General features: G+C 37.7%; 1 protein-coding gene and 1 long non-coding RNA gene across 9 annotated transcripts; one reads left to right on the top strand and one right to left on the bottom strand.

Moving 5' to 3' along the window:
- Positions 1–26,241: 26,241 nt before the first annotated feature.
- LSM8 (LSM8 homolog, U6 small nuclear RNA associated) lies at positions 26,242–36,581 on the bottom strand. 7 transcript variants are annotated; one of them, XR_010158953.1, is made up of 5 exons: positions 36,103–36,527; positions 34,943–34,990; positions 32,224–32,351; positions 29,579–29,791; positions 28,441–28,693 (listed from the first exon to the last, which is right to left on the bottom strand). XR_010158953.1 is itself a non-coding variant. In XM_063815544.1 (4 exons), exons 1-4 carry the CDS (start codon positions 36,393–36,395, stop codon positions 28,603–28,605), a joined length of 363 nt encoding a protein of 120 aa, XP_063671614.1. In that variant the 5' UTR covers positions 36,396–36,527; the 3' UTR covers positions 26,242–28,602. The 7 variants fall into 7 exon arrangements, 3 of the variants coding, with proteins under 3 accessions (XP_063671614.1, XP_001141412.2, XP_063671613.1); XR_008549055.2 differs by having other exon boundaries at positions 36,300–36,527; XR_010158954.1 differs by having other exon boundaries at positions 34,943–34,983; positions 36,365–36,524.
- Positions 36,582–36,591: 10 nt separating this feature from the next.
- LOC107975927 (uncharacterized) lies at positions 36,592–120,721 on the top strand. Of its 2 annotated transcripts, XR_008549056.2 has the most exons (3): positions 36,602–36,698; positions 51,182–51,461; positions 118,911–120,721. It is a non-coding gene; the product is annotated as an uncharacterized LOC107975927 (long non-coding RNA). The 2 variants fall into 2 exon arrangements; XR_001719467.3 differs by lacking the exon at positions 118,911–120,721 and having other exon boundaries at positions 36,592–36,698.
- Positions 120,722–144,179: the final 23,458 nt, after the last annotated feature.

Below are 144,179 nucleotides of genomic sequence, written 5' to 3'. Positions count from 1 at the left end.
ACACCTGTCATCCCAGCACTTTGGGAGGCCGAGGTGGGCAGATCACGAGGTCAGGAGATGGAGACTATCCTGGCTAACATGGTGAAACCCCATCTCTACTAAAAATAGAAAAAAATTAGCCAGGCATGGTGGCAGGTGCCTGTAATCCCAGCTACTTGGGAGGCTGAGGCAGGAGAATGGCGTGAACCGGGAGGCGGAGCTTGCAGTGAACTGAGATCATGCCACTGCACTCCAGCCTGGGCGACAGAACAAGACTCAGTCTCAAAAAAAAAAAAAAAAAAAAACAAGAAAATTGGTAAGAACTACAAATCAGGGCTTAATTTCAATATCAACTGTTAGAGTATCCAAGCAAGAATTATGAAAAAAATAGATACTGAATAAAAGTGGCAATGAGGTATGTGTGTTTACAGTCATAAATGGCTGTTTTTCACATTTGTTTATGGTTACTATTTTTGTCTTTTTTCCATCAATTTTCCTACTTCTATAATTAACATTAATACTCATATACAAAATTTTCCTGAAAGTTTAGTATAAAGAAACTGTTCTTGGGAAGTACAGGAACAGAAATCTCATACACCTAAAGATTATATCTCTTTTGTTATAATATTAGTAGCTTTTTTGAATTACTTGAAAATGTATAATTCCTTTTTCAAATTAAAGAATGTGTTTTTAGTATACCCTGTAGATTTTGCGAAGATTAAAATTGAGTCCTACTTAAGAAAATTGAAAATTAAAAATAGCAAAATTGTGAGATATTTCTACACCAAAATTATTACCTTTCTTTCTGAATTTTCCTTAAAAATAGTCCTCCAAGGGCCTTTATCCATTAATTCTTTCATTCATACATAACTCAGAGGTGAATTGAGCCCTATTGTGACATTTACTCCCATTTCTCAGGACCATCCAGCTATAAACAATTTTTATCTACTTCTGGTCAGTGTGATTGAAAAATGTGAAAATATTAGTACTAAATGCCAATTGAAGGTTTCTCTGTTTCTCTTCAAAGTAGAGCATTTCTGAATAAAGGCTATTGTACTAGTCGATCTTTCAAAGCTCCATTTACAATATAATTAAATTCTAGGTGAGTCGTTGAAAATATCTGATGTGTGTATATTTTGTGAAATTTTTCCTCTACTGAGTTTAAATGTCACTTGGCTATAATGATAGTTCCCTGATCCACTGACACTTCCATCCTTGCGGATCACTATTTCTTATCTTCTCTATCTACCTATCTCCTACTCTGATGACTTTGTATTTCACTGACGCAAAAAAGCCAGCAGAAGGCAACTTACACAGGCTTCCTGGACCACACTGACCCTCTTGCCTGCACCTTGCCCATTGTTCCTTTTTTCCTCTTACTGTGGATGAAATGCTCCTGCTCCTAAGTAGGCCAACCCTTGGGAAACAGGTCATCACCTCTTAAGTTCTGAAGGATATTGCTCCACTAATTCTCCCTTTTCTGATTTCAATACGATGTTTTCTTTTTCCTTTATTCAATAGATACTATAATTTCTCAATGCTTTATAGTGTGCTTATGCACACACGCACACACACACACACACAGACGCACAGCTGCTGCCTATATCTCATTTTCTCTTAGCACAAAAATTCCTTAATGGAGTTGTGTGGAATGATTTTTCTAGTTTTTCTCCTCACATTCTTTCTCAAACCTGCTTCCACCAGATGTCTGTTCCTTCTCCTTGGGAAGATAACACCTCTATCCTATAGGACTGCCCATCAGAACCTAGAGCCCAGGAGATCTACATTTATGTGAGAGGTACACAGACATATAGAAGGGTTATTGCCTTCTACCACTAATGAGCTGTTTTTTTATCTTTTCCCTTTTCCCCTTGTCTCCCATTCCTGTTGCCTTAGTCTAGGCTCTTCTTTGTTCCTTAAACTATTGCAAGAGACATCTAAATGATCACTGAGCCGCAACTTTTATGACTACTCTTGCCCATCCTCCACACTGCTGCCAGCATTAACTTTATTAAAAACTTTGGTGAAAACTTTCCAATAGATCTTCACTTCCTACAACTCAAAATATAAACATTAGCCTGATGTAACATAGAGCAATTGTGCCAAGCCCTGTAACACACGGCCTTGAAATAACACAGAAGAGATAGAGCTGGTTTGGAATATTTTTCAGATAATTTATTGAGCTCTTGATGTCTGCTTATCTTATAGGACCAGGCTGTGCCTAACTGAGAGAAGAAACCTTCTAGATAATTATTAAATAGATACTTCTTTCAAAACATGAATCAAATTGTGTCACTCTCCTTGCTTAAAACTCTACATTGTTTCTTCATGGAGAAAAATGAAACATTCTTAGCAAGTATATTTAAGCTTCTACATGATCTATGTTCTGAGTATATCTTTAAACCATTCTCCCTTGCTCATTTGTGCTCATGCCACAAACCATTTGTGATCTCAGGGGTCTCACACATGTTATTCTCTCTGCCTGGCACACATTTTAGCTTCAGTTTTGTACTATGAGTGTTTTCTCCTCCGTGGTTTAAAAGTGTACATGTAAGAAGCAGCAGCTTTTCCTGGAGGAGGAGAGAATTTTGATTTAGATTATTCCATCCATAACAGCTGGCAGCAGTCAGTCTAAAGTGAGGACTAAAAATGAAATCCTAATCCCCACAACTGACTGAATGGACCCAAGGGGACCCCAGAAAAACCTTAAAAACTGGGCTCCCAGCCATGACAGTACAGGAGGCTCAACATGCCTCATTATACTGCCTCCCTTTTGTGGTGCAGACACAATAACTGATCAGCATTAATGTCAAAATAGAGATCATAAGAATGACATAATGGGTTATTTGTAGCAATAAGATATCAAATTGGATAAGATACCTAAGCAATAAGATATCTATGTCCTGTTTTTAATTGGGTATCTTATTGCTACAGAGTCATGCCAGGCAAGGGTTAAGTGACACACCCCTACACCTAAAGAATAACTCTGTTCTGTCATGAGGTTTTTTTTTCCTCTAGCAGCTAAACAAGCACTGACCTCAAGACAAGCAATATTCAAACAATTGCATTTCACCAGCCAACAGACACTGAATAACTGACCCCTCTGTTCCACAAGCCATAACCTCTGCTTTGATTGGACAAGAGACTGATTTCAGTAACTTTCTTCTGATAAGAGATCACTGACCATAGACTGGCTCTGGCCAGTTTACAGAGGCTGTGTGCTTGAGTGCCTTTATATCCCTGCTTCACCTTTTGACTTATGGGCCTAACTGTAATGCATTTAAATGCAAAGTGAATACGGAATGCATGTAGCATGCATGTATGCTCATCATTCATGTGACCTCTTTTATGATTATTCACAGCTCTTCCTATAACCTGTTAAATATGTAATCTTTAGCCAACCCGTGCAACATAAAGTTCCTGCCCCAACACTTCCTCCTTCAAAGTGCCTGCTAACAGTCTTTGCTAAAGGCTAGGCTTCCCAGCCTGTCAGAATGGCCGGCCACCTTATAGGCTGCAACCTTTTATAAAAAATAAAGTCTCCTTTCTTAATTTATACATTTGTGATTCTCATGTTGACAAAAGTGATGCTTGGACACTTTGTACCTCAGGTACCCGATCTGATGGTTGACCTGCTCCAAACACAGATTCTACAACGTGCCCCACTCCCAATCCCCTGCCAGGTGGAAAATCAGAAACAGAACTCAAATTCAAGATCTCAGGACAAAAAAATTGACACCTCATCCAGTTTTTTTGGTGACCAAAAACAAAGTCTGTCCAAACAGGATGCCAGCCTGGTACATTCACTGGTCTGTGAGACCAGCTTAAATACCAGGCTTATAAAACACTGGATATGTTTTATCTTGTGATTCTCCTTCTCATGACAAACAACACTTTAGATAGCACAATGCAAAATGAAAGCCCAAAAATAGAGCAAGAAGGGACAAAAGAGAATGGCCTGATTTCACCAAAGATGCCAAACAAATGAGACTCAGTAGCAAAATCCAGATACCAAATTAAGAAACCAAGAAAATCGAAGAAAAAATAGTAGAGGAACTGAACACACACACATAAAGCATAATGCAGACTTGTGCTGACTTAGTCACATCAGTAAAGACCCAACAAGCCATGAAAAGCAAGGTGCAAGGAGTCTCCACGGGAACCACTGGTTGAAAGATGGGGTCTGCAGTAATAGGCGGTATAGACCAAATCTTGCTGTTGGTCTAGGGAAACTGTTCACATAAAGATAACCCAAATGAGAATAACCAGAACCTATTTTTTTCAGAGTTTGCATAGCAAGGAAGTCAGCCATCATTACTTGCATCTGACAGAGACTCAAAGGCAAAAAGGAAAATGAAAAAACTTTAATGGTGAAAAAAAGAAAAGGCTTCTGGTGTGCTCTGATTGGGGGTTGTTGGCTGACTAGAAATGGGGCAACTTATGTGATTGGTTTGAGGATCTATTTGGTTTTCTCTGGTTGGTTCTGGTTGGAGTGAGGCAAAATACTGGCAGTCACTGACCATTCTGGGCTGATGGCTGCAGAGGCTGTGGGTCAGAGTTCTACTTTCATACATGGTCTGGCCATTGTCTATTTGTACATTCACTCTCTGACACATATTCTAATATTATATCTTTGCCTCCTGATTTTTAAGTTTTAAATCTTCAGAAAATGTGTCTATTTAATGAGTTATTATTAAAGCTTTTAAATTATTTTTTCTGTCTTGTACAAACATTATAAGAGAAAAATTCTCCATATTGTATGCCTCCTTAATATATTTACTACTTCCATTGATAATCTTAGTAACAGAATGAAAATGATGTAGTAGATTCAAATTCCTATTTAGCCACTTAGAAGCATGATAATTTTCAAGCTTCTTAACTGCTAGGGTTTGAATGCATCTCCTCCAAAGTTTATCTTGAAACTCACTTCCCAACCCAGCAGTATTAAGAGGAGGGGCCTTTTGGAGGTGATTAGGCTATGAATGAAGGCTCTGCCCTCATGGATGAGATTACTGCCTTATAGAAGGTCTGGAGATAACTATCTTGGCCCTTTTAACTCTTTCCTTCTGTCTGTCATGTGAGGATACAGTATTTGTCCCCTCTAGAGGACACAGTGTTTAAGACATCATCTTGAAAGCAGACACTGGGCTCTCAGCAGACACCAAAACTGCTGGCACCTTGATCTTGGAATTCCCAGCCTCCAGAACTGTAAGAAATAAATTTCTATTGTTTATAAATTATCCAGTCTCAAGGAATTTTGTCATAGCAGCACAAACAGACTAAGACATTAACCATAGCTCCATTTCGTTCGATGTAATATAAAGATGATGTACTGGTCACTTCCCAGGACTGACCTCATAAAGGAGAACCTTTTCTCCTTTACCCTATGTGTATACTACTTCAGCATCCTTGGAACCATGTCTCTTTGATATAAATTGCATTCATTGGCTACAAATTTGATTTCTTCAAATCTTTTAAGTGTATCTCTATGATTGAATTCATGACACTCATTTGACATTAGGGTTAAAATTTAAAGGTAAGGTTTTATGGAATGAGACAGAGCCAGAAGAGGACAGGAGGAGTGATTCTGCTGAATACCTTTTTTTCTTTACATCTAGACTGCGTACTTTTCTTCTTTAAGTTTCCCTTGGAGATGTGCTGCCACACTCTCTGAAAACACAGCTGGGACATGGGTTGCTGAATGGGCTCTCAATCATTAATCATCCCCTTTACCTTCGAGAAACATATGCGGAAGAGCCCAGAGGGAAGTGGGAAGAGAATATGCTCCGGAACTGAGGTAGCTGCTATTAAAGTGGGATAAGGAGACTCTTAAAAAAACAATTGTTAAGTGCAAGATACCAGGGGAAGCTTACTGGGACGAGACTTTCAGGGTCCTGGCGCCCTGGTCGGCACGGGCCAGATCCTGTGCAAGCCTGCTTGTCCACAGGCACCGCCTTCCTTTGAACGCCTCAGCATCTGCTCTACCTCCAGACCTAGCAAAGACCACCACCGCTAGAGCCGGCGTGCTTGATCTGCGCATGCGCGCTGGGTCTGCGCCCACCAAAAGGACGCGCGCATGGGCAAACCTGCCATTTACGGAGTTGGGCGTGGCGTCCTTGCCCGCCTCAGAAGTCATGATTTGTAAGCCCCAGGGCTTTCCTGCGGCGGGGCCACGGCGAGACCTGCTTCTTTGACCCAGCGCTAATGTAAGGGTTCCTGCGAAAAGCAGAGAGGAGAGTTGTGCGTCTGGACTTGTCCGCGGTATCCTGAACCCTCTCCCCAGAGAGATGAAACGGTTTGTTCTCCCGTAGAATAAAGGGACAGTGGCCCCCGGCTCCTCTGGGGCTAGAGGAGAGGCCTCAGGGCGCTGGCTAGAGACGAGGGATGGGAACCGTGCCCCATGACAGAGCTCGGGAAAATCCACCGGGGTGCCGCGTGGGAAACGTGGCGAAAGTGCAGCACAGTGTTTTGCTTGGGATCTGTGGGCTCAACCTAGGAGTCAAAAAGGACAGGTAACAGGACGGCGCAGACAGGCCCCGTGGAGCTGAGCCCAGGACGGATTCTAGGAGAGGCGCACTCCGACCTCGACTCCATCGCTGCGGAGCTGGTCAAGTCCTCAAGTTCTGAGAGGCCTGTTCTGTCCTTCTAAGGCTCCTTCAGTCAGGGACACCAAAGCACCTAAAACAGTAACTGCACAGAGTCCAGGCCAAGTGTGCCTGTCAGTCTTTCATGAATCAAATCTTTCAGAACAGCACAAGGGATTGGGGGCGGGTGGGGAACAGGGGGTTCGGGGGACAACACACCTTTATCTGGATCCTTGTCTTTTCACAACTCACCATTATAGGCCACTTGATTGACAACTTTAAAGTGGTTTCATTAAATATAAACAGCAATAGAAATAAAGTATATACACCATCATTTCCATTTTAGTAGACACATTTCTGATGATCAAATATTAGCATATTGTAGAAAAGTATGTAATAAGAGAAAAAACTCCCATAACATATTCACTTATGAATTAAAAATATTTTTGATGAAGTCAACATACCTTTTTTGTTTTTTTGTTTGTTTTGAGACTGAGCCTCAGTCTGTCGCCAGGCTGGGGTGCAGTGGTGCGATCTCGTCTCACTGCAACCTCCAACTCCTGGTTTCAAGGCTGAGGTTCTAGTGCCTCAGCCTCCTGAGTAGCTGGGATTACATGTACGCCCCATCACACCCAATTAATTTTTGTATTTTAAATAGAGATGGGGTTTCACCATGTTGGCCAGGATGGTCTCGATCTCCTGACCTCGTGATCCGCCCTCCTCGGCCTCCCAAAGTGCTGGGATTGCAGGCGTGAGCCACCGTGCCCAGCCAATAGACAATTTTTAAAGCAGTTTTAAATTCACAGCAAAATTGAAAAGAAGATACAAAGATTTTGCATATCCTGCTTGGTCTCACACATGCATAGCCTACCCTATTATCACCCCACCAGAGTTGTACATTTGTTAGTTGATTAACCTACATTGAGACATCACTATCACCCGAAAGCCCATAGTTTACATGAGGGTTCCTCTTGGTCTTGTACATTCTATGGGTTTGGACAAATGTGTAATGATGAGTCCCCCATTATTATAGTGTCATATAGAATAGTTTCACTGCCCTAAAAATTCTCTCTACTTTGCCCTTTAATCTCTCCCTCTCCAACCACTGGCAACCACTGATCTTACTGTCTCCAGGCCTTTGCCTTTTCCCGAATGTCATATACTGTAGTTGGAATCATACATTATGTAACCTTTCAAACTGGCTTCTTTCACTTAGTAATATGCATTGAAGTTTTCTCCATGTCTGTATTAGGCCGTTCTTGCACTGCTATAAAGAAATACCTGAGACTAGGTTATTTTAAGAAAAGGGGTTTAATTGGCTCACAGTTCTACAGGATTTACAGGGAGCATACCAGCATCTGCTTCTGGGGAGGCCTCAGGAAGCTTCCAGTCACGGCAGAAGGCAAAGGGGGAGTAGGCATATCACATGGCAAAAGCAGGAGCAAGAGAGAGAGAGAAGGGAGGTGCCACCCACTTTTAAACAACCAGGTCTCATGAGAACTCACTCACTGTCACCAGGATAGCACCAAGAGGATGGTGCTAAACCTTTCATGAGATATCCACCCTCATGATCTAATAACCTCCCACCAGGCCCCCCTTCCAGTACTGGGGATTACAATTCGACATGAGATTTGGGCAGGGACAAATATCCAAACTGTATCACTAGCCATGTTTTCATGGCTTGAGAGCTCATTTCTTTTTAGTAGTCAATAATATTCCATTATCTGGATGTGCCACAGCTTAAGTATACACTCATGTGTCAATGCACATTTTGGTCGCTTCCAAGTTTTGGCAATTGTGAATAAGGCTGCTATAGAAACCTGTGTGCATGAAATTATAAACCACAAACAATAGACTACCTAATAAGCAATGTTAGGATTTACAACATTTTGTGAAAACTGCAGAACTTTGAAATGATAAAACCTATGTTAAAATAGACAGTGGGTTTTATTTGGGATTCTAGAATAGTTTCAGTAATAAAGCTCAAGAGCAAATTCTTCTGTTACTTCACTATCTCACAAAATAGTAGTAAATGTTACCTCGTTAAATCCTTGCAACAACTGTTGTAAGTTAAGAAGGACAGATAAGATCCACACCTGATGGAAGACATTGAGCCTAAGAGAAAGTACTTAACCAAGAAAATACAGCTGTGTGTAACAGCCAGGGCAAGAACTACTAAACTCTTTTGACTTCAGGACTCTTTCCATCACATCATGCCACCTCCAGTTAAAGAGTTGTACCAACCTCAATTTAGGATTACTCAGCCATAATTTTTCAATTACATACTAATATAAAACTCATACAGCTCAGAAATTTGAAGTGGATAGATATATACTAATTTTATATAATTATTAATGTAGTTATGAGCTGCTATCTCTTCTACTGTCAGAAATGAGTATTATGTAATATGGTTGCTACTTTATATTAATATCAGTATTAAAACAGTAATGTTACTTATCACACTTTTTGTTTACTTAGCAATCACCAAGTAATTTCTCAGGAAAAATAGGAGACCCAAATGTTCTTTTTCTCAGATACAGCAATCTGGTTAAAACTTCTGATAGATTTTCTTTTGGTAGTCCTGCTAAAGAGGAAAGTAAGATTATGAAAGTTTTGACAATGAAAGAGCATTTTAAAAATCATTATGTAAATTTATTAGTTTCTCTGAAAATTGAAGAATTTTGGATTATTTAAGAAGTGATTTGTCAAATTATGAAATAATATCTGAAGCCAGACTTTCTTTTGTAATGGTTGAAGTGAGTATGCTTGGAAGATGGTACAACTTTTGTGCTTTTTGAGGGTTTTTTTTAGTTTTCAATTAACAAATTATAATTACATATATTTATGGGGTACAATGTGATGTTTTGATGCATGTATTTATGTGGAATGCTCAAATCAGGGTAATTAACATATCTGCCACCACAAATATTATCATTTATTTCTGGTGAGAACATTTAAAATCTTCTTTTAGCCATTTTGAATATAAAATACATTATTATTAACTATGGTCATGATACTGTGTAAAAGATTACCAGAATTTATTCCTCCTGTCCAACTGGAACTTTATACACTGACCAACATCTCCCCTTTTTCTCTCTACCTCCCAACCACCATGAGCATTTGGTAAGCACTATTCACCCTCTACTTCTGTGAGTTCCAATTTTTTACATGCCACTTATATGTGAGATCATACAATATTTGTCCCTTTGTGCCTAGCTTATCTCACTTAGCAAATGCCCTCTAGGTTGTTGCAAATGACATTTAATTTTTTAAACTATTTGTTATATTTATAAATAGTTTAAAATTATATTTATATTTATAAATTATATTTATATTTCTAAATAGTTTTAAAAATTAATTTCCAGTGTTGTTTCCTGCTTTTTGAAGGCTGGATAGTATTCTGTTGTGTATATATACCACATTTAGGAGAAAGTTTTAAGTTCTAAAGTTCACTATGTTCAAGAAGCCCATATAGTACCGTTATATAAGTAAAAAGCAAATTAAGTATAATATTTGTTTTTACTTAAATTAAGTAAATTATTTTAAGTACATAGATACTTTAAAATAATTAAGTATATTATTTGTTTCTCTATACTTATAACATTGGATTTGTTACAAAATGGATCTACTGCTTTTACAATTGAATTATTGCTAATAACCATTAAATATGATATAATGATTTATTCATAATAAAAATGCTTGTCTATTTAAACTAGGACTGTAAACAAACAGAAGACAATATGAACTACAATAAGAAATGTCAGATTTAAAAAAAAAGACATGTCAGGTTTAGACAGTGTACACTAATACCAAATTATATTTTCAGTTTACTCTTGTGGAATCTTATAGAAATTAAAAGCATTTTTTTACTGAAAATCACAAGTTATTTTACACATGGTTGTATTAACAGTCTACCAATATCCTTTCCCTTTCATAAGTTGAAAGGAATGATATATGTTGACTCCCATTAGAACAAAATACTTTTATTTCATCTGTTGGCTAATTGTCATGATTTACTAATTTTGTTACAACAAAGATACTTTATTGGCATTAGCCAGAAGATTTGCATTTGTGTAATAAACATACGAAGAGACCATCGCTGGACTCTACTCAAAGTTTTAATAGATGTACAAAAATGCGTCACAAAAACAAAAATATAATAGTACAGTGAAAATTGTTTCCCTTTAGATGTGGTGACTTTTGTAGTGCATGACCTGAACAACTGCATGAGGCCACCATGAGTTTAGTCTACATTTAGTGAAACTTCTATGAGTCAGGAATTTTGCTAGATGCCAGAAATGCAAACATGAAATAGGTGTAGTTCTGATCTTCAAGGTACCCATACAGAACAGTTAGTTTTAATGGTTTTTCAAAAATCTTTTCTAAGGAAAATATTAATTTCATTCACTTATTCATTCAACAAGTAATTATTGAGTATCTTTCAGGGGTACTAGGGTATGCCCTAATATTGGGAAATAAAACATATTTTCTTACCTAAATATACTTTTAAAATTACTTTATATGTTACACATGCTTCTACTTTGAGGGTGGTATCTATGGTCCCTTACTTAAATCTTTAATTATATTCAATTTTCAAGGCAGCTAAGTTTTGTTAGAATATACCATAATAGACTAATCAGCAAATAGCTTTTTAAATAGTTTAAAAAATTAAATGCCAATTTAATGGATTGTAGCCATTCGAGTTTGTTTGTTTGTTTTTTGGCATAGGTCTTGTCATAATGCTTGATAAAGCATGATTATGGAAAGGGTTAGAAAAGTGACATCCTATGATGCTAACTCTTTGAACCATCATGCTATAAGAAGTAGTCCAGACAGCTTCTCTGCCACCTAAAAGAGAGAATCCAAGGAGATCACCACGTAAAACAAGAATCACAAACCCTTTATTAGAAATAGAGTTCAGGGCTGGGTGTGGTGGCTCACACCTGTAATCCCAGCAGTTTGGGAGGCCAAGGCAGGCGGATGACCTGAGGTCAGGAGTTTGAGACCAGTCTGGCCAACATGACAAAGCCCCATCTCTACTAAAAATACAAAAATTAGCTGGGCATGGTGGTGCATGTCTGTAATCCCAGCTACTCGGGAGGCTGAGGCAGGAGAATCGCTTGAACCCTGGAGGCAGAGGTTTCAGTGAGCTGAGATCTCGCCATTGCACTCCAGCCTGGGCGACAAGAGCAGGACTCCATCTCAAAAAAAAAAAAAAAAAGAGACACTTTTGCTTACATGAGATGAACAAACTTTTATCCCACTGGAGAAAGGGACAACTGATGACACACTCTGGAAGCTTGAACATGTTGATATGAGTTGCATCTCCAGATGGTACCACTCTGGCACATGCCTCCACTTTCTCAGTGGTTCCTTTTCAACTTAATTCATTGAGTATAACCTCCAAGTCGTTCAGAATAGATGAATTCTTAACATGGAACTTTTTCGTTTGTTCTTTCCAAGAGAACAGAAATGGCCACGTTTGCAGGATTCAGTCAAAGGATAGATAAAATGGCTAGGGCTAAACGAATTTATTAGCATCTTCCTGAGAAGAAGAATAGGGAGAATAAGTAAGTACATTGGTCTCTCTTGCACATATCTCCCCTGGCAGCTTGAAAATTTTTGCAAGGGTCGTTATCTCTTACCTGTTTTCTATCATCTGCTATCTTGCAAAATACAGTGCCTCTAGGCCTTACAATGGATGCTTTGTGCTATACTCAATGGTGTCTACCAATATTCCCTCCTTGGACTAAAGGATTAAAGAGCAAAATAAGTATGCTCTCTGACCCTACTGGAATAAACTCAGAAACATCATGCTATTTAAATTTGTCATTCTCCAATTGTGACACCAATTCTGTTCATGATGATATTTTCTGTTAGTTTGATAGGGTCAAGTTAGGATTATGATAACTGTAATTCACTTTTAGGTGTCAAATTTTCATAAATCACATTCTCCCTTGCATATGATGATGTGCCATGTGAAATATTTTAATGCATTAATTGCCTACCAAGAGTATAATGACTATTCATTCTGAATATTGTTCAATTATGTTCCAAAGGGGTACTTTGTAGCAAAGCCTCAGAACATTATATTCTCAATGTTATTATATATTTGTCTATTGTTTAATTGAATTCCTTATACTTGTTAGTAATGGATGAGAATTCTGAAGAATAGTCTTTACGCTGGTAGAATTTTATGGTTCTTTTATTATCTTTTAAATAAGGGAGTTGGGAGAGATGGAACTAATGTTTATTCAGTGTTTTACTCTGGGTTAGACACCATATTATGTGCTGAGCATATCTTCTCTGCATAATTATAATGACTCTGCAAGGTTGCCATGCTGTCATTTTCTTGTTTTTACTAATCACAAAACTATGGTTCAGAGAGATTAATTGGCCCAGGATCCTACAGTTAAAAAAAGTGGTTAAACCATAATTTAACTCCAAGCCTGCCAGGCTCCCAAACGCATTCTCTTTCCTCTCCCCATAGTGTTTTTACAGCAATAGTATCAAAATGTGGGATCCAATAAGATCCACTTGAAGAAGTCAGATTTAGTTGTGTTTTCACTCCAGTTGAAATTTATTTTTGAGAAGACTCATTAGGCCTAGAGTTTCTTCTAGTTGAAGTAATAATACTTGTTTTCCTCATCAAGTGTTTGAAGGCAGATCTCAGTTAACCATGGCCTCAGGACCATAGATGAGTTGATTGGCTTCTTTATCTTCATGAAATTGACATAAGCAGTACCTACTCTGGCAGGTCTGTTCTTCTAGAAATTACTTTACAATACATATTTTGCAATACAATGTACAATGCAAATATGCTATGCATATGGACTATGTTATACTAATTAGATTCAGCATCTATTTAGAGAGTGTTTCTAATTGGTTTCTCTACTTGGGAAAATAAGTCGAGGGTAAGGAGTCTTACTGGGAATTTAAATCAAATTAATTGTAGCCTTTTATATCAGTTATGCCTAATAAAATGTTATTTTCTTGAATTAATTAATTACAGCAGTAATCATGAATTCTCCCTGGTACCTCTCAGTTCCAAAGCATATATATATATATATATATAAAATATGTAATAATATATAACCTAAAAATTATATATAATATATGTAATATTATATATAAACATATGTGTAATATATATAAAGCTAATATATATTAGTAATTATACATATATAGAGAGAGAACTCTGTGTATCTAAAGAGAGATAACTTTTTCTCTATCTTCATTACTAGTTCTATACTTCGAATGAACAAAATCTTAGAAATATTGGTTATCTTGTAAGACGAATTTAAATTATCTACCCCAGACCAATATTACAAAGGGATTTCACTATACTTCCTAAATATATTCATTAAGAGTGTGGTAAAAATTTTTCATCCAAATCCCAGAATGCATGCTCTCCTAAAATAATTCCAGAAGCAGTAGCTCTTGATAACCACAATCTAGAGCTTCCCAACCTCAGGAATTTTTGTTTTATTTTTATTCTTATACACATTTTATATCTCCTGCAGTATTATAAGCTGTTTGAGATCAGGGGTCATATTTGTAGATTTCCTGGAGCACCTAGAATAATGTCTAGCACATAAAAGGCATTAAAATGCAATGTTACAATAATGCAATCTGCATAATATGCCTAGCAATTAGTATTTTTGAATTTCTAAATGTATGGCATACATTTATAGTCCCTATTGATGTTTATGATGTGTAAGCTCAATTGAGTTATGTTAAAGAACTATAAATAAAAAAGAAGAACACAGTATGTTCTCTGATATCTTCTAATTGTAAGCTTATACAGGGAATTTTAGACCATAATTTCTCATTTTTTAACCCATGCCCATGTATCATTAAATATATATTTCAAACCATAAATAGAGAGAAGTATCAGATTTTATTAATTTATCTATTTTTGCACCTCTCTCTCTTCCTCTGTCCAGTAATCTACAGCTGTCGGGTAGTAGTAATAAGCATATTAAACTGCATGACAATTTATAGTTATAAAATTAAGCTATTAATATTTATTACAATAAGTGTTTATGAATAATTGTAAAATAATATACACGAATTTAATTATAAATGTCTATGAAAAAAGTTTCTGATATGTCTTTTCATAGACTTTACTATTCTTATCTTTTTCTCTTACTTCCTTGGCTTAAGCTCATACCTAATTGGTTTGTCCTGTCACACCTCTGTCTCTACCACTCCTTCCTTCCTCTTTTTCACTCACTTCTCTTGCTCCACTTTCTCTCTCTCTTCTTTTTCTTTGATAATTATTACAAGCAAAATGTCCACCTTACAGAATCCATTTATTCAATGTCTAACTCTTTCAGTTCATCTCCTTTTTTTCATCTCCATTGTCACTGTATTTATTTACAGCTTTCTACTTAGTAGCTATGTGTAAGTGCAGACACTCTCCCATTGCCCCCACAGTGTATGTGTGTGCTATTTTTTTTTTTCTTTTTCTCGGAAGGACCTGAACTTACACAATCATTTTTCTTTAGTTTTTTAAACAAACCAAAGCAACCTGTACCGTTTATAATTTCACTTATCTAAATGACCTGCTACTAATAATTACGTTTAACTAATTCTTTCCACAAAAGATCATTTGGATGGCATGAAACTGGCATTTCAATATATAATGAATTAGATTCATTTCCAAAAACTAATATTTGTCAATACTACTCTAGATGGTAACCTAATGAATACCCTATTCTATGTATAGTCATAAAATAGGGGGAAGGAATGTAATCTTTTGTAGATTATGTACATTTAATCTCATTTAATCCACACCCTAGCCTTATAAAAATGAGTTAGTAATATACAGAATGTGGAATTGATCTCAAATATGTCTGACCCCAAACCTGTACTCTTTGAATTAGATCACATAGCAAAGATGAATATTATTGTTATTTGGCCCAATTTGATACTCGTTATTCTTAATATTTTTCCAGAGCATACCAAAACTAAGTTTAACAAATGAATAACTACTGTTCAGCTGTATAGGAAAATAAAGTATTTTAAATCTGTCAGTTGAGTTCTGTAATAATTTGAAATTTAAATTTTGTATCCTTTTTTAAAATTTTAGATTCAGGGGATACATGTGCATGTTTATTACATGGGTATATTGTGTAAAGGTGGAGATGGGTTTCTAGTGTACCCATCACTCATAGAGTGAACATTACCCAATAGGTAATTTTTCAACCCTGAGCCTCCTCTTATACTCCCCCCATTGTAGTCCCAGGTGTCTATTATTTCCATTTTTGTGTCCATGTGTACACATTGTTTAGCTCCCACTGATAAGTGAGAAAATGTGATAGTTGATTTTCTCTTTCCAAGTTAGTTCACTTAGGATAATGGGCTGTAGCTCCATCCATGTTGCTGCAAAGGACATGATTTAATTCTTTTTTATGGCTTCATAGCATTCCATTATATATATATATATAATGTTATATATTATATTATATATATTTAAATATTTTATATATTATATATCATGGAATGTGTGTATATATATACACACACATAATATATATACACTCTATATATACACTATATACAATGTGTAAACAGTAAATGTTATTGTGTATATATACAAAAATGTTACATATGTGTGTATGTGTGTGTATATAGATATGTATATATGAAATATTTCCTTTATCAAATCAACCACTCATGGACACTTAGGTTGGTTCTATGACTTTGCTACTGTGAATCGTGCAATGATAAGCATACACATGCAGGTGTCTTGTTTATAGTTTCATATGCTTTATTTTTTACTGTAGTAAATGAAAAATATAGCCCCATCAAACCAGAAAATTGAATCTTGCTTGAGGACAATAATTAAAATTCTTCTTAAATCATCAAAGTCCAGGGCTTCCTTCAAATGTAAACTTTTCTTTTTTAAAAAAGCGTGTCCTTGCTATTTTTACATACCATCCGTTATCCCCATAATTACATATCACCCTTAAAATATGGCAAGAATCTCAGAAAAAAAATGGACATTCTTAGTAGCCTCTGTAAAATAATTTATTTTTAGGTGTAATAATTAACAGCAATATATCTATAGTATTAAAATTTACAAATCATTGTTAGAACTGAACAATTCATAGGTAACCAATAAGGGAGGAAAGGAATTAGAAAGCAACCAAGAAAAACAGCTATAAGAATATGGAGATATTCTTCATATGCAATAAGGTGGCAAATTTATTCAAAAAAGCATGATAAATATAAAGGATGAGTATATTATACATGTGCACATATTAAATGTTTGAAATCACAAATTATGATTTATTTTCTCGACTAAACTGTTACTATAGAATCATAAAAAGGAAGAGAATCTTGATGATTTTTCCATTAGAGTATACCATGTTAGATCTGGCAGATGACTTTTCACTTTTTATAGTGCTCCAAAAATTGGTACACTTCCCTTTGCCTTTTGGAGACATCACTGACTTTGATATTCAGAGTGGTAAAATCATGATATAAAAATTCTTGCCCATTGAAACTCAATTATCCTATTTACTTGATTTTTAGTCCCTTTCTTCATTTTCCTTATTTAGATATTAATCTCTACTAAACAACCATTACTCTATTTAAAAAATTTAAGTCTACAGCTTAATCACAGCTCTATTAATATTGGATATTAGGACCTCCCCTCAATTTTTACTCCTATATGATATCAGAAATATTAGTATCTTCTTCAAGGGAAATGGGAAAATTATGTGAGTTTTAAAAGGGGTTTATATTTCTTTCTTAAATTAGTATTCAGAGTGCCCCATAATTCTGTTCTCATATAAGCATTTCTCCTGTACAATTTAAAATCTGTTTTTTGAGATTAATTTTTTAAATGAGTCTTCTTAGAACATCTTGCTTTGGAGTTTGGGAGTTAAATCCTTTCATTAAATGTTTAAAAAGAATATATATTCTGATGTCTTGGGATAGAACGTTCTATAAATGGCAGTTAGGTCAAGATGGATGAAAGTATTGTTCATGTCTTCTATATCCCTACTGATTTAAGGCTACAGTTTTTAAAGACTGATAGGGAGGGACTTGACGCCAGAATCCTGAAGGATAAAGTAAGGTAAAAAAGTGTGTAGAAAGACAGTATATATCAGTGCTTCTCAAACTTTAATGTGCATATGACTCACCTGGGGAATTTATTAAAATTCATATTCTGCATTTTATATCAGAGATAAAAAAGAATTCTGTTTGGGCATAGAAGTTGTTTTCACCTGCCTCTGAGATACTTGCTTCTATACTAGCACAATGGCAGGCATTGTTGGTTGTTCACCCCATCCCCATTCTTCTCTTTTTCCTAACAGCAACCCTTTTTTTATTTGGAGTGGCAAAATGTCACTATAAAAGGAAAAAAATCCCTCAACTTCCTAGCCTCCCTTGTAGTTAGGGTAACCATATGACAAAGATCTGGCCAATGGCATTCAAGCAGTATATTTTGCCAGTATAGTCTGCTGGTTATAGTTGGGAAAGCATTTATTTTTCCCATATGATAATCTCACTTTCCTATTTCATCTTTCTTTATTCTAATTAGATGGAAAATATGAGTCACGAGACGCCACAGGCAGATTACTAGAACAAAAGGATGGCAAACAGAAAATAGTGGCCTGGGTACTGGGTCACTTCTTTGAGTAGGTGGCCCAGTCTGAACTGCCTTGCTTTTCACTTTTCTGTTCTTTTCTCTCGAGATAAATGAACTCCTCCTGCCTGTTAAAGCCACTGGCAGTCAGAGTTTCCAGTGCTTATAGCCAAATACCATTCTAACTGATGTACTCACCAATAATAATCGTAACTTCCTTTCATATGACACTTCATGGTTTCTTCATCAGCATTATGTGTGAGACAAGCAAAAACAAAAACAAAAAAACTGCCAATGTATCTATTTCAAGACATCCCCAGAATTCTGTTATTAAATAGCATTGATGAGGCAGTCAGCCAGAATGTTTAAGCTGTCCTAAATTACTGCCTCCTCTGTGTTTAGGGAGTCTGCTCTTGGTCTTACAAGTCCAAAAGCAGAATATTACAAATTCACATAGAAGTGATCAGGATCTAGAGACTTGATTTATGCCATGCAGATTCACAGGGCATTTGTTTATAAAATTTGTGCTGGAAGATTACTTGTGAACTAGGGCCAAACCCTTAATTATGACTAGGGAAACCCAGAAGATAAAGTTGCATTAAAAGCCTGCTTGATGGAAACAGAAACATACAAAAGATGGCCTTACAGGGAAAAAGTTAAAGTGTTACCACAAATGTATACATGAAATGACCAATAATTTTATTTTATATTTCAAATAACTACAATTGTACAGAGTTTAATTTTACAGCTTTAGGGCAAGGATAAACTCATTTTTATTTTTGCAGTAAAAGGTATAAATATTGAAAATTATGTAGGTTTAAAACTTTACTATGATATAGACACATTCTCAAATTAATGAATTTTACTGAGCTTTTTATATCAAACTTACTGATATTTAATGCAAAATAATAAATATTGAGATTCTTGGTTGTACATTATAAAATGCATCACAGAGCGATTTATTGATGCAAAGGAACCGTTTTGGCTCATGTAAGTGAAAAGTCTAGGAGTCACATCTTTAGGCATCGCTGGATCCAGGTGCTGAAATGATGTCATCAGGCCCAAAATGTCTCTTTATTGCTTGATTCTGCTTTCCTGAGTCGGTATCAACTAGGAGACTCTCTCTACATGCTCCATGGCAGCTCCAGGCTCACACATACTTAGTATTAAGATTTTCTCCTCTTCTTTAATATAAAGGAAATTCAGCTAGATGATCTTTAGTTCAAAATTCTGTGATATATAAATAACTTGAAATAACTGCTAACAGTTAATGAAACATCTGATTCAGTAAAGATAATGGTTATTTACAATTGAGTATTGCATATTAAAAAGTTCATTAAAGGTTTATTCTTATAGTTATTTCAAATTTGCCTTTTGCATTTTTAGTAACTATGAGTGATACAAGCAAAACTACAACCTAGCACAAGTTGAAGTATCACAAATTTCAAGTCAATTGCTACCAAATTAGATTTTAATATAATTTAGATACTAATATTAGTGTATATGTGAAAAGTGTTTGCTAATGGGAAATTTAGCCCATTAATTGTCAATCAACAGTCAAGATTCAGAAACCTCCTTTTTTACAAGAAACAAGTAGAAACTGGGATAGGAGAATAACATTAGCAATTGCAAACCTCAGTTCGTTCCATTAAAATGTTGATTGCCTTGGGAATAGATGCTGTCACAGGAGAAAAAAGTGTAAATTCAAACACTTAAGGAATAAACTCTTATAAAGTACAATGTGATTTATCAATTAATTAAATTTGAATTCCATGGAATGAAATATAAGTCAACAAGTATGACAGTTTGCTTGTTTATTATGGAAGAATCATTAATAATTTGATAATTAAATGGTCCTGAATGGTTAGCCATGTTCTCCGCATTTAAATAAATAGTATAAACATAAATGAAAATATTAAAGTAATTTCAACGTGATAGAGACCACTTATTTTTAGTTCAGGTAGAGTTCCAAACTAATGGTAATTAAGATTCCAGATCCTAAAGATGTCATGTGAATATTGCTCTGAAAAACCAAAATTAAAGCTTTCTTAAAGATGCTGTGTAGGGCTGAGAGGTTTTTCACTTGTACCAGTGAGAGCTGCATCATTAATAGTCTTCAAATTCAGCAAGTTCTGCCTCTAGAGAGCACCAGAGCAGCTACGTATGATTTGTTTCATGACTCTGAAACTATTACTCCCTCCAATGGCTCTACAAAGCCAATATAATGTGTACTTGGATACCTAGTCCCTCATGGCTACTGCACAATGCTTAGGTTGTTTATATTTGGAAGTCAGAAAAACATGTTGCTTGAAAGGCATTAAGATGCATGGGGTCACTTAAAGCTATTGACTATATTTTCATTATCTGTTGGCACTTAGGGAAGGCATTTCCAGATAAATGTCTTCGGTATGGCTAGTCATTAGTTCTCTAATCTGTAATTTAGACACTGCTGTCAAACTAAAACATCCAGTCCTTTGTTAAGCTCTGTTTTTTATCACTTGCCCTAAGCTATGAGCAAAATGCCTACATTGACAATAACACATTTATTAAATTGCTATATCAACGTATTCACCACTCAGTCCAGCCTAGTGTTGCTATTAAACTTTAGATGTCTCTCCTATGGGCTCTCATATCACCCAATACATATCTTCACCATGTCAGTATTTACTTGCTGGGGAGGTGGCCTTACCCTACACTTGAATTTCTCAAAGCCTGTCTTAAAAACTAGTATCTTTTAAGTCTTTGGTTACTAAGTTCCCAGCACTTAGCAGTGTCTGGCATTTGGTAACTCTCATTGTTGAACAGATTGTTGCAAAGTTAGTTGTTTTCCTTCCATGGCACCAACCTTAAAGGTTAGAATCACCATTCCAAAATTTCCTTTCCATAAATTTATGTACATCTTTTGAAACTCTGTACTTCCAGCCTTTATCATATCTGAAAATCTGACATGAAAATGTGTCAGCTCAGTTTAATTACTGCAATAGCTTCCTAACTTGAAACAATTTGCCTCCAGTTTCTCCTTCAGGTTACCAATTCTGTTCAATGCATCCAAATTCATGTTCCCTTAAACGTCTTAGATTTTTAATCCCCTAAAATCAACTTGCTGCTCTAAGAATAAAGTATTAACTTTGCACTAGTATTGAAGGCCATCTCTTTCCTTCTCACTAATTTTCAATGAAAAATTTATTTAGATAGTGAGTTGGGGGTCCCCAAGATCATACTGAGGTTCATTGATACACTTGGAATCATAGGACTCAGAAAAGCTGCTATGCTCCCAGTTGCAGATTATAGTGAAAGGATATAGATTAAAATCAGTAAATGGAAAAGGTGTGCAGGGTGAAAATCAGGAGAAACCAGGCACAAACTTCAAGATGTCCTCTCCCAGTGGAGCTGCACAGACAGCACCTAGTTCAGCAACGGTGTTTACCAACACATGCAAAGTATTGCTAATAAGCTCTCTTGAGCCTTGGTCTTCAGGGTTTTTATGAGGGTTCAGTCACATAAATATTCAGTTCCCTCATAACTGACCTTAGCTCCTGAATCTCGTTTCCCAGAGCTTAAACTGTAACAGCAAGGCCTATGGTCTCAGGCATACAAAAGCACTCTTAACAGGTAAGACATCCCAAGGACTCAAGAGATTTTCTTCCAGGAACTGGTGAAGGACAGGTCCTTTCTTTGCAATAAAAAGGATTTGAGCCTTTACTGTACAGAGAGGTCGGTCTACTCCTTATTACTCAACCACATCTTACTCCTTCCTGCCTTCCTGTCTGCCAATTTGAAGTTTTCCTAACCATCTATGGAAATCCTTACTATCCTTAGGGTCGAGCACAAGTCATCCATTTCCATGAAGATTCTCCTCCAACCTCTCCCATATTGCTATGCATAGAGGAAAATGCATCTTTGCCATGCATGGGAAGCTTTTATATATTGCCTTCAAACACCACTTTACCAGGCATGTCATCTCTGTTATTGTCATGCAGTAAATACTCAGGAAATGAAGGATTACTAATGAGTTGTTAAGGTTTATTCTTCTTTCTTTAATGTAGAATTTCATTTGACCTAAAATTATCCTTCCAATCTTCATAGAATATTTGGTTTTAATATACAAAATTAAATATGCAAGCTCTTATCCATTCTTCATTTCAGATCTCTGGCATATTCTCATTTCTCATTTATCTTTTCACACCAAAGAAATCTAACCTTTTTATAACTTAATCACTTTGACTTTGGTTGCTCCTTTCTGTACTTTCTCTGCCTCGTGTTACTTTTAAAAATTGGATCAAATTCTTAATTTTAAAATATGTGATTAAAAACATCACATTACCTTTGCACAAGGGAAACATACTTTCATTTACAATAAATTTCCAGTCCTGTCCAGAATTTTCATAGTTTTTTTTTTTCACCAAAATTATCAGGGAATGCTATCAATTACTTCTTAGTACTTTTCCTAGGCCACAATAAATAATTTGGAGTCCATCATTCAATATCAGGATAATTGTTAGCTATCATTAATATTGACAAATTACTATGTTCTAGGGAGTGCTAACTGCTTATCTTAATCTTGACAGTACAAGGAGGCAGGTACTCATTTTCATAGCAACTAAGACATGGTAAGATTAATATGCTAAGCTCTGCAAACTAAGTCTGACTCCAGAGTCTGTGCCTTTCACTGCCATGCTACACTGGACTAGCCCAAGACCCTAATCAACAATTTCCTTTTAAAAATCATACCTCCTATGAGTGTGAATTGAAGTGTCTCTGTAATTAGCAGAATCACAATTAAAATAAAGCTTATCCAAGTCAGATTCAGAGAGCTATTTTTTTAAATAAAAATTTAAATTTTAAAATAAAAAATTTAACTTTTAACTATCATTGTGATCACTTTCAGGGCATTTATTTTAAAATGTGAAATAAGCCATAGTGCAGCATTTTCTGGCAACTTGTATCAGTTAATGAGTTTTCTAGAGTATGATTTATTATAATCATTTTGTTGATATGAGATGAAACATAAGATAGCTTGTGCATATTTTCATATATCAAACAGAAACACATTAGTTTCCTGCCTGTTCCCCACCCCAACACACACTAGTTTTTAATACAAGACACAATGTATTGTGTCCCTGGAGTTGTCTCCCCACCCACCCTGACTCCTGGATTCTTTTTAACGTATTTCAAATGTAATAACAATTTGGTACCATACTAATTATATGGCATTTGTAAAGCCAGTATATGTGAAAAAAAAAAACCCTACATAATAGCAAAATATATGCAGTGTAATTGAACATTCCCCTAAAGAGAAGAGAGAAAGCATATCATATCCTTGTAGGGACATTGATGGGAATTTGATACCAGTTGTAGCAATGCTTGATCTGTGCCATTTCTGACAAGTAATACTCTGTAAAATAAAAGGACTTAGGCTGGGCGTGGTGGTTCATGCCTGTAATTCCAGCACTTTGGGAGGCCGAGGTGGGCAGATCACGAGGTCAGGAGATCAAGACCATCCTGGCCAACATGGTGAAACCCCGTCTCTACTAAAACAAAAAAATTAGCCAGGTGTGGTGGCGCGTGCCTGTAGTCCCAGCTATTCGGGAGGCTAAGGCAGGGGAATCGCTTGAACCCAGGATGTGGAGGTTGTAGTGAGCCAAGATTGCACCACTGCACTCCAGCCTGGCGAAAGAGCAAGACGTGTCTCAAAAATAAATAAATAAATAAATAAATAAATAAATAAAATTAAAGGACTTAAAAAAAAGAAACATTAAAAAAAGAAGGAAATGAAAAGGCATAACAAAAAACTAACACAAAAATTGAGTTTAAAAAAAACTTAATGCCAAAACCAAGAAGAGGTCGGAAAGGTATCTGGAAGAACAATTCTCAGCTCCTTCATTCCCCAAATGATGGCAGTAAGTAGGAGATGGCATACTGTTAACTAATGAAAGAAATTCTCCTGGTGAAGTCCTATTTCGCCTTAATCCTTAGAATTATGCAACCTACAGACTTAGCAATCTTAAAAGAAAAAAATAGATGGGGAAAATAATTGACTTGAATTATATTTATTTTAAAAAGACTGTTTCTAGTTGTTTTGAATGAATCCAGAACCCATAAATTATATCCCAGAATACTGAAAGAATCTGATGAAATAACACGACCTTCGACAGTAAATCTGAGTCAAGATGATTTGGTTGAGGTAGATACAGACAGATAGAAGCTTCACAAGCACAAGAATACTGTTCCCTGGCCTATCCACAGCTTTGAGCACACTGCCTGGCATGTATTAATGGCTTGATAAGTGTCCCTGACAAAATTCCAAAATCTATTTTTTTGAAGTTTGTGGACAGGTAGAAAAGAAAGCAATGGCCACTAGGAGGCAGCATCGATTTATGAAGACTAAGCACGTCTCATAGTTTCCCACTATACAGAGGAATGAAGATCACATCAAAGCATCTGACCAAATCTCACATCAATAATCCCTATAAACAGGATGGAGCATAAGTACTAGATATCTCACAATTAAATGAATTTGTCGCTAGTTTAATGGGAGCACTATGCTATTTAATGGGTATCAATCTAAATGGAGATAGCTTTACCTTATCAACATTTTTTTCAGTATTACATGTAGACAGAAAGGAATTTTTATCAAATTTGCCCATGACTTAAAACTGAGATTCACAGCCCAAGTTTTTTTAAACCCAAAATAAGTAAAATTTAATTTAATAAAATTAAATCTATATGAGGTAATGACTATACAAGTACAGAATGGAGAGGTTCCTCTTTACATGTGAAAGACCTTTGAGTTTACACTTTCAAACTCCTTGAGTCAAGAATATACGCTGACATAGAAACAAATTTTATTGTACATTTCTTAATAGTGTAAACTTACACATACTTCCCACATAACCTCAATTCCTCATCTATTCTCTTGTAGAGATATGGTAGTCAGTGGGACAGACGCTTAAAAAGCTAAGCTGACAAGACCTATATTTGTAACTTTTATACATTGGCCTTTGACTACCTGGAATAGTATTAAACAGCTGTTTACGGTTATGTCCTCAAAATCATACCAAATGTTTAAAATGCAGTCTAATGCTACTTTTTACAACCCAAGAACATAGCTGTTATTATCCTTATCTTGAATAAGATCCTGTGTTTGAAATCAATTCTGTGGGGTTAGAGACTCATCCCAGCATGTAAGTGCTAGGTCTTTTAATAATTCCACCACACTTTCCTTCGCTGTTTAGTGACTATTCCTTTTTGCTCCATTACACAGCTGCTGAACCACAACGAGTAGGGCCCAAGAAAATTTTTAAAGCACCTTAGGTAATTGTAATGAAAATGGCCCACAATGCAGGCTTGGGAACTGCGTTAGATCATCTGAATATTTCTCATCAGGCTTCTGATAGATGCTTGATAGCAGATTTTGAGACTATACTTTCTGATAACAGGCAGTATTGTATAAAGAGCTGAAAGACCTAGTTGAATTTGAGCACTGTTACTTACTAGTGCTACCTCTTACAAGGCACTTGACCCTGCTGAGCCTCAATTTTCCCATATATAAAATGATCATTGTAAGCACTCAGCACCAGGCCTGGCACATGATATGCACTCAATAACTACTACCTACTAATTTTGAAGATGAAGGCCCAGAATATACTAACTATATTGTCAGTTAAGAGTTGCCTTACAACCCTGGCTACTAAATTGTCTGGTTCACATGCCATTATAAAGGGACTTTACTTTCTCATTCCCATGATGAATCTCAGGTTACACGGCTGAGGAAAATGTTGACATCGTTAGTCTGTATTTGCATTAAATACCATTTAAAAGTTGTTTTTATCATACTTATATCTCACATTATTACCTTAAAAATTCCGAAGGATGTTATAAAGTTATTAAACAGGATGTTTAAGCAAATATTAGTAAAACTTTCTCTCTTGCTCTTCTGGGATCAAGATTTGTAATATTTAAGCCAAAACTGTCAGCATGTGAGGCCAAGTTACCAAAGTGCTTTGACTTAAAAGCAATGTTATTTTAAACTATTAGTTTAGATAGTATCTTGTCAGTTAAAAAAAAAAAAGTCCCTTTTGCAGTTAATTGCCCTTTCCAAATAACTTTAATGAAAATATCTTGCCAAGAAACATCTCTTTGATTCATTAAGCTGGGTTTAGATTGTGCCTGAGTCACAAAGCACAGAGGTAATTACAGGTTGAAATTGATTTGCACCTCTTTATAAATAAGAACTGATTATAGAATAAATGTCTCATTAAATATAAAATATTGACACTGTATATTAATTATGTTACTACTCATGGTTGTGGCTCCCTTACAATTCTCATGCAAAAATAAATCCAATTTTAATCGGTTGTGAGAAAAAAGTCCACCATGTGCTTGTATCCAGGAATAAAGAATTACATAGATTATCTGGCATATTGTCATCACATCCTCCGTAACTATTCATAAAAACAATAATTCACATTTTGGGAATGCTTTTTCCAACATCAATCAGGAAAATACAGCTTTATAAGGTGTTTCAGATTGCAAGAATACATCACATTAGAAACCCATTATCATGAGGGACAGGACTGGTTTTTATTTGTTTATGTGTAATGTGTTGATATGCCAAGTATTTTGAGAAAAGATCTGACTCTGGACTTCATTTGTACTGTTAGAATGCATTTTTCTTAGCAACTGAACAATGTGTATTCTTATTTAATTTTTGGAATTACTTTACCAATTCAAAATGCCTTATACTACAATATTTCATTCACAGTCCCTAAATTTGCCTGTTTGCCTTACCCACTTTTCAACATTTTATTAATAAATTGATTATAAAACATTATACTACAAGTCAAGTACTTATGAATAGCCAATACTAGCTAACTTCTCTAATTCTCCCAGAGACAGCCCTTAACATCAACCAAATAATTCTAGAGAATAGTGCTTCTCCCCTTATAAGGCTGATTTGAGTGAAGATATTTTCCTCCCCCAAAAAGCTATTATGTTTAATAAGTATGAAGTTTAAAATATTTTAAAATATGAATGAAACCCACCTCTAAACTCTCTATAAGGATCTATTCCAGAATTTATACAAATTGTTCATTTTTTCTTATTGAACTTGTATTAAGCCAAGGGTCAGCAACTATGCCTTCAAGCCCAATCCAACCCCCACCTCCATTTTTATAAATGAAGTTTTACTGGAAGACAGCCACTATTCATTTATGTATTATCTATAGTTATTTGTAGGCCACAATAGCAGAGGTGAGTAGCTGTGACAGACCACATGGCCTTCAAAGCCTAAAAGACTATCTGGATCTTCATAGAAAAAGCTTGCCAACTACTATTTTTAAGCACTTTCATAAAAACAAAACAAAGAAACTATTTAAATTTGTTTCAATTACAAGGATGTAAATATTTTTCTATGTTCTTCTCATCACAAAGACACACACTTTGGCCTATACATGAGTTGATCAGAAATTTTATGGACTAGCCTGAATATCTAAACACTACTTACATTGTTTCTTTCAATTATTTAAAAAACTGAGTTGACGTCTTCTGAAATCAGGTTTATGGATAATGAATCATGGAAAATTGCTGACAATAATAGCTAGCACTACTTCAATATAAACTTAAGAGTTTATTTACTCACATTTATAAACTAACTTTAACATTAGAAATTCTCCAATTCTTAAAAATTAAAAATTGAAGACTACATGGAATCAATTTTTTTTCAAATATACTGTCTGTAAAATTCAACATTAATGTGTTCATATTCCTTTCATACCTAACCAATTGGGCATCAAGAGACTTTACCAATCATCTCTGTCAATTCTACATTCCTAGTCATTCTTAATATTCAAGTTAGAATTTTGGGCCAATCTATCAAAACCTTGTTAGCATTTTTGCTTTTCTCAAGCAAACACATTTTTACCTACCCACACCTCTCAGTGCTAGGGAGCAACTTTTAGAAGCACTAGCAAACTACCACCAGTGGAATCGGATAAATGCCAATGATTCAGATAACTCCAGCAAAGATTTACCTTCCTGTGATTTTCCTAAACATCAGGGAAAGAAAACACATATATCCTGTATTACTGTTACTTGAATGCCTGATTTATATAGCACACTAATTTCTCTTTTCCACTAGTTTCCATAAATACTAAAGTATCAAAAAGTACTACTTTTTTCTAAAAGTTTTCAAAATGCCCATTATATTTTCACACTATTTAATAAAAAAAAGAAACCAAGCTACCAAACTTATATTTAGGCAAAAAAAAAAAAAGGTTTTTTTTTCAATAAACTGTAGAAATATTTTAATTTACATATTACAATGAATCAATAAGGAGTCAAAATCCAGTGACACATTCATAAAAATTCCATATATCATCCTCAGAATAATCAGTTTCTGTACAAAGATTTACAGATGTCCAAGTATGTAGTTTTTCCTCAGTGTGCTACAGAATTTAAAGGTTCTGCTCGAATATTCCCCAAATCAAGCGCAGAATCTGTTTCTTCATCGATTTCTCCAATGACTGCACTAAAAAAGTCAGAGTTAAAACAATCACATTTCTGAAATAAATTACATGTGTTTCAAAAATCTTACTAATCAAATCAAAGCACTGAGTACCATTCTTCCAAAAAATAAAACTGAGAGAGCACAGTAAAAAGAACTAATTAAGGTAAAAAGCAAACAACATTGGCGTGAGTCAGTGAACTGCACATTTAAGTCACAAAACTCAAGAAATAATTTGAAGGCACATTATTACAGGAACCAATATTAAAGGACACATTGTACATAGTGATTGTATCATGAATCTTTAAAGGAAACAGACACACAAGGATAGACACAGTAAAAAACCCTCAAACTTCCAAACCATATTTCAATTCAATTCTAGGACTGTATTAAAAATAAATTTCACAAAATCACTCCTAAAATAATTAGCAAGTAAAAATATCAATCATTTGAGTAACTTTGATGAATTAAATCAATGATATAGACAACAGCGATTAGATTGTTTTCCTAAGTTTTCAGTTAAATCCAAAGCCAGTTCTTCATATACAAAAATAATAGTAGGAACAAGTACTTTGGTATCTAACAAATCATTTTTGATGTGATTGGCTCAGGTTAAAAGCTAGAAAATTTTTTCTTGTTCAACACTAACATAGTATCTATAACTTTAAATTCATTAATACCACGCTAGATAACCAACCCATAGCCCTCTAACTGGAAATATTCAATGTTATCACTCAGACCACAAGATGTCTATGAAATATTATTTTTAAAAAGTATTGGTTGGGTTTACATTTGTTTGGTTTTAATGAGAGTAAATTCTTTTTTTTTTTTTTTGAGACAGAGTTTCGCTCTTGTTGCACAGGCTGGAGTGCAGTGGCACGATCTTGACTCACTCCAACCTCTACTTACCAGGTTCAAGCGATTCTCATGCTTCAGCCTCCCGAGTAGCTGGGATTACAGGCGCATGCCACCACACCCGGCTAATTTTTGTATTTTTAGTAGAGACAGGGTTTCACCACGTTGGCTAGGCAGGTCTCGAACCTCTGACCTCTGGTAATTCGCCAGCCTCAGCCTCCCAAAGTGCTGGGACTACAGGTGTGAGCCACTGTGCCCGGCCAAATTCTAAAGACGAATACTAGTAATAAGGGATTTGCCAAATTTTGCTTTAAAGTATATAAAGTCTTAAATCATCTAATAAATGAAAAATATGAAACTCTGGCAGAATGAATTAAGTTTTCTCAAACTAAAGGCCTCAATTCCACTCTTAAATATTCTTAAATTTTAAATGATAATATTCAGTATCATTTAAAATCCCTATGGTAAGCAGGGAAATGCTGATACATTTTTAAAAACCAGCTCTCTGGAAAAAAAGCGGGAGACTGATTTGCTGCATTTACTAATATCCATTGTGCAAACACTCCCACCATGGCCAATTTCAAGCTACTAACAAGACATCAATTAACCAGCTTGTAAAATTCCTTAAAATATAACAATATGCTTTCATGGGCCAGTAGAAGCTGGCTCTAGCACAAGACTTTTTTCACTGAAGTTCAAGAAAAAAAAATTGTTTTAAGTAGGAGAAACCTTAAAATCAATTACTATGCACAGCTCCAATATAAACAGTGTTGTTCTGATCCAGAGACCTGGGCCCTATCTGCTCTGTCTCTCTCTCATTACTTACAGCTCACCTTGTAACTCCACCTAAAAGTCATCCCTAAAATATTTTATAAACTCTTGATTTTTGATTACAGATCAAATTATTTATTCATCTAAAGGTGATGCTAACATAAACAACTTAAATGAGTAAATTATTCCTGCACTTTTTAAGTTATTCCAGGGGACAGTTAGTCCCCTAGAATTTGTTAAATGTTCTAGCTTAAAATTGCTAATGTATCTTTTGCTTCTTTCCAACTATATTTTGATTCAGTGTAGTACTCACTCGAAAACTGATTTGGCATTCTTCTAGCCTCTATAACTATACTAATACTGGCCACATGTAACTATTAAAATTAATTACAATTAAATAAAATTTAAAATTCAGTTCCTCTGTCACATCAGCCACTTTTCTTTTTTTCTCAAGATGGAGTTTCACTCTTTTTGCCCAGGCTGGAGTGCAAAGGCGCAACCTTGGCTCACTGCAACCTTGGCTCACTGCAACCTCCATCTACCAGGTTCAAGAAATTCTTCTGCCTCAGCCTCCCAAGTAGCTGGGATTACAGGCATGCACCACCACACCAGGCTAATTTTTCTATTTTTAGGAGAGACGGGGTTTCACTATGCTGGCCAGGCTGGTCTTGAACTCCTGGGCTCAGGTGATCCACCCACCTTGGCCTCTCAAAGTGCTGAGATTATAGGCATGAGCCACGGCACGTGAACCACATCAGCCACTTTTCTTTTCTTTTTTATTTTTTGACACGGAGTTTTGCTCTTGTTGCCCAGGCTGGAGTGCAGTGCTGCGATCTCGGCTCACTGCAACTTCCGCCTCCCAGGCGAATTCTCCTGACTCAGCCTCCCGAGTAGCTGGGATTACAGGCTTGCGCCACCATGCCTGGCTAATTTTTATATTTTTAGTAAAGACGCGGTTTCACCACGTTGGCCAAGCTGGTCTCGAACTCCTGACCTCAAGTGATCCACCCACCTCCACCTCCCAAAGTGCTGGGATTACATGCTTGAACCACTGTGCCCGGCCTTTTTTTTTTTGAGATGGTGTCTCAATCTGTCACCCAGGCTGGAGTGCAGTAGCGTGATCTCGGCTCACTGCAACCTCCACCTCCTGGGTTCAAGTGATTCTCCCACCTCAGCCTCCCAAGTAGCTGGAACTACAGGCGCACGCCACCAAGCCTGGCTAATTTTTATATTTTTAGTAGAGACAGTGTTTTGCCATGTTGGCGAGGCCGGTCTTGAACTCCTGACCTGATCCACTTGCCTCGGACTCCCAAAGTGCTGGGATTACAGGCACCATGCCTGGCCAATTACTCTTAAACTTTTATATCTGTCTGTCCCAAGTAAACTGAGGCCACAGGGACATCTTAAGTGTGTCAATGATACTAAAAAATTAAAAGAAAATGAATAACGAGTAAGTACTTATTTATAAATACACCTATGATATTGAGCATGAATTAATATTGTTCAAATCAGAGATTTCAAAACATTTTTCAAACTTTGGCCTTGGACTCTAGAAATATGTTCCTCTAAAATTCTGGGTATTTGAAAGAACGTTTTAAGAAGCCTCTCTAATGAAGTATTTAATATAAGGCAGAGCCCTTTCTGGACTCTACCCAGGCTACTTAACTAGTAGAAAAATGGGCAAATCTCAGGTAAAAGTTTAATTTGTAGAGAGACAGCTTTGGTTGAAACCTAAAGAAGTGTTGACATAAAATGTATACATATGCCTTATTTTACACAAACATAAGAAAAGGTATATTTACGAAAGAAATGAATGCAAGATTCTATTAACTATGTATGGACAATACAGTAGGGTATTTTGGGGAAAACCTCTTCTCCATAAAGTAAGGCAGTATCATTTATAATTTTAACAGATATATTTTACTTACACGTTGTCACCTCTTACAATGTATAATCCTAGTACCACTTGTTCTACCCCCTGTGAAGAGCTGAATACTCGTTCATGGCTTTCATCCAAAATCAAATTAATGGTCTGGTCAAAACCTTTCAGTGTTCCCTGTAAAGAAAATATTCAGGAGAAAAAGAGAAATATTCTGGTTTACATGAAAGTGTAAATTTAACCTCACAGTCATTTTAGTTGCCAGGTATTCCAATACAAGTACCTATACGACGGCAAATAAAATGCCTTTTTTATAACCAACAGTATTCGAGGGTACACAATTTACCTCTTGGTTATTTGGCTGGGGTGGGGGGACCTGCACCACACATCTCACTCATATGCAGAGTTGACAGCAGTTGCAAAGGACACCTATGTACTAATGTGACTATCTCCAAGTAAGTAGCATAAAAGCTTATGTAGACCAGCAGCTAAAGGTATAAACTAAAACAAAGGAGATTTAAGGGAAAATGATAGCCAAATATACATAAATAAGGAAGAACCATACATACCAACTACAGCAATGTAATAGTATCACTATATGCTATATGCCAGCACTAGGCAGTGTGCTAAACACACCGTACACATTTTCTCAACTCATCTCTACCCTTTGATTTAGTACTATAATTAGCCCCATTTCAAAGAAGAAACTGAGGCACAGAATGGTGTGTCTTATGATCACATGGGTAGTAAGTGGCAGAGCCAGGAGATGAACCACAAAAGGCTAGCTCCTGAGCCAGACCACTAAACCATAACATTCTATACTATTATACACAAGTAAATATAATTTGCCATTTTTCAGATTCAAATCAGTCCCATAAATATACTAAAAATTTAACTAGTAGTTACATGTAACACCTAATGAGTACATACTAGTTACCAGTGTTCTGTGTGTCTCACATGTATTGTTTAATGTGTATCATATGGATTTATTGTTTAATTCTCCCAGTAAGGTAGATACAAATGTGACTATACTAATTAAAACCAGAACTTGAAGGAAATAATCAGGGAGAGTTTTATGAAAGCTTAGTATTGAATAAAAGAAGACATGGGTCTAGCATAACAGAGTAACTCACATGGTATTCAAGTTTCTGAAGAAATATCAACTAACATTGGTTTTGATGGTTAAACCTCTCAAGTTCTTAAACTGTTTTATCTTCTGAAAGTCAAAATATATAAAATGAGAATGAAATAAAAAGAGAATGAAATAAAATGAGAATGAAATCTGTAACTTGGAAGAGAAACAAAATATGGAATATTTATTGAACTAGTTAGCAAATGGTTGTTATCATAAACATCCATTCATAACTTCTTGACTTCATTTTACACATTATCCCATCAAATAAATTATGTGTCAAAGAAATACAGAACTACTGAACTTTAGAACTTAAGATGCTTTTTATATCACTTTCCTTCTTCTTTAAAATTAAAAATAATTTCTCAGTTTATTATCTACCCTGTTAACAAAAATAAGAAAATTTAAACTTAAGGTTTTCACCAAATTTTAAAAAAATGCAAATATCTACTAACAGCAATAGGCTTCCTGAAGTGTTGAAATTAAAATATGTCAAACTGTCCATATTTGAAAAAATACAATGTGAGGTGCCTAAGCAAACATCATTGCTTCCTTAAGAAAGAAGCCAGGCAACTGGCCTTGGCTTTGATGTCAAACCAAATTTAAATCCCAGTTTGGTTCTGTCACTTGCTACCCTTGTGACTCTGAGAAAGTGAGTCACCTTCTCTGAACTTGTTTCCTAATCTAGAATACAGGGGTACTTATTCTTCACAAGTTTGTACTGTACATTAAATAATGTAACACATATGCACCTGGCACATGATATAAATTTAGTAAAGGACAAAGCTAGAACTTTGACTAATAATAGTCACTAAGGACCCAGTGAAAAAAAAATCACAAGGCTTAAAAAGAAAATGAACAAAAGCAAAACTGAAGAATGGAAAAATAAGGGATCAAATTATTTAAAGAAACTAGGTAAGGTTAGAAAATAGAGAAAGTTCAGTAGCCTTAAAATTCTTTTGAAAGCATTCAGAGTATGAATTGTAAGTGAAGAAATAACCAAGTACCCAAAAATCTTGAGATGAATTCCTCGGATCAAATTCCAAATACAAGTATCACTATAGGAACGTTTTATCTTAGTTATATGACATAAATTAGCAAGGGAGAAACAACTTCAAGGAACAAGCCAATTTTACATATATATGTGTATATATAGAGAGTCAATCATCCTACAGTCATGTGTCCTACAGAAGACATGTCACACAACCTAAAAACAAAGAATATTAAGATTGTATACAAGCCTTAAATGTTGTTATCTAGATATTAATAGTATCTAAATCATTAAAAAGTTACTAAGCATATGCAAAATTTCAAAAAAATTCTGATTCATGTGGTGCTGAATGGGGAAGGAAATAAAAATGGAAGAAGAAAAGTAAGTTTAATAAAGGTCTACAGACTAGGAGCTCTCTGAGGGCAGAATCTATTATTCTAGCTCCGAGAAACCTTGTAGGTAACACACAATGTTTATTAGTGAGGAAAACATGGATTGACAGCAAAGTGATAAAGAGCTGAATTATAATAAAATTGCACTACGGGTGTAATGTGCTGTCTAGGCATTAGAGATTAGAGGTTTCACATAAAATTTGCAACCAATAAACCTACAGGAAAGCAGAGAATGAAAATTCCAAAGACTTACCACAATCATTCTCCCATCTGATGTAATAACGGCAACAGTTCCTGATAACTGAATCAAAGAAAGTGTTTCTTAGGGAATGCAAATTGAAAACAGACTCTGGCAAGGGAATGATTTGAATTTTTAGAAGAAATATGACAACTAGGTAAAAGTATTCAACACAGCCACTGAGTTCACTACATAAAAACGTTAAAAGTTTCTTCGACGCCAAGGCAGGAGGATCTAGCTTGGGCAACACAGCGATACCCTCATCTCTATTACCCTGGCCTGGTGACCTATAGTCCCAGCTACTCAGGAGGCAGAGGCAGAGGCAGGAGGATTGCTTGGGCTCAGGAGTTCAAGGTTGCATTGAGCCATGATCAAGCCACTGCACTCCAGCCTGGGCAACACAGTGAGACCCTCGACTCAAAAAAAGAAAAAAAAAAAAAAACTTAAAAAAAGCTTCTGTTTTTGTCTTTGTGATAATTACATGATTAAAAAAGGGAAAAAATAGAAAAAGAAAGCCTTTCTGTATGTGATCGGTGTATCTTATCTCAAAATATCCTGGATTTTTGACACTTTTCTACTAGGAAGGTTACCAATCTATTATTTCAGGCAGGATATTTCGTTTCTTAGGCCTGTTTATTTCTAAAATGAAAAGTGGATGAGTACTAAATTAATCGATGTTGGACGATTTTCCAGCATGTTAAAAAACTGTCTTCCAGGACAGGCTTCTGTAATTCAAAAGTAAAGAAACTATATAAGCAGTGTCACAGGGTACCAATAACGCATCATTAAAAGCATTCGGTATTTAATTTTTGTCACCCAGTTTGTACCTGAGCATAACGTAGTGTTTTTGTCCTGAGACTTTAAAACGGTAACACTTGTAAAGTCTATTTTAAGACTTCCCATGGGGTTGTTACTTGCTCCTCACTATAATCCATTACAACAGCAAGCATTTTTTTCATTCTACCAACAAGTTGGGACTTCAAGTGGTAAAGGGACAGAAACAGTCTGTGAACCATCGTTAAACTTTTTGCTATCCTCGAACGAGCAAATTATGTGAATAAAACAAGTACAAAGATTTGCAAAACTGTTGTCGCCGCCAGGACGACTGTTCATCTTATTCACAAACATTAACACTTATGCCATAGGGAAATAGTAAGGAAGAATCAAGAGCGTACATTTTTTTAAGACAGAAAAGTTCGGAATAATCACACTGGGTTTTTATTTGGCTTTTGCAGGCAAATGGAAAGGACCCCTGGGCCCGCAGCAGCGGGAAGGCTCGAGGCGCCGCGGGCGAACTCTGGGTCGTTCCGGGGCCCTCATCTCCTCGCCCGCCCCCAGGATCCCGCCGATGCCAGGCCTCCCAACCTCCCACCGATCTCCGACCGGCGGCCTGTCCGCGACCCCGGCTCACGCCCGCGGCGGCCAGCTTGAGGATACGGTTGATGTAGTTCTCCAAAGCGGACGTCATGCTGTTCCGCCCGGCAGTTCCGGGTAACGCAGCGGTGCGGACAACAAGCAGAACTGAAAGGGCGCGCCAGAACCCGGGAGCGGCTAGCGCCTGCGGGTCGCACCAAATATCGTGAGAGTTGCTGCTCCGCAGCCCTGTGAGTCGGAAATTGGGACGAACTGGCCAACCAAACAGAAGCCGCACAGCGGTGACGAGAGAGTGCGCGTGCGCAGTGTGTTTTCTCTGTAATTCTGGGCCGTGTTCCGGAAGCCGCGTAAGACAAAAGCGAACGAGAGGCGGAAAAAAGGAAGACGCTTCCTGAAGGTGGGGTATGAGACAGAAGTTGGGGGAGAGTGGGTTTCCAATCCGAGGAAAAGGCAGTGTGGTGGAAGTTAACAAGAGAAAATGTTGAGACGAGGTAGAGCAGGCAGGAATAAACGAAATAAGGTGTTTTTATTAGGAGTGAAGGAGAGAGACGAGTGCTGTTGTGTGAAATGTAGGTGCGGTAGTTGAATCCCTAGTTTTCTGCAGCAGAAGCCGAAAATAACGCTAAAAATAAGTTCAGTTGCCCGGGACAGAGTTGCGCACGTTATAACCACACGGTGTACGCCTCTTAAGAACTCAGCAGTGAAATACACTTTCGTATGTTCTGCTTTTGTCTCTAAAAGTGTTCCAAAATGGAGATGTTTTTACTTTTTAAAGAAACTAAATGCAAATAGGCAAAGGTGTGTGACCATCCCTTAGAAAACGAATGTCCACGCTTCTGCCACGCCAGGATGGTCTACCTTTCTCCAGGGTGAAATTAGTAAGTAAAAGGCTGCTGCAGCACCGAGAAAGGACCGATGCAGGAAGGCACCAAACTTGGTTCTAATCTTGGCTCTGCTAACAAATTGGTGTCATTGCACAGGTCACTTCAATTCTTTTGGACCTCAGTTTCCTTAGATAGTCCCATAGGTATCATTTCAGATATTTCCCAGTGCGATACTGTTCCCACTCTATTTACTGTTGCCCTAACTTGAGAGAGCTTGAAGTTAGAAAGAGATTTATACACAAAACACCAGCAGGAGCGATTTCCCTTTTTTGCAAAATATCTTTATAATTTCAGTTAAACATGTATTTTCTTAAGAATTGTGGCTTTGTAATAACTCTTGCAATGTCAGCAGTTTTCCTCGGAAAAGGAAGCATTTCTTAATTAGAGCATACCCACAAGATACTCCCAAATAGTTAATATTTTATATTCTGGAACTTATTCCTATCTGTTTGAAATCAAATGTAGTCAGGAATTAGATTGTGAATGTCTCATATTCTCAGGGTAACAAATGAAAGTGTCTTCCGCTAATGAAAGAACAAAGATAATTGTGTGATTTGCAAATGTTAGGTGTTGAACCAAAACCCAAAGACTAATTAATGATTAACGAGGTGTTAGGAGTTTTGTTAAAAAAAGAAATTGCTGGGCATGTTGGTGGGTTCCTGTAACCCCAGCTACTCTGGAGGGTGAGGCAGGAGAATTGCTTCAACCCGGGAGGCGGAGGTTACAGTGAGCTGAGATCACGCCATTCCACTCCAGCCTGGGCGACAAAAGCGAAACTCCATTTCAAAAACAAACAAACAAAAAAACCTCTGTGTGATCTTATAAAAATGAGGCCGGGTGCAGTTGCTAACATCTGTAATCCCAGCACTTTGGGAGGCCAAAGCAGGTGGATCACGAGGTCAAGAGATCAACACCATCCTGGCCAACGTGGTGAAACCCCCTCTCTACTAAAATAAAAAAATTAGCCAGCATGGTGGCGGGCGCCTGTAGTCCCATATACCAGGGAGGCAGAGGCAGGAGAACCACTAGAACCTGGGAGGTGAAGTTTGCGGTGAGCGAAGATTGTGCCACTGCGTTCCAGCCTGGGCGACAGAGCGATACTCCATCTCAAAAAAAAAAAAAAAAAAAAAGAATACTCCCTACGGCTTTTCATCCCGTAGAGTGTGCTTTTGTAAGTCTATTGCCCTGTGTAGTTGTCATTAAATTAATATGCCAGATAAATAACAGATGAACAGTGTTTATGGAGCATCACAAAATCTCTTTGGCTGGGAACTTTTTTACATGTGTCTTAAAATCGCTATATTTTCTGTAGTCTGTAAGGATCACAGATGTAGCGAGAAAACCTATGGATAAATAAAAGTCGGTTTATTAAGACAAAATGAATTACATCTGGATGCAAACATTACATATGTGATTTATCTATATTAGCCATGTACCCTTGGGAGTACATGAATGTAGAAACCTTAGCATCTCATAAAGGAGAATTACGTTAAAGCTCCAATAAGGGAAAACTGATACACATAAACATCTGACTACTAAAAAATTAGGAGTTAACAGTGAAACTTGCCCCTTAAGTCGAAACCTCTCAAAGTAATGCTCATTTAAATGACATTATATCACTGATAAAGTATCAACCAAAGTATGCTTGTAATAGATAATTTTATTCCATTACTTCTGAATCTAAATCTTGAGCAGAAAACCTTAACCTAAAGGATCAGACTTCTAGTAGAATCCTAGGAAACTGAATTTGCGCTTCTCTGAATAGTTTATGGAAAACTATCACAATAGCAGTTTTTTAAAATAAAATAATATTTTTAACCTTATGTGATGAGAACTTTTATTTCCTTTTACGCGTTTATGCTTTACTTCCCTACAAGTTGCAAAGGTGTTAACCAATCAGTAATATATATTGAATAGATCTAACTAGAGTTCTCCTAGGCAGAAAAGGACATAAGTAGATCATGCGTCTCTACTTACAAGGAAATTCCTGAATAGTTACAGACCTTTACTTATAAAAATGAAATAATTATTGCATGAAAAAAATGAATATTCCAAATTACAAATAAAGGTAATTGATAGTCTTCATTTAACACTATAAATTACAAAGTGCTTTACTTACTTTTTTCATTTAGGGTAATAAAGACAGGTAGATTTAACTCCATTACTTAAGGGATGGAAAAGATCAAATATAAGTGATTTGTTAATTGAGAAGCAGTTTAGGATCATTATTAAGAACACTGACTCATGAACTGCCTGAATTTTTATTTGTTTGACTTTGAGCATACTTAACCTCCTGTGCCTGTTTCCCCATCTGTAAAATGAGGAAAACTACACAAAACTACATCTAATTGTTGAGGAACTAAAAGTAATACTTGAAGAGCCTGATATATAATGAGTACTCATTGTTATTCAAGGACATAGACTATACCATAAATAACCTTTTTTTTTTTTTAAGTCCCAAAGCTTATTCCAATACGGTGTTTTGTTCATGGCCATTTTTTATGATTGGATAGATTGAGCTGTGCACATTTTAAGTGCTTAAGGAAGGGAAAGATGGATATGAGTTCAAATCTTAGGAGGTTTTACAAAACAGGTAAGACTTAAATCAGTGCTTGAGAAGAAGTGCAAATACACTTTAGGAAAATGACCTGACATTAATTTTTTTTTTTTTTTTTTGAGATGGAGTCTCGTTTTGTTACCCAGGCTGGAGTGCAGTGGTGCGATCTAGGCTCACTGCAACCTCTGCCTCCCGGGTTCAAGCGATTCTCCTGCCTCAGACTCCCGAGTAGCTGGGATTACAGACATGCACCACCACGCTTGGCTAATTTTTGTATTTTTAGTAGAGACGGGGTTTCACCATGTTGGCCAGGCTGGTCTCAAAATCCCAACCTCAGGTGATCCGCCCATGTCGGCCTCCCAAAGTGCTGGGATTACAGGCGTGAATCATCACGCTTGGTCCTGACATTAATATTTAGCGAAGGTAAAAACTGAAGATAAAAAGGCCAGCAGGAGTTCAGGTATGCGTTTCTGATTTGTAGCAGTAAGAATGGAGAGGCATATTCTGTGCTCACAGAGGTTAATAACTAATAAAAGAATGGAGAGGCAGAAAAAAAGTGATTTGAAGACAGAGCTTAAGAAAGGTGATGAGGCCAAACCCAGTGGCTCACGTGTAATTTCAGCACTATGGGAGCCTGAGGTAGGAAGATTGCTTGAGTCCAGGAGTTTGAGGCTAGCCTGGGCAAAATGGCAAAACCCCATCTCCACCAAAAAAAAAAAAAAAAAAATTAGCTGAGCGTGGTGTCATGCACATGTAGTGCCAGCTACTTGGGAGGCTGAGGCAGGAGGATAGCTTGAGCCAGGGAGGTTGAGGCTGCAGAGAGCCATGTTGGAGCTACTGCCCTCCAGCTTGAGCAATAGAGTGAAACCCTATCTAAAAATGAAAAAGAAAAGAAATGAGGCAGACAGCAAATCCTAGGTGGCATAGTAATGGTGGTTGGTGAATCAGAGGTTAGCAAGATTAGGGAGACACAGGAAAAGGCAAGACTGCTTGTTAACAAAGTAGATGGGGCCAATCTGTAGAACTGTGTAAACATGATACACTTTGCTCACTAGCCAATGGCAAGGCCACAGAACATACTGGTGATACTTACACGGGCATATACTTTACATTAAAGATCTGGAGAACCGGTATATCTCAAGAGGCCCTCTGTTTCACCTCATAAGGGGCAATATATATTAATAAAATACTTATGTATGCTTTTATGCATTCTTTATGGTATTTTTAAAATTGATTTTTATTATTAAAATTTTTAGACCAGGTGCAGTGGCTCACACCTGTATTCCCAGCACTTTGGGAGGCCAAGGTGGGCAGATTGCTTGAGCCCAGGAGGTCAAGACCAACCTGGGAAACATGGGGAAAAACCCATCTCTACTAAAAATACAAAAATTAGCTGTGCATGGTGGCCCACACCTGTATTCACAGCTACTTGGAAGTCTGCAGTGGGAGGATCACTTAAGCCCAGTGAGCCGTGATCATGCTACTGCACTCCAGTCTGGGCGACAGACTGAGACTGGTCTCAAAAAAAAAAAAGAAAAAAAATTTTTTTTTTTTACCAGCCATTTTTTACTCCCCAAATCCTGCTCTCCCTTTACATTATTTTTATTTTGGGAACTGGGCTGCTATAACAAAATACATTAGACTTGGTAATTTATAAACAACAAAAATTTATTTTTTACAGTTCTGGAGGCTGAGAAATCCAAGATCAAAGCAACAGTAGACTCTGTGTCTGATGAGGGCCTGTTCCTTATAGATGACACTTTCTTGCTGCATCCTCACATGGCAGAAGGGGGCAAGGCTGCTCCGTTCAACCTCTTCAGTAAGGGCACTAATCCTGTTCATGAGGGCAGAGTCCTTATGACTTACTTCCCAAAAGACCCCATCTCTTAATGCTATCATATTGGATATTAGGTTCCAACATATGAATTTTGGAGGACACCAGTATCCAGACCACAGCAGAAGCCAAAAAATGACAAAACATTCTGGCTATAATATGCTGTGTATAATACATTCCTGAAAATCTTCACATTTTAAGAAAATGGCTCACTTAAAATAAGAGCCTAAGGAAAAAATAAGTCTGGGAAAGCCCTCTCAAACTCTGAACAACTGAGCGGTGGTTCCCAAACTTTGCTACTTACTGATATGATCTTTAAAAGCTGATAGCTGGCTCCCACACTCAAGACATTCTGAGTTAAATAGAATGAGGTTCAGCTGGGCCTCAGTAGTCTAAAACATCCGTAGTTAACTAATAAACAACAAAGTCTGGCAACCACTGAACTGTAGTATTAACAGACAATAACAACCGAAATGAAAATAGTAGTTCATTTAGAAGGACGTGTAAAACTCCTAACAAATAAAGCAATGTTATATTAACTTAAAGAGTTTTACCTTTTTAAAAAAGTTGAAGGTTGCTTAAAGAATGACAGTTTACAGAAGGGTAGACACTGATGAGTGATGGAAACAAGGGCGGGAGATCATCAGAAGTAGCAGATGGAGAAGCAGTTGCAAACTTTGCAGGAAATGTAGAGTTGCCAGAGATGGATGGCTCTGACTCATTGTCTGATGTCGCTTTTGCCCAAAGATGTGAGGGAGCTGCAAAATAAGCACTATCAAAATGGAGCATATGGCTGAACCAAGCCCAGGGAAGAATGGGGTCCCACACCGTGAAAGGTCATCATTTGAGTGCTATATTCCCCCAGGCCTGGTTCAATCACAAAACTAAGTGCAATAATTGTACTTCAGCTATTGTGTCTTTGTACTACAAAGCATTAAAGTGCTATGAAAAATTATGTATGAACCAACCCACTTTCCCTATTATTCTAACATTACTCTCCTGTTTAACAATCTCGTGTGACCTCATGTGTACTATAAAAAACAGTAGTTGGCTGGGTGTAGTGGCTCATGCCTTTAACCCCAGCACTTTGGAAGGCCAAGGCAGGCGGATTACTTGAGCTCAGGAGTTCCAGACCAGCCTGGGCAATGTAGTGAAATCCTGTCACTACAAAAAATTAGCCAGGCATGATGATGCGCACCTGTAGTCCCAGCTACTCAGGAGGCTGAAGTGGGAGGATTCCTTGAGACCAGGAGGCAAAGATTGCAGTAAGCCAAGATCTTCTCACTGCACTCCAGCCTGGGTGATAGAGCTAGACCCTGTCTCAAAAATAAAAAATAAAAAAAGACAATACTGTAACATAACAGACTATGTTAGTATTCCACTGAGAATCTGGAGTTTAAATAATGTCATCCTGCCCCTGTTTTACTTATCTCCTTCTGTGGTTCATACTGTCCTTTAGCACCAAGTAATTCTTTAGGTAGGCAGTTCTTCCACCTCTGACTTTGCCCTAGAAGGGTACTTGAATTCGTATAACTTGGGCAGCTTTATTTAAATAGCACATACAGCATATGACTAATCCAAATGGAGCACCCACACCTGATCATTTTTCAATATCTTTTTTTAAAAAATAAATTACCATGTATGTATTATCACTATAGTGAACCAGATTAGGGAACTTTATTTTAAGCTGAGTACATTTGCTTGCTTTTTTTATTGTTTTGCTTGGCTTTTAAAAATTGTCTTTAGCAGCTTGGATTGCAATACAGGTAAAATTATACTGTCATTTCCATTGAATTTTTGCATGCCAAAATTGGAAAATAATATTGATATCAGAAATTACTTAGGTCACTAGGATCTTCAGTCTGAATTCATTCCTTAATGTTATAATCCACACAGAAGGAATAGATTGATTTGGACTTGTTGCAGACATTGTATGGCAAGGTAGAGCAATGCTAATTTATTGATTTTTGTTTTTGGAGAAAAATACTGAGGTTAGGCAATGAGAGATGAATAATGTAAGAAGGTATATAGAAATGTAAATGGAATAGTGAGAGTGAAGTATAAGAATTACATTGACAAAAGCTAAACATAAATAACCTTGAGTGACCAATAGAAAGCAAATGCCTGAAATTACATTAAAACACATGGGGAGCAAATAAGGGTTGAAAATTACTTATTGGGTACAACGCTCACTACTCAGGTGATGGGTGCACTAAAAGCCCAGATTTCATATATGCATGTAAGAAAGCTGCACTTGTACCCCCTAAATATTAAAAAAAAAATTAAATTAAAAACATATGGGGCAGAAAAAATATCAAGGCTTTCCCTTATTTTTGATAAATTCTTGTTATATAAGTTTTGTTTCATTTTTGTAACAAATCAGAATGACTCTCCCACTTCCACCCTTTTTCTTTCAGACTATGGATCACAGATATTTAGAGCTAAAAGGGAACCTAAGAATTTTCAAATTTACATTCTGTGTCATGTGGATTAGGAAACTGAATCCCAAATAAGTTCAGTGACTCTTTTAGGGTTACATAGTAGAACCTACAATCAAGGCCTCCTGGATTCTAGTTCAGTGCTTCTTACAATAGTTAATAATAAAAGTAACTGTTCTACTTGAAGGACAAAATTTTGAGTTTATGTGTACATATGATCAGTGCATATCCATGGATACGTCATTGCTATTGTATGTAGAGTTTTTCAGAAATCAGAAGGAATATATATACCTTTGAGTCCAAATACTCAAAGGCAGGTTGACATTTTTCAGATGTCACTACCAATGGGAAGAATAGGAAAGGCAACTAAGATATTGTGAAGGTAGAATAATCTCTCCTACCCCCCCAACCCCCAAAGATGTCCACATCCTAATCCCTGGGAACTGTGATTGTTACTTTACATGTCAAACAGCACTTTTGAAATGTGATTGAAAGTAAGGACCTCGAGATGGTGAGGTTATTCTGGATTACTCAGCTGGCCCCCTCTAATCATGAGTCCTTAAATGCGGAAGAGGGAATCAGAAGAGTGGGTCTGAGAGATGTGACATGAAAAGACTTGTCCTGCTGTTGATGGGCTTTGAAGTTGGAGGAAGAGGGCCATGAGCCAAGAAATGTGGTTATCTTTAGAAGCTGAGAACAGCTCTTAGTTTATAGCCAGCAAGAAAACAGGGACCTTGGTCCTACAACAGCAAGAAACTGAATTCTGCCAAAATCTAAGTGAGCAGGAAATGGATTCTTCCCTACAGCCTCCTTCTGGAGGCATACATTCTACTAACACCTTGATTTAAGTCCAGTCAGACCCATATCAGACTTACAGAACTGTAAGTTGATAAAGTTTTGTTGTTTTAAGCCACTAAGTTTGTGGCGATTTGTTATGGAAGGAATACAAAGTGATACAGATATGCAACCTCTTAATTTATTGTCTTCCTGGATAAAAGTAGTGTCTATACTGTACATAGGAGGTTTTGAACATTTTTTATTCATTCTAAGCAACTTAAGTACTATTGCTCATGGCCATCTTTTTCTGTGGCACAAAGTCTTCTAAATTCTAAACTTCTACCCAGAATTTCCTCTGTGGTGACATTAAGTAAAAGGTGAGTTTCTTCAAAGTATTATTTAATATATTTGTGTGTTTTTCTCATTATACTGTCATTCTTATAAAGTGGATGCTCCACTGTCATGACAAGTAGTGGTACACGTTCAGTCTTTACATAAATCTTAAGTCATCTTCGTCAAGTACCTACTGTGTTCCACACCTCTGTTACTCCAGTGGTTTCTGCTGTTTTTTTCTCTAGGTTTTGTCTCTTGCCCGAACTCGTTTTGTTGGTAATTAACTAGTCTTTAAACCTAGACAGTCAAGCTCCAATGTGCTGCACTGCCATTGAGATTGTTGCCCAGGAAAAATTCACAGTAGTGTCAAGAAATAACCAACATATATAGACAAAGGATCACTTAAGGTTATTCAGATTTGAGTAGTTGTGACTGTTTCCTCAGATTCCTGGGCCTAACTCTTTACAAAGAGGAAGAGACAGATTCAACACTTTCCTGCCTCTGTGGCATTTTTTCCATTTCTTCAATATTAAGTATCTGTATCATTACTATTTTCTCTAACAGGGGTTGGCAAACTACAAACCTTGGGGAAATCATTCTGTTAGTAAATGTTATTGGCACACAACCACAATCATTAATTTGTATATCATCTATGGCTGCTTTGAGGCTACAACAGCAGAGTTGAGTAATTGCAACAGACGCCCACAAGACCTAAAATATTTATTATCGGGCTCTTTACAGAAAGTTTGCAGACCGCTGTTTTCTAATGTCAACAAATGAGATTTCCAGAGCTTTTATATTACCAATTCATCATTCTGACCGGCCTCATGTATTCTCATAATGCCCATTTTTGACTAGCTTTGAGATATGATTCTTCCATTTTTCTGAACTTGACCTCTTGCACTGAGAATAAACAGACATAGCAAAACCTCAGAGGACTTCAGAGAAAGTCTGTATTGTTTCCTCCCTACCTACCCTACTACCTATTGTTTTTAGAATTTCTGTCAAGAATATGCAGGAAAAGAAATGAAAAATAACAACAAAAAGAATATGCAGGAACTTTTCCAAGTCTTTACCCCATGTGATAATAACTCACATAATGGAATTTTTCATGCATGTGGCATGATCAAAAATAATGGTCTGCATTTTAACATATGCACCAGAAACTAAATTGAAAATCACCAACATGTCAAAATAATGCAGTGAATTGAAACAAAATCTCAGCAGAGAGATTTTTTGAAAACAAAAAGATAATTCTTATTAAAGACAGCTGTTTGTTGGGGACATTAGTCATTGCTTTTTGGCTGCTTAACCTCAGTACTGTCTTTTTATTTCTTGAGAGTTCCCTATTTTACAAGTTTTGGTGATAGAGCTCAATATATCAGCCACCTTTTTTCTGATGTTTCTTGCAGTGAAAGAGGCCTAGGCTCTGCTTATGACTACCACAGATATTGAATTGAGGGCAGGTGCTGCAAAGCAGCAAATCCTGTAGAGAAACGACTCTGATGGTCATACCAGTTGTAGCAAGAGCAAATTCATAAAGGAGCATGACATTGATGCCTGTGGTGACATCCAGGGCACAGTGAGCAGTGCCACTGTGTATTGGGTCAGAAGCTTCAGTTTGATTGTTTGACAGTGGTGTTCAAAGGGTCCTGGCTGACCCAGCTTTGCTGTGCATTTGGGACCCGCCACCCAGCTACCTAACCTCTGAATATTATTCTCCTTTTTAAAAGGATATTGAGTAGCTCACATAATTGTAAGACAATTATGAGCTATTTTTGCTCATATGGCTTCTAAATTTTAACTAAAAAAATTTAAACCAAGACCCTTTTATGCATGTTTACTTTAAAATGCTAAATTTTTATATACTAAGTTTATTAATTGCAAAGAGTGGAACTTCTAGCACATAGTGTTTTGTTTATGTGCTTTAAATATATTTTCATTAAAATGTTGTAGCTGCAAATTTAAGTCATATTTATGGTAGAGCCCATATCCTTATCAAACCCATTAGCTGACTTTATTTTTCTATTTAAATAAATATGTTACCCTGCATCCTGTGAGTGCTGTTGGAGAGTCAGTCTACCATGAGCCCTGAAAAATCACTGCACATTCTTTCCAGGGATGCTGCTGGTGCAAAGCCCTGACTACTCCTTACCTAGGCAAGTTTTATGTCTCTTATAGGTATATTAGTATATAATAATATCCATTTCCCATTTCTCTCAAAATGACTTCACTGTGCTCCAGTGTACTTTCAGTTTTTGATATGTGCATCTCCGCGTTTGAAGGCATTTTCTGCACCCCTGTCCATGTGTGGCAGGCTAGGAATTCTGGGGAATTAACACTCCCTCAGGGAGCAGTCTTCAGTCAGTGACTGAGTTTATAAATAACAGCCTCTTCATCAACAAGGTGGGATAGTCCAGGTGCTGTATCTCTGCTCATTCAACAGTAGCTGGCTTAACTGTGCACATTTTATTGACTCACTTCCTTTCCTTATAACCCTTCTCCACTCCCTTACTGGTTTTCCCTAAATAATCTACTTGCACTTAAATTCTTGCCCCAGGATCTGCTTTTGGGAGAACTCAAACTAAGATAGAGATCAAAAGTACTCTTCCTTTAAAAAGGTCTGTATCTTGAGTTAGGAGCAGGAGTCTAGCCCCAGTCCTTGTGATCATTTGACTTCACCTGATTCTCTTTTATGTGAAGCAAAGGACAGGGTAGGGTTTCTCCCCATCTTCACACATCTGCACAAGCCTCCCTAAATATTCCTGAGTGGGTAGTCTTTGCTACCACCAAAGTTGGTCTAAAGTGGATTGTTTACTCAAAAACAAAATTCCTGTCTTTAGTAGACCATAGACTGTCTGCTGCACCAGACTTCAACTTGGGCCACTTATGTAGCAAGAAATGATACAAAGAAGTAACTTAGTTATCTGATTGTGGCACAGCTAACATTTATTTCATGGTGTTAGGACGGACTGTTGACTGTGGGTTGCCACTTAACCTCATCAAGCTGGAAATGTAAAAAGTAGAGTGAACCCACATTTCAGAGCTGCTCTGACCTACTGATTCATTCCTCTGGGAGGGTGAGATCCCCAGACTCTGAGAGAACCTCCCGCTTGTTGCAGCCACGAATCTATATTCTAATCTCATGTATATCATTTACCTTGCTTGCTTACTGGTTCAAAGCAAGCCAAGGTGAGAGCGTTGTTAGGTGAATGTGAGATGCCATTTTCACCCGTCCTCCAGCAATAACAACCTCTCTCTGTGGACTGGCATAGGTGGTCACCACCAAATAAACCTGAACATCCTGCAAGCATATTGGGCTCTTCAAACAAACATTTGGCAAATTTGATTTCACCTTCCTTCCCAACACCACAGTGATCTAGTTGTGGCTTTCAAGAAGCCTGAGCCAAACTCGCAGTGTGGTGATGTTAGTTAGTCATGGAGATGAAGGTATAAGCTACCCAGGCCTTTTCCCCGGAGTAATTGGGCATGGGCTGGTGAACTTGCAAGGGCCTGGTGTTTATGGAATTTCACTCTTACCAATTTGGTAAAAAAAAAAAAAAATTAAAAAGTATGTTTCCACAGAGCATCGTGCTGTGAGCCTGTGATCTCAGCTACTTGGGAGACTGAGATGAGAGATCACTTGAGTGCAGAAATTCGAGGCTATAGTGAGCTGTGATCACACTATTGCACTCTAGCCTGGGTGAGAGTGAATCCCTGTCTCCAAAGTAAATAAATTAATTAAAAGTGTGTTTTCATTTCTTATCTCAGAGAATCTTTGTGAAAATAGCTCTTCTTGCTTCTGTCGTAGCTGGCCCTTCTTTGCCTTCCCCAGAGTTTAGATGGAAGACCAGAAGACCCTGAGTGAAGAAAAAGATCTTCTTTGTAGTCTCTTTTCATTCCATACAAATAGATGACTATAAACACATTAGACATTACCAGTCTATTTGCAGCAATCGACACAACTTTACCTTAAATTTTCCTCCCCCAGCATGCCTCTCCAAAGAAACTTACACAGAAAACCTCACTAACGTTAGATGTTGCACTGGGCTTTAACCTTTTCTACTCACTCATTCAGAAATCTTTACTGAAAGTTTGACATGTTAAAAAAAAAAAAACAATTATTTTCATAGAAAATATTAGAAACGAGTAAGACACATTTTCTTAAGATTTTTACCTTTTTCATGGAATGTGTGTGTGTGTATACATGTCTGTTTGTATGTATATAACATTAACCACCATAGGAAAGCAGAAAGAAAATATGCAGTGGTGTGTATTGCCACACAGATACTGCTGAGAACAGTATCTCTCTTTGCACAGAAACTTTTCAGTTTCTCTGTGGGTGGTGTCTCTTGCCCCTTTCAGTTCCCAAGACAATTGGGTATCCAGAGGTCACTACTAGACAGAGAGCCTTATTTCCTGACCATTGTCAATTCTACAAACGGTGGAGCAAAGTGCCAGATACTGAGACAGTCATTGGCTCTCTGAAGCTAAATAAGATACTGTTCCTGCTTTTGAGGAGTTTAGGTTGTAATGATATCTTTTCTAAAATAAATAGAATTAGCTGAGGTGGTTCTCCCTGTATTGAGTTTGGGTTGGCAGGCAAGGAAATGGAGTTATGCACAATTGGCTCAACGTTCAATGGGCACAAAATCTTAGATGAAAATGATAATTGGAAGGATCCTGTTTTAGCATTAGTGAATTATTCCTTGTATCCAATAAGTAGAGTGATGGACAAAGGTCTGTCTGGGACTAATTAGGAGAGACAAATCCAATTTAGAAGGCTGATACAAAATTTCTAGATTGGTTTAAGAATCAGTTGAATCAATGAATGTCTCCTCCTGCCTGAGATAGTGGAATAACTTGCCAACATTGATTTAGAGAGTTTATTGATGTCTCTCGGTCATTTCACTTCTTGACTGGCTCCCCTAATATGCCATACCCTCCACTCAAGGCTCTGCAGTGGATTCTCATCTGCTGAGGGGCAGGTTCAAGTCCATGCACAGGATGCCTCGATTATTTCATCCTGAATCATAACTCCCTAGTCTACCCCATTTGTTCAAAATTCTAGGAGAGCTACTCTACCCACATTGGGCTCCAGGTGAATAAGAAATAAATGTTGTATAACAACAAATTTGGGAGTTTTAAAAAACAGCAGTTAACTCTACACTAAGATTTTTTTTTTCATTTTGTAAATGAGGTTTAAATTTGGGTGAAGGTTGTAAATCATACATAATTTCTGTTTAAGTTTATTAGTGAAGTAATTCTGAGGCAGTTTCATGAGTGCAATTAACAAATATTTTATCCAGGAGAAGTTTTCCTGGAAGAACAGAAATACATTGGAAAGTTTTCAGAATGTTTTATAAATATTTTGTGAAAGTTAGGTTGAAAACTTGGAGGAAGAGGGTATTGAATCCTAATAAAAATCAGAGATCCCTGATTCTGCGATCCTCAGTATTTGGCCTCCATAGTCATTGAACAGAAGGAAGAGAGGATTTTGGAATCATATGAAGTAAAAGGCCTTGGTGTGGTTTTCATCACTTTGGTCTACATCCCATCTTTTAGTACTGAATCACAATTCCCCAACTGAACTAATGAGAGGCCAATAAATACAGTCCACCTGTACACTCAGAAAGATGTGTGGAATTGGTAGACATCTAGCCGATTTGTTCTATGTTGTATTAATAGAAATCATCTAGAATGAATGCTCTTGTAAAAAGGATACAGTGGTTAAAGGGTTTGGTTATAAAGAACTTGCTTAAGACCACACAAATAATGGCAAAACTAAACCAGAACTCAGACCTCCTGACCACAATACTTCCTCCAGTGTTCCAAATTACCTTCCTACATTGGCTGGGAGGCTTTTGGTAGTGACAAAAAACCTGAACCAAAGTGGATTATGAAGGAAAAAACTTGGAGAGTGTGAGTTCATGTAATTGAATTGTGTACACACCGCTCTAATTTTAGGCTTTATAAAAGGGAGACTTAATTCATCAGTTCGTGTTGCCATCTGGACACTGAGTCCATTCTGATTCTTGTAGCTCTGTCTTCCTGCAGATGCTGGACTAGTTTTCATACTAGATCCCCTCGTGGCAGCATTAAGGAACTTCACATTCTTCTCACACTATTCATGGAAAGTTCCTGGAACTCCCACAGCAGCAAGGAAACTTCGCTTGTAGGAGTCCTTAGCACATCTGTAAAGTTTTATTGGCCAAAATGTGATACATCTCCATTTCTGGATCGATCACTGTGGTCAAGTGCAAGACGCTCTGCAGGACTCAACCTGGGGATGAGGTCTGTCCACTCCATCCATATGGTCACTTTATACTGAGGTTGGGTAAGTACTCCTAAGGAAATCAGGTTTGTTTTGGTTGGAAAAAAAAAATGGAAATGGATGCTGAGGTAACAGCCAACAAATATCTACTATTTTCTAAGATGTGTTTGAAACTAATGCAAAAAAGCTCTGAGATTAAGATGTGTATGTAGCTCATCAGTTTAGTTGTATTTCCTATATATAATATTTATGGTACCTAAACTATTACTAAGATGTTTATTATTTTATTTAAAATTTGGTTGTGGTTTTCTATATCATCCTAAACCTAAGTTTGGAAATAAAGATTTAATGCTATGTGACAGGTACAATTGCTATCTTTTAGTGAAAAGTCCTAAAAATCTTATGGTTGAGAATACAATATTTACTTTCTGGAAGCTCTGCTCACAAACTTTCTGGACAAAGAGCATTATCCACAATCACTGCTAACTAAAAGGATAGAGAAACTTTTCTTAGGCTTTCCTCCGGGATTGTCTGTACTTAATCAGCTCCCCTATATATTCTCAAATAGCCTCTGAAAATATACCCTTTGTCCCTTTTTCAACAAATCCCATAATTCTTTATTTTTTCTTCCTCATAGTTACTTTCAGACATTTACAATGTCTTAAGAGTATTATACAAATTCAATAGAATGAATTGTGCAAAATAACAATATGTTGTATGTCCAAAAGAACTATATCTTTTATGTCTGAGAAAAAGTTTTAAAATCAGCACCTACACAGCAATAAATGGTTTAATGATAGCCTTTTAAGTGCACCATCAGAGCTCTTTTATAGAATTTTGTGAAAGACATACTAGATAATTTCCATGGAAGTTGGTCTGATTTAAATGATACTATCCTAAGGAACATTTCATATAAACAACTCATATTTTCTTTAAGTTTCTTTTAAAGGTTGAGCTGACAGTCACGTCAGGATTTGATAAGTCAGAGCAGTGCTGATGTTATTACAAGGTAATACTTTTGCAATCATCAGCAACAGGATAGGACTGCAGAACTGTAACAGACTTTGCATGAAAAAATACAAAATAATATCATGTTTGTGCAGTTGTGATAATAAATGATGGCATATCAGTGTAGAGGTAGTAGTGAAACAAATGAATTATTAAAGAATATTATTTTTAAATATATTAAAGAATATGAAGAATATAACAATCCTTATTGTGCCTATCTTTTTGGTTTTTTTACTTTTGTCAAATAAACTGGGTTGGTAATTGATGGTAGTAATATAAGATGTCTTTTAAAAATATAGGTAAAGAAATAAGTTTACCTGAAGAAAAGTAGAATAAACAATGAAATTATAGTTGTCCTCAGAAATGGTAAAAGTCATCATTACAAATGAAATGTTGTCATCTATATGGAGTGATTGTAGATGTCCTCAAAGAACCTTGAAAGCTAAGCAATAACATCCGTAATGCATTCAATGCAGAGAAAAGCAGAACATTTTAAAGAGATGTGTCTGTTCCTAGGCAGAAAGGTATTAACAGCGGTAAGGAATGGATATGTACTTCAAAAGGAAATTTAGAAATAAAGGTGCAGAGGAAGCAAATTTGTAAGAGCATGCCTTCACCTGAAGAGAGAATGCTCTGTTAGGCCGATTCAAGAATCCACTCGACAGGAATATAACTATTTCAAAGACTGTCACATCAAAGCCAGATGTCATTACACATTCCAATAAATAACTCCTTATCCTGCTTTCTTGCTTCCCAAATACCCTAGGTATAATTGGGCTCACTGGTCAGGGCTCACTGTGTCTAGACTGCTTGGCAATCAAACTCCTTATTGTAAATAAAGAAAATGGCTTAAATATCAGACCCCGATGAGCTTTGTTAGTATGAATCACCTTCCCGAATATGCTAAATATGTTCACATTGATGAAATTGAGTTTCTAAGTCTGAAAGGCTAAAAGGACAGATCCTGGACTGGTTGGCTGCATCAAGATACATACCACTTTGTGGGGCTACATCTGGGTGAGCCGTACACCTAGAAAATCCCTACGTCTCATGACTTGGGTTTTCTCAACTTTTGCAAGACGACTGTTTATGTTATGTGATATGAACCAAGCTCTTAATGTTATTTTTGTGTCATATTAACATGAGATAGGGAGATAATCCCTTAATGAAAAAATATATTTATTTTGCTGCTATAAGAACTTGAAGTTTTGCAAAGGAAAAAAAAATGAGTTATTTGAGTACCTACCTGGCCTGAAATTGAAGCATCACATAAATTAAATATTTCTTATTTAAACTACTGTATATCTTTCTCTTCTCTTTCCTTCTTCATTGCCAGCCTTTTTGAATGAGCCATTTGCTCCCTCCACTCCTTCAGTGCCAAGTATCTCCTCTCCACCCCCCACCATCTGGCTCCCACCCCCATTATTCTGCTGAAACTGTCTTAAAGGTTTCTGACTGATAATAGACAGCTTCTTAATCATTATTTTACTTGACTTGTCTGCAAAGTTGGATAGTGTGTTCTATGCTCTTCTTTTGAGAACATACCTTCTCCCTTTCCTGATGTACAGGACCTGTCTTTTCTTAATTTTTCTCCTGATAATTTACACCTTTATCTCAGTGCCTTCTACTGGCAGCTTTTTAAAAAAGAAATATAATGTGGCAGATCAAGCTAGTGCCCCCTTCACATGTTAGTTTTCATAGGCAATACATAAATGAATGGTTGTAGATATATTCCAATAGAAGTTTATTTACAAAAATGTCAATGCACCAGATGTGGCCCAGAGGCCATAGTTTGCTGACCTCTGCTCTACAATGTAAATTAGATCATATATCTCCCTATTAAAGCCTTTCTATTTTCTACAGAAGACAGTGTTCACCATCCTTTAAAATCTGGCATCATCCGTAATTTACCACTTAAGGTCAGTGCCTTAATCTCTGAGATTCTAATCTGTATTCTAACTTGTTCCTAATAACTCTATTATTATCATATCATGTAGTTGATACAAAAGCTTAAGATAAATATAACCTTTTTTTACAAATCATTAAGAGAAAATTTAACACTCTAATTGGCAAAATAGACAAAGGATATGAATAAGCATTTTACACTAAAAAAAGAGAAATGCCCAAGAAGTATTTGCAAAAAAGTTTAACTTCATTAATGAATAAATGAATATAAATTAAAATGATACATCTTTGCTTATAAAATTGGCAATTTAAACCATGATAGCATCCAGAGTTGGTTACTATATATATTAATGCTATACAAAGAGTCCCCAACTTACAATGGTTCAACTTATAATTGTTCAACTGTAACATGGGTTTATTGGGACATAACTTTATGATAAGCAGAGGAGCATCTGTAGAGGAGATGCTTTTGGTAGAAATAGAGGATATGTTTATTCAAAACTTCTAGGGGAAAATTTTATAACAAATATTGAATGCCTTGTCCCAGCAATTCCATTTTTAGGGATTGCTCATGTAGAAATTATTATGAAAGTATGTAATGATTTCGCTGCAGGGATAATTACTACAATCCTACTTAAAAATACCAGAATACAGCTGGGTGCGGTGGCTCACTCCTGTAATCTCAACAATTTGGGAGGGCGCAGCGGGAGGATCACAAGGTCAGGAGATTGAGACCAGCTTGGTCAACATGGTGAAACCCCGTCTGTACTAACAATACAAAAATTAGCCAGGCGTGGTGGTACATGCCTGTAATCCCAGCTACTCGGGAGACTGAGGCAGGAGAATCACTTGAAACCGGAAGGCGGAGATTGCACCACTGCACTCCAGCCTGGGCAAAAGAGCGAAACTCCATCTAAAAAAAAAAAATGAAATAAAATAAAATACCAGAATCCTTAAAATAACAAAGGTCCCACAAGAGAGGATCGATTAAAGAGTACAAGTGTTAAAATTTCTGTAGAAGACCAAGTAGGGTTTATTCCAGAAATGCAAGTCTAATTTAACATTTGAAAATCAGGCAACCTAATTTACCACATAAACAGAATAAAGGAACATTTTCTACCTAAGGTTGCTAACAAGGCAGAGATACCTACTGACATGATGTCTGCTGTGCTGGAGTTCCTAGTAGGATTTTCTTTCCTTTCTTTCTTCTTCTTTTTTTTCTATTTTTGAAACAGAGCTTCACTCTGTTGCCCAGGCTGTAGTACAGTGTCAGGATCTTGGCTGACTGCAACATCCGCCTCCCAGGTTAAGTGATTCTCTTGCCTCATCCTCTTGAATGGGTGGGATTACAGGCACACGCCACCGCACCCAGCTAATTTTTGTATCTTAAGTAGAGACCAGGTTTCTCCATGTTGGCGAGGCTGGTCTCGAACTCGTGACCTCAACTGATCTGCCCGCCTTGGCCTCCTGAAGTGCTGGGATTACAGACGTGAGCAACATACCTGGCCTGGAGTTCCTAGTTAGTGTTATAAGGCAGAATAAAGAAATAAAAAACATAATGATTGTAAATAAAGGAGTAAAAATATCATCGGTCAACAGTTTCATGACTGTGTATGTAGAAAATTCAAAGAAAACCATAAACTAACAGAACTAATAAATGCATTTAGCACTGAACACAAGTTTTAATATACAAAAATCAATTTTATTTTTATATAATATCAACAAAAATTTCAAAATAAAATTTAAAAGCAATTCAGTTACCATTTTTAGTAATACACCAATAAAATTTTCTTAGTTTGACAAAAATAAATCAGAAATGTAAGATACTAACAATGAGAGTAGCTGGGTCAGGAGTATACCAGAACTCTGTACTATCATTCTAACGTTTCTGTAAATCTAAAATGTTTCCAAATTACAAAGTTTATTTAAAACAGAAACCCAGAACCAACAAACAAACAAAAAAGCAATACCAATGACAGTAGCCACAAAACCCTTCAAATACCTAGGAAAAATTTAACAAAATATATGCAAGACCTCTAAATTTAAAACTACAAAACATTGCAGAGAGAAACCAAAGAAGACCAAAACAAATGGAATAGTATAGTAATGTACTGGAAGATTCCATATTGTTAAGATATCGGTAAACCCTAAATTAATCTGAGATTCAGTGTAATTCATTTGAAAGTCACAGCAGATTTTTTATAGGAATTGACACACAAATTCTAAAATGGAATTATATAGAAGTGCAAAAGATGTTAGATAGCTGACAATCTAAAAAAAAAAAAAAGCCAGGTTGGAAAATTTATTCTACCTTACTTTATTTTTCTTGAGGTATAATTGATATACAACAAACTATACATCATTAATGTATACAATTTGATGAATTTGGAAATATGCATACACCTGTGACATCATCACTACAATCAAGGTAATAGACATATCTGTCACTTCAAAAGTTTCCAGGTGGTGGTTTTTCCTTTGTTTGTTTTTTGTGAGTGTGTAGTAAGAATACTGAACATGAAATCTACCGCAAACAAATTTTGAAGCGCACAATACAGTATGCTTAATTAGAGGCATTATATTGTACAGCAAATTTCTAGAACTTATTCATCTTGCATAACTGAAATTTTATACTCATCAAACAACTCTCCATTTTTCCCATTGCCTAGCCCTGGCAACCACCATTTTCTATGAGTTTGACTATTTTAGATACCTCATATAAGTGGAATCATACAGTATTTGTTCTTCTGTGATTTGCTCATTTTACTAATGCCAATTCTTCTTAAACTCTTCTAAAAACTAGAAGAGAGAACAATCCCAAACTCATTTTATCAGCTAATATCACCCTAATTTTAGAGCCTAACACATCACAAGAAGAGGAAACTACAGGCCAATATCCTTGATGAACATAGATGCCAAAATCCTCAATAAAATACTAGCAAGCAGAATTCAGCAGCACATTAAAAGGATCATAAACCATAATCAAGTGGGATTTATCCCTGGCATACAAGAATTGTTTAACATACAGAAAATCCATCAATATGATACACATTAACAGGATGAAAGAAAAAACCACATGGTCATCTCAATAGATGCAGAATAAGCATTTGACAAAATTCAACATTCTATCATGATTTAAAAAACTCTCAACAAAATAAGTATAGAAGAAATGAACCTCAACATAATAAGGGTATATATAAAAACCCACAATCGGCTGGGTGCGGTGGGTCATGCCTGTAATCCCAGCACTTTGGGAGGCAAAGGCGTGGGGATCACTTTTGGTCAGGAGTTTGAGACCAGCCTGACCAACATGGAGAAAGCCCGCCTCTACTAAAAATACAAAAATTAGCCAGGCGTGGTGGTGCACACTTGTAATCTCAGCTACTAGGGAGGCTGAGACAGGAGAATTACTTGAGCTGGGGAGGCGGAGGTTGCAGTGAGCTGAGACCGTGCCGTTGCAGTCCAGCCTGGGCTACAGAGTGAGACTCCGTCTCAAACAAAAAAACAACAAAAAACAAAATCCTCAACATCATAATCAATGGAGAAACACTGAAAGCTTTTCTTCTAAGATCCAGAATAGGGCAAGGAAGTCCACTGTTAACATTTGTATTCAACATAATACTTCCAGTCCTAGCCAGAGCAGTCAGGCAAGAAAAAGAAATAAAAGGCATACAAATCGAAGAGAAAATTATGTTTGCAGATGACATAATCATAGAAAACCCCAAAGACTCCACAAGGAAAACTGTTAAAACTAAAACATACTTCAGCAAGGTTGCAGAATACAAAATTAACATACAAAAATTAGTGATATTTCTATAAATCAACAATGATCTGAAAGGTTGAAAGAAAACAATTCCATTTACATCACCAACAAAAACTAAAATACTTAGGGATTAAACTTAACCAAAAGATGAAAGACTTGTTCACCAAAAATTATAAAACATTGATAAAACAAATTCAAAAAGACATAAATAAATGGGATGATGTCCTATTTTCATGGATTGAATCATGCAAGAAAGTGCCTTTCTTTTTGTTCCTAAGCAAATAACTACAGACAAAAAGTTAAATGTCTCCACGGGTAGCTACTCTATGTTCCCCTTATCTTATGTAAAGTGCCAATTTAGTGAGTGTGAGATGAATATATAATTGACTATCTCCTACCTGCTCCTTTCCTCTTGCAACATGTGGATTCGGTAATATGACCATACCCTCCCTCTTTCCTCTAAGACTGCTTTTTCCCTTTAAATATTGAAGCCCTGAAAATCATCTCTGGAGAAAGACACAGACTTCTCTCCTGGACATGTCCTTAAACTTGGAAAAATAAACTTCTAAATTGATTGGGAACTCTCTCAGGTACTTTTTGATCTACAAATTGGTGATCATCAGAAGGGACTTCTGAGTAGCAGTGGCCCTGACCTTTGGTAACTTTCCCATCAGTGCTTGGGACCAGCTTGAGCTATCTTTATTGCTCAAACCAGTAGGAAAATTTGCTAAGGCATAGGAGCTCCCCACTCCAGAGAATCTCTGATCTCCCAAATTTGGTTGAGATCTGAGGTTTATTTTGCTGTACAACTCCTTTTCTGGAGCTTTACTCACTAACAACAAGGAATGCGAGTTTTCCTGCTTCCATGACGTTAGAGGCAGGCAATTCCTTTCTGGAGCTTTAGCTCACTTCCAACAGGGAAGGCAAGGTTGAGAGTTTTTTCCCTGCTTCTAAGGTGGTAGAGAGCAGTTTCAACCTGGGCCGCATTTCTGGGTAAGTAGCTGAATTGTGGTTTTGTCTTGGAAATTCTCCTTAATGACTAAAAATTAAGATTAACAACTAGGTGGTCTTAATTTCTCTTTACTATTAGAGCACTCCATAATCATATAAGTTGTGTGATCATTTATTTGTTTTGCTTGGTTTTTTGTTTATTTGTTTCTGTTCTTGTTGTTTTATTTCAGTCTTTCTCCCATTGGGTTTGACCAACTCTGCTTGACTTGGTTAAATCTGAAGGAAAGTTCCAAATTATGGGGAACACAGCCTTTGAATTGCCTAAATTCCCAAAGCTGTGTACAAAAATAGGAAAAAGAAAAAAAAATGGCCAAGAAAAGGAAAAAAGAAAGATTTTGACTACCTGAAGGGCTTTATTTATGTAAAAAGGCCACCTTTTGCTAGCAAAGCCAAACTATAAGAGCAACAATGGTGGTCACTCCATGCTGTAGTTCAGTAGCTAAGGTTCTGCCCTTTCACCATGGCAGCCTGAGTTTGGTTTGTAAATCAAATCCTTTCTGGATTGGTATTTGTGTTACCTTTGAAAAATCAGTTTGTCCCAGATAAAATATGGTAATAAGAGATTTTAAATGATATTTTAAAGAGCTCAATGATTAAAAGTCAGCTTAATTAAAAGCTAATTAAGATGTATATGTGTATACATATGCATAATACTGAATATATATGTACATACATATGCAGTGTTTAATATATGTATTTAAAAGGCCTTTATACTTTTGTTCTCTCCCATTATCTTGTTTTTTTGGGAAAAAGGTTTTTTTCTTCTCAGTTGACTGAATTCTGTTTTCTCCATTTACTTCTGTCTATCTCTCCTTCCTCTTGCTACCCCTCTGCTACATAAGGGACCTAAAATAATTTCTAACAGCCTGGAATGTCTTAAAGAAAACAGTGAAGGCCCCAGACTCCATTCTGGCAAGAAATCTCTGTTTTTCATTATGGAATTCCAAGACTACAAACAGTCAAGTTCCTCTCAGACCTTAAGCTGCTTGCTTTTGTATTATGTTACCTGATTTTTTTTTTTTTTTTTTTTTACTAAAATAGTTACTACATACAACAGGGGCTGTTCTTGGGTGTTTAAGATAAGAAGTGACATGGTTTAGACACTTAGAGAAATGTCCTTGCGACAAAGTGCACTGTAAAAGCATTACCTGGCCTAGTTTCATGATATGTCTCTGTTTTTGGAGACCCAGGCTTCATGGTAGGCTCTGCCCAGAGCTCAGAGGTCCAGTTAAAAGACAGAGACTAAATTTAAAACTACCTATTTAAATAATATTGGCCTCCTTATAAAATCCTATGGTAGATTTCTAGAATTTTATGTTTGACTTGGCATTCATTTTTAACTCCCTCTAACAAACCAGTCTCTCTCTCTCTCTCTCAATCTCTGTGTGCGTGTGTATTTGTGTGGGCATATATGTACTTTGAGACGTAAATTTCACTATCTGATTTTTACCTGAGTTTTTCCTTTAGTATGCAAATTTAGGGCTATCTGTCTGACAATTGCCTAGGGTAATGAAACAGATTATCAAGAAATTGGATGTCTAAAATAGGAGGAAAAAGGGGTCTTATGGATCTATAAGATCTAATACTACCTGTGTATCTAAAACGTCTGCATATTTACATGTCTTGTGTATGCTTCACTACCAAAGTATATAAAAGAGCTCTAATTAATTGGCTTAAAGAAAAAAAATTTTGTATCAAATACTTTATCAGAAAAATAGAAACCTTAAGCCCAAACACTTTTTCAAGTTCACATGACTTAAGTAAACCTCTAATAGATAAGCTGGTTTTAAAATTATTGGTAAAATAAAATTAGATGTGTCTTCAGATTTGTCAACATACATTATTGTTTAGATTTATTGGTCAAATAGTGTTATATTTATTTCTGCTAGATATTATAAGGTGTCAAAATTTGTCATGAGGATTATAAAGCTATAAATACATCCAAAAAGAGAATTATCTTTGTTTGTGTAATTTTTTTAATCAAGAAGGCATTAAATATTGTTGGTTTAATGAAAATAGCTAAAATCCTGCATTGTTGGCAAAAACAAACAAACAAACAAAACGTCTATTTAACCTTAAGGTTCTTTCTTAGGTAAACACAGGAAATTCACAGGCTCTAAAATGGTTAACAGGGAAATAACTTTAAATGTTTTCATAAGTAATCTCAGTAAACTATAAAAAAATTAGGTAAATGGAATAAACATCATATAATTTGGAATGTAAACTTACATTAAATTAAATACTAGATACTTATTAAATGGCTAGGTCATTTCCAATTTTTTTTAATTATAAGAATTTTCTAAAAATCTTATTTGAAGGAAAATAATTTTTGTCTAATTCAAAAGTTATTTAAAGGTTATTTTTGAAACAAAGTAAAAAGAACTAGTAAAGAAAATAATAAATATAAAGAGATATTTTTGATAAGAAAGGTTAAAAGGAATAATTTTATATGAGAAAGAATCTTGTATGGTAAATTTTTGTCCTAAAGTAAACTCACTGGTTATTTAGGAATGAGGGATGTTTAGGACAAAACAGCAAGTCCAAGCATGTTGGAAATGGTTTGTATAAGTTGTAATAAGGTTTGTAAAAGGAGAATTTATGGAAAAAAACTGTGATTAAGTTGGCTATAATTAAAAGGAAATTATTTATAGTAGTCTTTTAGAGATTGGGCTTTGATATTAAAAATACACTAATATGCTAAAGAATTGGTTAGAACAACAAGATTTTCTTAAGGTATTTATTTATGCTTAATAAAATTACAAGATTTTAATTTTTTAACCCAAAAGTTCAACTTTTATCGTGTCTCACTGTTTTCAGCTCTCTCTCCTTCAAGAAGGCCTGAGATAATACCTTTCTCCTTCAACTTTTTTGTCAGCTCCTGTAATTTTTTCACTCAGCTTCTAACTACTCTTGTGGCCCAAAGCTAAAAATGTTTTACCTTAAAGGTCTAAAGGACATATTTTCTTCCAGTATAACATTCTGTGCTCTTGGCTTCATACTCTTCCTATATCTAATTCAAGTACCATTTTCATTAGTTTTGACTTGCAGGTTATCTAAGTGGACTCCTTATAGGGAAAAGTAGTCCCACTGCAGAAGATTGGTTTTTATTGTTTTGTTTTGTTTTTTGCCTTTTGGTAAATGGCCTAACGGATTTTACATTTTATCAAAATAATTCCTAGGTTATTGTTACTAAATTTTGATTTGCTTAGAAAAACTGAGATTTAAACATTTTAAAAATTAAGGTTATCTTATCCATGTAACTTTCTGTATTGCTTTAAAAGTCCTTGTGCTGTCAAGTTACAGGGCTTTGATGCATGGGTCTAAAAAGGACACTAAGTCCTGCTAAATCTCAACACTGACAACAATTAAAGCCTCATTTTCAGACCTGGGAGAAAATGGCAATCAAAATACACCATGTTCATGAGACACAGAGCCAGAAATTAAAACTATTCAATACCTCTGGACCCAGGCACTATTGCAGAATAGGTGGACATTTGAGGTTGTAAGGGCCAATTTTGAGAGACAAAATTAGTTCAGAGTTTCTCTGTAAATTAAACATTAATATCAAAAGCACACTAATGCAAACCAGCATCTAGGACCCTGTGTCAGATTGACAAGGTTTTCTTGGAGCACTAACCAACTATTTAATAAAAAATTATAGGAGGTTATAAAAAGGTATATGAAAATTATATCTTTTAGTCAAGATATTTAAAATTTAATAGATTTGTTTGTAAGATTTGAGAGACAGATTTAGTTGGCCTCATGCTGTCTTTTCAAGGGCTTGTTGTTTGGGAAATTAAGGCCTCCTCTCTCAAAGAATAAAGACTTTTGCCTTTTCTTGGAAATCTTTGAGTTATCATTTTGGCTAAATGAATGACTTATTTTACAATAACCTGTGATTCTACTATGTGATATGAAGTGTTTTAAGCTTTTTATATTTGACAAACTTTCTAATATCAAATTTTAAATTCAGTTCTGTTGACTTCATTAATTTTTGATATTAGGTCTTCTGAAGCCCAAAAGAGACATGTTCAGCTTATTTGGTATAATAAACATCATACAGAAAGCATTGTCAAACTCAAAATGGTGTTTAACCTTATTTGGATTGTGTTTATATAAATGGGTTATTAGTATGTGTTCCAAAATTGTATGAGATTCCTGTGATTCTGTTATGTCTTAATATATGTTATCATTAGTGATTATGATTATTATGTAAAATTGTTGTATGCCACAAAAGTAACCCAATTTCCTTGTCAATTCTGTCTTTAACCATGACTGTGCTAAGACCTTTGTCATCCACAATTGTTGTTTTACATTGATCCTTCTATGGGGTGATTTATAATCAGCAATAATACTCTGAGAAGTACTCTTAAATATAAGTTTCTGGTAACTTTAGAAATTGTGCCATTGGAATAGAGAGAAAACTTCCAGGACTCTCATGGAGAGCTGATGTATTAATGAGGATTGTTGATCCAATCTAGAGCAGGCTGACCTATAGAGTTGATAAAAGCCCCTTGGAAAAACTGACCTCATACATTGTCCTTTACAAGGTCCTGACTTATCTTAAGTAAAGAATGTCCCTTTATGATAGGCCCAGGAACCCCAAGTTTTCTTGGGACCTCAAAAAGAGAGGTATTCACCCAATTCAAACAGGTATCTGCAGGCACAGATAAATTGTTGGCTGGGCGTGAGGCTTTTAAAAAGGTCTAATCTTAGATTTCTTATGGAAAAGCTTCCACCAAAGCCAATTTCAAAAAAGAGGGAGCCAGTATAGTAAATGATTATTCTTGCTGCACCTTATGCAAATAATCAAGCCAAGTATAATATGACTAAAACTTATTTTACAGATAAGTTTGTCCTATTATGATTTTGTGTTTAACAAAATTAGGGAATTAGAGAGAAAAAAATCATGTTTCAGAATAAACTATAGTACACTTGTTATTAGATTTTAGCCTTGTCTAGTGTTATTTAATTTTTATTATTTTTCTAAATTTGGACTGAATTCTAAAATCTTTCCTGATCAAAAGTCTCCAAAATCATGTTTTCAATTTTTTTCTACCTTCTTTTCCTCCCCCCGCCCCATTTTTTCTGATTAGAAATATGGAAGCTAGACAACTTAAATTTTGGAAGAAAATGACAGCAACCTATTTATAAACCATTTTCATACCTGCAATCTTATGTATAGACTTCAGAGTAATATGTTATTTATTAATTTTCCAGGATTGTTTTCCCTTTGTTTTTTTTTTGTTATTTTCTCCTTTTTTTCCTTTGTTTTGTTTCTCTCTTCCTCCCCCTATTTTTTCTTTGTGGTAGTGAGACTACAACATGGTAAAAATGAGCTTTCATAACATGAGACCTATTTATCTAGGAATAAATTTCCCTAGCCACAAGAGATCAGACAGAACTTGAGACAAGAGACTAATTTTATTCTAAAATGCTTTCTCCAAAAGACTTAAAAAAAAAAAAGAAAAAGAAAAAAGGAGGGGGAGAAACGTGAAAGGAAAATAAATACTCGGGACTCCAACTCACTATGCCAAAAGAAAAAAATTAAGCTGAACACTGAGTCATGTAAGAAACTGCCCTTCCTTTTGTTTCTACATATATAGCTACAGACAAAAAGTCAAATATCTCTGTACATAGCAAAAAGAGAGGTCTGAAGCAGAGTGAGTTCATCCATGGGTTGGGTTTTTTGTAAGATCAGCTCAAGTGAAGCAAAGAAAGGACTGGGAGTTGAAAGTATTTCAAAGGGGGAACTATATTGATTATGGGATCTGTGTTGAACAAGATGGGAAGTAATGGCAGGAGGGGACTGATGGATAAGAAAGTGGTGAGATGAAAGAGTTGAATGTCCCCACATCATTGAGAAACTATGTGGTTGTATGGAGTACTTGCATCAATGACCTGAATGCATAGGAAGCTGTAGAAGGAAAGTTAGATGTTATTATTTGAAATTTTTGAAAGGGTTGCTGCTTTTTAAGAGATGAAAAGATCCAAGGTGTGACACAGAATGGATGACTGGAGTGGAAAAAATGAAAATGTCTTTGGAATATGGAAGTAAAGAAACTGAGAAGCTGAGAGTTTTTGCATCATCCAGTCAGGTATGGAAATCACCAAGGATAAAGGAAGGAACTGGGTTAGAATGGAAGACCTTTTGCCAGGAATGGAAGACTTCAGTAAATGAAGGGATTTGACTAGGATGTTGGCAGAAGATAGTGAGGTCTAAGAAAGGGTGGTATATCCAGATGACATAAACATCAAAAGAACGGTGATTTTTGCAGGAGGGAAGGGGTGAAATAATTTGAAAGTAGCAATGGGAGAGAGCAAGGAATGCATCTACCTCCAATCCTGGCCCTGACATTCTCTCAGGGACCAGATAGGTTTCAACTAAGGTAAGGCAAGGAGATGATGGGAAAATGAGGGAAAGGGGACTGGACTGCTGAACACAGATGAGAGTCACATGAAACACTAGAAGGGTTTATTTCGGGAGGGGGAGAAGTGGAGAGAATAACAGAGTTTGTGGATTATGATTTTATGAGAAAAAGAAGGACTTAGAGAGGCTGGAACTTCTGCAGATTAGTGAGCTACACAGGGATGTGAAGCATGATGGGCTTGAACCTGGTAGTCTCATCTTGTCATCCTGTTAGTGGTGTGTGCAGCCTAAGGCATTAAATTATGGTGCAGCCTCTGGGCTAATAGTTACTCTCTCAACAGTGGAGAGTTCTACATCATTTGCCATAATTAGATACATTACCTTAGAGAAAGTGCTAAACCCTTCAAAATCCCAGTTGCTTAATCTATGCGATGAGGAACTGATCTAAATTTCCTAATGTCTTTAGACATGTTAAGGATCTGACAGTGAAAAAGTGAGGTTATGTCACTGGTAAGTTTGCAGTATTAAAAATAAATATTCATCTTTCAAATCAATGTATCAGGAGCTAATATTAGGAAGAAAGAGAACTATCTGAGTGTTTATGTATCTGCTGCATTTGACTTCAAACTGTGTTAATGATCTCAACAAAATAGGTAAGTGAAAGAACAATTCAGCATATTTTAGAGACGTGGTTATGCCTTCCTGCTAAAGCAAATACATTTTGTAACTCATAAATATGAATTAACTTATGACCTCTCAAACGCTAAATAGTAAATTTGAAATTGAATTGCCAACCTTATCTCGCACCTTCCTTCTATTCTGTTGGACCCCTATCCAACTGATGTATCAGTTCAGTCAATGCTGTAACCACACTAATAGCCTGCTGCACAAAACTGCCTATTTCAATCCAAATAGTGGAACAACTTTGGGCTGAATCCAACAATGAATCCTGCTCTCTGGGGAGCTTTTCTTTAGGTCTTCTTATTTCTCTGAGTTCTGTGTCTTGGCAGATGTTTCGTTGAATGGTTTAGATTCTTCAGGGAGAGAGGTAACTGAGGGAAAAAGCAGGAAAGGCTGAGCTTGATTAGGAAAGGATATTGTATAAAATCAAAGGGGGATAATTTAGACATTACATCGGTATCTATTCACTCATTTGCAAAAAAAAAAAAAAAAAAAAAATTTATATATGGGAGGTAAAAGCCTGATACAGGTGAATTAATTTCACTAAGCAAAGAGTCAAAAATTGGAATATTTCAGCAGTTGAAAAATATGTTTGCACATATATGAAAGGAGTTCTGAAGTTTCTTTATCTTATGACAGTGAATGTAATTTTGCATTTTTGTATTTGAGAAATACGGCTTGTTAGCTTATTTCATCCTAGATATTGTACCTGTAGTTTGGGTAATTAGCCACTAGATGGCAGGGCAGTGATGTGAATAAAGGTTACAAAACAATATATGGGTATTCTGTACTCTTAGATAATTTAAAAAGCCAACACGTGGAATTCCTCCCAACACAGTTTAAAAGGACAAGATGAGCACATATTATGTATTAGGATATTTGCAAGCACTGGAGATGCAAATTACATGATCTCTGTCACCAAAGAGATGCTAGTTTTATAGCCAAAAATATGTGTGCTATATTTGTGTTTCTTAAAGCACTATAATTAAATGTGATAAATGTTATTATAGATTTATTTATTTCAAAGTATAATGGGAACATAGGGACTGTTATAATGAATTTAGACTGCGACTTATCTTTAATTGTGGATAAAGTGGCAATATAAAATTACAGAAACATTTTCAAAAAACTAAAATTAACTCTAATTTTTTACTTCATATCCAGTGTTTCTCAATCAGGAAAGAATTTGCCTCCCAGAGGACATTTGGCAATGTCTGGAGATACTTCTGTTTGTCACAATTAGGGTAAGGGTGCCACTGGCATCTAGTAGGGGGAGGTCTGGGATGCTGCTAAACAGCCTACAATGCACAAGACTTGCTTCCACTATTAAAAAAAAATTATCTGGCCCAAAATGTCATAGTGCCAGGATATTATAAATATAGGCAAAGGTGTTCAGAGGTTTAAAACTGAACAAGAGGACATCAGTAAAAGTTCAGTGTTGCAGAATGGGTTAAGATTGGAACATGAAAACAAAAGTTTTTGTCCCAAGATCAGGAGCAGATGAGGTCTAGTGGTTGGAAAGCAAGACTGGAAATGACACCTTGGACTAAGGATATTTGGGCAAGCCCACATAACAGCATTTGAGTATGCAACAGTTAGAGCTGGGACAATGAAAGCTTGATTTTGGTCTTGGCAAATAAGGGCTAGAGAGTGTGGAGCTGTGGCCAGAGTCAATTCTGTGGGGACAAGTAGAAAAGGGCTTGGATCTTAGCTTGTGCCTATACTAGCTGAGCAACTCATTTTACTTTGTAAGGTTTCCTTCCTTTAAGGTGGGGAAACTTGTTAAAAGGATTAGAAATGTATGTTAAATACCCAGAACATAAATGCTCAGTAAATGATATTGAACATTATTGAGATACTGTTGAAGCTCTAATTATACCTCTCTTTCCATGATTGTCTTTGCCCCCTTTTGGAAAATTAGTCAGGGTACAACTATATTGCATAACATGGAAAATAGAAAAACATATGAACTGTGGGATGGGAAAGGAAAAGTGAACGACAACAGACAAAACATTTGCAAGACATCCTTGGGCAAAATATTGAAAGCTGAGTCAGAATCACCAAGATCTCTGAACAACATTCCTCTGTTAGGAAGAGAAAGCAGATATTTCCATGAGAATGTGAGGGGGATGAGGAGAGGGGAGTATGCTGCTGTGATCAATTATCCAAACACAACCTGGTTAAATCCAACTCTCTGTGGCTCCTGCACCCACACAGCTGCATGTTATGCAGCACACAATGAGGCTGACTGCTTCCACTTGCACTCATGACCACTGTCCTCCAATGTCCTCAGTACTGTGCTGCAATGATGTTATATATCCCCAATCCATGCTCTCCTAGTTGATACTTGGTACTTTTTGAACCTCTTTGCAAACCTCCAACACCTCTTTTACCATAATCACTGTTAGCTAATGACCTTGATACCTATTTGACTGTCAAAATGGAAGTCTTTAGGAAGAACTTCCATAAAATCTCCCACCTCATCTACTTAACTCCTACATCTGTGTCCATTCACTCTACCTTCTTTCCTGCTATGAAGAATTAGCTTGAACTGTTCATACTGTTAGCTAAGACCAACCCCTCATTGATGCACTATAAAGGCATCCCTTTACAGCCACTAAAGCATGACTCTAGCAATTCTCAATGTTCTCTTCGACCAGAATCATTCTCTTTTGGATCATTCCCGTCAGCCTACTGTCATTTCTCCCACCTTAAAAAAAAAAAAAAAAAAAAAAAAAGTTTTACTGTGCCAATTTCATTTCATTTTGCTTCTTCCCTTTAATACAAAAGCCTTGAATTCTCTGTAGTGACAGGCTCTACTTTCTCTACTCAAGAGAGCGCTCATTCTCTATCTTAATCCATTAGGCTTTCACCACCACTGTTTTGCAAAACTGCTCTTACCAAGACCATCAGTGCAATTTGTATTAGTAAATCTAATAGCTCTCAAACCTCATCTTCCTTGAACTGTGTGGAATTTGACAGTCAGATACATTATCCTCCTTAAAATGCTTTCTTTACAGTTGACCTTCCATATCCACAGGTTCTACATCTAATACATCTGGGATTCAATGAAGCCCAGATCAGAAATATTTTAAAAATAGGCTAGGTGTGGTGGCCCACGCCTGTAATCCCAGCACTTTGGGAGGCATGAATTGTGTGGATCACTTGAGGTCAAGAGTTCAAAACCAGCCTCACCAACATGGTGAAACCCCATCTCTACTAAAAATACAAAAATTAGCCGGGCACGGTAGCGCACACCTGTAGTCCCAGCTACTCAGGAGGCTGAGGCAGGAGAATTGCTAGAACCCGGGAGGTGGAGATTGCAGTGAGCCGAGATCATGCCATTGCACTCCAGCCTGGGTAACAGAATAAGTCTTCATCTTCAAAAAAGAAAAAAAAAAAAGTATTTTAAAAATAAAAATAAAAAAAATACAATAATGAAAATAATACAAATAAAACCAATTTAGTATAACAACTATTTATGTAGCATTTACATTGTATTATGTATTATAAGTGATCTACAGATTATTTAAAGTATATGAAAGGATGTGCCTAGGTTATGTGCAAATAATACACCATTTTATATAAATGCCCTTTCCCTACCAACCTCTACAGTTTAGAATACCCAATACTTAGTCTGTAGACCCCTTGTCTTTTCTATCTATACTCAATCTTTTAGTGATTTAATCCAGTCTTAGGGTTTAAAATACCATATGCTGATGATTCCCAGATTTATAGCTCTAGCTTGAACCTCTATCCTGAATTCCAGTCTTGTTGATATCACTTCCTCCTCAACATCTTCAGTTGTAGGTTTAATAGCCATCTCAAAATTAACATGTGTAACAGTAAACCCTCAAACATCCTCATGTCAGTTAATGGAAACTTCATTCATCCTGTTGCTCAGGCTCAAACTTTGGAGTAATGTTTAATGCCTCTGTTTTTTTAATCACACCTCACTTGTGATCTGTTAGGAAATCCCATTGCCTGGCTGTATTTTCAGTTACATCCAGAATCTGTCTAATCTCTCCACTTCTCAACACCTGTACTATTACCATTCTGGTACAAGTCATTGTCCTCTTGCCTGGATTATTGCAATTATCTCTTGATTGATTTTCCTGAATCTTCTTTTGTCCCTTTACCCATATCTGTTTTTAACACAGAAGCCAGAATGATCCTTTAAAACACTTAGTCAGATCATATTACCCTTCTGCCCAAACTCTCCAGTGATTTCCATTCTCAACCAAAATTAAAGCCAAAATCCTAACTATGACTAAAAGATCCTGTATGACCTAGTTCCCCATCAACTCTTAGACCTTGTCTTTTACTACTATTCCTTCACTCACTCAGTTCCAGCCACAATAGCCTCATCACTGTTTCTTGAATACATCAGGCACAGTTTTGTCTCAAGTTCTTTGTTCTTGCTGTTCTCTCCGCTTTTCTCCTAGATTTCCTTGTTGTTCCATCTCTCTTTTCCTCAAGGCCTTTCCTCAAATGCCGTCTTCTCAGTGCCATCTCGGGCCACTAATCTAAAATTTTAACATCCACCCTTTAATATTTTCATCATCCCTTCCCTGCTTTAGTTTTCTTCTTAACACTTACCACTCTGTAAATACTGAATATTCTCTGTATTTATTCTGCTTATTGTTAATCTCCTCTCTTCAAGAAAACAGGGTTTTTTCTCTATTTTGTTAATTTTCATAATGCCAGTACCTAGAAAAATGCCTGCCACATAGTGTGTACTCAATAAATATTTGTTCAATGAATTTTAAATGACTTTTTGTTGAATGAACATTTAATGAATCTGGTAGCTCTGTAACCATCCACACTGAGGAAGAAAATTGGAGCATACATGAAAATCTATTACACAATAATGCTAAGTAATTTGGCAAGAGATATCAAAAGTATTTTCTGTCAGAAGCATTAAAATTATTCTGAATCCTCCACAGCTATAACTGATAGGCAAGGATAAGATAAGGGTTACCATATTACTAGGTAAGAAATAGGCAAAACTAGAAAATGTAGTTCTCCAATGGTCGTGTTATAGAAGACACAGCTGTCCCTTCTAGGGACTTTGGGAACACTATTTTATTCAAGGTTTCTTGACTGATATTTTGGCTATTGATTGTTGAATAAAATAAACACCATAAAATGTAATGGCATAAAATAATGTTTTATTATAGCTTGTGATTTCATGGCTTGACAGCAGTTCTGCTGCTGCATATGGTATTGCCTGTTGGGACAGCATTAGTCATCTGGAGAATTGACCAGGAGCCCCGCTAGAGCTCTAAGCCAGGGGGCCTCAAGTCATAGAGGTTGGGTTCCAAGAGTAAGCATTTCAAGAAGCAGAAAGTAGAAGCTGCCAGATCAGATAAGGGCTCAGCCTATAATAGGCACAGCATCAGTTCTCTTGTATCCTATTAGAGCAGTAAGAAGCTCAGCCCAGAGACAGCAGAAGGGCTAAACTTGTGACTGCTCTGATAAGAGCCATCTAAGAGGTGTGGTTCACTGGAGGTCGCCACATTAACCATCTACCACCACATTTGGGTGCTTTTAGACACCCCTGGAACACTGAATTTCATGACCTAGGCCTACCTCTGATTTTAGCTGTAGCTGTGGTATACATGCAAAGCTCAGATTGACTTTGCATTTCCCACCTCAAGAGAGGCAGTATTTTTCTGCTTTCTGCCTCTAATCCTTCCCTGATGCTGGGGATCCTGAAAGTACAGGTGAGTTAATTACCAGGATAGCTTTAAAGCAATAGGAGATGGAAGCTGGTGGATCAATGTTCCAGCCTCTTGTCCTTTAGGAATATGATTCTGGGAAGCATGATGTGTGCTTCTCAGTAGGTCCTGGTGAATTGAGCTCATTTTGCCCACAGTGAAAACGGTGGCAGTGAACCTTTATGTTGGCTTTTCCTATTTTCTGAACTAAATTTTCTGGTCTCTCACTCCTATGTCCTAGGATCACCACCCAAATAAACTACCTGTACTAAAAATATCCTCTGTGACTCTTCCTCCTGGGGGAAAATAAACTTAGGAGGTATTTTGTCAGATAATGAAACAAAAAAATCCTTTCATGTTCCATTTGAAGAATGAGGCCCAAAGTTAGGACTGGTGGAAATAGTTAAACTTGTGACTGTAAGTTTTAGTCTTACCCTTTTAGTAAAAGGGCTTACATTCTGAGGACTAGACATTAGCTTCAGTGTATCAAGCTAATAGAAGTGAGGGGAAAAGTTTAGCCTTTTGTCAGGTAGAAGACCAACTGAGGAAGATGACTTATTGTGTATTAGCCATTCCTGCAAAGAAGTATGATATCTACAGATATACTTTAAAATAGTGCATTAAATGTGCATGCAACTTTCTTTTTTCAAGATAAAATTATGCCTTATTGGAAAGAGAATACTGTCTTCTTAGGAAAGGTGGCTATTGCAAATTTCCTTTTTTGGGAAAATAAAATATTTGGTATCTAGAGGTTTTAAATATGGTTTGTAATCTAAGATCTGGAACCTTAGATTCAGTAAACCATTCAGTTGTTCAACTGGGAGAACAACTTCTTATGCAAATTTTGGAGATACTTCAATGTGTATGTGTGTATGTTTATGCCAGCAATTGAACTTGTATTTGAAGAAATATAAATATATTTGAACTAATGTATTAAAAATACATTTAATTTCTTTTACAATTTATTTATACCTCAGTTTCTTTAAAAAGTGATTTATAGTTACTTATATTATAAGACATGAAATGTGACCAGATGGGATATATTAGGATTGGAATTTAAAGAGAGTAAAAAGGGTATGGTGAAAAGCCGATATGTACCCACTTACATGTGCTACTCTGCTGGTCTTTGTATCTCTTCCCCTTGAGGCGAGTTAGGAAAATACCTGCAGAGGGCTAAAGTACTCCCCAAAATATAATTTTAGATTAGTTCCAGCATGCAGATTAATATAAAATCAAATCCAAAAGTTCTGCTCTGTGTAGCATGGCAACAATTGATTTAGCTTGAAAACAATTTAAGGCAGTATAACCAGATGCTGTATTCAGAAAACAGTCACAAAAGCAAAAATTTTTTAAACTGTCCTTTTACCATCCATATATTATCCAACTTTGAACAGCTCTACTTCCTCACATACTCTCCAAAGAGATGCCCTGTTTGTGAAATGTTCATCAAGATGACTTGTTGTATGGGCTTGTACTTTATAAACTGGTTAAAAGTTCTGGGACATCCTTCTAAAAGTAATTATTTTCACATTTGAAAAGTTGAGCTACAACTCGGTTTTATGGCAATAATGAGCTTGCAGAGTCCGTTGTTTGTTCAGGCCATTCACGAATTAAGATAATATAACCACCTCATTGGAATATAAAACAATATTTCTCTGTTCTATATGAGTCTGTATCCAGCTCATCTGAAAGTACCATTCAATCATTTTGAATCAAGTTATAAAGAATAATAGGGGGGGATAAATTTGTTTAACCCTTATGGAAAAGTTTAACTCTTCTATCAGACATACCATTTTTTATACATTTAAGAATTGTTCTAGGCTGCTATTCTAGTTGAAGAATAACTTGAATTCATTTTGTTATGTGATTTTTAAAAATAGTATGTTTAGTCATCTATCAATTATCTGAGCAGCCTCAGGATAACATTTATAATCCCATATCACTTTTCCAAATTCTAGTTTATCTAAGTTGATCCTACAATGTCCCCATGACACCAACTCAATAAGCTTGGTATTAGCTCTTTTTTTCCTGCCTTTAACCTCTAACCCCAATACCCTAAACTATCATTTCAACTCTAGAACTTTTTACTTCTTTTCCAAGCTGTGCCAGTTTAATAATAATGGCCTTAGCTAAATCATGTACCCTTCCCAGGTCTTATTCTTCAGCTGAAAACACCTATTTTTTAGTGTTATGTTGAGGATTAAATAAGCTGATTTAATACACTCATACACAAGAGCATGTAACAATAGTAAGGACTCTCTGAGTGCCTGTTGCTGTTATTGTGATGATTGCCATGATGGGATTCAGCTTTACCTGTAGCAGAGCCTATGTTTTCTCCTTTTTGCACCAATTGAGAATAGACATAAGAGGGGAGCAGTGCTGTATGACACTAAGACAATATGGATAGAATTGGAGCTCAAAGTCTCTGGGTCTGCCTTCAAGGTGGGCACTTGAGGTGGCACGACCAGCCAAAAGCTATGCAAAGTCCAGGACTCCTCTCTAAGAGTCCAGATATTAGCTTTACATTTAAAAAATTAAAGCTAAATATGTTTCTGTTGCCACTGCAGAAGCAGAGTGTTTTTCTTTCCTACAGAAGGTTATAATTCTTCTACCCTCCTTTGGCTAAGGAAAAGTTGAGAATGAACCAATTTGACATCTGCGTTAACCTGATATCACTCCCCTATTTACTAATTGTGTATAAGCTAAGTCACATCACAGAAATATATGTAGCAGAATAAAATAGCCTAAGAAGACAGCACTCATGTTTGCTCTTTCATTTTGAGGATAAAGTCTGTCATTGACTCCTGCTGGAATAGAGCAAGTGGAAGTAGGCCTTGTGTGCCTCAGCACCTGCAGGTCGGGTCCTGCAGACCTGCCAGGAATGGGAGGGGGTAGGCACACACATGTGAGCAGCTCCACCAGGGGTGGGTTTGTAGAATAAATTAAGAAACAAAGTAAGCCATGTGTCCAGCTTTTTTACTCTGCTGGTGGTTTTTTGTGCATACATTTTAAATATCTTCTGTGGCAGCCTCCAGCCAGGCTGAGCTGCCTCTCTGGGCAGTCCAAGTTTTCTCTGAGATGCTAATAATTGTTTTGTTTTCATTGGCTTGTTTTTTAGTGTGTTGGTCACCAAGTTTTGAGTGGTCTGCCCTATTCCATTTTCTCATAAGCTCTGGTAATTTTACTAAGCAGTTTGTTTTGAGCAATGCACATATTTTATTATATAATATAAAACATACACATATACATACAATTATCTCTCTGACAAAAACTGCAGCATATCAGGAGAATTTGGAGAATGTGGGCCTTTATGCTTTGTCTTAAGCTTCTTGGTCCAAAGGTAGGGCTGACCTACTAGGGCTTTTTACCATATGGAGGCCAGAAGTAATAATTCTGATCCTTTTTAATTTACAAGGAAAAGGGTGTAAGAGAAAGTGAAAGACATAGAAAGAATGCCGTGTATGAACTCCTACAATGTCCCAATGACACCAACTCAATAAGCTTGGTATTTGCTTATTGAGCACCTATTTTGTAGTGTTCTTAACATCATGGTTAGGAATGTGGATGCTGTAGTCCAGCTTCCTGAGTACAAATCCTGGCTCCTCTACTGATTGGCTGTGTGACCTTAGAAAGTAAGCCCTATTTCCCCACTGGAAAAATAGAAGTGGTATTATGAGTACCCATCTTCTAGACTTACATTGTGAGAATTTAGAGAGATAACCCATGAAGGGACCATGAAGGATTGTCCCAAGAAGATATGTCCACATCCTAATTTTCAGAATCTGGGAATGTTACCTTATTTGGAGAAAAGGTCTTTGCAGGTGTAATTATCTTAAGAAAAGGTGGCCATCCTGGACTATCTGGGTAGGCCTTATATTTTAATAAACGAGTGTCCTTAGAAGCATGAGGCAGAGGAATATTAGACAAAGAGGAAGAGGCAAAGTGACCATGAAGTCAGAGATTGGAGTGATGCAGCCACAAGTAAAGGAATGGTAACAGCCACCAGAAGCTGGAAAAGGCTAAGAACTGATTCTCCACTAGAGCTTCTACAGGGAGTGCAGCCTTGCAGACACCTTGATCTCAAACTTCTGGTGTACAGAACTGTAAAAGAATAAATCTCTGTAGTTTTAAGTCACAATGTTTGTGGTAGTTTGTTACAACAGCCACAGGAAACTAATGCACCATAGAGAAACATGTAAAGTCGCTGGCAAATAGGAAATACTCAATAAATATTAGGTATTATTATTATTACCCCTGATCAATTGAGAAATGTGGCCTTATAGATACTGGTTTCTCCCTAGTCTACCCAATCAGTTAAATCATTCCTCTTTGCATGATGAGTTGCTAGTAATTGAGAGTTGCTAAAATCCTTCCTTGGCAGTTCTGAGAGAGGGCAGAAATGTTAAAGTAGCCAACGCTTTCCCTAGAAAAAGGAAACAATGCAGATCCCTACATTTTGAGCCAAGGCTGAAGCATGCAGTGCACAGATAATGAAGGTTCTATTTGTAACAGACTTGTATAGATTTATCTACCCAGAGAAACCAGGGAGTTGGACTACAAATCCCACATGTGTGCAAATATATTTTGTGCAGTGTAGCCAGTGTCAAGACTTCCTGGAGCTGCAAATAGAAGCATCATCCTGGCAGGGGTGACACAACAACTTGTTTACTGAAAGCTGCTTCTGCACATTTCCTTTTGGAAAGGGAACGTGCACATTATGTAGGATGGCCATGCCTGTGCATTCTGGTTTGTCTGGACTGTCCTGACATTCTCCTGATGTACTAGCACTCCAACTGGTGTAGCATTTGTCACCTCAAAAATGTTCCAGGCTAGGTGATAAACTATATGCTTACTTTAACATGGAGACATGATATTCAGCCTGCCAATAAGTAAGATCAGAAATCACAAGAAAATATTTCTTTCCGGATGTGTTAGGCAATTTTGCAGCAGTAGCCCTAAATGTGAAAGAAGTAAGGATGGTGGATTGATATGTATCTCTGGAAGAGGTTTTTTCCCATGATGGCTAGAGGACTAAAAGGCCTAAAAGGCGACATACAGGGAAATGGATGACGTAAAATTCAGAACTTTAGCAGGTGATTAATATTAAAAGCCCTCAACATTTTGGAGATCTTCATGTCAGATTCCCAACCAGCTAAAATCCAAGGGGGGACTTTTGGAGAATGCAGATCATGCTCCAGGTCTACCAGGCTTAAAAAGCCATACTCCTTGGTGATGTTGTGTGTCTGTGGCCTGCCAGAGTGCCACCTCCTGAAAACCAGTGCACTCCACATCCACCCGGCTTGAGCCCACCTGGGCAGAGGTGGTGGGTGAATCTGCAGGATTTCTGACTGTTTCCCCTATGGGCTGGTGACACGGCAGGAATCAGGCACTGGATCAGATCTCTGTACCTGGAGACAGTGAAGTGACTGCCCACTTTCTGAAACTTTGTGGTATGTTTGAGATGGCAGAACATAAGAGGTAGGAGGAAGGCAGATGGTTATTTGATATTGGAGAAAAGTTCCTTCATGGGGAAAATCTGTCTCTCAGTGGAGGAAATAAAGCCAACAGGAGATAAGGAATAAGGAGGAAACTGTTATCAGAGTTATCATTATGATCTGGACCCAAATTTGATAAAAGTATCCCTTAAGGGACTCTAATGTGCTCAGGATAACATCCTTTGCTCTCTAGGGACAAAGAAAAGGGACTGGAAAAGCATAGTTCAGTTATTTCTCTGTAATTCTGTTTATTCCAGAATCTGGGGGACTGAGGGGATTTGGGAACAGGGTAATAGAAGTAGAAGGGAAACATGGATCATCTGAAAGTGGGAAAAAAGATACCAAATATGTAAATAATATATAATACATAATAATACTAATATTGGAAGACATGTAGATAATAAAATTATATGAACATGCATGGGAAAAATGCATATATGCTCTGGGGAAATAGTTATCCCCAGAAGAAAGAGAGGACACAAAGATGGGTAATCATGGGTATTTTAGTTGTCTCTACCACTGTCCTCCCAAAGTTTTATTAAAAGTGACTGTTTTAAAAGAAGTAACAGGAACCTGACTTGTACCATAGCATTCCCAGGGGGTTGTCTGGGAACTCCATTACCCCGGCTCCTCATAAGAGTAAGGACTTAACAGTGTATTATTGGGTATGAAGTTCACCTTGCTTTTCCCTCGTGGCACACATTGCTAAGGTTTTTCTAAAATCCAATCATTATATATTTTGGATACCATGGATTCAAAGTCACAGATTTTCTCATAAAGGGGATGGTGTGAGGTTTGAATAGATAACTTTTCAGTAAATCAATGACCCATATACAGAGGGTGGCTGGGAAAAGTCCACACTGAGCAGGGAGTGGGATATGTTGGGGAGAATAAAATAAAGCATGTTGGGTTTATTTGGTTAAATAAACTGAATCAGTTCTAACCACTGGTGAAATAAACCAAACTGGTTGAGGGTACATGGAAAGGGTTTTCTCTAGTATAATAAACACTCTCCCCTGTTCACACTGCCTCAGACCAGTGGTTCTCAGAATGTGGTCACCAACCAATAGCATCAGCACCACCTGGGAACCTGTTAGACATGTTAGTTTCCGAGTTGAAACTCTGAGCATGGTGCCATCAGTCTACTTTAACAAACTATTTAGATTATTCTGAGACACATTGAAGTTTACTAATCACTTCTCTAGACTGCTTTTTGATCATAATTAAAACAAATTATTAAAAATCACACCACCATAATAACAATCCACATGTGCCCCCACCAACACCACCACCAATCCAACCAACCAAAAAGAAAAAGAGGAAAGTAGAGGGTGTCAACAAAACCTAAGGAGAAGAAAGTCCTAAAACTAGTAATTAAAATAAACCATTGGAAAACTCTAACAGGAAAGTAGACCAAATCGAATATAATGATTTAAAATAATAGACTTAGCAACCTGAGAAGAGAAAGAAAAAGATGCAAGATAATGCTAAAATTAAAATTCAAGAAAATATGTGAAAGTTAAAAATCAGAAAAAGTGAAAAAAGTGAAATTTCTTATAAAAATTATAACATCTGACCCATATAGCACTTCCTTCATATCAGGCACTGTTCTAAGAATGGTGTGTCTTCTATCTCATTTAATCCTCCCCAAAACTCTATGAGACAGGCACTGTTGCCATGTTTATTTTATTGCTAGGAAGGGAAGACAAAGAGTAGAAACTTTGCTGAAAATCAAATAGCTGGTAGGTAAAGTGAAAAGCAGAAATCCAGGTAGCAGAGCAGTAAAAAAAACATACCTATTAAGAGAGGTCATATCAAAAATAGAACTTAGTCCTTGAGGTTAATGAGTTTAAAATGCAAGGTCAAGAATTAAGCCATGCAAAATATGCAGGTGGGGCAGGAAACAGAGGAGAAACAAAGAATGAGGTCTCTAATGGGGTGTGAAGATGGGTGTGCCTTCCCAGGGTCAAGGCAAAGACCTTACTGTTCCTTGCAGAGAAGTGAGGGGTGGAGAGTTTGACAGACCCTCATACCTTCCCTTTCGCTTAACTCCCTCTCATGTTCAGCTCTACACAGAGGTCAGATGCAGATTTTCTTAGATCCACAAAGATCTACAGTACAAATACTGTACCTGTTACAGTGATAGGACTTCATTTTATTCTTTTTTACCAAACATTGAAAACCTTTAGTTTGTCCTGGCTAAGTAGGAGTCACTTGGCTTTGAATAAATTGAAGATTTTGTTTTGCTTTGTTTTCACTGAATCTTGTATATAATGGTTTCAAAGTTTTGAAGGACTTAAATTTTCCACTAACTATCCAGTAGCAATGAGAATCCAGAGGCCATTACTATAACTACTGCTACTACTTGGGGTTAAGGACAATTAAAATGGCCTTTTTATTGTAAATTTTGTTTTTTCCCCTCCTAGTCTTATTCTGACTCTAAAATGAGGAGGCAATATCTTAATATGTTCCAAGAACAAGGACAAAATATCAGGGCAGTTCACACTCCAGCAGTCTCCCACTCTCAGAGGTGAAGAGAGAAGAATGAGAGTTTCAGCTTGCTGTGTCCAGATGTGTCCTGGGTGCAGGCCCAGGATAAACTGCCTAAAGCTGTGGGTAATAAGAAATAGTTGGCTTAAAAGCCAGTAGGAAGTTTCTTTGTTTTTTCTCTCTGGGGAGAGATCCAGAAGGGAGGTGAATTCTTTCCTAACCTCAGATGATCAAAGCTGGGTAAAATGCTTAATCAAATTGGAGGCAAAACTGAAAGGGTAGCCACTTTTCTGGATTGAAAAACTGATACTCAGCACTACTTTTGAAAGGAAATGTTTAGAATTGAGTCAGTGTGCTCTTCTGCTAAAAGAGAAAAAAGAAATGTTGGGAATAATAAAACTGAAAGGGGCAATAAATTGGGCAATATTGATATAAATTTAGTTCACTAATATAATTCAGAGTGGATGTATTTTACTTGAAAACATTTTAAATAAGCAGTATATGCATATAATACAAAAATTTAAAACTACCAGCAAATTCACCATTAAGATGAATTTTCTCTTTTACTCTTGTTCTTTGGTTTTCTAGTTTTTCCCAACTAAGAAGGCTACCAAATATATATTGTTAAATTTAAAGATTTTTAAATGTTTTAGGTTGTCAATTATTTTATATTTTATTTTTATTCTCAGGTAGGGGACACACTATAAGTTGCCCTTTGGTAAATTTCCTATGCTTTTAGCCGATGCTCTACTTGGCAGATGCCAACAAATGAACAAAACCTTTCTTCTTCATTCAGTAAGCACTGTAGAACCAATATGTTCATGTAGGTGTGTACTTTTTACTGATATGTACCTTTAAAGTGAAATACGATTTTCTAGATTTTGGGATAGGCAAGTGGGTGAAATCTGGAATTGTCTTCTGCTATTAAATAAAGTTTGACAAAGAGATTTTTAATAAAATATATTGGAGGATGCCACAAAACCACCTTTTTTTTTTTTTTTTTTTTGAGATGGAGTCTCGCTCTGTTGCCCAGGCTGGAGTGCAGTGGCGTGATCTCAGCTCACTGCAAGCTCCGCCTCTCAGGTTCATGCCATTCTCCTGCCTCAGCCTCCTGAGTGGCTGGGCCTACAGGCGCCCGCCACCACGCTTGGCTAATTTTGTTTTTGTATTTTTAGTAGAGACGGGGTTTCACCGTGTTAGCCAGGATGGTCTCGATCTCCTGACCTCGTGATCTGCCTGCGTCAGCTTCCCAAAGTGCTGGGATTACAGTCATGAGCCACCGCGCCCAGCCCATAAAACCACTCTTAAGAAAAATAAAATGAGAGTGAGAATAATAATAATGATGACCATTACTTATCCAGCACCTGTTGTGTGCTGAATCTTTTAATGCATTACTTCAAACTTTAGGCTCAAATACTCACAGCAACTCTGAAAGATAAACATTAACATGGCTATTAAAAGATTCAGACATACCCAAATCCCTATAGTTAGTGACAGCCAGAGTTCAAACCTAGGCATTTCCAGTTCCAAAATCTGTGTACTTACACACTGTTGCTTCTCACTCTGATCCATGGAACTTCTTTTTTTGTTTGTTTGGTTTTTAATTGACAAATAAAAATTGTATATATTTGTCATATACAGCATATTTTTTGAAATATGTATACATTGTGGAATGGCTAAATTGAGCTAATTAACATATGTATTATCAAGATACTTTTTTGGGGTAAGAACACTTGGCTGGGTGTGGTGGCTCACTCCTGTAATCCCAGCACTTTGGGAGGCTGAGAATTGCTTAGGAGTTCAAGACCAGCCTAGGCAACATGGCAAAACCCCATCTCTACAGAAAAATATAAAATTAGCTGGGCGGGTGGTGCATGTCTAGTAGTAGTTCCAGCTACTTGAGGACCTGAGGTGGGAGGATGGCCTGAGCCCAGGAGGTCAAGGCTTCAGTAAGCCAAGATCGCACCAATGCACTCCAGCCTGGAAGACAGAACAAGACCTGTCTCTAAAAAAATTTTTTAAAATAAAAACACTTAAATTTACTCTTGGCAATTTTGAAGAATATAATACATTGTTATTAACTCTAATCACCATGTTTTAAAATAGGTCTCTTTAAATTATTTCTCCTATCAAATTGAATTTTGGATTTTGTATCCTTTGATTAATATCTCCCCAGCTGCTCCCATTCCCTGGTAACCACCATTCTACTCTTCAATGACATCAACTTATTTTAGATTCCATGTACGTGAGTGAGATGATATGGTATTCGTCTTTCTGTGCTGACTTATTTCACTTAACATAATGTCCTCCAGGTTCATCCATGTTGATGTAAATAACAAGGCTTCCCCCCTTTTAAAGATTGAATACGTTTTCTTCCTTCATTTATTGATGGACATTTAGGTTGATCGAATATCTTGGCTATTGTGAATAATGCTGCAATGGACATGGGAGTGCACATATCTCTTTAACATCCTGATTTCATTTCCTTTAGATATACCCCATAGTGGGATTTCTGGATCATATTGTTGCTAGATCATATGGTAGCTCTATTTATACTTTTTTGAAGAACCTTCATATTGATTTTTTTAATGGCTATACTAACTCACATTCTCACCAACAGTGTTTGGTGTGCAAGGGTTCCCTTTTCTCTACATCCTCTCCAACACTTATTTTTTGGCTTTTTGTTACTAGTCATCCTAATAGATGTGAGGTGTTTTAATTTACATTTCTCTGATGATTAGTGATTTTGAGCATTTTTTATATACCTGTTGTCCATTTGTATGTCTTCTTTTGAGAAATGTCCATTCAGATCCTTTGCCCATTTTTAAAAATAGGGTTATTTGTTTTCTTAATATTGAATTGTTTGAGTTCCCTGTATATCTTGGATATTTACCCCTTAGCAGATATATGGTTTGCAAATATTTTCTCTCATTTTGTTTTTTCTCCACTATGTTAATTGTTTCCTTGGCTGTGCAGAAGCTTTTTTGTTTGATGTGATCCCATTTGTCTATTTTTGCTTTTGTCGCCTAGGCTTTTAGGTTTATGTCCAAAAAATCATTACACAGACCAATGCCATAGAGCTTTTCCATGCCACCCCTTAAGAGAGAATGGGTATGGAATTGCTGAGTGCAAAGAAAAACTAGAAACAAAAAACAGAACTAGTGCACGATAACATGTGAGAAGAAACCACAGGATTCAAACAGAAGCTGGGTTATATGCAACAAATCTTGGGTTGCATTAAAAAGTTATTCCATGATTTATGTAACATCACATCACAAACTAATGTTTTCCTTTTGCTGGTCATTTTCTGTACTGCTTGTAAAAGTTGTGTTGTCACATTAGATCTTTTGGAGACTCTCTGGAAGGATGTTTTTTCTTTCTGAATTGTTGTGCTATTTTGCCTGCTTAGTTTCTAGCACAGGTCACCTTGGCGCAGATACTCTAAAACCAATTTCTGGACAATTGGGCTGAAGGTCAACAATATTGAGTGCACGATCTCCACACTGATTCTAAGTGGGTACTGGGGAAACACCTATGACAGAATATATTAATGGATTTCCAAGAAGAAAAATAATAGTTATTATCAATTTTTGCATAACTAGATACCTTAAAGTTTAATGGTTTAAAGAAACTGTATTATCTCACAGTTACTATGGGTGAGGAATCCAGGTGTCTTTGGTTCCAGGTCTCTCACAAGTTTTAAGGGATTGTCTGAAGCTATAGTCATCTCAAGGCTTGACCTAGGAAAATCCACTTGCAAACTCATTCATGTGGCTGTTAGTTGGAGACATCAGTTCCTTGCCACATGGGGCTCTCTATAGAGCAGCTCCTATGGCAGCTGGCTTCCTCCAAAGCAAGCTAGCAAGAGAACAAGAAATGGTGTTCAACAAAGAATTTATAATTTTATATAATCTAATATTGGAAGTGGCATTCCTTCTCTTCTATGCTATTCTATTTCTTGCCTACAAACCAATAAATCCAGCCCATACTCAAGGAGAGGGGATGACACAAAAGCATGAATATCAGTATATTAGGATGCTTGGGGTATCTAATATGGTGCCAATAAATGTTTAATAAATTAACAGGTAAAAGGATAAATTTTAAAATACATCATACAAGTGGGCATGTATCAAGCCTTCTATTTAACTCATTAATTGGCAAGAAAGCATGTTATAAACCACTCAAGTGAAAGCAAAATACCAAACAGTTATTGTGAGATAAGAAATGCTGAAATGATTTTTATAAATAGCTATCATATTAGTCTGTTTTCACACTGAGATAAAGACATACCCAAGACTGGGCAATTTACAAAAAAAGGTTTAATGGACTTACAATTCCACATGACTGGGGAGGGCTCACAATCATGGCAGAAGCCCAGGAAAAGCAAGTCACATCTTATGTGGATGACAGCAGGCAAACAGGGAGAGCGTGTTCAGGGAGACTCCTGTTTTTAAAGCCATCAGATCTTGTGAGACTTATTCACTATCACAAGAACAGCACAGGAAAGACCCACTCCTATGATTCAATTACCTCTCACCGGGTTCCTCCCATGACACATGGGAATTGTGGGAGTTCCAATTTAAGATGAAATTTGGGTGGGGACAGAGCCAAACAATATAATTCCTCCCCTGGCCCCTCCCAAATCTCATGTCCTCACATTCAAAACCAGTCATGCCTTCCCAACAGTCTCTCAAAGTCTTAATTCATTTCAGCATTAACTCAAAAGTCTGTGGTCCAAAGTCTCATCTGAGACAAGGCAAGTCCCTTCTGCATATGAGCCTGTAAAATAAAAAGCAAGTTAGTTACTTCCTAGATACAATGGGGGTACAGGCATTGGGTAAATACAGCTGTTCCAAATGGGAGAAGTTGGCCAAAACAAAGGGGCTACAGGCCTAATGCAAAACTGTAATCCTGTGGGGCAGTCAAATCTTAAAGCTCCAAAATGATCTACTTTGACTCCATGTCTCACATCCAGGTCACACTGATGCAAGTGATAGGTTCCCATGGTCATGAGCAGTTCCACCCCTGTTGCCTTGCAGGGTACAGCCTCCCTCCCGGCTGCTTTCATGGGCTGGCTTTGAGTGTCTGCAGCTTTTCCAGGTGCACAGTGCAAGCTGTCAGTGGATCTACCATTCTGGGGTGTGGAGGACAGTGACCCTCTTCTCACAGCCCCACTAGGCAGCACCCCATTGGGGACTCTGTGTGGGGGCTCCCACCCCACATTTCCCTTCTGCACTGCCCTAGCAGAGGTTCTCCATGAGGGCCCTGCCCCTGCAGCAAACTTCTGCCTAAGCATCCATGTGTTTTGATACATCCTCTGAAATCTAGGTGGAGGTTCCCAAACCCCAATTCTTGACTTCTGTGCACTCGCAGGCTCAAAACCACATGGAAGCTGCCAAGGCTTGGGGCTTGCACCCTCTAAAGCTACAGCCCAAGCTTTATGTTGGCCCCTTTCAGCAACTGCTAGAGCAGCTGGGATTCAGGGCACCAAATCCCTAGGCTACATGCAGCATGGGGACCCTGGGCCCGGCCTACAAAACCACTCTTTCCTCCTAGGCCTCCAGGCCTGTGATGGAAGGGGCTGGTGTGAAGACCTCTGGCATGCTCTGGAGACATTTTCCTCATTGTCTTGGGAATTAACATTTGGATCCTCATTACTTATGCAAATTTCTGCAGCTGGCTTGAATTTCTCCTCAGAAAATGAGATTTTCTTTTCTATCACATTGTCAGGCTGCAATTTTTCCAAACTTTTATGCTCTGCTGCTCTTATAAAACTGAATGCCTTTAACAGCACTCGAGTCACCTCTTGAATGCTTTGATGCTTAGAAATTTCTTCTGCCAGATAGCCTAAATGATCTCTCTCAAGTTCAAAGTTCCACACATCTCTAGGGCAGGGGCAAAATGCCGCCAGTCTCTTTGCTAAAACGTAACAAGAGTCACCTTTGCTCCAGTTCCTGACAAGTTCCTCATCTCCATCTAAGACCAACTCAGCCTGGATTTCATTGTCCATGTCATTATCAGCATTTTGGTCAAAGCCATTCAAAAAGTCTCTAGGGAGTTTCAAACTTTCTCACATTTTCCTGTCTTCTTCTGAGCCCTCCAAACTGTTCCAACCTCTGCCTGTTACCCAGTTCCAAAGTTGCTTCCACATTTTCTGGTATCTTTTCAGCAGCACCCCACTCCCAGTACCAACTTACTGTATTGGTCTGTTTTCATGCTGGTGATAAAGACATATCCAAGACTGGGCAATTTACAAGAGAAGGAGGCTTAATGGACTCACAGTTCCACATGACTGGGGAGGCCTCACAATCATGGTGGAAGGCCAGGATGAGCAAGCCATATCTTATGTGGATGGCAGCAGGAAAAGAGAGGGTTGTGCAGGGAGAGTCCCGTCTTTAAAGCCATCAGATCTCATGAGACTTATTCACTGTCAAGAGAACAGCATGAGAAAGACATAGCCCCATGATTCAATTACCTCCCACAACACATGGAAATTGTGGGAGTTACAATTCAAGATGAGATTTGAATAGGGTACAACCAAACCATATCAGCTGTAAAACTGGCAAAACTGATCAATATCTACAGGGCAATAATCAATGACATTCTACTGGATGCAATTTACATTTCTATGGACAGAAATTATTCTCATTACTCCCAGTTTTCTAAAATTAACTTCTATCACTACAGTGTTGTAAAATAATATAGTCAAAGGCAAAGGCAGAGATAACCTGGATTGCTGAAATCGACAGTATTGCCACTAAATTTCAAAATCTTCCATAATTTTTCCTTGCAAATGCCTGGTACAAACTGGGAGAATGTGCACCCCAGGAAAAGGCCAGGAAAGAGTAAAGTCGTACCTCTTTTTAAGTTCATACACTGTTTGGGTCACTTCACTGGAAATCTATGATCCTTGATTTTTAGAATATAGACTTTCTGAATATATTAGAGTATCTCCAATATATCTCTATACCTTCATAATATGTTCCTGACTTCTTACACATCATTCTTAATCTTGTAGAATACAGAGTATCTCTGGTGAGAGAGATTGAAACCAAACTATCCCAATGATCCAGGGAGTGATGGGCTTTTGCAGGTAGATCTCGAATTCTCATGGCTAAATGAGATCCAGGGTTCTATCAGCAATTGCCAAACACAGGTGGGTCAGCTACATCAAAATCCTTTGTGGTAGGAGTAGGGAGATGGGGTGATGTTCTTGTCAAAAAGTTTGACTCTTGGACTCTATCCTGGACATACTGAATCAATATGGTTTGATGAGCCTTGGATAATCTTATTTTTAATGTACTCCTCAGATAATTCTATTTGGCTGGTTTTATGATCCACTGGCCTAGATCACTTCTCATTGAAGGTGTTGAGCAAACTGCAACTGTAGAGTTTATGGAAGCCTCTGAATCTACCACGGAGTGGTTATAAGTGGCTTTCCTCCTGAATTTCTCCAGGTGACTATGGAGACAAAGATTTCTCCTCTTCTGGGTCATTAATAAAGAAAGCTAAACTTTGAGAAAACATATACCATGCTATACACTTAGCTCTAAAATCGTTACAGAAAAAAAACTAAACAAAATAAGAGGTACAAATACACAAATGTTTTCCTATATCCTCAAACCACAGACTATGGTATTATAGAATTACCTCATTTTCTTCTTTGTAGCCTCAATAAAAAAAAGCCTTTGTTTTTATCATCAGTCAGTGGACGTTTCAATAGATATTTGCAGTGTCCTGCTGAGTCCTGTTGGAATAAGTGAAAAACAATTATGTACATTTTTTCTACTATGCAAATTTTGCTGAATCGGTTCACTATATTTGAAAAGCTGCAACTATTTGAAATTCAAATGAACATTTACCATCTGTGGTCTTCATTAAGATTATAATGGCATCATGATTTCAGACATTTCTGTTGATGAATATTAGTTTTCTTGAGTCTTATACTGCTACTTTTAATTTTGTAGCCCATAAAACATAACAGGTAATCTGTGATTTATTATATATAAATCATTGAGTGAGAAGACACTTTAGAAATGATCAATTCCAATATCCCTATTTTATGAGAAAGGAAACCAAGATTCAGAAAGGGGAACTCTTATGGGCTGAATTGTACTCCCCTGAAAAAAGTTTATATGTTGAAGTCATAACCTGCAGTACCTCAAAATGTGACTGTACTTGGAGACACCATCATTTCAGACTTCCAGCCTCCAGAACTGTGAGAAAAAAAATTTCTGTTGGTTAAACCACCCAGCCTGCAGTACTTTATTATGGCATCCCTAGCAAACTAATACAGAAACCAAACTGCTCAAGGTTACAGAGCTAATTTGTTGTAAAACTGAGACTCAAATCCAGGTAGGTCTTCTGCTTTTCAGTTTGGCATAAGTCATGTGCTGTATAATGATGCTTTGGTCAATGACAGACCTCATATACAATGATATACATAAGATTATAATGGAGCTGAAAAATTCCTATCACCTAGTGACATTGTAGCAGTTGTAACATCAAAGTGCAATGAACTACTCTCATGTTTGTAGTGAGGCTGGTGTAAACAAACCTGCTGCACTACTAGTTGTATAAAGGTCCTGCACATACAATTACGTATGGTACCTAATGCTTGATAATAATAATAAACAACTATGTTATTGTTTTATGTATTTATTATACTATACTCTTTATTGTTATTTTAGAGTATACTCCTACTTATTTTTTTAAAAAGTTAACTGTAAAACACCCCCAGGCAGGTCCTTCAGCTTAGGTTAACGTGTGTGCTTGTGTCTTAGTTTTTAACAAAATAGTTTAAAAGGGAAAATATTTAATAAAAAAGTTTATGGGATAAAGATGTAAGAAAGAAATTATTTTTGTACAGCTGTACAATGTGTGTTTTAAGCTAAGTGTTATTACAAAAGAGTCAGAAAGTTAAAAATTTTTAAGTTTTCAGATTAAAAAGTTATAGTAAGCTAAGATTAACCTATTATTGAAGAAAGAGAAAATTTAAAATTAAATTTAGTGTAGCCCAAGAGTTCAGCCTTTATAAAGTCTATAGTTATATAGGGTTATATCCCAATCCTTCACATTCACTCAGCACTCACCCACTGACTCACCAAGAGCAACTTCTAGTCCTGCAATGTCCATTCTCAGTAAGTGCCCTGTATGGGTGTACCATTTTTTATCTTTTATACCGTATTTTTACTGTTCCTTTTCTATGTTTCTATATGTTTGGATACACAAGTACTTACCATCATGTTACAATTTCCTACAGTATTCAGTATAGTAACATGCCTACAATAACATGCCTACAAGAACTGAATACTGTACTGAACACTATTCAGTACAGTAACATGCCTAAGCCACAAGGAGCAACAGTCTATACTATACACAGCCTACATGTGTAGTAGGCTATACCATCTATGTTTGTGTAAGTATACTCTGTGATGTTCACACAACAACAAAACCACCTAACAACACATTTCTCAGAACGTATCCCCATCCTTAAGCGACACATGACTGTATTTTTCTCTGTCACTAGACTACATAAAAGATAATTCTCAAAAAATTATGATATACAGAATTATAGTACTATAAAAGAGCAGTTTGAAGATTGTTCTTGTTCTTCACTTGCCTTGAACATTAGGTAGTCTCAGTGAATATTGTATATTAGCGTAGGGTTGAACATTAGCTGTAACACATTTATGCCCTGAAATCCAGACTAAGGATTCATATCATGTCAATACATGGGCCCATAAGATATGAAAAACTCTGACTTTTTTATTATAACTATAATAATCTCATCTTTGGCACCAACTCTCAACCCCAATCTCACAGCTATTTTCTTACATACTGTGTGTAGTGTCTGCAATTCCATGTCTCTTTCTATATATAGTTTGATTCCAGCTGTCATTTTACCATGACAGATAGCTTTTAGCCTGCAGTTATAGCTGAAGCCTTACAATTTGGTGCTAGAGAATTAAAAATATCAGAAGTTTTAGAATTCTTTGATAGAATCAGAATTTTTAAATCTATTTGGAATTTTGCTTTTTTTCCACTTCATCTATAATTTGCCTATCAAACTAAGGAAGCTAAAGTAACTACTGTATTCAGTTTTGTAAAGTGATTGCCATCTTTCAGATTAAGAATAATAAGCAAATGGAAAAATCTTTGTTGTTAACATGGAGCCACAAGTCCTGCAGCACAGGTTTTATGTAGGGTTGCTTGATAAGACACAGGACCCCATGCAATATTTGGGACACACTTATAATTTGAAATTACTTATTGTTTCCTTGAAATTTAAATTTAACTGGCTGTTCTGTATTTTTATTTGCTTAATATGGCAACCCTAATTTTATGTAATTTAATGATAGATTGAATACCAAAATTTCTCCTTTTCATGAAAGGCCCCAGAACTTTTTCTTGCTAACATGTGCAGAAAAGATCATATCAAGCACATGTAATCCTTAGTTTTTCAAGACAGAGACCTATTTATTGAAAAGAGAATGATCTAAATATAAAACAGATTGTCCATTGCCATCTACCAGACCAACCCATTTATAAAGGAAAACCAAGTTTATTTCTTATTGCTCTATGATAGGTCACTAATATCGACAGTGCTGTAGTAGTGACTTAGGAAGAGAAGGTGAAAGAAGCTATTTGTTAGAGTTGGAGAGTCTAGTTTATGGTGGGTCTTTCAATATGGTATGTGGGTTGATTGAGATTCAGGAAAGTTTATGAAATAATAGTTTAGGATTAGTGGGCCCAGCAAAGCAAAGGTTTTGATGTTGGTCTTGAAGAATAAACAGCCTTTGATGAGACCAATGAATGATCTGTTACCCTGATGGGGGTAAGTTTAGCAGTTGAATATTTGGATAAGCAGATTTCCAGAACACTCTTGTAACAAATAATAAATAACAAATAACAGAAACAATAATAACAGTAACAAAACAAATGCTAAAGTTACTTACAACTTCATCTTCCAGAGCAAGAATTTTGTGCCATAGTTAAGTCATGTTAACACAGACTGTCCAATAACAAAACCATCTTAATGTAGACATTAAGCTGTGTGGCTATAGATCAACAATTCTCTAAGTGTGGTCTAAGGACCACTCAGATCCTGAAATCCTTTTAGTGAGTTCACAAGTTTGTCTCTTTTCCAACTATATGTCTGTGTGAGACCAGATTTTTGTCACATATTTCAACCAAAACAACATATTGCAAGAATAGAATGAATCAGATACGAGAACTCAGCTCTCTACTACTAAGCTAGACATTGGAGATTTGCAAGAAAATGTTAATGCTGCTTTTCTCATTATATCATTTTGTTGTTGAAAATATAGTTATTGTCAAGAGCTGTAAAGAGTGTAAGGTTTTACACTATTTGCAAGTTAACAAATTAGCTTACCACAGTTCAATGAAGGCTGACAAAAGACATAAGACTCCTGTGTCAGAGTTGAAACACTGTTACCACAAAACCTGTAGCCAGCATGTCCACATATTTACATCTGTTTCCCCCAATCAGTACCAGTTCCTCAAGGGAGGCACAGAACGGAACTAGGCCAACACACACAGTTGGTTGCATGATAGGAGAGGAAGACTGAGTTTGAAGAACCTGCCATTTATAGCAGGCAGTAAGCAAGCCTGCTATTTTTCTTGGAAGGACACATTGCCTTATCTCTCAAGGCTTCCTGCAGCCTTTGCTACCATGAGAAAACCTGGGTCAAGAACAATCAGAACCTTGCATTCCTGGTATATACTGCAAGATGTCACAGAGCATGAGACCTAGGGAGACAGGTCACCCAATAGTTATTTTTCATAAAAATATATCATTTATGGCAACATTCCCTAGATATACTCTTGTTATTTTAAATTAAGTAATATTTAAACTTTGTCTTGGTTTTGTTATTGGTAAATATCAATAGCAATAATGGATTTGAACAAGCTCTCTGGGGTCTCAGTAATTTTTGAGAGCATAAATATGTCGTGAGCAAAGTTTGAAAACCACTGCTGTAGATGGTTTCACTTCTCACCTTTATATCCCTTTCAGTTATTTCCCTTCCACTTAGTCCTAGAGATAAGTTATTCACTGCTGCCACGGGAACAATGCATGCTCTGTAATAAACTTTTAAAAATGTTCTCTCGATAACTCACCACTGCTGATCCTCACTGCACTGTTTGCCCCAGAGTACATGAAGAGTTAGGTGGCTTCTGACCTAGATGGCAATATTTCGCAGAGCAGCTTCTAGTTTTTTCATTCTCCATTCCTTGATTTCAGAATGGAAACAGTCAGTTCTGAACCTTGGCTGACTGCTATGTGTGCCATTAGTTAATCTTCAGTTATCTTTTATTAGAAATCTCTGAACTGTTTTTTGGTTTTTTTTCTTGAGAATTCATTGTTCTTTTTGTGTTTATTCAATAAATATTCCTTTCTTTTTTATTATTTATTTAATACAATTTAAGTTCTAGGGTACTTGTGCACAACCTGCAGGTTTGTTACATATGTATACATGTGCCATGTTGGTTTGCTGCACCCATCAACTCGTCATTTACATTAGATATTTCTCCTAATGCTGTCCCTTCCCCCAGGCCCCCACCCCCAGACAGGCCCCAGTGTATGATGTTCCCCGCCCTGTGTCCAAGTATTCTCATTGTTCAGTTCACACATATGAGTGAGAACATGTGGTGTTTGGTTTTCTGTCCTTGTGATAGTTTGCTGAGAATGATGGTTTCCAGCTTCATCCATGTCACTGCAAAGGACATTATCTCATCATTTTTTATGACTGCATAAAGTATTCCATGGTGTATATGTGCCACATTTTCTTAAACCAGGCTATCAGTGATGGACATTTGGGTTGGTTCCAAGTCTTTACTATTGTGAAGAGTGCCACAATAAACATACATGTGCATGTGTCTTTATAGTAGCATGATTTATAATCCTTTGGGTATATAACAAGTAATGGAATCGCTGGGTCAAATGGTATTTCTAGTTCTAGATCCTTGAGGAATCACCACACTGTCTTCTACAATGGTTGAACTAATTTACACTCCCACCAACAGTGTAAAAGCATTCTATTTCTCCACATGCTCTTCAGCGTCTGTTGTTTCCTGACTTTTTAATGATCGCCATTCTAACTGGCGTGAGATGGTATCTCATTGTGGTTTTGATTTTCATTTCTCTGATGACCAGTGATGATGAGCTTTTTTTCATATGTTTGTTGGCTCCATAAACGTCTTCTGAGAATTGTGCGTTCATATCCTTTGCCTACCTTTTGATGGAGTTGTTTGTTTTTTTCTTGTAAATTTGTTTAAGTTCTTTGTAGATTCTGGATATTAGCCCTTTGTCAGACGGGTAGATTGCAGAAATTTTCTCCCATTTCATAGGTTGCCTGTTCACTCTGATGGTAGTTTCTTTTGCCATGCAGAAGCTCTTTAGTTTTATTAGATCCTATTTGTCTATTTTGGCTTTTGTTGCCATTGCTTTTGGTGTTTTATTCATGAAGTCCTTGCCCATGCCTATGTCCTGAATGGTATTGCCTAGGTTTTCTTCCAGAGTTTTTATGGTTTTAGGTCTAACATTTAAGTCTTTAATCCATCTTGAATTAATTTTTGTATAAGGTGTAAGGAAGGGATCCAGTTTCAGCTTTCTACATATGGCTAGCCAGTTTTCCCAGCACCACTTATTAAATAGGGAATCCTTTCCCCATTTCTTGTTTTTGTCAGGTTTGTCAAAGATCAGATGGTTGTAGATGTGTGGTGTTATTTTTGAGGGCTCTGTTCTGTTCTTTGGTCTATAAATCTGTTTTGGTACCAGTACCATGCTGTTTTGGTTACTGTAGCCTTGTAGTATAGTTTGAAGTCAGGTAACATGATGTCTCCAGCTTTGTTCTTTTTGCTTAGGATTGTCTTGGCAATGCGGGTCTTTTTTGGTTCCATATGAACTTTAAAGTAGTTTTTTCCAATTCTGTGAAGAAAATCATTGGTAGCTTGATGGGGATGGCATCGAATCTATAATTTACCTTGGGCAGTATGGCCATTTTCACGATATTGATTCTTCCTATCCATGAGCACGGAATGTTCTTCCATTTGTTTGTGTCCTCTTTTGTTGAGCAGTGGTTTGTAGTTCTCCTTGAAGAAGTCTTTCACATCCCTTGTAAGTTGGATTCCCAGGTATTTTATTCTCTTGTAGCAATTGTGAATAGGAGTTCACTCATGATTTGGCTCCCTGTTTGTCTGTTATTGGTGTACAGGAATGCTTGTAATTTTTGCACATTGATTTTGTCTCCTGAGACTTTGCTGATGTTGCTTATCAGCTTAAGGAGATTTTGGTCTGAGACAATGGGGTTTTCTAAATATACAATCATGTCATCTACAAACAGGGACAATTTGACTTCCTCTTTTCCTAATTGAATACCCTTTATTTCTTTCTCCTGCCTGATTGCCCTGGCCAGAACTTCCAACACTATGAATAGGAGTGGTGAGAGAGGGCATCCTTGTCTTGTGCCAGTTTTCAGAGGGAATGCTTCCAGTTTTTGCCCATTCAGAATGATATTGGCTGTGGGTCTGTCATATATAGCTCTTATTATTTTGAGATACATTCCATCAATATCTAGTTTATTGAGAGTTTTTAGCATGAAGCGCTGTTGAATTTTGTTGAGGGCCTTTTCTGCATCTATTGAGATAATCATGTGGTTTTTGTCATTAGTTCTGTTTAAGTAATGGATTACGTTACTGATTTGCGTATGTTGAACCAGTCTTGCATCCCAGGGATAAAGCTGACTTCATCATGGTGGATAAGCTTTTGATGTACTGCTGGATTCGGTTTGCCAGTATTTTATTGAGAATTTTCGCATCAATGTTCATCAGGGATATTGGTCTAAAATTCTCTTTTTTTGGTTGTGTCTCTGCCAGGCTTTTGTATCAGGATGATGCTGGCCTCATAAATGAGTTAGGGAGGATTCCCTCTTTTTCTATTGATTGGAATAGTTTCAGAAGGAATTGTACCAGCTCCTTTTTGTACCTCTGTTACAATTCGACTGTGAATCCTTGTGGTCCTGGACTTTTTTTGGTCAGTAGGCTATTATTTCTTGCCTCAGTTTCAGAGCCTGTTATTGGTCTATTCAGAGATTCAACTTCTTCCTGGTTTAGTCTTGGGAGGGTGTATGCGTCCAGGAATTTATCCATTTCTTCTATATTTTCTAGTTTATTTGCATAGAGGTGTTTACAGTGTCCTCTGATGGTAGTTTGTATTTCTGTGGGATCGGTGGTGATATCCCCTTTATCTTTTTTTATTGCATCTATCTGATTCTTCTCTCTTTTCTTCTTTATTAGTCTTGCTAGCGGTCTATCAATTTTGTTTATCTTTTCAAAAAACCAGTTCCTGGATTCATTGATTTTTTGAAGGGTATTTGTGTCTCTATCTCCTTCAGTTCTGCTCTGATCTTAGTTATTTCTTGCCTTCTGCTACCTTTTGAATTTGTTTGCTCTTGCTTGTCTAGTTCTTTTAATTGTGATGTGAGGGTGTCGATTTTAGATATTTCCTGCTTTCTTTTTTGGGCATTTAGTGCTATAAATTTCCCTCTACACATGGCTTTAAATGTGTCCCAGAGATTCTGGTACATTGTCTCTTTGTTCTCATTGGTTTCAAAGAACATCTTTATTTCTGCCTTTATTTCATTATTTATCCAGTAGTCATTCAGGAGCAGGTTGTTCAGTTTCCATGTGGCGTGCGGTTTTGAGTGAGTTTCTTCATCCTGGGTTGTAATTTGATTGCATTGTTGTCTGAGAGACAGTTTGTTGTGATTTCTGTTCTTTTACGTTTGCTGAGGAGTGCTTTACTTCCAATTATGGGGTCAATTTTAGAATAAGTGTGATGCGGTGCTAAGAAGAATGTATACTCTGTTGATTTGGGGTGGAGAGTTCTGTAGATGTCTATTAGGTCCGCTTGGTGCTGAGCTGAGTTCAAGTCCTGGATGTCTTTATTAACCTTCTGTCTTGTTGATCTGTCTGATATTGACAGTGGGGTGTTAGAGTCTCCCATTATTATTGTGTGGGAGTCTGAGTCTCTTTGTAGGCCTCTAAGGACTTGTTTTATGAATCTGGTTGCTCCTGTATTGGGTGCATATATATTTAGGATAGCTAGCTCTTCTTGTGGAATTAATCTCTTTGCCATTGATCTTTGTTGGTTTAAAGTCTGTTTTATCAGAGACTAGGATTGCAACCCCTGCTTTTTTTTTTTTTTTTTTTTTGCTTTCCATTTACTTGGTAGATCTTCCTCCATCCCTTTATTTTGAGCCTATTGTGTCTCTGCACATGAGATGGGTCTCCTGAATACAGCACACCAATGGGTCTTGACTCTTTATCCAATTTACCAGTCTGTGTCTTTTAATTGGGGCATTTAGCCAATTTACATTTAAGGTTAATATTGTTATGTGTGAATTTGATCCTGTCATTATGATGTTGACTGGTTATTTTGCCTGTTAATTGATGCAGTTTCTTCATAGTATCAGTGGTCTTTACAATTCAGCATGTTTTTGTAGTGGCTAGTACTGGTTGTTCCTTTCCATGTTTAGTGCTTCCTTCAGGAGCTCTTGGAAGGCAGGCCTGGTGGTGACAAAATCTCTCAGCATTTGCTTGTCTGTAAAGGATTTTATTTCTCCTTCACTTATGAAGCTTAGTTTGGCTGGATATGAAATTCTGGGTGGAAAATTCTTTTCTTTAATAATGTTGAATATTGGCCCCCACACTCTTCTGGCTTGTAGGGTTTCTGCCAAGAGATCCACTGTTAGTCTGATGGGCTTCCCTTTGTGAGTAACCCGACCTTTCTCTCTGGCTGCCCTTAACATTTTTTCCTTCGTTTCAACCTTGGTGAATCTGACAATCATGTGTCTTGGGGTTGCTCTTCTCGTGGAGTATCTTTGTGGTGTTCTTTGTATTTCCTGAATTTAAATGTTGGCCTGCCATGCTAGGTTGGGGAAGTTCTCCTGGATAATATCCTGAAGATTGTTTTCCAACTTGGTTCCATTCTCCCCATCACTTGCAGGTACACCAATCAGACGTAGATTTGGTCTTTTCACTTAGTCCCATATTTCTTGAAGGCTTTGTTCATTTATTTTTACTTTTTTTTCTCTAAACTTGTCTTCTTGCATTATTTCATTAATTGTATCTTTAATCACTGATACTCTTTCTTCCACTTGATCGAATCGACTATTGAAGCTTGTGCATGCGTCATGAAGTTGTCATGCCATGGTTTGCAGCTCCATCAGGTCATTTAAGGTCTTCTCTTCACTGTTTATTCTAGTTAGCCATTCATCTAACCCTTTTTCAAGGTTTTTAGCTTGTGATGGGTTAGAACATGCTCCTTTAGCTTGGAGAAGTTTGTTATTACCGACCTTCTGAAGCCTACTTCTGTCAGCTCATCAAAGACATTCTCCAACCAGGTTTGTTCCATTGCTGGTGAGGAGCTGTGATCCTTTGGAGGTGAAGAGGCACCCTGGTTTTTAGAATTTTCAGCTTTTCTGCTCTGGTTTCTCCCCATCTTTGTGGTTTTATCTACCTTTGGTCTTTGATGTTGGTGATCTACAGATGGGGTTTTGGTGTAGATGTCCTTTTTGTTGATGTTGATGCTATTCCTTTCTGTTTGTTAGTTTTCCTTCTAACAGTCAGGTCCCTCAGCTGCAGGTCTGTTGGAGTTTCCTGGAGGTCCACTCCAGACCCTGTTTGCCTGGGTATTACCAGAAGAGGCTGCAGAACAGTAAATAATGCAGAACAGCAAATATCACTGCCTGATCTTTCCTCTTGAAGCTTCATCCCAGAGGGGCACCCACCTGTATGAGGTATCTGTCAGCCCCTACTGGGAGGTGTCTCCCAGTCAGGCCACACAGGGGTCAGGGACCCACTTGAGGAGGCAGTCTGTCCATTCTCAGAGCTCAAACGCCATGCTTGGAGAACCACTGCTCTCTTCAGAGCTGTCAGACAGGGATGTTTAAGTCTGCAGAAGTTTCTGCTGCCTTTTGTTCAGCTATGCTCTGCACACAGAGGGGGAGTCTACAGACACAGTAGGCCTTGCTAAGCTGCAGTGGGCTGCACCCAATTTGAGTTTCCCAGCTGCTTTGTTTACCCACTCAAGCCTCAGCAATGGCAGACGCCCCTCCCCCAGCCAGGCTGCCATCTTGCAGATGGATCTCAGACAGCTGCACTAGCAGTGAGCAAGGCTCCGTGGGTGTGGAACCCACTGAGCCAGGCACAGGAGAGAATCTCCTGATCTGTCAGTTGCTAAGACCATGGGAAAAGTGCAGTATTTGGGCAGAAGTGTCGTTTTTCCAGGTACAGTCTGTCACGGCTTCCCTTGGCTAGGAAGGGGAAATCCCCTGACCCCTTGTGCTTCCTGGGTGAGGTGATGCCCTGCCCTGCTTCAGCCCACTCTCCATGGGCTGCACGCACTGTCCAACCAGTTCCAGTGAGATGAACCAGGTACCTCAGTTGGAAATGCATAAATCAGCCATCTTCTGCATTGATCACGCTGGGAGCTGCAGACCGGAGCTGTTCCTATTTGGCCATCTTGGAACAGACTATCAAATATTCCTTTCTTTTAAGTTTGTCCAGCAGAAACTTTGGACATTCCTTGATTATATGTGTTTATATTTTGACAGCATCAGGTCTCTTGGTTGGCTTCATTTCCTTTCTGATTTGTATTTTCTTAGGACAAGACATTCCAGATTCTTATTCCAAAATAGCCACTTAATGATTCTTTAGCACTGTCTAGAATATGGTCACACTGAAATATCTTATCATTGCAAACAATAGATGACACAAGTACAGAAAATTTACTTTCTAACTTGGACATTTCTGTAGTATTTCTTGAGTAATGAGAAGTATTACTTTTTAAAACAAAAAATTACGTTTAATTATAAAAGTAGAAGAAACTAGATCTCTTAATATAATAATTGCCAGGTCCGACCCACAGACCGTGACTGAGTGACAGATGAAAAAAATGCACTCAGACACAGATATCCAGTGAAAGAGTGGGCTAGGGGACGAGGCTGCTCACAGACACTGAGCAGCGTGCTGTAAAGAGTTGTAGCAGCCACGGCCCTGACAGGCTGGCATTGCGGGCATTTATTTGGTACAGATTTAATGACAAAGGATTTGAATCAATACACTTGTGGGTAATTAACATGGTCGGCCCCCAGAGAGAGTAGTCCTGCATGCAGATGATTAAAGGCCAGGTTCCGAGGCCTAAGTAAACTAACTTATCTAGATCAGTTTCTTTACATCTGCTGCTTAACTAACCTAAGCTCTTAAGAGAATTTAGCTGCCTTCAGCCAAATTTTCTTTCGAAGCTTTTGCAAAACCTCCCAGCCTTCCAAGAAGGTTTGCTTCTTTCTATAATTTCCTCTTATAATTTCTCCTACCACCCTGACTGAACTCCTACATCTCCCCCTTTTCTGTTTTTTGCATCAGGTTTTGTTGATTGAAGATTACAGATGTGTGCAGCAACATGTCTGTCAGGCATGGCAGTTATAACTCATACTCCAGCTTTGCATCCTAGAATTAGTAAATAACATAAGACAAACATGAGTATAAATAGCAATATTCCTTTCTAATCAAGGAGGGACCCCCCAGGAGTGGGGGTCTATCCAGGAGGGACGTTCTCGCACACCTTTCCATATGGCTGTTTGTTGGGCATGTAGATCTATGGCATTTAGGGATTCTAGAATTTTAGTTTTAAGTTGCTTTACATCTGCTGTTAAATTGTCATGAAAGGTTCCCCAGAGGTGTTGTTTCACCTCATCCCAACTATGTATCGGTTGATGGAATTGATGGTAGAGAGGTGACACAGATGTGCTTAAGCTCCCAGTCACAGTTTAATTGCTGTGGGAATGCCAGTGCATCTTGTTGCTCACTTACATATTCCAAGGCAGCCTCTAGGGCTTGCAGATGTGCAAGAATCTTTTGATCTGTACCATGCTCTAAGAAGTTTATTAGACACATTTCTGGCCAAATTATCTACAAAAGTAGCTGCTTGTACAGACTTAGTAATAGATGCTACAGCAACACAAGCAGTTGCTAGGATGACTATGGCTGAGACTATAAAGGCTGTAAGTGTAACTATGAATCTTTTGTGTCTGACTTTGGACAGGGAACATTCTAAGGTGGTGAGGGCAGAGGAACCTTGCCAATCACGTGTTAAATTGACTGGTAGGAAAGCCTTAGATTGTCTCCTCAATACCATGACACTAGTAATATTTAAATTAGACATATTATAATTATTGATACAAGTTAGGCAAACCAAGCCTGTCCCTGCAACCGAGTCACAAATCTGGAGTTTTGGGGTGTAACAGAAATATTGGTTCCCATAAGGAAAACATATGGATGGGTAGTGAACATCAGGCACTGATCAGTGTGATTATGGAAAAAGGTCATAGTATAATTGTGAGTGGAATTATGATGTCTCATGCCAGGTGTTAAGGGGGGTCCTAAGATGTCCCAGTCTCCATAAAGTGTCTTGGGGTGGCAGGGACTCTACTTGGGGTCTGGGATATCCCATCCCCCTATCAGTCCAAACTATAGGGGAATGGAACATGGCCACAAAACTGTCATTGATGCCATGATAGACGTGGACATCAGTATGATTGCCCTGCAAATGGCTGTGAGAACTCCAGTCTAAGATGTTATAATTGCCTAACTGGAGTCTATGGGCCTGCCCCCCATGACACCTCCCAGCTAAAGTGGAATCCATTACTTTCCCAGGTTTGTTCTTTATCACAGGGAGGAATGTTTGGGAAACTGGCATTGATTGCATTGTCCACTTTGAGGCTACCTGCAGCTAAGACTGTTAAGGCATTTCCTTTGCCATGATGTAGCCATAATTGTGTTTGGGCAGCTACACAGTAAGGGTTAGAACTTTTATAACTTACACACAGTGTGTGGATAGTGGAGTGATATGAGTGTTACCTGGCACCTTAGTCCAATGTGTGCCATTAATGAGGGACCCCACTGCGGGTAAATCTATCCCTCCTAGGCAAGCAGTTGCATTCTTAGAGGCTGGGAAGGGAGTATCTGCCCAGGTGACACGGTGAAAGAAAGGCAGATCTAAGAGATTAGCCCAATAGAGTGTAGTAGGTACAGGTTGCATACAAAGCGAGAGCATAAAAAGGATCAATGCCCTATGTGAGTTGCAATGTACAACAGAGAGCATAGCAAGGAACAAATTATCTGGACTGAATGGTGTCTGTGTCTGGAGCAGGATTCACTCAGCCTCCTGAGTTGTCTTCTTCAGCATCCCCCAGGTAATGTCCTGGGCTTGTGTCATCTGAGGAAGCTGCATCATCCAGGGCTGTGGGTCCTGCAGGGTCATTTTCTTCATTTCTGGTACTGGATTCGGTCCTAGCCATGCCATGGTATGGTTCAAAGTGTTGTCTTGGAATCCAAAGAGGACCCGAGGGAGTGTGAACACAAGCATATCCTCTTCCCCATGTTAACAATTCATTTGGACCACGCCATACATTACTGTTTACATCTTTCCATAAAACTGCAGGTTTTATATCTTGAGAAGTTTTAGCAAAGTGCTTTTCTACAGCTGATTGAAATTTATCATTTAAATTTTAAAAATTAAGGGTAAATAAGGCTTGTGCCAATGGTGTTGCAGGGTCCTTACTCATATTCCCCCTTTTTTGTTTTCTGAGCATATTTTTAAGGGTGGAGTGGGTATGATCTACTATGGCCTGTCCTTGGGGGTTATACAGGATGCCTGCAGAATGTTGGATGTTCTATGTGTGATGAAATTGTTGAAATTATGAGCTGGCATAAGCCAGACCATTATCAGTTTTAATTTTTGTGGGATGCTCCATACATGCAAAAGTTAAAAGGAGATGTTTAATGACATATTGGGTAGACTCTCCAGGAATGGCACAAGTGCTAATTAAGTGAGAATTAGTATCAATGGATATATGTACATATCTAAGTTTTCCAAATTCAGGGATGTGTGTAACATTTGTTTGCCATAACTGATTAGGTTCTAGTCTTCTAGGGTTAACACCTGTTGAAGGAGGGGATGTGCCTATGAGCTGGCAATCTGGGCATTGCAGGATGATTTGTTTAGCTAGTCTCTGGGTAAGTTGAAATTGTTTAGATAAGTTTCTCCAGCCTTGGTGGAAAAATTGATGTGATTGGCAGACCTGTAGGTCTGCTTGATCATTGCCATAAGCCAATGGGCCAGGCAGTCAGCTGTAGGCTCGAATATGTGTGATAAAAATAGGATGTGTATGTTGATCTAGCAAATGCTGAAGTCAAAGAAAAAGTGCACATAGAGTGGGCTCCAGAGTGGACTTAATGAGGGCTGTCTCAAGGTTCTGCAGCAAATGAACAGAGTAAGCAGAGTCACTAACAATATTGATGGGCTGAGTAGAAAAAGTCTCCAGAGTCAATATTAAAGGTCCAACCTCAGCTCTCTGAGTGCTATTAAATCCAGAATGAGTGAGGGAATTATGCAGTCTCCACCAAACAGCCACTTTTCCATGTTTACCAGAGCCATTAGTAAACAGTGTTAAAGCATTAGGTGTGGGGGATTGAACTATTTTTTAGGCAAAACCACAGAAGTACAAGATAAGAACTGAAGGAGTTTGTCAGCAGGAAGGGCAGGCTCTATATGGCCTGTGTAATCAGACCGTGCTATTTGCAGGTCGATATATAAGGGCAATACTGCTTCACATTGCTTTTTACTTAAAGGAATTCTGATGATATCAGGGTCATAACCTAGTAATAGATTGCATCGTCTGTGGCCTGAATAGATGACTTTACTAACTAACTGTATATAGGGAGAGAAGGGTTTAGTCCCAGTATGTGAGCAAAAAAACCCATTCCAGAAAGCGTAGCTCTGGGGCCATCTGTCCTACTAACCCTGTAGGGGAGTGTTTAGTGGGAAAAACAGACAATTGAACTGAATACCATGGATCAATATGATCTAGTTGCCTCTGAGAAATAGCTTGCTCTACTTCCTCAATTTGCCTTTGTGCTGCAGGAGTTAAATACCTGGGAGAGTCTAGAGCAGCATTGTCTTTTAATATAGAAAACAGGTTCTGTAACTTATCAGTAGTTATGCCCAAGGTGGGGCAAAGCCAGTTAATATTGCCTAGTAATTTCTGATAATCATTTAAGGTGTGTAAGTTGCTAGTATTTAATTTAACCTTTTGAGGTCTTACTGACCACGAAGTTAGTATGTACCCAAGATATTTCCAAGGAGAGGACATCTGTACTTTTTCAGGTGCTATGATTAAACCTCTTAACTGTGTATTCTTTACAACAGAGGCACATAAACTTAAAAGTACTGGATCCATTGGGGCTGCTAGTAAAATATCATCCATAAAATGAATAGTCTTGCAATTAGGAAATTCTTTTCTACTGAGGAGCAAAGCTTGATTTACATGATACTGACACATGGTAGGACTGTTTAGCATCCCTTCAGGAAGCACTTTCCAGTGAAATCGGGGAGCTGGCCCTTCGTTATTTATAGCTGGTATTATAAACACAAATTTTTCTCTGTCCTGTTCTGCAAAGGGAATAGTACAAATGCAGTATTTTAAGCCAATAACTATTATATGCCAATCTCAAGGAATCACTGAAGGGGAGAACACCTGCTCAAGGGGTCCCATAGGTTTCAAATTAGCATTGATAGCATGTTAGTCATGCAAAAGTCTCTATTTACCAGACTTTTTGGGAATGATGAAAATGGGTGAATTCCAAGGTCTTTTTGATGGTTCTATATGGCTGGCTTTTAATTGCTCTTCAACAAACTCATGGGCTCTTTGCAATTTCTCTCCCTTTAAAGGCCACTGTTCTACCCAAATTGGATCTTGAGAGAGCCTCATCAGAGGTAGGGGAGGGATAATAACAGTGGCCATTACTAGAAAGGGGTCCACAGAATGACCTCCCATTGAGCTAATAGGTCCCGTCCCCAAAGATTAGCAGGGATGGGCGTTATTAGAAGTTGTATAACTGCATTTCTTTCCTCTGAATCACAACATGTTAGGGGGTACATGCTCTGCTTGGCCGTGTGAGCTTCCCCAATGCTGACAATTTTTTGTTTCTGAGTGGCCCGAGGCCAAGTTTCTGGCCAGTTTTGATCACTAGTGATTGAAGTATCTTCCCCTGTGTCCAATAAGCTAGTAAAATTCTTATTTCCAATTTTTAAGGTAATCATGGGTCTCTGGTCAGTGATTAATTGATTCCTGTATACTCCTGTGGCTCCTGTGCTTCCAAAACTTCCCTTTCCCCTTTCCTTTCCATGGGTGTTGGGGACCTAGTATGGTAAAAGCAGTAACTGAGCTATCTTTGATCCAGGGGGAAGAATATGCAGACCTTTACATTTCATCATAACTAATATCTCACCTTGATAATCACTATCAATCACCCCGGTGAGCACATTACTTCCTTTACTGGATAGGCTTGATCGCTCTAGGACTAATCCCACTGTTCCCAGAGGCAGTGGGCCCCAGATCCCAGTTGCAACCTTTTTAGGGTCTTCTCCTTCTTTTAGCACTAATTTGTTGGGGCAAAGTAAGTCCAGCTCTGCGCTCCTAGCAGTGGCTGCTCTGAGAGAGAGGACTGTGGGCTTCCCATCTGACCAAAGCAAGCCGCTGGCATTGCCCCAGCTTTTAGCGGGGCCTGAGGCCAGCCCCTCATGAAGTTTCCCGCCTGGTTACTTATGGGGTTGCTGTTTTTGTCAAATTTGGACCTGAATTGATTTGCCCAATATTTCTCCTTTTTACGTTGGGGGCATATAGAAGGAGGTTCTTTTCCTGAGTTACCTTGGTCTTTATTATTGGGGCATTCCCTCTTCACATAACCTGGCTCTCCGCATAGAAAACACTTTGGGTTTCTGTCCCTTTCCACTTTAGGAGGCCTTAATGCCATAGCCAATATTTTGGCTTTGTGTGTTTCAGTCCCCACCAGTTGACATGCTCGTATAAGTTCCTCGACTGTGGCTGCCTTTCCTCTGATTGTCTGCATTGCTTGTTGGCAGTCGACGTTAGCATTTTCACAAGCCAATTGCAAAAATAAGATATCAGCGGTCTGGGCATGACTAATTTGTCTCTTAATTGCCTGGGTTAACTGAATGATAATTTCAACAAATGGCTCCTGAGGCCCTTGTCGAACATTTGTAAAAGATCCCTGTTGAACTCCGCTTTTGGGAATTTGTCAAGCCCTAAGATCGCACAAAGACACATGTGCATAGGCCTGGGGATCAAAGTTTAGTTGTTGTTGTACATCGGCATGGGGACTCCTCCCCTGGAGCATATCAGCATTATGTCTTGCCTAGCCAACTGATTCTGGTAGGCTTGTTGTTCACATGACTCATCATATTCTGCCCTCCAGAGGAGGTATTGGCTGGGCTCCAAAGTTGTTTTAGCTAGCACTGACCAGTCCCATGGGAAGTTGTCTGCCATGGCTTCAATAATTCCTTTCATAAATGGGCTAGTGGCTCCGTTTTCTTTAATACTTTTTCTTAGCTCTTTATAAGAGTTAAAAGAAATGGGTTCATGTACCTGATTGCCTTGTTGATCTTGCACTACCTGGCAGGGTTAGAGTTCCCCTTCTAATGCCGCTTGCCTGAGACAGGGTCCCATAGCTGTAGCGTATCCCTTGTCTTTTTTCCAATTTATTGGAGGAGGGGGCTCAGGCAAAACCTTCATTTCCTCTTTGTTATTTTGGCCCAGTGTTAGCGGGGCTGAGGGATAAGGAGGTGGTAAGGTAGGTGATGGTTCCTCCTCCCTTCCCTTTTTAGGCTCTTCTGCATAGAGCGGGACCACAGCCACCCTAAATAAAGCCCATAATGTTAGAGATGTTACTGGGACCTGTTGCCCTTGTGCATGATGTTGTTTAAGATTTCTCCCCACTTGTTCCCACAGCTCTACGTCTAGTGTACCTTCTTCTAGGAACCATGGGTTATGGGAAACAACAGTTTGCATTAGGTCCCTTAATTGAGCCTGTGAAACTGAGGCTCCACTAGCTTTAAGCAGCTGTTTCAATACTTCTGTATACTGTTGCTGTTGAGCTGATAACTGTTGTCCCATGATGAAACCCTAACCTGAACAATTCCCTTGAACTTGGAAATCCCTAGTGGGCACCAATGACTTACTGACTTACTGACTGCACAGTCTCTTCACCTTTGTTTTCAAGGGTTCTGTCGTGAACCGTTGCAGCATTCCTCATGCGGGCCATCACCTGCTGGGTTCAACCTGCAGATCGTGACCAAGTGACAGATGAAAAAATGCACTTAGACACAGGTATCCAGTGAAAGAGTGGTCTAGGGGACTGGGCCACTCACAGACACCAAAGAGTGTGCTGTAAAGAGTTGTAGCAGCTGTGGTCGTGACAAGCTGGTGCTGCAGGCATTTATTTGGTACAGATTTAATGACAAAGGCCTTGAGTCAACACACTTGTGGATAATTAATATGGTCGCCCCCGGAGTAGTCCTGCATGCGGATGATTAAAGGCCAGGTTCGGAGGCCTAAGTAAACTAACTTATCTAGATCAGTTTCTTTACATCCCCTTCTTATCTAACCTAAGCTCTTAAGAGAATTCAGCTGCCTTCAGCCAAATTCTCTTTCGAAGCTTTTGCAAAACCTCCCAGTGTTCCAAGAAGGTTTGCTTCTTTCTATAACTTCCTCTTATAATTTCTTCCACCACCCTGACCAGACTCCTACAAATAATTAGTTGGTAGCGCAGACTTTAAAGCTAATGTTTCCATTCAAATTCAAATGGAATGTAGGCCATTGGACTGCAAGTTCCTTAAGGTAATGAGTTACATCTTATTCATCTTTCTATCCTGAACACCAAGAAAGTGTTTGAGCACCCTACAGGTGCTCAATAAGTGCAGTATTGAAAGGATGAATAATAACACAAATGTATTAAATGCTAATATAATGGAAATCATAGACATCCCCATGGAGTTATCTTCTTACTAGATCACTCAAATGTTCTCATTCCAACCTCTAAATCCCTGAACATAATTTTTCAATAGATTTCTACCATGACTGAATATACCCAGCTTTTCTGTTGAACCACATAAAATTCATGTTTCTGTAGAATGGCCAAATAATAGCTATTACCAGTGACTTATCCTAAATAGATCGAGGTTAATGTTAATTTTTTGTTATATATAATTTGATAGGGGTAAAGTAAAGAAAATGAAACAGGTGGATGGTCCCTCAAATGAAATAACCTCATCATGTTTCCACATTGCTGGAAAGTGGTTGGATTCAGGATGGGAGATATTATCACTTGTTAGAGACACAGGAAGCATTTGTGAGTGGATCAGCAAACCCTAATCAGACATATTTTGTTTCTGAACCACTCATGCTAATGTTAATGGCAGTCTAAAGGGAGGAGAATAAGAATTTGGATTAGAGTTCTGGAACAAATACAGAATGCTGTAGAGTTATATAGTTCTCTCTGAAAATTGAACTGTATAGATGCACAATATTTCATTTTGTACTTGAGATTTTAAAAGACACTACATAGTTCCATTTATCATAGGAAATGCAAGCTAAGAAAAGGAAGTTCTACTTGAATCAGTGATAACCATTCTGGGCAATGATTACTCAAGTAACTGGCCAATCTCTTGGTTTCAGTTATCCCACTGAAACCTTTCTTTCTGGAAATAATGTGCTTTTTGGCTGGCATCGTTTGGATTCTTAGAAATGTCGGATTTTCCTACCTTTTATCTCCAAATAAACAAACATGGGAGTATTTTATTGGTAAAGCAAATGCTGGATACAAGATATGCAAGTTTCTGCGTGGCATATTTGAGGCAGCAAATATGCTTAGAACAATGTATTTCAAACTTTTTTACTGCAAACCTCAATAGGAAATTTATTGCATATCATGACCCCAACACACACACACGCACACACACACACACACATACACAACTGAAACAAAAGTTTCATAAAGTAGTACTTACCTTTGATATTCAGGATTCATACTAATAACATTAGTGTGAATGAATGTTTATTTTTATTTTATTCTATTTTATTAAAAAATAGCCACAACCCACTATATTAGTTTCCTGAAGCACCAGTAATTCCCCACCAATAATTGGGAAACAAGAAACAATTCATATATAAACCCATAACATTTGTATTTCAATAAGAGCTGATACAAAAAAATGTAAACAGGTACAGTTGTCTACAGAAATGAAAACTTGTGGGAGAACCTCCTTAGTGGAACAGAAAGCCTCTGCAATATTTTTTGAACAATTGGAGGAAATTTAGAAGGACTGCCTGAGGGTGGGATTTTATTATTGTTTAATCTAGGTTGTTTGGAAGCAGATGCCTTCTATAACTTCTATTTACTGTGTTTCAGATCTACATATGTAATGTTATTTTGATTATTTTTAAAATGTATCATCTATTTTCTGAGACCTTGTTATTGCTAACCATGGTTTTAATAATCATAGTATTTTTTCAGAAATGCAATTCTCGTGACTTGCAAAGGATTACTAAAGATATATAAAACAATCTATTGCTGACCATGTCTATACATATGTGTACAGTCAGCCCACAGTATCTAAAAGGGGAATGGTTCCAGGACCATTGCAGATTACTAAAAGCTGCAGATGATCAAGCCCCTGTATAAAAGGGTGCGGTATTGCATGTAACTAACACACATCCTCTCATATACTTTAAATCATCTTTAGATTGCTTTTAATACCTAATACAATGTAAATGCTATGTAAATAGTTGTTATATTGTATTATTCTATTTGTATTATTTTTATTATTGTATTATTATTTATTTTTATCTTTATATTTTTAATCCTCAGTTGGCTGAATCTGCAGTGGTTGAATCTGGGTTGGCTCAGTTCACAGACCTGAAACCCATGGATATGGAGGCTTGACTGTATCTGTATCTATATTTATGTTTTCTGTATATAAGTAAATATATATATATATATATATAACATTAAATGGTCATAAGTCTAAAAGCAAAGCAGGGAAAGGATATAGGGAGTGCTGGAGGGAAACAGTTGTAATTTTACAATGGTCAGGGAAGGTCTCAATGAGGTCACATTACCTAAAGTGAGAAGAGTGAGCCATGTGAATGAATATCTTGAGGAAGAGTTTTTAAGACAGAGGGAACTGTGACTGCGAAGAACTTGATACAGAGGCTGTCTACTGTGTTGAAAGAGGACCAAAGGGGCCACCTGGGTGAGGCAGAGTGAGTGAAAAGATGAGTAGTAGGAGATACCAGAGAGGTCACCCTGGGCCAATTGTACAGGATGCTGTGAGTCACAGTAATGATTTTGGCTTTTACTTGGAGTAAAATGTGAAGCCTCTGGAGAGTTGGGAACAGAGGAATCATATAATTTATCCTACAATTGGATACGATCTCTCTGGCTGCTGTGTGCTCTATAGACTGAATGAGGGATAAGGATAGTATGGGAGAAGGGAGACCATTTACTTGGCCTTGCAAGAATCTATACAAAAGATGACAAAATCTTACATTTTGAAATTGAAGATATCTAGGTGGTAGCAATGAAGTGGGGAGAAGTGGTAGGATTATGGATTTATATTGAAGGTGCTGCTGAGAGTATTTGCCTACATATTGGATATAAGTGTAATAAAAATAGAGGAGTCAAGGATGACTCCAAGGATTTTGACTTGAATTGCTGGAAGAGCTCTAATAGATGAATTAAACAATAATGAACACCTCAATGACAAAAAACACCAAAATAGAATTGAAATTTAACAAAGAGTGATTTTTCTTTTTAAGCAGTATTTTCTAGTACACTTTAATTGAGGAAAAGTGCACAAATCATAAGTATACAACTGCAGAAACTTTCACAAACTAAGCAAATACAGCATGTAGCCAGAACCTAGATCAAGAAACAGAACATCACCTGCACTCAAGAAGCACTCCAAAAAGTCATTATTTTTAAAATTAACTCTGTATTTATCTTAAACTTTTTCTAAATAGCAGTTGATGTAGAGCAACAAACCACAGAGCGGAGGAATCTTCAGTAATAAGGGGAAGAAGTATTAAGAAAGTCATCCTGCAATCCTGTGATGGGAATTAGTCACCCGCTTCATCTCATGAAATTCATACTGAAAAGTTCTTTCCTAATAATACAATGTGAGACAGGCAGATGGTAAAAATAGATACATTTTCCTGCATAGGTTTCAGAGTTAGAAAGTTCACAGGAGTTGCTAAAAAGAAAAGAACCCTGAGTTGACAAAAAAAAAAAAAAAAAAAAAAAGCTTTAAAAAAGTCAAGTTGAATATACTAAGGTCAAATCATTTTTACTTTTAAAGTAAAATATTATCTAGAAAGGCTGGTAATGATGAGCATCTGAATAAGAAGCTTTAGATGCTGAGACTAAAAACAGAACATGCAACACAGAAACTATGGTTTTCTCAGAAGTTACATATGAAAAAAAAATGAGCCAAATTGGGTGTGTGAGAGGCTGGAGAGAGAAGGACAGGAAAAATAGGAAATAAAATTAAGTTCCTAGGTGACTACTTCAGTCTCCCACACCAAAAAAAAAGTACTTTGGAAATAAAAATCTTACATTTTGAAATTGAAGATATCTTCTGTAGATTCTGAAAATGCAAACTAATTATAGAAATTTTTCATTTCCTTGTTTTGGTAGCATTGAAAATGTTAAGTACATCTAAAAAGTCGCTGTTTTTATATTTGGTTAAAAAAATGGCTGTCAAAACACATTCATGTGACCTTTCAGTCAACGATGGACTGAATATACGATGGTGGAACCATAAGTTTATAAGATTATAATACTGTATTTTTACTGTACCTTTTCTATGTTTAGATACACAAATACTTAACCATTGAGTTACAATTGCCTTCAGTTTTTAGTACAGTAACAAGCTATACAGGTTTGTAGCCTAGGAGCAATAAGCTTTACCATGAAGCCTAGGTATGAAGTGGGCTGTACTATCTAGGTTTGTGTACCTACACTCCATGATGTTTGCACAATGACGCACAATGACGAAATCACCTAATGACACATTTCTCACAGTGTATCCCCATCATTAACTGATCCGTGACTGTAACAGAAATTCAGCGTTAGGAAGAGCAAATCTTGATTTCTTTATTTAAAAAAAAACTAAGAAAATTACATGCTACAATTATTATATTGAGATTTTTTATTTTTGTTTATTTATTTTTGCCTCCCAGTACTCATTAGCCCTTCTTTGGGTAAGACACACCTATTTTGTCCCGAGGAAATTATTTATTCCTGATTGTGTACAGTCTGTAAGGGGGAAGTTAAAGTACCTTAAACTCCCTTGACAGCAAATGGACCTGTGCCCCAAAGGAAGCGAATTACGCTCTCTCTCTCTCTCTCTCTCTCTGGTATATTAATTGTGAGCTAAGTGACTGAAGACAGTATGTGGTTAATGCTGGTTCATTGAGGAGGTTGCCCACCAAAGACAGTGTCCCTCATTTCCTGAACCTGCCTTCATTCCTGCTGTTTTTGAGATCGGTTCCTCAACTTTTCTTTCACCTCTAGGAGCCACCTTATGTCCTTTAACTTTCTTTTTTTGCCAGAGATAATCAGTTGTTTTCTATATCTTGCAATCAGAGAATACCAACTGATAACATTCTAATACTATTCATCACAGAAAGACTCCCTTTCCAACATTTAACTAGCAACGACAATTTGGCTGAATGTTGAATGAACATTTAGAAGAAGAGGAATTTTTTTTTGCTATTTATTTATTTATTTATTTTTCATTATACTTCAAGTTCTAGGGTACATGTGCACAACGTGCAGGTGTGTTACATAGGAATACATGTGCCATGTTGGTTTGCTGCACCCATCAACTCATCATATACCTTAGGTATTTCTCCTAACGCTATCTCTCCCTCAGCCCCCCACCCCCAAACAGGCCCCGGTGTGTGATGTTCCCCTCCCTGTGTCCATGTGTTCTCATTGTTCAACTCCCACTTATGAGTGAGAACATGTGGTGTTTGGTTTTCTGTCCTTGTGATATTTTGCTCAGAATGATGGCTTCCAGCTGATGAGGAAATATTTTATATTTATAAATAGAAATGTTTTAAGGAAAAATATTAATTAGTGACTTCCTATTTGAGATACATAAATATTTAAGAATAAATTTGATAATTACTAATTTATATGTATACACACGTGTATGGATGTGTGTGTATAGTAAATGCAGCTATGAAGTTTTTCATTTTAAAAAGACTAAAAGAAGTATGAATTATATTGTTTTCATATTACCACAATTTCTAGAGGGCAAGATCTACCATGCTGTTTATGCATAAGAATTTGATATCTATTCTTTGATGGTGATAAAGGTAGTGAAACTAAACCATAATCCTGCCAGAAAAAATATCCCTGTTGGATGTTTGTGGAGTCTATTTCTTACAATGACTGAAACTTCATAACTATAATATGAAAGTATTTCAAATAACATGCAAGCAGTCATTTAAATTTTTGTTCAAAACAAAACCTTTTTGGGCAAGCATGTGAATTTTGAAGTAAGAGACTTAGGTTCAGACCCTAACTCCTAGCTCTGTAGCAATGAGAAAGTTAATTGTCTGCCCTGGGCCCAAGTTTCCTCAACAGAAAATTGAGAATACTTACCTTATTTCTAAAGTATCCTTGAAAACTATCACTTGATATTATTAATAATTATGTTCATAGATAAAAACTAGTATTTCCAGACACTACTTGTATCAGAAATCAGTTTATAAAATTTGCATGTTTGGAAGATAAACTTCGAAGCAAAAAGATTTTCATATTTAAATTCAAACCATGGCTATCTAGAAGTTGAGATTTTTTTTTTAAAGGAGAGTTTTTATTTTGGAAATAATTTAGAAAATTACTTATTTCTGATTGGAAAAAAGACATCTGTAAGTATTTAATGCTGACAACACAGGATGCAGCTGTGCAAATATAATTTTTTATCATTCTTCTCAGGCAATATAGAAAAAAAAATTTAGAACACTAAGAAATGACTAGAAACATTGAAAAGCCAACTAAGGTGCTTTCAATAATTGGCAGACAGCAGATAAATGAGCCTGTGAATTACAGCCAAAGAAAGCCTCCTTCATATTGATTTAAATATATATTGATCTTATTCTGCCCAGAAAAACTACTCTACTTGATATACCTAAATATTCTTGATATCATCTTCCTTAATTTTACAGGCTGTAGTTCTATTACTTTGAGTCTGATACTGTGTCTTTTGATGTCAGTTAACACACTTGACAATTCAAAACCAGAAAACAGAGATATCAGGTATACAAATCATCTAGATATTTTATCTTTAAAAAGCCAACTTAAAGAGACACTCATGCTTGGAATCCTGGATTCCTGAAATTAGGTCTCCAGAAAATGATAATTCTAAATTCTAAACAAACTGTGACCATCAGGCTTTCAAGAATCACCTGAATAAGAGATCTATTATGTAGAAGGTTTTATATTCAGGAAATCTTCCAACCATTCTAAACTTCATGGTTTATTTTACTCATTTAAGTGATAGTTGTGGCTACATGTTCATATACATTTTATTGCAAAAGCATAATTGTCATCAGATATTTTAGGTATCTTCAGTGGATGTCTACTCACCTTGAGGTATGTTCATGGGTTTATCCAGTCTTCTTTTATTGTTACTGTCCTAATCACCTTTTTAAGAACTAACTTTCTGACACTAGAATGGCCCATATGTTCCATGATGCCAAGAACCACACTGACTTTGTTTACTGCCGTATTCTAGCTAGCAACCATACAGTCTACCACAAAGTTGGTGCTTAATAAATGTTTGTTGAATGATAAATTTCAAACTTGTGGAAGCCCATGCACTTGGTGAGAAACCAACCATGACAGTACTCCTAGATTTGTCTTTATTTTCCTTAGCAGTCTTCTGGTGTTGACACTATCCACTTACAGCATTCTGTCAGGAGGCCTATATGATGACTGGGAAACATGAAGTCTTAAATTACCCAAACTCTGTTTGCCAGGTATTCTTATGCCAAGCCTAGCAATGTACCTGGCTCTGCCTCAAATATTCATGTGTTACTGCAGACACATAATGGAGTGGGTGGGATTATGTGCAAACATGCTTTTGAAATTGTTGAACTATGAAATATTTCAGTGCAATCACATTCACCCATCCTTCACTTAATCTCAGATATCTGTATCTGAAAAATGTAGTCTATTTTATAGCCACATAATTTTTATCAAAAATTAAATAAGTAAGAGGCAGAGATGGTGCCCTCCCATCCCTGGAGCCAGCTCTACACATTGTCCACTATAAAACAAAAAAGAAGAAAGAAAAGAAAAGGAAAAAAGAAAAGAAGAAAAAGAAAGGAGAGAGAAAGCTAGCCAAAATCATACAATGAACATTTCTAATATTTTGATTCCTCCTGTCGCCCTTTCCCCAATTATTCCTCAAGAAAGGAAAGGGGACACTCAATATTTAAGTGTCCCTATGTGACAGATGCTTTATGTGTAGGATCTAATTTAACACTTACAACAATGCTGGCATATAGATATTACTTACACTAATTTACACATGAGACTCCTGGAAATGAAGTGAACTTCCCAAATTAGTGAACATCAGAGCTAGAATTTGAATCTTTGCCTGTTTGATTCTAAAACCTATGTATTATATCTCAATATAATAAATGTGCACTAAAGTTTACTACCCTTAAAGAAATATCAGACCTGTTTAACCATTTTTTTTTCTCACCTGTATTTTAATTACTGTGCTGTTTTTAGACTTTTTCATGGTGAGAGCAGAATAGTGTGGGGACACCATTAAGGGAACTTTTCAAAAAGGGAATTTATAATGTGTAGCTAAAAACTATGTAAGTGTTTAAGTATCTATTTTGCTACTTCAGTTTCACAGATTATTTAGTTCCAAACGTCAGAATTATTGAAATAAACTTTTCACTGTGTAGAAATTTTCTCTCAAGAAAAAAACTTCCTTGCTTTTTGAAAGTATTATTGGAGCAACCTAAAGGGTAGTACAGAAGCCTTGTTAGAACAGATTACTTCAGTCAGCAACTCTGTACAGACACAATCTGAAAGATTTGTGAATTTGGGTAAACACTTCTGGATACCGAATATTTCTGGGTTCCAGCCTGGTTTAGGGGCATATTTTAAATAAACAGGTATCAGTCAGTGCTCTTTTCTATCTGTGACTATAATTTCTTAAACTGTTGAAAGAATGGGCTAACCTTTCCATGCAGCACAAACATAATCATTCCCCATGAGTTATTTGGGCTGGGGATTAGATATAATTTTGTTGTCTATTATTTCATAAAATTAGTTTAAAAACCAATAACAGTATGTAATATGATGTTTGCTTCTAAATGTTTCCTGGAAACTCATTCATATTTATATGTCCACTTTGCATATTTTTACTCATAGTAAGTATGCAGTATATATTTAATTGAATTATAATCTTATATTTTGTCACAGTTGTACACAAATTGCAATCCTTTCTACTGTAATCAGATATACTACATCTAAAGCAGAATGAATTTTGTATATTTCATTAATTACCTTTTTCACATATAGGGATTTATTTTAAATAAATTGAATTTGGAAACTTTAAGACACTAATAGTATTTATTTTTATTTTACCTTCCAGCAAGGAGAAAAGAAAGAAAACCAACTTTTATTGATACTTATTATGTGCTGTTCCAAACAACTTGCACAAATATTATCAGTCATAGCGTTGTTCATATACCAGTAGATGGTGCTATTATTACCTAACTTCACTAAAACCATACCATCTTGCTTTTGCTTACATTCATTGCAGTGAGTTTTAGGTTGCAAAGCTTATACATCCAAATAATGATTAGCTATTTTGTTAATATGAAATAAAAATTATATTTTAGAACTATGGAATTTAGAATAGTGTCCAAATAGCAACCTATGTCTTGAATTTTCTTCATACAAATTCTTCCTGATGGGAAGAAGCAAGAACCTTCTTCCTCTAAAATCCAGTCACTGATCTTGAATTGATCCCTGAGGGTCATGTAGAAACAATCTGTTAATTTATTATTCAGTAATTATTCATGGAGCATATTCATTTCCTAGGGTTGTTGTAACAAAGTACTGCAAACTGGGTTGCATATAACAACATATATTTATTTTCTCCCAGTTCCAGAGATTAGAAGAACAGAATCAATATGTTAGCAGGGACATCCTCTCCCTGAAGGCTCTAGGGCAGAATCTGTTCCATGCCGTTTTCTTAGCTTCTTGTATTCCCAGCAATCCTTGGCATTCCATGGCTTATAGGTGCATCACTTCCATTTCTGCCTCCATCATCCCATAGTGTGTGTCTGTGCATTTCTCTTTTTTATTTTTATTTTATTATTATTATACTTTAAGTTTTAGGGTACATGTGCACAATGTGCAGGTTAGTTACATATGTATACATGTGCCATGCTGGTGTGCTGCACCCATTAACTTGTCATTTAGCATTAGGTATACCTCCTAATGCTATCCCTCCCTCCTCCCCCCACCCCACAACAGTCCCCAGAGTGTGATGTTCCCCTTCCTGTGTCCATGTGTTCTCATTGTTCAATTCCCACCTATGAGTGAGAATATGTGGTGTTTGGTTTTTTGTTCTTGTGATAGTTTACTGAGAATGATGATTTCCAATTTCATCCATGTCCCTACAAAGGACATGAACTCATCATTTTTTATGGCTGCATAGTATTCCATGGTGTATATGTGCCACATTTTCTTAATGCAGTCTATCATTGTTGGACATTTGGGTTGGTTCCAAGTCTTTGCTATTGTGAATAGAGCCACAATAAACATACATGTGCATGTGTCTTTATAGCAGCATGATTTATAGTCCTTTGGGTATATACCCAGTAATGGGATGGCTGGTTCAAATGGTATTTCTAGTTCTAGATCCCTGAGGAATCGCCACACTGACTTCCACAATGGTTGAGCTAGTTTACAGTCCCACCAACACTGTAAAATGTTCCTATTTCTCCACATCCTCTCCAGCACCTGTTGTTTCCTGACTTATTAATGATCGCCATTCTAACTGATGTGAGATGGTATCTCATTGTGGTTTTGATTTGCATTTCTCTGATGGCCAGTGATGGTGAGCATTTCTTCATGTGTCTGTTGGCTGCATAAATGTCTTCTTTTGAGAAGTGTCTGTTCATGTCCTTCGCCCACTTTTTGAGGAGGTTGTTTGTTTTTTTCTTGTAAATTTGTTTGAGTTCATTGTAGATTCTGGATATTAGCCCTTTGTTAGATGAGTAGGTTGTGAAAATTTTCTCCCATTTTGTAGGTTGCCTGTCCACTCTGATGATAGTTTCTTTTGCTGTGCAGAAGCTCTTTAGTTTAATTAGATCCCATTTGTCAATTTTGGCTTTTGTTGCCATTGCTTTTGGTGTTTTAGACATGAAGTCCTTGCCCATGCCTATGTCCTGAATGGTAATGCCTAGGTTTTCTTCTAGGGTGTTTATGGTTTTAGGTCTAACGTTTAAGTCTTTAATCCATCTTGAATTGATTTTTGTATAAGGTGTAAGGAAGGGATCCAGTTTCAGCTTTCTACATATGGCTAGCCAGTTTTCCCAGCGCCATTTATTAAATAGGGAATCCTTTCCCCATTTCTTGTTTTTCTCAGGTATGTCAAAGATCAGATAGTTGTAGATATGCGGCGTTATTTCTGAGGGCTCTGTTCTGTTCCATTGATCTATATCTCTGTTTTGGTACCAGTACCATGGTGTTTTGGTTACTGTAGCCTTGTAGTATAGTTTGAAGTCAGGTAGCGTGATGCCTCCAGCTTTGTTCTTTTGGCTTAGGATTGACTTGGTGATGCGGGCTCTGTTTTGGTTACATATGAACTTTAAAGTAGTTTTTTCCAATTCTGTGAAGAAAGTCATTCTTATAGAGACACCAGTTATATTGGATTAGGGCGCCTCCTAACGATATCATCTGAACTTCATTACCTCTGTAAACATCCTATTTCCAAATATCACATTCACAGCTACTCTGGGTTAGGATCTCAACATATTTTTTGAGAGACAATTCAACTCAGAACACTGAGTCTGTATTCTACTATGGGGTTTGGATTAGTAACTGAGGAGCAAAAAGGAGAACACAGAGATGAAATAACTCCACTTTGAAGGATCTCAGTGGAAAGAAAAGTCCATAAATGATCAGTACATGTTTAAAATAGATAAGCCAAAATGTTACAAGAATGTAGAGGAAGAAGTAACCCAGATTAACTAGGTAAGTGGACCAAGACTTCACAGAGGAAGTTCATTCTAGCTGGGTTTTTCTTCCTCTCATTAATTTTCTGCTTGATTATAAAATAACTCCAAATTCAATGTTGATCATTGGAGAATATGAAAAAGATAAAGCAAATAAAAATTATGTATTGAACTTTCACCCAACAATACAATAGCTACTAATTTAGTGAACATTTTTCAGTGTTTTTCCTATGCATAAATAAAAACTTTAATGCAAAAAAGCCAGATTTAACATAATGTTTTGTAAACCTTTTTTTTAAAGTTAATAAGACCCCGATAATATATTTTTTAATTCATTAAAATATTCCTTTTAGGTGTTTTTTGAGTTATATAGTAGTCCGTTTTGCAAATAGATCTCAATTTACTTAAACTCTGTTACAGAAATAAAACATTGTTTTAAATTTTTTACTCTTAGAAATAATGCAGAACTTTTCATCATCATGATCAAAATATTCCATGCACCACTGAATATTTTCTAAGAGTAAACTATAAGCAATTGAATTATTGGATAAAATAATTTAAAAAACTATTTAGATAAATATTACCAAATTGCCCTCCAAAAACTACCTTTAATTTCTCTTACTGGTAAAGAATCTAATTCACTGCCTTGTCAACATTGTGTATTTTTTAAAATCTTGGATGTTTGATTGGTCAAAAATTATATATTGATTTGATTTTCATATCTTTGACTTTTACTGAGGAAATTTTTTTCATGTCTATTGATCATATATATTTCTGCTTTTATCAATATTCCAAAAGATAAGATTCATGAAGTCGAATACTTTACCTGTGTTTTTTAAAGACAGATACTTCTACACAGCAAAAGAAACAATCAACAAAGTAAACTGACAACCTGCAGAATGGGAAAAATATTTACAAACTATGCATCTGATGAAAAGCTACCATCTGGAATCTACAAGAAAATCAAACAACTCAACAAAATAACCCCATTAAAAATAACTCCATTAAAATATGGGCAAAGGACATGAAACAGACATTTTCCAAAAGAAGACATACAAGTGGCCAACAAACATAGGAAAAAATGCTCAACATGACTAACCAGAGAATGCAAATTAAAACCACAGTGAGATACCATCTTACACCAGTCAGAATGGCTATTGTTAAAAAGTCTAAAAACAATAGCTGTTGGTGAGGATGCAGAGATAAGGGAATGCTTATCCACTGTTGGAGGGAATGTAAATTAGTACAACCTTTATGGAAAACTGTATGGAGATTTCTCAAAGAATTAAAAAATAGAACTACCATTTGATCCAGGAATCCCATTACTGGGTATATACCTGAAGGGAAAGAAACTATTATATCAAAAAGATACTGGCATTCAGATGTTTATCACAGCCCTATTCACAATAGCAAGGATATGGAATCAACCTAAGTGTCTATCAATGGAGGATTGGATAAAGAAAATGTGAGAAACACACACACCCACACGCACACACACACACACCATGGAATACTACTCAGCAATAAAAAATAAAATCATGTCTTGTGCAGCAACATGGATGGAGTTGGAGTCCATTATATTAAATGAAATAACTCAGAAACAGAAGGTCAAATACCACATATTCTCAGTTATGAGTGGGAGCTAAACAGTGGGTATCATGGATATGCAGGGCGAAATAATAGACATTGGAGACACAAAAGGCGGGAGGGGCCCAGCCCAGTGGCTCATGCCTGTAATCCCAGCACTTTGGGAGGCCGAGGCAGGCAGATTACTTGAGGCCAGGAGTAAAACCAGCCTGGCCAACATTGCTAAACCCCATCTCTACTAAAAATACAAAAATTAGCTGGGTGTGGTGGCATGCGCCTGTAATCCCAGCTACTAGGGAAGCTAAGGCATGAGAATCACTTGAACCTGAGAGGCAGAGGTTGCAGTGAGCCAAGATCACGCCACTGCACTCCAGCCTTGTTGACAGAGTGAGACTCTGTGTCAAAAAAAAAAAAAAAGGTAGGAAGATGGGAGGGTGGGAAAGGAGTGAATATTGAACAATTCCCTACTGGGTATGATGTTCACTATTTGAGTGATGGGTACACTGAAAGCTCAGGCCTCACCACTATGCAACATATGTGTGTAAGTAACCTGCACTTGTACCCCACAAATATATAAAAATTTAAAGAATTCAAGTATATATAAATATGGAGCTGGAGGCCATTATCCTAAAGGAAATAACTCAGAAACAAAAAGTCAAATGTCACATATTCTCACTTATGAGTGGGAGCTAAACAACAGGTACCATGGACATGTAGAGTGGAATAATAGACACTGGAGACTACAAAAGGTGGGAGGGGCCGGGCGTAGTGGCTCAGGCCTGTAATCCCAGTAGTAGGCATACTGCATTTATTGAGCAAGTACAAAACAAATATTTATTGAATGCATTCAGGCATTACTTAATTTCTTTTTTAAGAAATTAAAAAATCAATGTGTTTGGATTTTTAAGCAATGTGTTTGTATTTTTCTTATTAAATAGTAAGTTCTGTGTATGTTTTACAAATACTTAAATTCCCAATTGTGTTGTTGAATATTTTCCCCACATTTTTGTTTGCCATTAAGTTTTGCTTAATATGTTTTTGGTTGATTAAAAATTTTTATTTTTATTTCTTGTAGCAAAATCAGATATTATTTTCCCTATTCATCATGTCTTTGGTGTTTTCTGAAAAAGACTTTATTCTTAGGTTAACCATTCGTTATCAATTGCAGGAAGTAATTTAGAAAGTAATGGTCAAACTCATTTTCTCTCAAATTCTTAATATTATAGGATCATTTCCTAAGTGATTTAAAATTCCAGCTTCGACATGAGTTTTTAAAAGCAGAGACCCATCCCTCTCCCTCTCCCGTCTCCCTCTCCCTCTCCCTCTCCCGTCTCCCTCTCCCTCTCCCGTCTCCCTCTCCCTCTCCCGTCTCCCTCTCCCTCTCCCGTCTCCCTCTCCCGTCTCCATCTCCCTCTCCCTCTCCCTCTCCCTCTCCCTCTCCCTCTCCCTCTCCCTCTCCCGTCTCCCTCTCCCTCTCCTTTCCACGGTCTCCCTCTCCCTCTCCTTTCCACGGTCTCCCTCTCATGCCGGGCCAAAGGTGGACTGTACTGCTGCCATCTCGGCTGGCTGCAGCCTCCCTGCCTGATTCTCCTGCCTCGGCCTGCCTAGTGCCTGTGATTGCAGGCGCGCGCCGCCACGCCTGACTGGTTTTCGTGTTTTTTTGGTGGGGACGGGGTTTCGCTGTGTTGGCCGGACTGGTCTCCAGCTCCTTAGCCGCGAGTGATCCGCCAGCCTTGGCCTCCCGAGGTGCCGGGATTGCAGACGGAGTCTCATTCACTCAGTGCTCAATGGTGCCCAGGCTGGAGTGCAGTGGCGTGATCTCGGCTCCGTACAACCTTCACCTCCCAGCCGCCTGCCTTGGCCCCCCAAAGTGCGGAGATTGCAGCCTCTGCCCGGCCGCCACCCCGTCTGGGAAGTGAGGAGCGTCTCTGCCTGGCTGCCCATCGTCTGGGATGTGAGGAGCCCCTCTGCCTGGCTGCCCAGTCTGGAAAGTGAGGAGCGTCTCTGCCCGGCCGCCATCCCACCTGGGAAGTGAGGAGCGCCTCGTCCCGGCCGCCATCCCATCTAGGAAGTGAGGAGCGTCTCTGCCCGGCAGCCCATCGTCTGAGATGTGGGGAGCGCCTCTGCCCCGCCGCCCCGTCTGGGATGTGAGGAGCGCCTCGGCCCGGCCGCGACCCCGTCTGGGAGGTGAGGAGCGTCTCTGCCCGGCCGCCCCGTCTGAGAAGTGAGGAGACCCTCCGCCTGGCAACTGCCCCATCTGAGAAGTAAGGAGCCCCTCCGCCTGGCTGCCACCCCATCTGGGAAGTGAGGAGCGTCTCCGCCTGGCAGCCACCCCGTCTGGGAGGGAGGTGGGGGACAGCCCCCCGCCCGGCCAGCCGCCCCGTCCGGGAGGTGAGGGGTGCCTCTGCCCGGCCACCCCTACTGGGAAGTGAGGAGCCCCTCTGCCCAGCCAGGAGCCCCTCTGCCCAGCCAGCCGCCCCGTCCGGGAGGGAGGTGGGGGGGTCAGCCCCCCACCCGGCCAGCCGCCCCGTCCAGGAGGGAGGTGGGGGGGGTCAGCCCCCCCACCCGGCCAGCCGCCCCGTCCGGGAGGGAGGTGGGGGGCTCAGCCCCCCACCCGGCCAGCCGCCCCGTCCAGGAGGGAGGTGGGGGTCTCAGCCCCCCACCAGGCCAGCCACCCGGTCCGGGAGCTGAGGGGCGCCTCTGCCGGGCCGCCCCTACTGGGAAGTGAGGAGCCCCTCTGCCCGGCCAGCCGCCCCGTCTGGGAGGGAGGTGGGGGGCTCAGCCCCCCGCCCGGCCAGCCGCTCCGTCCGGGAGGGAGGTGGGGGGGGTCAGCGCCCCCTCCCGGCCAGCCGCCCCATCTGGGAGGGAGGTGGGGGGCTCAGCCCCCCGCCCGGCCAGCCGCCCTGTCCGGGAAGGAGGTGGGGGGGTCAGCCCCCCACCCGGCCAGCCACCCGGTCCGGGAGCTGAGGGGCGCCTCTGCCCGGCCGCCCCTACTGGGAAGTGAGGAGCCCCTCTGCCCAGCCAGGAGCCCCTCTGCCCAGCCAGCCGCCCCATCCGGGAGGGAGGTGGGGGGGTCAGCCCCCCACCTGGCCAGCCGTCCCGTCCGGGAAGGAGGTGGGGGGGTCAGCCCCCCGCCCGGCCAGCCACCCGGTCCGGGAGCTGAGGGGTGCCTCTGCCCGGCCACCCCTACTGGGAAGTGAGGAGCCCCTCTGCCCAGCCAGCCGCCCCGTCCGGGAGGGAGGTGGGGGGCTCAGCCCCCCGCCCAGCCAGCCGCCCCGTCCGGGAGGGAGGTGGGGGGCTCAGCCCCCCGCCCGGCCAGCCGCCCCGTCCGGGAGGGAGGCGGGGGGGTCAGCCCCACGCCCAGCCAGCCGCCCCGTCCGGGAGCTGAGGAGCGCCTCTGCCCGGCCACCCCTACTGGGAAGTGAGGAGCCCCTCTGCCCGGCCACCACCCCGTCTGGGAGGTGTACCCAACAGCTCATTGAGAATGGGCCATGATGACGATGGCGGTTTTCTGGAGTAGAAAGGGGGGCAAGGTGGGGAAAAGATTGAGAAATCGGATGGTTGCTGTGTCTGTGTAGAAAGAAGTAGACATGGGAGACTTTTCATTTTGTTCTGTACTAAGAAAAATTCTTCTGCCTTGGGATCCTGTTGATCTATGACCTTACCCCCAACCCTGTGCTCTCTGAAACATGTGCTGTGTCCACTCAGGGTTAAATGGATTAAGGGCAGTGCAAGATGTGCTTTGTTAAACAGATGCTTGAAGGCGGCATGCTCGTTAAGAGTCATCACCACTCCCTAATCTCAAGTACCCAGGGACACAAACACTCTGCCTAGGAAAACCAGAGACCTTTGTTCACTTGTTTGTCTGCTGACCTTCCCTCCACTAGTGTCCTATGACCCTGCCAAATCCCCCTCTGTGAGAAACACCCAAGAATGATCAATAAAAAGAAAATAAAATTAAATTAAAAAAAAGAGAAAAATGGGCAAAGATTATGAATAGATATTTTAGAAAAGGAAAGACAAATCGCTTTTAAAACTTTGAAAAGATGCTCAGCTTTACTCATACTTAGAAAAATCAAAATAAAATTCCAATTTTTTAAACTAAAAAAAATAAATAAATAAAAGCAGAGACCCGGCCAGGCGTGGTGGCTCACGCCTGTAATCCCGGCACTTTGGGAGGCCAAGGTGGGTGGATCACGAGGTCAGGAGATCGAGACCAGCCTGGCTAACGCGGTGAAGCCCCGTCTCTACTAAAAATACAAAAAATTAGCCAGGCGTGGTGGCAGGTACCTGTAGTCCCGGCTACTCCGGAGGCTGAGGCAGAAGAATGGCATGAACTCAGGAGGCAGAGGTTGCAGTGAGCCGAGATCACACCACTGCACTCTAGCCCAGGCGACAGAGCAAGACTCTGTCTCAAAAAAAAAAAAGCAAAAAAAAAAAAAACGCAGAGAGCCTTCCCCAGCTGGGTCAGAGAGATGACCCTGAAAAGGGCACAGGGGAGAGAGAAATCACTGGATCTCCCATTGCTGGCTTTGAAGGTGGAAGAAAGGGGCCACAAGCCAAAGAGTGTGGTACCCTCTAGAAGCTGAGAATGCCCTTCAGCTGAAGCCAGCAAGGAAACGGGGATTTCCATCCTAAAACCACAAGGTACTGAATTATGCCTTGACCAGAAATGGCTCCTCCAGATAGGAATTTAGGCTGACCCATTATTTTAGCCTGGTAAGAACCAAGTTCTGACCTCCAGAACTGTAAGATAATAAATTTGGGTTGTTTAAGCCACTAAATGGTGGTATATTATTATGGCAACAATGGAAACCATTACATAACTACTTTATGTGGACTTTAGGAAGCTAATCTTAAAAAATAAAAAAGGTCTGTTACAATGGCAAAAAAAAATAAAATAAAATAAAATTCCAGCTTCATTATATCAAAGTAATATTTTGATAATAGTAATCCTAAAGCAAGGAATTATTGGTGCTTATTGTGTTACTCATTTTAATATAAATTAGCCTGCTTAAAATTGTAATGCTTTTAGTATCTTGTATTATGTGTTACTATCATCATCATCTCTGCTTTACAACCAAGAAAACAGGAGCTAAGAGAAATAAATAAAACTCATATATAAGTTTGTTTCTGAAATAGTGCTTTCTGATCATTGTTGCATCAAAACATTGATTATTAGATGCTTTGATTATTATAGCTTTATCATTTTCACATCAAGTAGAAGGATGGATGAGGTTTTCGAATATAGGTTTCTGTTGGTGGACATGTTCTCCAGACACAGTCTAGCCTAGCCTTCATCCCTGGTGTTTTGTTCACATTTTTTCAGTTGAAATAGCAGCTTAAGAACTCCAAGAGATCCAATCACAGCTACTTTTGAATATTGTTGAGCGCTCATAGCAAAAGAAATTCTTGGAGCTCTGCTCCTTGTCTGTATCATGAGGAACATCTTGGATCTCCTCAACTTGCTCTCTGAAATACCAGCTAACTTAAAGGAGGAAAGTGGCAGATTGGTTTTGGTGTATTTTCTCTACCTGGGCCCACATGCAGCATATCTAACAGACATCCCTAGAGTTTCCGGCATGTATGAACTATTCATCCCTATTTTCCATTCCCAAATTAGGTTTTCTTTTTTTCTTTTTTTTTTTTTTTTTTTGTATTCCTTTGGTCATTTCAGTGAGGATTTGGGTGTACAATAGGAAGTTATTTTTTTATACAAGTTTATACAAGTCCAAAATTATCTTTTAAGGATGAGTAAGTGTCCTTAGGCAGAAAAAAGGATAAAGCATTCTAGGTAGGAAAATAATAAGTGGCAAAGTGTAGGAGTAAGAAAGAAGTCTGGAACTGATGTAGTTGCAATTAGAAAGACATAATTTGGAAAACTGGAATCAGATTATGCAAGATTTCATATGCCCGACTGAGATGTATAGGCTTTGTTCTTCAAGAAGCCAGGAGCCATCAGAATCTATTCTCTCTACAAATGACGATACTGCCAACACATAAAACAGCTAGCATATTTCCCTTGAGATTGTCTTGGCAAACTAATATGCCTGGTTTCTTTCTTTTTTCCTCACATAATATAATTTGATTTCTTCATTTTTTGATAGTTCTTCTATAAACATACTTGAGCTTATATGTGACAGTTGCTAAATATAGTTTTTCCTGTATCCTTCCGCATTTTAAAAGTATTGCGTTCTCATATAAAATATCTTGGAAGCAGAGACTTTAGTATTTTCCTCTTCTGTATTCTCTCTCCTCCCACAACACATAAAATACTTGAATAATCTTATTTACTGAATAGACATATTATTAATTATTGTTCGATGAATAAAGAAGTGTTATTGCTAAATTACCAACCAATTTATATCTGGTAGTGATGCTGCAGACCTCTTATTCTCTTTCTCTCTGTCCAACAAAGTATCAGAGTAGATGTTTTTATTAGTGTCTGAAATGAGGTGATACTCAAATATCAAAAGTAGGAGAGAGTCAAGCTCTCAGTCGGGCCCATCAATTAAATACTGACTTCTAAAATTTCAATGTTTTTATCCTGAATGCGAAAGGACAATTTATTTAGAAATTTAAAATATTTTATTCTATTGTTTTCTGAAAGCTGGGCTTATAGCAAAGCTAAATCATTACCATACACTCATTAAACCAAAATAGAAAGTTCAATTTTCCAGAAAAATTTTCTACTTGTTACATCCCTTAAATTGTCTCTAGCCATGCAGAGTATCTTTAATGACTTTGTTATTAACTTGGACATGGCATGGAAAAACTTTTGCAGATGAACCAACTTAATTGGGAAAAAAAAAACAATGGCTGTGATACAAAAAGGGCAGGGTAAAAACAAACACACCCCAAATACTCTAAGCAAATTTCCTGAAAGTCAGCCAATGGAAATTTGGAATGTCGTCTAATTATCTAAGTGCAACACCCACTATTCTTGTTCAGAGGTAAAATGTAACATATTAAAGTGATTTTCTTTTCTTTCTTTCTTTTTTTTTTTTTGAGACAGCATCTCACCGTGTCACTCAGGCTAGTGCGCAATGGTGTAATCTCGGCTCACTGCAATCTCTGCCTCCCAGGTTCAAGCGATTCTCCTGACCCAGCCTCCTGATTAGCTGGGATTACAGGCGCCTGCCGCAACGCCCAGCTAAGTTCTGTATTTTTAGTAGAGAATGGGTTTCACTACATTGGCCAGGCTGGTCTCGAACTCTTGATCTCAAGTGATCCATCTCCCTCAGCCACCCAAAGTGCTGGGATTACAGGCCTGAGTCACCACATCCGGTCTAATTCTTTGAAAGTGATTGTTTACTGAAATACCTGGCTCAAGAAGAACTTGGAGAAAAAATAAAAATCTCCTTGTGAAAATTAGTAACGAAAGACATACTTTAGGAATAGTTGGCAAGTCTGCTATAGCAAAGGATAGCTCCCTGAAATTTAAAGTCATCTTTGGCTGTAAGGGATGCTGTGTGAGTACATGGGGGTGGAGAGGAGTCTTGACAAACACCTCACTGTGCTGTCCTATCATGGTCAGTGGGTGGCATCATTTTTGATAATGAAGCTTGTTACTATAAGCAAATGAGAACAATTATAAGAAAAAATTCAACAAGGAATATCAGAACATGGTGAAATCTGAATTTTAAAAAGAATGTAGATGAGTGTGATTATGATTGAATGTTGAAATTAAAGCACTTAAGCCTTAGCTTTGGCTGAGTCCTTAACAGGTATGTGCAAACTACTCCATGCTTCAAAATGAGATGTGCAATTACTAGATGAGGCTTGCAAAGAACATGGTCAAAAGCTAGTTTTCTGTAGGAATTCACCCACACTGAAGTTACAAAAGGGCAGAAATGGAGATTAAAAGAGGTTTTATGGCAAGAACTATCAGAGAATTGTGAGTCCTCTATCTCCCACCCCCTTATTCTACCCAGTAAAATAGGCATCAGAAAAAAAAAAAAAAGAAGAAGAAGAGGAAGAAAAGGAAGAAGAAGGAGGAGGAGGAAGAGAAGGAGAGGGAGAAGAAGATGGAGAAGGAAGAAAAAAGAAGGAAGAGGAGGAGAGATAAAGGAGGAAGAGGAAGAAGCAGCAGAACAATAACAACGACAACTATACCAAGAGCTTTGCATGTCCTTTGCTACTTGGAAAGTACAGGACACACTCTCGGGCCAAACAAATTCAAGAGTAGCCGACTGACTGTGACTGGATAAAGGAACTAAGAGAAGCTGATACATTGGGGTAGACTATTCTTCGAGAATTTGTTGAGGGAAAGAATGCATAAGAGTCTTTCATCAGGGGCCGGGGGCAGTGGCTCATGCCTGTAATCCCAGCACTTTGGGAGGCCGAGGCAGGTAGATCATGAGGTCAGGAGTTCAATACCAACCTGGCCAAGATGGTGAAACCCTGTCTCTACTAAAAATGCAAAAAAAATAGCTGGGCGTGGTGGCGGGCACCTGTAATCCCAGCTACTCAGGAGGCTGAGGCAGAGAATTGCTTGAACCCAAGAGGCGGAGGTTGCAGTGAGCCGAAATCACGCCACTGTACTCCAGCCTGGGTGACATAGTGAGACTCCATCTCAAAAAAAAAAAAAAAAAAAAAAAGAGTCTCTCATCTAGTAGAAAAGAGAAGGAGTGAGAAAAGGAGAAGCAGGTTGAGTAACATTGATCTTCAAGAAGATTGCCTGGAGACATGATCAAACTAGAGAAGAGAGGAGCAGGAAGTGTAATGTGGATGTTTAGGAGCTGAGGATATGCACTGCCCTGCACCACAGGAACTTTGAATAAATGATCCTCAGCAATGTGCTTATCTCCAAAGAACCTTAAAAAGCATCTCAAAAGAGAAATAGAGCTTTAAACACCTACCACGCCCAGAGGACATCAGCTACAGTTCTCTATGTCATTGTCTGACAAGGAAAACATTTTCCCTTCCCTCATCTTTTCCCCAAACCCCAGCAGCCTCACCTTGAATGGAAACCATGGGTTAGCTAGCTGGGAGAAGAGAGATACAAGCATAAAACATGAAAATGGAGAAGAAGATGACCCTCCCTTGAACAGGTTCAAGCTAAGGAAGAGAGAAGAGTTGATATAGATGTAATTGGAAGTTTTTACACTTACATGGGGATTGGTCATTTTAATATTAGAACTGTGACTTAGGAAACTAAAATGACCAGAGGTTATTCTGAGAGTGACCAGAAAAGTCAACAGTATTTGTTCTAAAATGCATTTAAAGCCAGAGTCGAACCAGCCTCACAGAATGGGTTTGAGTGAGCAACTGTTTCCTGGTTGCACTTGAATCCTTTTTGTTCAGTATGTGATTAGCTGCCTGCCTCTCGCTAAAGCCTTCTAGATTCTGGATGTGAGGCCAATCGGACCCCATTCACGATCTCAACATCCTTCTAGACCCAAGAATAAAAGGACCCCTGCATCCCTACATAGTTCAGTAGCTCAGGATCCAGTTACCTTATTTATCCAAGGGAAATATTGCTCTAAGGCCCCTCTAACCTTGTTCTTTATACCTGGTCTGAATAGCCAGTCTTTTACATCCTTCCTCATCACCAAGCCTCCATTTTGTTTTCCAAATCTAAGTTCAGTTTGTTATTTGTCCTGACATTCTCCAGCTGTTCTTACTGAGGCCTAAGCTGGAGTCCCTCTAGTTAGACTAACACCACATGTTGCCAATCCACCTGCCAGCCAGCCCTCCTCACAGCTTGTTTCTAGACTTCTTGAGCTCTGCAGAGTTCACCTGTCAGGACACCTTGCTCCCTTACGAACCTCCCTGATAAAAGATTTCTGCCCAAACTTCTCCCTGTCCCTGGCTCTACATTCCATGTCTTTGCTGAAGCAGACTCTTTCTGTCTATGTTGAGCCTCTCTGACGATCTTTACTTGCTACTTAAAAAGCCCAAGTTACTGTCCCATGACAATGGTTCTACTTCCTCTCCTGGCCCAAGAGCCCCTAATGACCAGGCACAAGCTCCCTCCTTCAGTCTGCTATGCTTTGATTAAGCCTGTGTAAGACATTTTCCTCAATTTAAGAAATACTTAATTAGTTCATCCTCTGGTTTAGGTGTTTTAGAGTAACAAATAAACATATCTTTGAGTGCCTTATATGACAAATGCCCATTTATATATCTGTAAATTGACTGAAAGTTCAATTTAAATAAAAATCTACTTCTTAATTAATTGCTCTTATGCTTTTCTATTCCCTTCTCACCAAACCCTCCTGAATGACAGTTACAACAGAGAGAGGCCTCTTCTATAATCTCAGGCCAATTTACCAGGTACCAGGAAAATAATCCTCTTCCACATCCAAGGCTGCTTCTAGGTAGCAGTGACACCTTGTAGAACAGGTATAACAACATGTCTAGATTTTATTGTATACTCAGATTTATGATTTATTACCTACACCAACTTGATCAGCAGGAGAAGCAATATATCTGTAATACTAAAGATGTCAAAAATATAGGCTTGGATTTACACATTTGTACCAAGCAAATTCTCTTCCTTTTTGTTCTCTTTTTCTTCCGCTCAGATCCTATCCAGTATCTCCCTACAGCAGTTTTATAGTAAAGCCTACCCTGAAACCATATCTCACATTCTGGGTTCCTTCAGTTCTCATGGCATTTGACAATAAAGTGCTAGAACAATATTAAATTCTAAAGATCAGGTTTGGCTGCAAGTGATGGAAAACCAAAACAACAGTGATTTAAACAAGATTCATTTTTTTTTTATTTATCTGATTTGTATTCTCCACGAGTACTATGATGACTCCATGATCATCAGAGATCCAGACTCCTCCTGGATTTTTGCTTTGCCGTCTTCAATACCTGGCTTTTATCTTCAGTGCAAGGTGGCTGCTTAGGTTCCAGCCATGAGGTCCACAGTCCAGCTGGCAGGAAGAGAAGTGGCAGAGCACACTCCTTCCCTTTAAGGATGTTTTCTAGAAGTCGCACAGGACACTTTTGCTAAATCTCATTCACCAGACTTTAATGGCATGACACCATCTGGCTACAAGGAAAGCTGGGAAGTATAACTTTGATTCTGGGGAAACGCATGCCTTGATAAATTTGGGGGTTTTATTACTAAAATGGAAAGGGAGGAAAGATTCTCAGGTGACAATTAGCAGTTCCTAAGACAATTTTCCATTTTGGCAGAAATCTGTTTTCCTTAGATTACTTTTTTATTTATATCTACTTGCTTATAAAACACTATGAGATTTTTAGTTGTCTTATATTTTATTTTATACCCATGAATTGAATATCATGTCAGTAATGATACAATTATTTTTAATTTTATTGTCACCATAATTAACCTTTAATATGACATCTTGCCTGGGTTTTAAGTAAGGAGATACTGAATAATTTTTTTTTATTTGTTTGTAATGCAAAACATTGTATTAAGTATGCAGATATATTAATAAAATAAAGCATGTCACCAGTCCAGATTATCCTTTATTATTACTCACTTAGACGCTTTTAATAATTATCCATCTCAAACTCTTTCTCTTAAATATATTGAAAACATCACTACTGGAAAACTTTCCCTGAAATGTTATTATGACAATGTACTTCTCCATGTAAAAACCACAATGATTTCCCTATTTCCTATAGAATAAATCAATTTTCTTAGCCTAGAATTTATTGCTCCTCATAATCTGATCCAAATAGCTGCCTTTAGGTTTGTCCTTCATTACATCCTTTGTAAAAAACTCATCCTTAGTGGAAATATTCCTTACTCCCCATAAGTACCTGATTCTTATGATCTCTCTAACATTGCTTATGAAGTTTTTTTCTGCTTTGACTAAGCACCCCATCCCATCCCCATCACCAGTTTCTTCTCCATCTACATATTTTATCATTTCTTTAAGGATCTGTGAAATGCCACCTTCTCCGCTACATCTCTGGCTCACCACCAATACTTCTTGTAAACTTACTACTATAGGAGTTTGCACATCTCTTATTCTCTTACTGTATCACACATTTATTAAGTAAATAAATTTCATTTAATTTCAGTTCACCCCACAGCATGTTGTAGATAAAATGTATGCAGTAAATATTTACTGAATGAATGAATAACATAATTCATTGGCTTTGTCAACAAGTTAGAGCTCCTTAGAAGCAAAACTTGTATCACAAGCGATAAAGGAGCATATTTAGTCTCTCAATTTGTACTTTCAGTTTAAATTTAGTACCACACAATAGGAAGCATTATTACATGATATCAAATGAATAATTCTCAAATGAATTTGGAATCAGTCTAGGCTCTTTTGCAAGAACAATAACAACAAATTTACATTTCAAACTCTACATATTTTATCCCCATAAATAGTGTATCTTTATTAGTCACGTTATTCCTTCAACAGGATAGTTTAAATTTATAGGTAAATACTTTCTCAACAGTCAAAAAAGAAAAAAAGGTGGAAACCATCAATTTAGACCAACCTGCTTGCCATCAGATTTGGGAGGCACTCAGCATAGGTAATTGAACAGATAACTTGTGAACACTTCAAGTAGAATGCGGTAGTGATCAGAAGCCATAAAATACAAGTTACAACAAATTAGACTTGCTTCCTCTTTTGATCAAGTTATCAAAACAGAAAATCAGGGAAACATTATGTACCAAGTACATCTTGCTATCTTTTTGTAGTTATTTTAAGTGTTCTTTATATAATATAGAAAATAGTACTATAACAACAATAAAAGAAATAAAAGAGAAACTAATATTACCCCATTCACCACCTAATAATCACTTCTCTTTATTTTCTCAAGTTCTTTCTAGTTCCTAATTCATTATTTATTCACCAAACATTTGTTGAATACTTCTCTATATTACATATAGAATATATTAATATTAAGTTAATTTGACTTCCTAGATATTCATATGGACAATATGATCAAATATGAGTGTAATAATAATGTGGCCAGATTAATTCCCAATTTGTTATATCACACCTAAACATGTAGATTAATTACTGATTCGATATCAATCTGAAGGAATGCCAAAATCTTTATTCCTACCTCAATTTTAATCAATATGTTCACCACAGTCTTAAATGTTGAAAGAAATAATGCTTATCATGTATGCAGACACACAAATGAAACAAAATTTTAAGTGACAGATAACATTATAGAGAATAAAATGGGAATTCAATTTTTCTCCCATTATCATGTTATAAGCTCCAGGAATTGGGTCTATATTATTATTAATAATAATATTGATGGTAGTTAATGCTTTTAAAATAGAACTAATTATGTATCAACTATCAACCATTGGGCTAAATATTTTTCCAATTTTATTTCATTCTTACTAGAAATTTTGGGGTGCGGTAACCATTTCATAGGTGAGGAATAAGGGTCAAATTGGTTAGGTAACAAAATTCTCAGCTAGTCATGAGCAAATCAGGATTCCAGTCTGTTCTTCTGATCATGAAGTCTATCCTACTTTTTCTGCAATGTCTTTTTATCTGAGTACACCTAAAAAGTTCTCTTTAATTTCTCAGTTTTTTCCCCAATCTTTAATTCATTCTGAAGGATTTCTGCTCTACTCATATGATATCTACAGATCTCAGCCTTCTTGACCTTTAAAATAAAAAACAAAAGGATGAATTCAGCACAGACCTCTCTATGTAGACACCGATGACTTCAGGTTCTTCTCTCTCTGTTCTCCCTCTGAAGGGATTCTTTTGTAACAGTGTTCCTACTCCTTCCTACTCTCCTTAATCCATCATGAGTGACTGTAGGGGGGCCAGTCTAGTTTCTTTGGAGTTTTTGACTGTTAACTTTTTCAAAGACTAGTGACCTTAATGCCTATGCCCAATACAAGCTTTTTTGACTGTTAAACATTCTAAAATGTCATGATCCCAAGGTTTCTGTCAGTTTCTCTTCATCAACCCTCTGCAGTCTTCGTAACTGAGTTTATTGCTGTCTCTAAAATTTGAAAAATGAAATTGTCTTGAAGACAAGTCAACCATTTACCAGATGTGCTGATTTTTAGCAGGATGTAGCTTTAGAAAATGCCTGGGCCATTAGCTTTTTCCATTAGGCATACATTTTTTTCTGGAACAGCTTTGTGATTGCCTTTGGCAGCACCTTCCACACCTCCCATCTGACTAAACAGTCCCAGTTCATAGTTCTCGCACCATTGCATCATCGTTCATTTTTATCTTCATCAAGATGTGGTTCTCTCATCTCTATTCTTCGAGGACATCCAAAGTTTCTTCCAAAACCAAGATTCTATTATTTGTGTTTTCTACCGTTAAAAGCATATCACTAAGGGGAGATGTCCTGAAGGGATAACTTTGACATTTATTTATTTATTTGTGGTTTTCTTCTTAAATAATAGTAATCATTATTAATTGTATAATTATGGTAGGACAGAGTAGTAGCATATGCAAACTTATCTTGACTATTTTAAACACATTGCTACTATTTATTAATTGCATTTATACATGTAAATATCTAATTGAATTTTCCTAAATGAATTTTTCAGAGAATCACAAAGCAAGCTCTCCTTTAGTAAAAAGAGACTCAGATTCATAATGTCATGAAGGAACCCAGGATTTAACTCCAAACATCCTTGACTCAACACAAAGACCCTAATTCTATATCTTTTCCATAATTCCTGCAGCAGAAAGTGCAGGTTAGATGTTACTATTGATAAGATCATTTTCTGTGCAATTTGAATAGCCTTGTCCAATCAACAACGAAAGAGTGAAAAGTGCCTGGAAAATAAGAATTATTTTTGATATTTAAAAAATGTTGGTTCAATATTAATTGAGTTCATAGATATTCACAGAACTAGTTTCCAAAGCAACGGTAACTGAGTTGCCCCTAGAAATTCAACTTTTGAATTATTTATTTATCAGAGAGTTTTCGGTAGGGAAAATAAAAACATACTACTAATAATATAAACATACTACTACTAATAAAAACATAAGTACATAGGAGCTATCCCATATTTACAGCAGCTGATATTTGAAAGAAAAATAATGTTGTATTTAGAAGAAATAAATATTCGGAACCACTACAGTTTGTACATGATTCTTCCTATTTACCTTATCTTAACAGTATGGAAAAATATGTGCAAGAGGAGAGATGGATGGTGGGCTTTTTATGTCATGCGCAGGTTAAGCAGGGATATTGTGTTCAACAGAGATACATAGCTAATGGGGAGTAAAAGATCTAAGCACCATTCTACCAGCAAGCCTCTCTATTTGGGTGGAGAGGGAACTCTTATTCTCCATGAAGCAGGGCCATTTTGTCCACTCTGCCTACTGATGAGTGGGCAGTGATTCAATAGGTAATAGACAGCTGGAGTGAGGGAGGTGATTTCACCAGCTGAGGCCAAAAAGATCCAAGTTTTAGATGCATTTATGCAACCTGTGATACCTGTCCACCATCACTGAGGGGTGATATTTTTCTCTATAGTCCTTCCATAGGTCCCTCAGAATGATCTCTGAGAACATATTTTGTTTAGGGGTTTATTTTTGTTTTGTGGATTTTTTGTTTTTTGGGTTTTTGTTTTGTTTTGTTTTTGAGACAGAGCCTTGCTCTGTTGCCCAGGCTGGAGTGCAGTGGTGTGATCTTCGCTCACTGCAACCTCCACCTCCCAGGTTCAAGCAATTCTCCTTCCTTAGCCTCCTGAGTAGCTAGGACTACAGGTGTGCACCACCACGCCTGGCTAAATTTTGTATTTTTAGTAGAGACAGGGTTTCACCATGTTGACCAGGCTGGCCTCGAACTCCTGACCTCAAGTGATCTGTCCACCTTGGCCTCCCAAAGTGTTGGGATTACAGGCATGAGCCACTGCGCCTGGCTGAGAATATATTTTATTCTCTTCAAGTCTTTAAACCTGCTTTCTCCATATGCAAAGCTGAGTGATAGTGCTGAATATTTAGCATTTCCTGTATTAGCACCCCTTAGGCATACACTTCAAATGTTAGTCTTATAGCCTAACATCTCTTTTCTCTCAATCTGTAACTCTAACAAAAATTACATTGTAGCATGAGGTTTTCTATCTAGCTCAGTTTTCTGACAAGGACATGAACATGATGCCATGCTTTCCCCAGGCTGTTAAAGGGCTCTCATTCAGCTCTGTCACTGGTTCAATGTTACTAAGAACAATAGATATTAAAGGCTGATTCAATGACTTCAGTCTTGGTGTTCTCTCTTGGACAGAAAAAAGCAAAGGATGATGAAAACACAGCATGGCTGCTCAGAAACATCTAATACATATGTTGTCCTAAAAAATGTAGCTGAATTGAGCAAAATGCAACCTCTATCTGTCCAGGATCTGTGTATTGGAAATACAGGCAAACTATTAAAAGTAATTTTAATATTTTGTAATTGTTCTTTTTAAAACTGCCTTAATGATGAAAAACACTTCCTTTCTGTGAAATAGAAAATTGACATTTTTTGAAGAACGTTTGGACTGCCTGTTTGTTTCCTCAGGTGACATTCCATTCATATTTAATTTTCCAAAGTGTGTTTATTGATATTTAGCAATTAATTAGTTGTGATCATTTGAGTAATCAGTCTCCCCAAAATGATGATAAATAGTTCTTCTTAAAATGGAGTCTACCAGCAGCAACAGTCCATTGAAGTTATATGACTTTGACACTTAACTAAAAGGTAGTAAATGGCAGCTATTTCACTACTGGCCTAGAACTCCAAAAATTAAAATCTTCCCAATTTTCAGCAATTTTAGTTTTCCTACAAATTCCATGGACTGAGTATCACAACCCAAAATAATTGGTTCTCAAATAGATGCTATCCTGTCTAGATGTCTCTACTCCTAGACATAGTATCATAGTATCCCAGTATTAATTATAAAAGAGAGCAAAGATCTGAAAACATATTCCAAATCTTTTGCTAGCAATGGATCAATATAGATATTGCTTACAACTGTCATAAATACTTTCCTGTACCTGTCTCATTCCAATAAGGTTTGCAGGCATTATTTTATAATCACTGAGGAGAGGAAGAAGGAGGAATGAATAAAAGCTGATGACAATTAGTTACCCAATTTACTATCATTATGCTGCAACAAATATGAAGGGAAAGTGTTTTAATTTAATAATCTGAATTAGTTCTGTGCTCAGCTAAGTACAATATTTGAGCACAGGATTAGTGCTTAATGACGGAAAGAATGTCCACCATTGGACATAGGAATGGTGGAAAGAAGAGGAAAGGGCTTCTGGAGAGAGAAATGGAGCCAAAGTTAGGGAATGGGGTGGGAGGTTTGCCAAAGGCATACTTCCCCCGCTGAAAACTCGGATTGGGGAGAGAATGGGGAGTCATACTATGGCACATATTAATCATAGTTGTTATGAATGATTCATAGAAATGTGATGAACTCAAATGTAAATGAAAACCCGATTTGTTCACTTGAATTTCAAACTTTCTCATTTTTCTGTCCATCCAAAAATTTTATTCATTGTATGTCTGCAGTAAATTCACTTGTTCATTCATTCATATATTTTAAGAGCCTTACTGTGTTTCAGGAATTGTGCTAGACACAGGAAGTAGGGAAACCTTGTTCGCCCAAGGTTTGCAGTAGGGTAAAAATGTTGTTGTTGTTTGTTTTGAGATGGAGTCTCGCTCTGTCGCCCGGGCTGGAGTGCTGTGGTGCCATCTTGGCTCGCTGCAAGCTCCGCCTCCCAGGTTCAAGCGATTCTCCTTCCTTAGCCTCCCAGGTAGCTGGGACTACAGGCACTCGCAACCACACCACCACGCCCAACTAATTTTTTGTATTTTTAGTAGAGACGGGGTTTCACTGTGTTAGCCAGGATGGTCTCGATCTCCTGACCTCGTGATCCACCCGCCTCGGCCTCCAAAGTGCTGGGATTACAGGCATGAGCCACCGCACCCGGCTGCAGTAGGGTAAAAATGTTATGGTAGAGATCAACAAATAGTGGTGGGGGTAAGGCGGGGGGGATCCAGGAAAATTTAACTTAGGAAGAAACATATGAACTGGTGAAGAGCATTCCAGCCCAAGAAAACCACAGATGAAACTCCAAACCCATAAAGATGATGTGATGGGGGAGTACACCCAAGGTACAGTTACTTGGCAGGTTTAGGAGCATAAAAAGGAGAAATAAAGAAAATGCAGCTGGAAAGGTAGGCTGAAGAGAAAGGACTCTGAAAGTCAGGGGTTGGCATTTTATCTTTTGGGCACTAGGGAGACTCTACAATTTTTTAAAGCAGAGGAATAAAATGATAAGATGGGTATCTTTGGACAAAAGATAGACTTAAAAGAGGAGAAAATGAGTGAAAAGAAACCAGTAGTCAGGCTAATTTTTGTGTGTGTCTTATTTGGTGCAATGTATAGACTCAGTGGATAACTGAGGAAACAGTATATAGTCACTGGTTAAAAATACCGATGTGAAGCTCAGAAGAGAGATGGAGATACATAGGAATGGCTGATAATATCAGTTGGGTGAGGCATCTAGGAAGAGGAAGAAAACATGGGATAGGGCTGTAGAAAACACCAGTATAGAGCAGTAGGCAAAAAACGAGAAATGGGCCAGAGGTCTAGTAGAATGGGGAAAATCTAGGAGAATTTAGTGCTCATGAACCTGATGGAAGCAAATTTTAATTAAGAAAAATGAACAAAATAAAACGGCACAGCAAGGTCCAGTAAGATGAGTGTTGGTTTAGTTTTTCGAAGGCCATTGCCGACCATAATGACAGCGGCTGCAGCAGTGACAACAGAAGGAAGCAACCTGCAGTGAGGCAGGTAAGAAAAGAAAGTGAAGGTATGTATAGTGGAGGGAGGAGAACGATGGGATTGCAGCGGAAGTGGGAGAGAGTGTTAAGTAGTGTGAAGGCTTTTTTTTTTTAATTTAACATGGAAAGAGCTGGACCTGTTTACAAACTGGGATGAGTGGTCAATGGAAAAGGAATAACTGAAGAAGGGAGAGAGAGACAGAGGCAAAGACAGAAGGAGAGAATAATTAATGGATCAAATCCCAGAGAAGGCCATATACTTACCAAGGAAGTAGATACTACTAAATTGATTGAAAGATGTTTTATGAGAAGGATATCAGCTTAAAAAATGTTGAAAATGGAGGAGGAGTAGGGGACAGAATTGAGCCATGACAACTTATTCATACATCTGACATTAAAAAGTTGATCTAAATTGAATCCCTAATTCTGGTAAGAAGGGTAAAACACTCAATTTGAATGGCTATTTTTTATCTTATTAATTATTTGTAGATTTGTAGATTTGTTGATTTTAGATTTGAAAGGGACTTTAGAAGGTCTCTTAAAGCTCCTGTCAGGTCAGAGAGGCATTGGTAATGGAGGGAAATCCTGACTTTAGGGTCTCTTTGTTTTTTGGATCTTGCTTCTAGTGGTTGCCACTGTTAATGGACCGGGGGAGGTGCTCCTCTCTGCCTTCTCCTGCTGCTCCCATAGCTGCAGGGAGGTCCAGATGGTAGGTGGGAGAGGATGGGGGCTGAGATCTGTCTGGATCTGCTCCTAAGCGCAGTGAGGATTTATTTTCATTGCTTTTGATTAGTGGTCTCTCTGTCGAGAAAGGGTTGCAAGAGTCCTTTGGGCCTCATAGCAGAAAATCAAAACCACTTTTTAAACACTTCAATGGGAATAAGGTAATACAAAGTTATAAACTATAAGATAGAAATTTCAGATGCAAGTACAAAGTGATGTCACCATAGCAACTCAGCTTGCACACAGGAAACTGGATATAATGTCAGGAATTTCACAAACACCCAATATTTTAAAAAGCTAAATATTATAGAGGAACAAAAATTATTTTTAATTTTACTTCATCAAAAAGTTGATTTGCATTAAAAAATATAGTTTTTGTAATATAACTTTCAACCCTGAGAAATAACGAATGTTTGAAATGTTTCAAGATCTGCTTTTCAATTAGCAAAGAAAATAATTTTATTTTTCTTGATTATACACTATAATTAAGACATTAAATATGTATTATAATAATACAAAGAATGTTTTTAAAAATTGTATAAAATACCACCACCTAGAGATAAACACGATTTTTATTTAGGTGAGTATCTCCTCAGATCTATTACTGTAAAGCACACAAACATAGAGTTATCATAACTTTACTAAATGATTCTTTAATATTTAATGACCTTATGAAGCATTCAAGAATATAAATTCCTGGGGGATGAGACCATAGGTTCTAAACATCCTCAGTATTAGGGCCTATACTGAAATGCGGATATTCAGAAACATTTGGCATGTAAGGATATTTTATGTTGGTCACATTAGTAGCCATTGCTTTTTTTTTTTTTTTTTTTGGAGACAGTGGTGCTATCTCAGCTCACTGCAGCCTCTGCCTCCAGATTCAAGTGATTCTCCTGCCTCAGCCTCTGGAGTAGTTGGGACTACATACGGTACACCACCATGCGTGGCTAATTTTTGTATTTTTAGTAGAAATGGTGTTTCACCATGCTGCCCAAGTTAGTCTCAAACTCCTGACCTCAAGTGATCTGCCTGTCTTGGCCTCCCAAAGTGCTAGGATTAGAGGCGTGAGCCACCACAACCGGCTGCCACTGTTTTCAATAAGAAAAGGACCAGTTCAGCAGAAGTTCTTTTGTGTTTCAAAGTGATTCTCCTCCACCACCCACCCTGACCTTTTTCATATAAATCTTTATGACACCTTCCATTTCCTATCAGCCGTGTTTTTCATCAGTAAACAGAAAGAAGGGCACAGCACTCAACAATGATGATATTTATTTTCCATGCCAGGACATAAAAATTGTCATGAAAATAATTGTATTTGCTTAGACAAAGAAATTTTAGTCACAGCTTGAAGACATGATGTGGGGAGACTTACTCAAAATGAAAAAGGGAATCATATTTTTGTCTGTTGAAGGGATTGTAGGAAAAAAAGTCATTACTATGTGACTTAGGAGTTGTCCTCTGCCAGACAAAAGGAGGAACCAAAAGACATCTGAGACAGGTCGGGGAGGCTTCCTAAATTCCCAAAGAGAGATGATAATGCATCCTCTTCAGTGCGGTGCTTCAAGGAGAGCTAACCTATTTTGATTAACTCTCCTTGGTTTAAACGAGTCAAGAAAATAATGAAAAGTGAGGGAGAGCAGGAAGATATAAAAGAAAAGAGAGAGGAAAAAAAAAAAAAACAGAAGCAGAAGTGGTACAGGGGAGCCAGCACTGCCAACTCCCAGGACCCCTAGTTCCTTTCTCTGCCTGGCAGGGGTGAGCTCCTTGTTCCAGGATCCAGCCCTGGAAACAATCGCTTCTGATCATTAGACCACATGGATTTGCTCCATTTGTGCCAGTGTTGACAGTGTTTTGATTTGCTGTCTGGTCTTAGATTCCTATCCTTCACTTGGCCTTTCTTGTGTTTACCAAGAAAAGTAAGATTAAAGGCCTTAAAGATGAGTATCAGGATAAAGATACCTGAGGAAGACCAGACATCATGCATGGCCGGGGTAGTGACCTGTGTGCATCTCAGATTTCTGTTCAGAATAAGTCTCCTGACTTCCATCTTGAGTCAAATAAGCATCGAGCAGTGACCCTTAGCCTTCCTAGATAGGATGGTGGCCAGGAGCAAAGAGTAAGAAGATCATTGCAAAAGTTCCATCTTGGTTGCATAAAGTTATAACTCTACCACTGTTTTCAGCATTTGGTGTTACATATTCTGCCAATATTTACCCATTTGTACTATTTACTGTTTTTTTAAAAGAGACTCTTGAAAGATATTTGTGAATAACCTGTCCTTTTTCCTATTGTAGTTTCAATTGACTGGCAGCTTTGAAGTAGCTTTTCTATGTGGATTTTAATCAAATGGAAACAACAGGAGAAATAAAGTGCTTTCTTAGGGTTTTCTGATACATGAAAAGAATTGGTGGTTTGGCTTTTCTACAGAAACTAAAATAAAAATTTAACCCTTTGACCCCTTCACAGGCTAACTAAATCATGCTCTGCTGAAGTAAACATGCAGTAAAGCTAAAGCCCAGAGGGTAATCACCCCAGTCTCTGGGGTAATCTTACACTCTGGGCCTGATTATTTCTAATTTAAGAGATGATTAAATGTACTTCAGTATATAGCCTTTGCCATCCTCCTCCTTTTCTGCAGATACACATATACACAATAATTTTTACAGAAAATAAAATGTTATGAAGTAATATTTTGCCTCAAAAAATGACTGAAAGTAAATAAGAAAATATTAGTTGTTATTTATTCTAGTTGGAGGGAATATAGGCATTGTGTTATTCTTATGCTTTTCTAAGAGCTTTAAATATTTCAAAAGAACTTTTTGCTGATTTCAGTTTTTTATTTTAACATTATTTTGTAATTACAGAATAATTGCAAGAATAGTAGAAAACTTCCTATATACCCTTTGCTCATATTCTCAAAAATTAGCATTTTATCACATTACCTTTAGCACTCAGTCTTTATACATATAGAGGTTTATTTTTCCTGAACCATTTGAGGGTAAGTTGTATATCCTTTTTCCCATAAATACTTCAGTGTATGTTTACTGAAAATCAAGGACATTCTCTTACATTATGACAGCACAATTAACAAAATCAGAAAATGAATACAATATTAGTATTGTGGTGATAAAATACTGGTTGCTAATCTACAGACTGTACTCAAATTTTTCCAACTGTCAATAATGTTCTTTGTAAAGAAAGGAAATTCTGGATTATGAGTGTATTTGACTATCAAATCTACTCAGTCTTCTTTAATCTGGAAGAATTCTTCAGTCTTCCCATGTCTGTTATGACTCTGGCATTTTTGAAGAGTATGAACCAGCTATTTTTTGTAAAATGCCCTTAAACTTGGGTCCTCAAAAAAATTGTTTTACGGTTTTAGAGACAATTTGTTCCTGTTTCTTAAGCTATTAAAACTGCATTTAAAATTGCATGCACTTACCCTCCATCAGAACTAATTCTCTTCTATATCTTCTTTCCATAAAAGTTTTTATCAGTTACCAGTCGTTCAATCCAAAAACCTGGGAATTACCCTTCTTCTCCTCATTCAGCCTTCATGGCAGAGATTATATCTTATAAACACGGTTTTGTCATCCTCTCCTCTTCTTCCTCCCCGCCACTATTCCTGAGTTTGAGTATGCCTCCCTTCCAGTAGCCTCTAGGTCATCTCCAGTCTGCACCAACTCACCCCGTGTCAGTGCTTCATCCCTAAAGCTCTCAAAACGATTCTTTAAATCTCAAATAGAAGTCTTTTGGAGTTTCCTCACTATTTAAGATACTTCAAAGATTATACAGAGTTTGTGGAATAAATTACAAATGTCTTTTTAGTGCATCCCAAGCCTACCTTGGGGGCTTTAACTCCCAGCAAGCCACACCTCCAAAGCCAAGCCACACCTCCAATGCGTCTGTCATACTGAACTTCTTGGAAATTCCCAAACAACCCCATTGGTTTATGACTCATAGTCTCTGCATATGCTGTTCCTTTGGCCTGAAACATGCTCCTCCCTCCCCACCCACACATTCTTTTTTATACAGCTGTGTTTTTTTCTATTAAAACTCACCTCAAGTAGCACTTCCTTAGCCAGGACTTCCCTATCTTTATCCTCCACCACTAATCCATCCAATCCAACAGAAGCTTGTCTTTTTTTTCTCTGCTCTCTGCGGGGAGAGGGAGCAAGTTTATGACGAGCAAAACCATCAAAGAACATTTCCTCATAGATGAAACCATTCCTGAACCAAACTAACAATCCAGAAGCCAGAACTCAACTGTGTCACCCTAAAAAGCATAAAGAGTTTACTGATTTTATTCTCCCTATTTTGCCCTGCAAAAGTTAGCTTCATTTATGACTACTCTAACATGTATTTACCTGTATGTCTGATTATGTGAAGTTTCTTATGATTTTGCTGTTATACTTTAAGCTCTCAAACTGAGGGTTTTCCTCCTGGAAGTGGACCCCTGTTCGTCTTTTTAAAATCACTTCAGTACTAATTGTCATAGATATTGGAATTCTAAGAATAGTGAATGGTAGCAATGTTACCACTGTAAAGATTAATTACCTAGGAAAAAAGTTCCATGTGGTTATTATTGTCAATGTGTTTCGGAAAGCACAATTGGTTGTTATAAATGGTTTATGGGTACCTGGCTAGGCGTTCTCTATTCTAGGTCATTTTGCGCCTAGCAGCTGCCTAGAACGCAGTAAATATTTGTGAACTAAATAGTGCCTTTGTCAAGCCTAAGATCCAATCAAGGCTGTGAAGAAATGGAGAAACTATTATTCAAGTTTTCTGCGTCAAAGAAAATACTCAGTGCTGTAGGCATTAAAACCAATTTTGACATACTTTCACCCAGACTCCTGAAACTGTGGCCAGAGTCTTGCACTGAGCTTGTGTTTGCTGTAAACTTACTCCAGCTTGTGTTTCATTCCTAATTTTCTTTCCTGCAAGTCACTGATTTTCTGCTTTCACATGAGAATCATCTAGGATGCTTTGAAAAAAAATACTGATGCCTGGGACCCACCCCTAGAGGTTCTGATTTGACTATCTCCAGCACTAGTATTTTTGGAAATTGAGCATT

This window comes from Pan troglodytes, chromosome 6, assembly GCF_028858775.2.
Source record: "Pan troglodytes isolate AG18354 chromosome 6, NHGRI_mPanTro3-v2.0_pri, whole genome shotgun sequence".
Lineage (NCBI taxonomy): Eukaryota > Metazoa > Chordata > Mammalia > Primates > Hominidae > Pan > Pan troglodytes.
The sequence above is the reverse complement of the archived record's forward strand: the minus strand, read 5'-3'. Positions and strand labels throughout refer to the sequence as shown.

What these genes read in the sequence shown, in the direction of transcription:
- LSM8 (XM_063815544.1), bottom strand. Translation starts at nt 36,395, where the DNA reads ATGACGTCCGCTTTGGAGAACTACATCAACCGTATCCTCAAGCTGGCC. An exon ending in CAGATGGGAGAATGATTGTG is followed by an intron (nt 32,352 to 34,942) that starts GTAAGTCTTTGG and finishes TTTTCTTTACAG; the next exon opens with GGAACACTGAAAGGTTTTGA. An exon ending in ATTGTAAGAGGTGACAACGT is followed by an intron (nt 28,694 to 32,223) that starts GTAAGTAAAATA and finishes TGACTTTTTTAG; the next exon opens with TGCAGTCATTGGAGAAATCG.